Source organism: Dermochelys coriacea, chromosome 19 (assembly GCF_009764565.3).
Source record: "Dermochelys coriacea isolate rDerCor1 chromosome 19, rDerCor1.pri.v4, whole genome shotgun sequence".
Classification (NCBI taxonomy): domain Eukaryota; kingdom Metazoa; phylum Chordata; order Testudines; family Dermochelyidae; genus Dermochelys; species Dermochelys coriacea.
In genome coordinates this window covers 18,697,588-18,841,200 of record NC_050086.2, presented here as the reverse complement: position 1 = coordinate 18,841,200, position 143,613 = coordinate 18,697,588, and the positions used below count along the sequence as shown (strand labels likewise).

Below are 143,613 nucleotides of genomic sequence, written 5' to 3'. Positions count from 1 at the left end.
GTGTCTTTTTGTGACTTAAGGTTTTGCCTAGAGGGATTCTCTGTGTTTTGAATCTGATTACCCTGTAAGGTATTTAGCAGCGTGATTTTACAGAGGTGATTCTTTTACCTTTTCTTTCATTAAAATTCTTCTTTTAAGAACCTGATTGATTTTTCATTGTTCTTAAAATCCAAGGGTTTGGGTCTGTGTTCACCTGTACCAATTGGTGAGGATTATTATCAAGCCTTCCGCAGGAAAGGGAGTGTAGGGCTTTGGGGGATATTTTGTGGGAAGACGTCTCCAAGTGGGCTCTTCCCTGTTCTTTGTTAAACACACTTGGTGGAGGCAGCATACTGTTCAAGGCCAAGGCAAAGTTTGTACCTTGGGGAAGTTTTTAACCTAAGCTAGTAAGAATAAGCTTAGGTGGTCTTTCATGCAGGTCCCCACATCTGTACCCTAGAGTTAAGAGTGGGGAAGAAACCTTGACAGACCCTGTGACCCACCACACACACAACCCCCTTCGTCCACAGACCCTGTGACACCTCCCCTATAGTACTATTAATATTAACTTTTATGATTTTTGTATATTAAACCCTCATGATTCTTGTACCTGCTAACCAAAATCCTTTTTATGTTCACAAAAAAGAAAAGGAGTACTTGTGGCACCTTAGAGATTAACAAATTTATTTGAGCATAAGCTTTCGTGAGCTACAGCTCACTTCATCAGATGCATTTGGTGGAAAATACAGTGGGGAGATTGATATACACACACAGAGAACATGAATCAATGGGTTTATCATACACACTGTAAGGAGAGTGATTACTTAAGATGATCTATTACCAGCAGGAAGGACGGGGGGAAAGGAGGAAAACCTTTTGTGGTGATAATCAAGGTGGGCCATTTCCAGCAGTTAACAAGAATGTCTGAGGAACAGTGGGGGGTGAGGTGGGGGGAGAAATAACATGGGGAAATAATTTTACTTTATGTAGTGACCCATCCACCCCTAATTGCAGTTATATCATAGAGCTTGGCTGTAGACAATGGATCGAGTGGTATGATCTGGGTGAAAGCTGGAGGCATGTAGGTAGGAATAGCGGTCAGTAGGTTTCCGATATAGGGTGGTGTTTATGTGACCATCGCTTATTAGCACCGTAGTGTCCAGGAAGTGGATCTCTTGTGTGGACTGGTCCAGGCTGAGGTTGATGTGAAGAAACAGATTGACAGAGCCAAAAGAGTACCCAGAAGTCACCACACAACAGAACCACTAACCCAGGAACCTATCCTTGCAACAAAGCCCGTTGCCAACTCTGTCCACATATCTATTCAGGGGACACCATCATAGGGCCTAATCACATCAGCTACACTATCAGAGGCTCGTTCACCTGCGCATCTACCAATGTGATATATGCCATCATGTGCCAGCAATGCCCCTCTGCCATGTGCATTGGTCAAACTGGACAGTCTCTATGTAAAAGAATAAATGGACACAAATCAGACGTAAAGAATTATAACATTCAAAAACCAGTTGGAGAACACTTCAAGCTCTCTGGTCACACAATTACAGACCTAAGAGTGGCTATACTTCAACAAAAAAGCTTCAAAAACAGACTCCAACGATAGACTGCTGAATTGGAATTAATTTGCAAACTACAATTAACTTAGGCTTGAATAGAGACTGGGAGTGGATGGGTCATTACATAAAGTAAAACTATTTCCCCATGTTATTTCTCCCCCCACCCCACCCCCCACTGTTCCTCAGATGTTCTTGTTAACTGCTGGAAATGGCCCACCTTGATTATCACCATGAAAGGTTTTCCTCCTCCTCCCCCCCCCGCTGCTGGTGATGGCTTATCTTAAGTGATCACTCTCCTTACAGTGTGTATGATAAAACCCATTGTTTCATGTTCTCTGTGTGTGTATATCCATCTCCCCTCTGTATTTTCCACCAAATGCATCCGATGAAGTGAGCTGTAGCTCACGAAAGCTTATGTTCAAATAAATTTGTTAGTCTCTAAGGTGCCACAAGTACTCCTTTTCTTTTTGCGACTACAGACTAACATGGCTGCTACTCTGAAACCTTTTTATGTTGTGTATCTATTGTGACAAAGCTCTGTCCTTGCCTCCGTGGGTCCCGCGTTTCCTGGCGGATTTCACTAGCCTCAGAGGCTCACTGTGACCCTCCACATTACCCTTCTCTCTCTAGAGACAAGGGCCACAGTCTACTGAGCCATTTTCATCATAAGCTAGTGAGGGAGGTGAGGAGAAGTTATCCTTCCTTGCACAGTCTCTATTGTCTCCCAGTCTCAGTGATTAATCAGGGGGAAAGGGGGGGTGGAGCCCAGACCCACCCTCTACTCCGGGCACCAGCCCAGGGACCCTAATAGTTTCAGCTATGGTAGCTGATCTTTTAGAAAATGACATGTACAATTCCCTGGGCTACTTCCCCACAGCAGCCCCCACTTCTCCCTTACCTCAGGGCCTCCTTCCTTGTGCCTGATATGGTGTGTACTACTCAGCCTCTCCAACCACGCATCTTCCTCCCACAGCTCCTGACATGCACCCCCACCTGACTGACTGGGAGGCTTTTAACTGGTTTCAGCCAGCCCCTGATTGACTTCAGGTGTCCCAATCAACCTAGTATTCTCCCTGCCTTCTGGAAAGTTCTTAATTGGCCCCAGGTGTCTTAATTGACCTGGAGCAGCTGCCATTTCACTTATCCTGGTAGCAGGGATTTGTTTAGCCTGGAGCTAATCTCTCTCTCCCTCCCACGACTCTCCCATAGCCTTCTAGCTTGGAGGGAGGTGGGAAGCTGCTGCTCCTGCTGTTGCTAGGCCCTAAGCTCTCCCTGCTGCTCCAGCTGCTCCCCTGGCTGGGCCAGACACCCCCCATTCTCTGCTACTTGGCTGCTGGACCCCCCACTCTCGGGTGCTGCTACTGCTGCAACCGCAGCCCCGGGGGGGGGGCTGCTAGCCCACTCCCCAGAGAGGAGGAGTGAGGGACCCCAGCCACTGCTGTTGTGGACACCACCACCACCACCACCTGAGAGGGGTCCTCTCTGCCTGCCTGGACCACCACCTGGAGTTCCTGGAGCTGCTGCTGCTCCTGTGGAGTCTGCTACCTGGAGCTGCTGAAGCCCGAGGAGGAGAAGAAGAGGACCATCTGCCAGTGGGGGAGCACCTAGAGACTTGCAGACCACCGTGGAGGGGGCTAAGACTGAGTAATTTTCAAACTGTGCTCTTTTGGTGGGGGTCTTGACTGTGTTTCCAGGGACACAGGGGGTGTGGCGTGGAGCTGCCCCCCGATCCATCTGTGTGTCCCCCCAACCCCCACCACTATTACCACCACCGCTGCCCCCTCCACCACCCCCACTGGCTGTATACCATCTGCCTCAGCTCCTGCCTCTGGACTCAGCTGCTTGCTTGGCTTGCCACGCCCTATTTCCACCCTTTGGGCCAGAAGCAGCAGCCAGCTTAAAAAAAGACTTGTGCAAGTGCACGTGGGCACATGTGCCCCCCCCGGATTGCCTACACCCCAGCTTTGCCCTTTACTACCTGCCCCATTTGCCACTTGTAGCTTTGCCCTCCCTTTTGTCCCAGCCCCCCTTACTAGCTTCAGTTTGTTTGCCTGCCCCCCCATTTCCTTCTGCAGCCTTTGTTTGTTTGCCCCGCCCCAGCCTCTGAAGCTAGCACCTTGGTTTCCCTGTCCTAACTCCAGACCGCTTAGTCCCTCGCTCCGTGTGCCCATGCCCCCTCCCATGCGCTTGTGCAACTCCCCATTTCAGTTACAACCCCTTTCACTGCACCCCAAATGTTGTTGTATCCCCCCCTACCCTAGTGCACCAAGAGGAGCCGGAATTCCACCTTGTGTCGGTGACTGACCCCTAACCCCTGATTGCCCCCCGTCCAGCCCACCCCTTTTGGCGCCCTCCTTCCCTGCCTGCAGCCTAGCGGGGAGGAGTGGTCGACCTGTTTCCCCTCTCCCCTCCTCCTTTTGGTGTCCCCCCTTTCCTCCTTGCTCATGATGGCGGGGGATGAGACGGGTGAGACCCCTCCAGTAGCCCGAGCTCCCCCTCCCCTGCCTGCCCCTCTGTCACCCCCCCAAGCTTCTACCTCCGCTGCCAAACCATCTGCCATCGCCCCCGTTGGGGCACCAGCAGCGACGGGCACCGGGGTGACCTCCACTGCTGCCACGTCTATCACCCCCTCAGATTTGGGGGGAGTCCTCCCAGCCGGCAGGAAGGGCCAGGGGAAGAAGAAGGGGAAGGGCCCCGCTAAGAAGACCAGGCCCTCCATGGCATGGGCTGCCCCCAATGCCCCAGCCCCACCGCCGGCTGGGGTGCCCCTCCCCGCTGTTCCCTCCACCAGCTCTGCGGGTGTCCCTCCTCCAGCCCCCAGGGCAAACACCCAGGTAGTGGCAACCCCCCCGCCAGCCGCTACGTCATCTCTCCCGCCCACCGCCTCCGATACCATCTATAGTGGCCGCGGCCCCTTTCCCACCATGACCAGGAAGCACAGCGTCCGTTGCCTCCTGGTGCCCGCCTCGCCCCACGTGGAGACCTATGTGCGGGCGTTGGCGAGGGTGGTGGGACCCACGGCCATTATGGTGGCCTCCAAAATGTATGGCAAGGTCGTCTTCTTCCTAGCATCGGAGGCCGCCGCCCAGGAGGCGGTGGAGAAGGGCCTGGCGGTGGGGGGCGTGTTCGTCCCCTTAGAGCCGCTAGAGGACCTGGGCGTCCGCCTGGTCCTGACCCCCGTACCTCCCTTTCTCCCCAATGCCGCCCTGTTACCCGCCCTTTCTACCCTGGGGAAACCCATCTCTGTCATCAGCCCTCTCCCGTTGGGCTGCAAAGACCCCGCCCTCCGTCACGTCCTCTCCTTCCGCCGGCAAGTGCAGCTTCAACTGCCGCCGGCGGCGCGCGACGGAGAGGTGCTGGAGGGGTCCTTCCTAGTCCCCTACCAGGGGGCCCGTTACCGGGTGCATTATTCCATGGGGGAGGCCCGGTGCTACCTCTGCCAGGCGATGGGGCACGTCTGGAGGGACTGCCCCTTGGCCCGGCAAGGAGGGGCATCTGGGACTCCCGAGCCCTGGCAGGGCACTGGCCCCATCATCGCCGGTGCCCCTGGCTGCCCGGCACCCGAAACCACCCCTCCTCCTTCCCAGTCCACCATTGCTCCCGCTCGGGCCCAAGGGGCATCTCCCCAACTATGCCCAGACGAGCGGGAGAACCCCGCCCCCACTGCTTGCAATCTGGCGAGGCCTGTGGAGGAGGGTGCGGCAGGGACACCGCCGGGCATGGGAGAGGACCCGCCCCAAGGGGAATCTTCCCTCCCTTGTGCTGTCCCACCGTTACCCCCTCGAGTCCCTGAGCCATCGCCTCTGCCCCCTGACACAACCCCTGCTAGCCAGCCCCCGGATGATGCCATGGAGGGCTGGGCCCTAGTCCAGGGGAAGCGGGGCAAGCGGAAGGCTCGAGCTCCGCTCCTCCCATGTGACGCGGAGGCCCCCCGGAAGACCAGGAAGGGGGGCACCGATGCCGAGCCTTCCGCTCTACCCACGGGTGTGTTCCACCCACCAGAGCCGGCTGGGGAAGACGTGGCAGCACTGGAAGGCGGTATCTCCCCTCCACGGGAGTCCCTCCCCTCCAAGACCCCCGAGGCACCATCTGAAACCCCAGTGTGCCCCGAAGTAACCGTCGCGTCAGGTGCCGGCGGGGAGAATCCCAAGGTGGCGGAAACTGATCTTCCATCAATATACGAGGAGATCGAGGCCCTGGGTCTGACCCCGGTTACCCAGGGGGAGGACGATCCTATGCCAGCGGGCCTCAATATAGGCAACTTCACTCCAGCCTCCCTTTCCCCATCCTCCCTCCCCCTAACCGTTGCTTCCGCTCCCACCTCCGAGGGGCCCCTGGACTCCTCCATCAACCCGGCTGCAGAGGGCACCCCGCTGAGAGCCGCCGAGCCAGTTGAGGCGACGGCCAGTGCCATGCGGCCGGGACCTGAGCCACCAGGGGCAACCGTCGTGGGTGAGGAGCATTCGACCTCCTTCCCGGGAGAGGGCCCTACAGGAGAGAGTCCCCCACCGATGCCGTGGCTGCCAAATCCAACATAGAGCCTGCGCCCGGCATCACGGAGAGCCCTCTCCCCACCCAAAATCTCACCTCTAACCTTGCCCCTGCCCCTGTCCATATCCCATCCACATCCCAAGATGTTATTGCCGCCCCTGGGGCTGTCTCCTTCCCCTTGCCAACAGATGACTCCCAGGGAATGGCCTTTGTGTTTGCCCGTCCCGACCCACCAGGGGCTGCTATCCTCCCTCCGCCGCCCCCTATCGCCCCAGCATTCAGGTCAACCCATCAGGAGCCCCGTCGGGGGTCCGCACCCTGTCTGCCCGTCTTGCTGGGCCAGGGGACTGTACCAAGGGCCCCATCGGGAAGCAACCAGACCATAACCCCAGCCCCCCATGCGCTGCGAGAGGAGTTGCGGGAGTTCCTAGAAGACGTCCGTGGCTCCCGCAACAAAGTCCAGCTTGCCCTCCAGCGATGGGGGGACTTTAATCAAATCCTCCGGGCCGCAAGGGCCCTCATGGGGGAGGGTAACAGGACCGGGAGGCAGGGTGCCGCGGCCTACCAGCGGGTCTGCCACTTCCGTGACTCCTTACTCACCTACGGGGTGAGTCACGGACTGCTACGCGGCCCGCCGGGAGCCACGAGCATCCCTGCCGGCGAGGATCCCCCCCAGCCCTCCTCATGGCACCCTTTACCATCGCAACATTGAACACCCGTGGCTGTAGGACGGGTCTCCGCAGGTCCCAGCTGCTCTCCTTCCTTCGAGAGGGGAGGTACTCTGTGGTTTTTCTGCAGGAGACCCATATGGATCCTACTGCCGAAGACAGCTGGCGGCTGGATTGGGGGGGACAGGGTCTACTTTACCCACCTCACAGTTCGTACGGCTGGAGTGGCGACCCTGTTCTCCCCCGACCTACGGCCCGAGGTGCTGGGGGTCGCCGAGGCTGTGCCGGGTCGCCTGCTGCACCTCCGGGTCCACATGGAGGGGCTCGTAGTCAACCTCGTCAACATCTATGCCCCAGCAGCGATCCCGGCGCGGCTGCAATTCTATCAGCAGGCATCCGCCTTCCTCGGCACCTTGGATCCTCAGGAGTGCCTGGTCCTGGGAGGGGACTTTAACATCACCCTTGAGGAACGGGACCGCTCGGGAACCGAGCAGAGCCCGGCCGCCGTGGCCGTCCTCCAGGAGATAGTCGAACACCACTCCCTGGTGGACGTCTGGCGCGACCACCACCCGGATGACACTTCCACGTTCACCTTTGTCCGGGTGGAGGCCCATCGGTCGCGCCACTCCCGGTTGGACCGCATTTATTTATCACGCTTTCATCTTTCACGAGCCCACTCCTCCAGCATCCGGCCGGCCCCATTTTCTGACCATCATATAGCCACTGTGACAGCCTCCCTCTGCGCGGAGAGGCCGGGGCCGGCCTATTGGCATTTTAACAACAGCTTGCTGGAGGATGCGGGCTTCGTGGCGTCCTTCCGGGAGTTCTGGCTGGCCTGGCGAGGGCAGTGGCGTGCCTTTCCCTCGGCGCGGCGGTGGTGGGACCTAGGGAAGGTGCGCGCCCGGCTCTTCTGCCGTGACTACAGCCGGGGCGCCAGCCGACGGAGGGAAGCGGCGATAGAGCAGTTGGAACGGGAGGTCTTAGAGCTGGAGAGGCGTCTGGCCGCCAGCCCCGAGGATCCACCCTCTGCAGAGCGTGCCGGGAGAAGCGGGAGGAGCTCCGGACCCTCGAGAACCATCGGGCCCGGGGTGCCTTTGTTCGATCCCGCATCCGTCTCCTTCGGGAGATGGATCGCGGCTCCCGCTTCTTCTACGCCCTGGAGAAAAAGAGGGGGGCTAAGAAACATATCATCTGCCTACTGGCAGAAGATGGCACCCCCCTCACGGATCCGGTGGAGATGTGCGGGAGGGCGAGAGCCTTCTACGCAAGCCTTTTCTCCCCGGAGCCGACTGATCCTAACGATTGCAGAGTGCTGTGGGAGGAGCTCCCGACGGTCAGCGTGGGCGACCGAGACCGGCGAGAGCTGCCTCTCACTCTGGCCGAGTTCTCGGAAGCCCTCCGTCGCATGCCCACCAATAAATCTCCGGGCATGGACGGGCTGACCGTGGAGTTCTACCGCGTGTTCTGGGACGTCCTGGGCCCAGACCTAGTCACCGTCTGGGCCGAGTCTTTGCAGAGCGGGGTCTTCCCTCTTTCGTGCAGGCGAGCCGTGCTGGCCTTATTGCCGAAGAAGGGGGACCTCCGCGATTTACGAAATTGGCGTCCCGTCTCGCTCCTCAGCACGGACTACAAAGTCGTGGCAAAAGCCATCTCGCTGTGGCTAGGGTCCGTGCTGGTGGACGCGGTCCACCCAGACCAGACCTACACCGTCCCGGGCCGCAGCATCTTTGACAACCTATATCTGGTCCGGGACCTATTGGAACTTGGGTGTAGGGATGGTCTGTCGTTCGCCCCCCTGTCCTTAGATCAGGAGAAGGCATTCAACAGGGTGGATCACAGGTATCTCCTGAGCACTCTGCAGGCGTTTGGCTTCGGACCCAGGTTTGTGAATTTTCTCCGGGTGCTGTACGCTTCCGCAGAGTGTCTGGTCAGGCTCAACTGGACCCTGACCGAACCGGTCAACTTTGGGCGAGGAGTACGGCAGGGGTGCCCCCTCTCAGGCCAGCTGTACGCTCTGGCGATCGAGCCCTTCCTCTGTCTCCTCCGAAGAAGGTTGACAGGGTTGGTGCTGTGGGAGCCGGAGCTGCGGCTGGTCCTGTCGGCGTATGCTGATGATGTGCTCCTTGTGGTCCAGGACCCGGGCGACTTGGCACGGGTGGAGACCTGCCAGGCCATCTATTTGGCAGCCTCCTCCACGCGGGTCAACTGGGTCAAGAGCTCTGGCTTGGTGGTAGGGGACTGGCAGCAGGCGAACTCCCTCCCACCCGCGCTTCAAGCCATCCGGTGGAGCACGGGTCCACTGCTCTATCTGGGCGTTTACCTTTCTGCCACGCATCCCTCTCCGCCGGAGAACTGGCAGAATTTAGAGGGCGGGGTGATAGAGAGGCTTCGGAAATGGACAGGACTACTCCGGTGCCTCTCCCTTCGAGGGAGAGCACAGGTGCTTAATCAACTAGTCCTGTCCATGCTTTGGTACCGGCTCAACACCCTGGTCCCGGCCCCGGCTTTCCTGACCAACCTGCGGACATCGATTCTGGAGTTCTTTTGGTCAGGACTGCACTGGGTCCCTGCAGGGGTTCTTCATCTACCTCTGGAGGAGGGAGGGCAGGGCCTAAAATGTCTGCTTACTCAGGTCCATGTCTTCCGCCTCCAGACCCTGCAGAGGCTCCTTTATGGTGCAGGTAGTCCGGCGTGGAGCATACTGGCGCACGCCTTCCTGCGCCGCTTCCGAGGGCTCCGATACGACCGACAGCTCCTTTATCTCCATCCGAGAGGTCTTCCGCGAGACCTCTCCGGGCTGCCGGTCTTCTACCAGGACCTCCTCCGGACCTGGAAACTCTTTACAATGACCAGGTCCGTGGCGGCCACCGAGGGGGCAGATCTCCTCGCAGAGCCCCTGCTACACAACCCCCAGCTCCGTGTGCAGGTGGCGGAGTCCCGCTCGGTGCGCCAGAGGTTGGTCCTGGCAGAGGTCACAAGAGTCGGAGACCTCCTGGACTATGACCGGGGAGACTGGCTGGATCCCCTGACCTTCGCTCAGCGCATGGGGCTCTCCAGACCTTGTACTCCCTGGCGCATACTTCAGGAGGTGAAGGCCGCTTTGCTGCCCGCTGCTCGGGTTTATCTCGACCGGGTCCTGCATGAGGGCACGCGCCACCCACCCGCTACCCCAAGCCCGCCGGACCTTTTAATTGGACCCCTGCCCCGTGGACCTAACCGACCCCTTCACCCCTTCACTAGAAGCCGGCTGCACGAGATGCAGCCGGTCTGCTTTCAAACCGCACCAAGAAAACATCTCTACACGCTTGTGCTCCACACCCTTCACGCTCTCACCCTCGCGTCCCACCCCGATACAAAATGGCGGGACCTCCTGCCACCTTTGGAGGGTGAAGAGCCCCGGTGGGCCAGCCTATATTCCATCTTAGTCTCAAAGCCCGCCGGGGATGTCAGTTGGCGGCTCCTTCACGGAGCCGTGAGCACGGGCGTGTACTTGGCGCGGTTCACTTCAATCCCAGACACCTGCCCCTTTTGCGGCGAGGGATACCCTGGCACATGTATACTTGGAGTGTGCCAGGCTGCAGCTCCTTTTCCGGCTCCTCACCAATATTTTATTACGCTTTTGGTTGCACTTTTCCCCTCACCTTCTCATTTATGCACTCCCTATCCGTGGCCCCACAAAGTCACGGGATCTCCTGGTCAACCTCCTCCTGGCCCTAGCTAAAATGGCCATCTACAAAACCAGAGTGAGGAGGTTGGCTGATGGAGTCTCCTGTGACTGTGGGGCCTATTTCCGATCCTCGGTCCATTCACGTATCCGGGCAGAGTCCCTCTGGGCGGCGTCCTCTGACTCCCTTGACGCCTTTGAGGAGCAGTGGGCGCTGTCCGGGGTTCTCTGCTCGGTGTCCCCGTCCGGTTCCCTTCGTTTGACCCTTTGACCGCACTCCTGTCCCTGTTATTTTATTAGTTGTCCCCCGGAATCTTTTGGGTATCTAGGTCCTGTGGATCCCCCTTTTAGGCTGGGGGGGATCCTTTAGCGGTGGACGGGCTTCACCCGCCCACTTTCCGGATCCCAATAAGACTACTTTTCTATAGCCATCTGGCCTTGCCCCGTCACACTATATATATTTTAGCTTCCTGTGTCTATGAAGCTGAAAGTTCTATCCTGAATCTGAAGTTAGTACGTAAGCAACTCTCAGGAATTTATGTAATTGGGCTACACCTAATTATTCCCTGTACCTCTAAGATTATAAGACTCCAGATGTCCAGGAAAAGGATCTCTCAGAACTAATGGAGGTCCCTGCAAAAGTGTCTTATAATGAACAAGACTGGGTAATTGATAAGGGGGCAAATATAATCAAGTTACGCTCTGTGATTGATAAGAGGTATTTGTTGTTGCATATGTTTTCTGTGATACGCGAAATATTGACAAATCGAAAGATGTTTTTACTCGTTAGGAAGTGCTTGTTGCAACAATGTCAATAAGAACGGAGTTAGGAATCCCTTCAGCTATCTGGCATGTAACCTAAGATGCCATACAAGAAATTCCATATGTAATTAGGTAAAATGAGAATTTGAAAACAACACACAGTGAAATTAACTGTAGGGAAATAATTTTTCCCTCCAAAAAGGAATGGCTTTATCTCACATCCTGCAAAAGGACAGAGGTATGGGGAGACAGATGAGGATGAACATTGCCAGCACCCCACCAGTTACAGAGGGAGGAAAGGGGCAAGCTCTTCACCTTATACACAGAGAGGTAAGAGAGCTTTTCTTTCTCTATATGCTGTGTTAATCATTGATTAAATAATTCCATTTGAGCCTGTTGTTTTGACAATCTTGCATTGTTATTAAATTCAGACACACAACAGCACCTTCCCCAATGGACCCAGCAACCCACCCACCACTATGGACCCGTGACACTTCCCCCACCCCCTGTGACTCCCTCCCTCCACAATCCCCTTCCCCCACAGACCCTGTGATACTCCCCCACAACCCCTTTCTGGGGGACTCCTCCAACACCCTTCTCCCCCAGACTCTGCCTCCCCCATGGACCCTGGGCACCCCCCAATACTCCCTTCCCCCATGCATGCTGCAACCCGCCACCCCATTCCCTCTTGGACCCTGCAGCAGCCTCCCCCAACACCTATGCTATGCCTGGAAGGCCCACACTGTGTCTGGTCTCAGGTCTTTACCCCTCCTCCCTTTCTGAAATCTCTAGATGGTGACTCCTGGCTTCTGCCCACCCCATCACACTCTTTGTTCTCATCCAGGTTTCAGGAGCTGTGTAAAGTCTGCAGGCCCCTGACTGGATCTCGGTGAGGAGCAGCATTAACCACACTAGCCAGCAGGGCCGGCCTTAGGGAAAATGGCGCCCTGGACAAATTTGTATTTTGGCAGCCCCCATCACTCCGGCCCCCACAGGCTCCCTGGGCTTCCCCCCCCCCCCCCCCGCCCCATCACCTCCATGCCCCATAGCCTTTCCACAGTGCTTAATTTGTATTGAAAGAGGTGCCAGAGCTCAGCCCTGGCACAAATTAAGCACTGGCCTGATATCGGTGGGTGTTGGCCGGGCACCTAGTTCTGAAGGCAGCACCACCAGCAGCAGCACAGACGTAAGGGTGGCCTGGTATCTGGTGCATTGCCACCCTCACGTCTGCACTGCTGCTGTGGCTTGTGGTGCCTGATGCTCGGCATGTGGCTCAAGGTCTGTTTTGCGCTGTCAGACCGGGGCTGCATTGCCAGAGCCCACTGCCCTCCTGCAGCCTCTGGCCAGTCCTGGTTTACCGGGACGCCAGTTCAGATTTTGGGGGGTGGGAGGAAACACAGTGGTGCTGGAACACTTTTAATAGTGGGGGTGCTGAAAGACAGCTCCCTTTCCCCATTCGTCCTCCTTTCCCCCAGAGCAGGGGCTGGGAACAGGGCCATGTCTCCAGGAGTGGGGGACCCGAACATGAGGAAGGGGGCCGAAGTTGGGGCCACAGCTGGGGGCGGGCGCGGGGCTGGTATCAGGGACCAGGACGCGTGGCCAGCAGCGGAGCCTTGGGCACAGGGTGGCAGCCTGGACCCCAGGCACAGGGCAGGCAGGCTGGCAGTGAAGCCCACGTGTGGGGCCAGGAGCAGAGAGCAGCACCCCCCACTCCGTTAGTTCCCATGCCTTTGTTTAACTGTGATTCCAGGGACTAAGGCACCTGAAAACTCTCGGGGGGGGGGGGTTGCAGATAACTTAGGAATTAGCTGACAGGAGCATAAGCTTTCATGGGCTACAGCCCACTTCATCGGATGCATATAGTAAGAAGAGCTATATATATATACATACAGAGAAGGTGGAAGGTAAGAGGCTAATTAATTAAGATGAGCTATTATCAGCAGGAGAAAAAACTTTTGCAGTGAGAATCAAGATGGTCCATTTAGACAGTTGACAAGAAGGTGTGAGGATACTTAACATGGGGAAATAGATTCAATATGTGTAATGACCCAGCCACTCCCAGTCTCTATTCAAACCCAAGTTAATGGTATCTAGTTTGCATATTAATTCAAGCTCAGCAGTTTCTTGTTGGAGTCTGTTTTTGAAGCTTTTCTGTTGCAAAATTGCCACCCTTAAGTCTTTTACTGAGTGGCCAGAGAGGTTGTACCACTTTAAATAATGACTGACAAAACACAATACGATAATAACAATAATAATGATAATTACTGCAGCCAGGACAGATTAGGCATTTTAGAACTCTCTACTCAAAGAATTAAATTTAAGCATAAGAGAGAAATAAAATTATGAAATGCATATGTAACCCATTTCAGAGTAGCAGCCATGTTAGTCTGTATTCGCAAAAAAGAAAAGGAGTACTTGTGGCACCTTAGAGACTAACAAATTTATTTGAGCATAAGCTTTCGTGAGCATGAAGTGAGCTGTAGCTCACGACAGCTTATGCTCAGATAAATTTGTTAGTCTCTAAGGTGCCACAAGTACTCCTTTTCTTTTTTATATGTAACCCACACACCTTTTGGGTGTGGTGTTCTGTCCCATCTAGTGGCACCAAGACCACGTGGAGAGCAACTAATCAGCCTCCTCTACAACGTTAGCTAAGAGCCACTTGGCTTTTAGCTCATGCTGTAGAGGCTCACGCACTAAGCTGCAGAGGTCTCTGGTTCAATCCCGCCCACCAATGACCGGGGTCTGTCGGCATTACACATATACCGGTCAAAAAACTAAAGTAACAGCACTGTAATCCGTAACAAACTTTGAAAGAATAAAATGACAGAGAATATATGTGCCCTGCGCATTTCGACAGGAAGTACCAAGAAATAATAACAACAACAGGTTTCAGAGTGGTAGCTGTGTTAGTCTGTATCAGCAAAAGCAATAAGGTCTCCTCGTTGTTTTTGCCAATAACAACAACAATACAAGTGTGCGTGAGAGAGACAGACTGTGTGTTGGGGGAGTGTGAAAGGCAATGCCCTGTCACTTTAAACTCGGCACTCACTAGTCTGAAGTTGCTCAGTCCAGCAGAAATGGCCGGCAGCTCCCACGCCTGACCCAGAGCCATGCAGCAGCATACACACAGTCTCCTGTCTCCTACCCCAGCTCAGCGGAGACCGGGTACCTGGGTGGGGGGAATGGGGACACCACCCTCTGCAGAGCATGCAGGAGGCTCCTGGGAGCAGCTTGGCCAGGGGAGGCTCCAAGTGGGGGAAGGGAGTAGGGGCAGTGGCGGCAGCAGACAGCGGAAGAACAGTGCAGGGAGGAGGAGGGACAGGACAGGACACCCCTGCTACGGAGGCGCCTCCTCAAGAAGGCGTGCCCTGGGCTGTCACCCAGCCCACCCACCCCCAAAGCTGGCCCTGCTCACCAGAGGAAATGGCTTGGGCTAGAAGCCCCCTAGAAGCCCCTGTGGATCCCATGGGCTTTGGAGCCCCACAGGTGCCAGAGGGCGGGGCTCTTTGTGGGCCTGAGAGGTTCCTAATCACCACAGGAGCAGAGAGCTGCCAGGGCGGGGAGAGTGATGCTCTGGGAGTTCACTAAACACAAACCAGTGAATGGGAAAGGAATAAAAAAGTAGAGCACATCCATCTGTGTTGAGGTGCTGTACACAGCTACCCTGTGGTCTCCCCCCATGCAGCACCCCCTGCTTCCTGGCCAGCGCTCAGCATTCCTGCTCATATTGCTGCCCCGAGTGGGAGCCTCTCTAAACTATCATCTTTCACGAACGTATGTCTACATACATAACAACTATCTGCTAACATATACATTCAATTCTCAACCCAATGAGTACATTTCCATAGACTACAATCCCTATATAATGACAGGTTTCAGAGTAGCAGCCGTGTTAGTCTGTATTTGCAAAAAGAAAAGGAGTACTTGTGGCACCTTAGAGACTAACAAATTTATTAGAGCATAAGCTTTCGTGAGCTGCATCCGATGAAGTGAGCTGTAGCTCACGAAAGCTTATGCTCTAATAAATTTGTTAGTCTCTAAGGTGCCACAAGTACTCCTTTTCTTTTTGCAAATCCCTATATACAATGTGTCAGCTACCTAGAGAGGAGAGGTTACCAGCACATCACTCTGGAGTGAGTCTTTACCACTCACTTTCCTCAAACACTGCTTCTCCAGGCAGGTTAGCAAGTCTAACCATTTTCAGGAATTCCTGGACATTGTTCTTTGACTGGGAATGTGGCATCATTTCAATGGCTGTGTGACGGGGGTTCACACACCACTAATGGCATTTCCTCCTGGCTGTCCTGGAGATTAACTCTGCCAGGCGTTGCACCCTCCTCTGGGGGTGTCTTCACCCATCCTGTCTTGCCCTGTGACACCTCTCATTTCAGGAACTGTAGCCTCCTCTCCATGACTCGGTCTTCCAGCCAGGTCACTATGTGGTTTCCTCTTCCTGGGATATCTTCAAAGTCTGCTTCCAGCCATCCTCAATGGGCTATCCCTTGTGTGTCACTCCAGCCATGTCATGTAGGGGGACATGGGCCCATCCTCTACACCAGGGTCCAGTCCAGGGACTCTCAACACAGCAGCTCTGGGTTTTTATTCTCCCAGCCCTTACTGCTCCTTCCCTGGACTGCTTCCCATTCTATCATTACAGCTTCCTACTCTTCCCCCATGTATAGACAATATGACTGCAGGTTTCGTCCTGGAAACCTATCAACTTTCTCACTTTATAGATCCTGCCCAGCTCCTCCCCCAGCTGTACTTCCTCCGCAATTAGGGTCTGGCACTCCCTGGGTTTCCTCCAAGTGTAGCCTAAGGTTAATTGGCCTAATTTACCCCTTCAGACACTGTGTGGGGTGAACACCCCATCACAGGCTGAAATCTACCTCTTATCAGGCTTTACACCTTCATTGGAAATAATGCCTCCAAAAGTCAGTTCTGTACCTCTAAAACACATTTCTCCCAATTTAGTTTTAAGTTTGCAGCTTTAGTTGCATCCAAGACTTCCTGAAGTCTACAGTCATGTTCCTTTTCAGTTGAACCCCAGATGATGTTGTCTTTCTCTAAGGTGTAGACACCATTAATATGTTCATAGCTCATATGGGTGGTTTTGTGATACATTTCTGGTGTTGAAGCTATACCAAAGAGTAAGTGTAAGAATCTGTTTCTTCCAAAGGGGTATTTGAAATATACATAGTTTTGAGCTTTCTTCAATTAATTTTAGCTGCCAAAATCCTGAGGAGGCATCCAATTTAGTGAAATATCGAGCATTTGCAAACTGAGCCATAATCTCTTCTCTGGTTGGTAGTTTGAAATGTTCTCTTTGTATAGCCTGGTTGAGTCTCTCAGATCTAAGCATATGCGTACCTCACCCTTACTTTTCTCCACAATGAGTAGGAAACTCATCTATTCTGTTGGACCCTCAGTTTTTTGTATTACTTGCATTGCTTCCATCCTTTGAGAGCTCAGCCTTGAGTCTATCACGGTGTGCAAATGGCACCTTTCTACAGGGATTGATAACTGGAGGGACCTGCTTGTTTATCCAGATTTTATGTTCACCCTGCAAGCAGCCCAATCCTTGAAATAGGTCATGATATTCTTGAATGAGTGCCTCATAGCCCGGTTCAATATGAGCTTGTAGTGAGCGCACCCATTTTTACCAGACTGAGTTTCTCACATGCAGCCAGGCCTAAAATTGGTGTCACCTCCTTTGGCTCTACAATGAACGGGAGCCTGTACCTGGTGTTTTTATGGGTGATGCTAGCAATGCACCTCCCCCATCACTGGTACACTTCTTCCAGAATAACCAGTTACTTTTATATTTGTTGGTCCAAATTTTGGTCTTATTTCCAGTCTCTCATAATCTTGTTCAACAGAATATTGGCCTGAGCTCCTGTGTCCAGTTTGTGTGGAATAATTGTTCCATTCACTGGCATAGGCAGTATCCAGTCCCGCTCCCCAGTTTTGCTTGCTCCCAGCATGTCTATGCAAAACTCCTCAACCAAGTTGTCTTCAACTGCCTACATCTGACTTTTCTGCATTTCGGATCTGCAGCATTTTGCAAAATGACTATTTTTTCCAAATTTATGACAGAACTTCCCATAGACAAAACACTGGTTGAGCCATGCTGTTATCCACACCTTCCGCATGACTGTTTGTACCCAGTCTTCCCCCTAACATTTGTGTTCATGGCAGTTGGTTCCACTTTCTGATTTGACCCATTCTGGCTATATTCTTTTGTACTTAGTTTGTAAATAACCCCTTTCGGTGAATTCAACTCTTTGGCTTGTGATTTCACAGTTTCTGGGTGCCTTGCTATCAGGAGAGCTTTTTCTAAAGTTGTTTCCTTCACAGAACAGTCTCTCTTTTAACACATTGTCTTTAATGTCACAAATGATTCTTATCTCTGATGAGAAACTCTGTCAGCTCACCAAAGTCACAGGTTTTAACGAGTCTTCTTAATTCTGAGATATATTGTCATCATAAAGTGTCATCACTTTTTTCATGCATGTAAAAAATTTGTGTTTCTCATAGGTCTCATTCCTTTTTGGCATGCAATGTTCCTCACATTTGGTCTGTAGTTTACTAAACTTCATGATTTCATCTTCTTCAAACTTAAAGTTGCTATAAATATCCAATGCTTCCTCCCCAACAATATGCAAAAAGATTGACGGTTTCTCTTTTTCATTTTTCTCCTCTGCCCCTATAGCCGCTAAATACTAATCTCAAAACTCTGTCCACATTTTTTCTCTAAAAAGAAAAGGAGTACTTGTGGCACCTTAGAGACTAACAAATTTATTAGAGCATAAGCTTTCGTGAGCTACAGCTCACTTCATCGGATGCAGTTTTTTTCTGTAACATTTCCTGGCAGTTGCAGACTGGATGGAGGTTGTGACACATCCATGTTTGGCTTTCTTCTCTTCTTAAGCCTATCAGACCACTATTGGGCTAATAAACTATGTACACAAGCCTTGTTCTTTGTTTGCTCCTCCACATTCTCCCCTTTCCTCTGTCTTCAGTTTCAAGCACAGGAGTTAACATCAAAATGTACTGCAATCACCCTCTCATCCAGCTCTCCTGTCACTCTGTCCTAATATTGGGGTTCCTCAACTCAGTGAATGAGAAAAGAATAAACTTCAATGAAAAAACTAGAGTGCATCAGTGGTAAACTACTTTGCGTAGCTCCCCTTAGTTCTCCACCCTCTGCTTCCAGGGCTTGGCTCAGAATTCCTATATTCAGAATACTGTCCCTTGTGAGGAAGGTTCTGGAAATTATAAACTTTCACAAACATTGTGAACATACAGTAAGTGTAAAGAGCACAGCAAGCATGCGGAGTTTATAAACTACAAGGCCAATGGAGAGCTGAAGATGCCAGAACTCTATTATTTTACTATCGCGTAGCATTTTCTATTGTGGTCAGACTAAAGGGGAAGCTGGTTGGGCCCAGGGTGCTGGCCCCTGCACAGACTCAGACGAGCTCACTGTGTCTGCCCCCAGGAGTTTACAAATTATAAGAGTACAGAATGGATCTGCTGAGACTTTACAAGTGAACCTGTTCATTAGTTTAGGAGTCAAAATGAATTAGAAATGGGCCCTTTAAGAAATTAGCATCTGGTGTCAGATCTTTTCCTTTTCCCTAATGATCTTAAAAACAGAATAACATGGAATCTTCAAACTTCACTGACAGTTAAAAACTTCTCAAATCTCATGCATCAACTACATGAATCGATATTTCCATCTTGTGATTTTTCATAATTGAAACTTTGTCTTTAGCAGGGCTGATGAATAATGTTCTACACCAGGGGTTTTCAACCTTTTCCTTTCTGAGTCCCTCCCCCATGCTATAAAAATTCCACGGCCCACCTGTGCCACAACAATTGGTTTTCTGCATCTCCAGTAGATTGAAAGTCAGGGCTGGCGTTAGGGGTAAGCAGGGCAATTGCTCAGGGCCCCATTGCTAAATTGCTCAGGCTTTGGTTTCAGTCCTGGGTGGTATGGTTCAGGCTTCAGCTTCAGACCCAGGCACCAGCAAGTCTAACGCCAGCCCTGCTCTCCAGTTTATTTTGGTGGACCCCATGTAACCTGCTCAACGCCCCCCCTGGACCTCCTGACCCCTGGTGGAGAACCGCTGTTCTACAGCAGCTTCCACAAAGAACTGCCCTCTTTCAGAACAGCTTCCATCTCCTGTTGTCTCAGTGGGACTGAGGCCACAGGCTGCCTTTAGCAAAGATGGTCATTGACTTTCTCACTGGCTCCTCACAGTGTTCCTTCCTCGCCACTCCAGAGTACATGCCTCTGAGGGCAGCTTGGCTTCTCTGCCGTTGGGAGAAATGGGGTCTGGCAGACAATTGCAAAGATGGCAATTCCTTGGGAGTCACTGTGAAGGAGATTTTATTCATAAGCTTCTGCTGAAAGAGACAGCTTCAGTTATGAAAATTAACAGTGAAAATGGCCTTTCAGCCTAAAAACTGCTTTCCAGAAAGTACCCATTGTGCCAGATCTACTCAACACTGGCCAGGGGGAAGTGAGTAGGATGGAGCAGGGAAATGTGGGGGACAGGAAGGGGGTTCTGTGTGTGTGAGAGAGAGAGAGAGAGAGAGAGAGAGCAGGGGAATGGAGTGGGGAGGGGTGCAGGAAGGAGAGGGAAGCTGGTGTGTACATTCCGGTTTTTTGTTCTGGCAATGCCAGGGCTGGAAGCACTGGGCCTGGCCAGTCCATCCTGGAGACTTTGTGCTGCTCCAGAGTCAGGTAAAGCAGCCAAAATGCCCTGGGAATCTGGCCTGAAAAGCTAATCAGAAAAACAAGAGTGGAGATTCCTTTAATTGTAAGAGTTAATGCTAACAACCCTCTTCAGAAGGGAACATCACAAAGCTCACAACTGTCTGCCCCAAGTGCAAGGGGAATTTCTCTGACCTTGCCATCTCTAATATAAACATCTCGTAACAGGTATATATTTATTTAAACAAAAACACACCCTACCAAACCAAGATACTTTCCTGCACAGGTCACCCTGTGGGGAAAGGCTGAGAGAACAAGAACACATGACCCATGTTCAGTCATGTAGCTTAATCTACTCCTGGAAAGTGCTCAGATACTATGGTGGTATCAATACCTATATAGCATATAAGGGAAATCTCTATCCATCAATCTCTGACTAGCAGGGATTAGGATGAGGCCTTAATGGGGCAGATTATCCCACATCTGCCTGGTGTAGTGTTTCTCACACCTTCAAGTTTGCGGGTGACACTAAGCTGGAGGGAGAGGTAGATATGCTGGGGTGGGATAGGGTCTAGAGTGACCTACACAAATTGGAGGATTGGGCCAAAAGAAATCTGAAGAGGTTCAACAAGGATAAATGCAGAGTCCTGCACTTAAAACAGAAGAATCCCATGCACCGCTACAGGCTGGGGACTGATTGGTTAAGTAGCAGTTCTGCAGCAAAGGACCTGGGGATTGTAAAAAAATGAGGCCCTGAAACATAAACCCTTGTATCAGAGGCCCAGTATGAGACCTGAGGCCTCAGCTAAAGGAATGGTCAAGACTTTTCTAACATAAAGCAAAGTTAAGCTATGAGCCAGAGACAGGCCCTGCTCACAGAAGTTGGCAAGAAGAAGGCTGCTAATTGGACGTATACACATATCTAAAGGGTATCAAGCACTAACAGGATAAACAGGTGCCAGGATGGCACCAGAACAGTCCAGTATGAACACATTCCACAGAGATAATGAGGAACAGGCTGATCCATCCTAAAAGACAGGGTCAAAAGGATAATATGATGGATAGACTTGTTTGTTTGAACCAACATGTACCAGGAGAGAGGCAGCACCCCAACACGCAGAGGGGTTGTATCTCGATATGTCAAGAGTGATGTGTAACTTGTTTGTACCTGTGTATAAGAAAGCACCGCTGAATGGATGTCTTTGTCTGGCCTAGGAGGAAGCGGAGAGTGTCACCATTGACTGAGCTGATCCATTGTCGGGGGCACATATTTGTAGTATGTCCCGTAGAGTCCGCGGGAAACTATTACTGTGCTTCGTTTGACAATAAACCTGGCCGGGTGCCACTCGTCTGTGGTCACTGGCGGTTCTCTCGGGGTCTGCAGAGTCAGCTATCTGCGCAGAGCCGGGGCACGCATGCAGCTGACTGTTAGCAACATTGACCAGAGCAAAGCATCACAGCAGTGATATCTGACAACAGGGATTACAGTGGATGAGAAGCCAGATATGAGTCAGCAGTGCACCTGTGTTGCCAAGAAGGCTAACGGCATATCGGCCTGCATTAGTAGTAGCGTTGCCAGCAGATTGAGGGAAGTGATTATTCCCCTCTATTTGGCACTGGTGAGGCCACATCTGGAGTACTGCGTCCAGTTTTGGGCCCCCCACTACAGAAGGGATGTGGACAAATTGGAGAGAGTCCAGTGGAGGACAACGAAAATGATTAGATGGCTGGGGCACATGACTTATGAGGAGAGGCTGAGGGAACTGGTCTTGTTTAGTCTGCGGAAGAGAAGAATGAGGGGGGATTTGATAGCTGCTTTCAACTACCTGAAAGGGGGTTCCAAAGAGGATGGAGTTCAGCTGTTCTCAGTGGTGGCAGATGACAGAACAAGGAGCAATGGTCTCAAGTTGCAATGGGGGAGGTCTAGGTTGGATATTAGGAAACACTATTTCACTAGGAGGGTGGTGAAGCACTGGAATGGGTTCCCTAGGGAGGTGGTAGAATCTCCATCCTTAGAGGTTTTTAAGGCCCGGCTTGACAAAGCCCTGGCTGGGATGATTTAGTTGGGGTTGGTCCTGCTTTGAGCAGGGGGTTGGACTAGATGACCTCCTGAGGTCTCTTCCAACCCTAATCTTCTATGATTCTTCTGAAGGTGCTGGCCACTGCTGGGGACGGGAGACTGAACTAGACCAGCCATTTCTGTGTTGACTCTACAGCTCTTCAAATCATCACCCATGAACATCCTCGTTGGGTTTGTTGTTAGTGGTCATGGATAGACAAGGAGGGTGAGATAATATCTTCTATTGAACCAACCTCTAATTCCAAATGAAGCTGGTTCAGTAAAAGATATTACCTCCCCCACCTTGTCTCTCTGATAGCCTGGGACCAACACAGCTACAACAATGCTGCAGTGACCACGGATGACATTTTTAATTTAAAAAACAAGGAAATTCTTCCAATGAAGTTAAGGCTGAGAGGACATGTCAGTAATTTAGGGTAAAACACATTCCAGTGAGGGTGTAATTATTCCAACCAACCATTATAAACCCAGACAATTCAAAGTTAGTGTTAAACTGAAACAAAATCTAAACATGCTAAAATATGGAAATACATAGCTAGGGTATGCAAACAACCTTAATTCTGCCCTGTAGGGATATGTGTGGGCTGGCACGCACGTGCCCACATACACATGTGCACACACAAACACTCACGCATGCACACACAGAAAAAGAAAAAAATTAGATATGCCTTTAAAAATCAGTTTGATGTAATATAGGGCCACAACCCTACAATGACTTAAATATAATATATCGTAAGCTTAACCAACATCATAAAACCCATATGCTGTCACTACAGGGCAGAGATCACTGCATATTTTCATGCTGTTACGTATTCTTAACTCCTTCTTAACATTGCTTGCCTTAGCGCTAGCTGGTCTCTCTCTCCAACTTGACATCTGCCTCTGGGAAGTGTTCCACCTGGGAATCGACAGCTCCAGCTCAGCAGGCAGGTCTGTGCCCTTCTGGCACAGTGCAGCTGGTTTATAGGGACTTTGGAGACAGAGGCCAATGAATTGTCTCATGCTGCTGCCCATTGTGCAGTAGCTGAGAACCTTCCCCATAAAATCAATAGCAACAGCACTGTTCCTTCATGCAGTCTCTGTCCTTCTTCCATTATGGGGTAAAACCTGTGATTGGGGAGGGGTTGTGTTTGTCATTGTTCAGATTGTATTCATTTCCCTTTGGTTGACTGGGTGGGGGGTTACATGGGCAGAGGAGGGCCAGTGTAACTTCAACAGGGACAGGCTTTTGTGGGGGGGGGCGCATAGGGTTTCAGTGCATTGCAATGGTCAGATCACAGCTCATTCCACAAGCTGCTTGGATACAAGTGAGGGCTCCCTGCCCATGGATTGGCAGAAGGACCCTTCCCCATTGCTGGGTGTTGTCACCACAGTTCTTCCTGCTGGTGTGGGAGGTGGCGCAGAGCGGTTGCTATCAAAGCACTCCATGCTGAGAGCACAGAATGAGGTGAGGTTGGGATGGGATGGGACAGCCCTGTTCTGCAGTGACTGCAGACAGCACCCTGCTTCCAGGGCTCCTGAAGGAGTTCAAGGCTTTGCAGATCCAGGTCTCTAAGCCCCACTCCATTGGCACCAGCATCAGAAACATCCTGGCTGTGGTCAGGGAGAAGGCAGGTACTCACCTTGGAAGTACACCCCGGAACAAACCTTCAGCACCCTGGGCAGGGATGCAATGTCCAGGGACAAGATGTACTCCTGGAAAGAGAGGGGCTCCATGGCTCTGCACCCTCCCTGTGTCTCTGCTGGGATCCGAGTGTAAGGGGAGATGGGGCACTCTGGGCTGCGCTGTGTCTTTCACTTCTGCTTTTGACTGAAATAACTTCCTTCCCCAAGCAGAGGCGGATACTGCTGGCAGTGCTCCAAGCCTCTTACAAAGCCCTGGCTGCCTCAGTACCAGGACTTCTACCCCTTCCCTTTAGGCTCCCATGCATTATCCCCACCAAACAGTATTTTCGCCCCCCTGCCACAGCCTCACATGCCAAAATTCATAGCCCCCAGCAGGGCCGCTGGACCGAGCCCCCGAATGCACAGCGTCCATCCTAGCCAGCATTTACAGGTTTGTTCAATGGCTTTCGCCTCTCCTGCTATAAAAACTGTTCCAGCACTCTGGGTGCTTGGGCCTTTCTGTGCTGACGCTGCTGCTCTGCTTGGAGGGGTTTTGGTCTGTGAGCCCTGAGATGAGGAACTGGGTGCATTGGCTTAGCAGAGGTCCTGGCATCTCGGCCTGTCCAGACCAGACTGTCTCCGCAGTGTGTCTCCTTGGCTCGCGCTGCGCCTGGCTGTCTAGCCAAGGCCGAGCTCAGAGTGCCCTGGAATAGAAGCCAACCTGTCCCCTACCAGGGTCAGATGCGACCACTCTGGGGAAAAGCCTTGGGCCCTTGCAAAGGGAGGGATTGGAAGCAGGGGAGGGATGTGTGTTTGGTGTTGCCTAATACAACCTGCAACCCACTGCACACACACCAGCCCTCCATCTGCCTCTGGGCCCCCTAGCTCCACTTGCCAGCCCCCCCATCTTCCCCTGGAAGGATACCCAAGGCTCTCCTCCCAGCTGGGGGGCCCCACTGGGTCTGCGCTGTGCATGGCATGGTAGGGGGAGTGTGGGGTAGGGCTTAGAGCAGTGGGCTGCAAGTCAGCACGTCCAGCCTGTGCCCCTCACTCTGCCCCAGCCTTCCTATGGGAGCTTGGGTGAGTCACATCCCCGGGCTTCCCTGAGCCCAGTAAGCACTGCTCAGAGAGTCAGGCGCTGTGGTGTGGGGCCCACTTTTCCTGCCCAGAGGGATAGCTGGGCCTCTCTGTGACATTGCACTCTATATGATTTTATGACAATATGCTAATGAGTGTGAGTACAATGTAACTGGAATATGGTTCATGCAAAAGGTCTCTTGTAAGGTATCATTATAAAGCTTATAATCTACTAAGTGTGGTCATCCTATTTGTATGTATGTATCACTCTTGTATCTGAAACTAGAAATATGAAATATAACTCTGAGGGCCTATTGTAATTATGCAAAGTGTGGGACATTAACGGTGATTTGGAATCTTGATGGCACCCATCAACTAGGACAACTGACTGTAGATGGCTGTTTACTTGCAAGTCTTCCTGTATAGTGTGTCTGGCAAGTGGGTCTTACAGTGACATGTGATCATGTCAGCTGACCTGGAATCCATCTTCAAGCTGGTGCTTTTCCATTTAGAAGGAGGGGTGGGAACCCAGAGAGGGACAAAGGATTCCTGCCTTCTGCAAAAGCCATATAAGGGGGTGGAACAGAACAAAGGGGGCTGCAGTCATGAAAAATCCCCTAGCTACCACCTAAGCTGGAACAAGGGCTGCACCGGGGGGAAAGGATTGTGCCCAGATTAGGAAGGTGACCAGTCTGTGATAGAAGCTTATTGCAACATCTCTGAAGGTGAGATTTTTATCTGTATTCAGTTTTATTACTGTATTAGGCTTAGATTTGCATGTTTTATTTTATTTTGCTTGGTATTCACTTTGTTCTGTCTATTATTACTTGGAACCACTTAAATCCTACTTTTTGTATTTAAGAAAATCACGTTTTATTTATTAATTAACCCAGAGTATGTATTAATACCTGGGGGGGAGGAGAAGCAAACAGCTGTGCATATCTCTCTATCAGTGTTATAGAGGGCAAACAATTTATGAGTATATAAAGCTTTATACAGGGTAAAATGGATTTATTTGGGGTTTAGACCCCATTGGGAACTGGGCATCTGGGTTTTGGAGACAGGAACACTTCTTAAGCTATCTTCAGTTAAGCCTGCAGCTTGTGGGAGACGTGGTTCAGTCCTGGGTCTGTGTTTGCAGCAGGCTGGCGTGTCTGGCTCAAACCAGGCAAGGCCCTAAAGTCCCAGGCTGGCAGGGAAAATGGGCTCAGAGGTAGTCTCAGCAAATCAGTTGGCAGTTCCCAAAGGGGGTTTCTGTGATCCAACTCATCACACCCTCTGCTTGGGAGCAGCAGAGGCAGTTGTGTGGGGTCCCATCACCCCAGAAGGGCTGATGAGGTTGTAGAGGCCCAGAATCTACCCTGGGAACTGGGGTGCCTCTGCTGAGGGAGGGGGACAGGCCTCCCGTACCATTCCCCTCCAGCCGCAGTCAGAGCATAACATCCCACACCTCCTTGCTGGATGTGCTGGCAACAGGGCTGCGTGGGAGCCTGGCACAGCGGGTGGCAGCATTCCTCCCATGGGGAGGTCCTTAGAGCTGAGCCTGAGCGAGTGCTCAGACACATATTGTGCTGTAAATGCTGCTCGTCACCTCCAGCCAGGTTCGTGGTGTGATGCTGTGTCATGTCACAGTGCTTCCTCACTGAGTTCCCCATGCTCACCTGCCCCTGGGCCGCAGACAGGAGCAGCCCAGAGCAGGGAAGGGAAAGCTGTCTGGACTGCCTGGAATCCCCTCTGCAGCATTCATTGCTCTGGGGATCCCTATAAGCCCAGCTCAGACACTTTTGTCCTAATTTTGCAGAACATTCAAGCAGATCACACAGCAGCCTCGCCATGCTCGGTGCTCAGCATGACTAGGCACTGCATGACCAGAACTGTCTGTAGCGGGAGGTTTCCCCACAGCTCTCAGCCTGCTCACGTCAATTTCCTTCTCTGCTTTAGTTGTAGCCTCCAGGTGATAGTGGAAGGCTTCAAAGACAGCCATAGCCAGCCCAGAGCCTAGGAAATGCATCTCTGCCACTGCCTGCTCAGCCCCGCTCTGGGGAGCCTGCCCTGTCCTCTGGCCACGTCTGTGGGAGCTGAGGTGTGGCAGGGACAGCAGAATGGTTGGGGAAAAATCCCTGGCTGGGCGTCTCACCTGCAGTGAGGAGGAAGCCAGAGCAGAGGATGCAGGAAATTCGCCTCCATTCCTGTCACTATTTATATGCTGGGAGTGGCCAGGGCCCCTCTGCACTGAGCACTGCAGAAACATATCCAAAGACATGGTTCCTGCCCCAGCGAGCTTAGCCCCAGCTCCCCTCCTCTCCAAAGCTGGGGCGGGAGTGATCCCCCACAGCTCCCTCCATCCTGGATGGCATGGAGAGTGCAGTTGCTTTTAACCTCCACCCACAACTCCAGCGCTGGGCTCCTGTGGCCATGCTCCAACCGTCCCTCGCTGCACTCCGGCCAGCACCACTGCCCTCAGGGTCTTGCAGGCACAGCACATGCAGGGCAGCTCCTGTGCACTTCTCGGGGCAGAGCTGAGAGCTGTGGATGTAGCACCAGCACTGAGGCCTTGTCTACACTATCCAGTTTTATTGCCAAAACTGCTGTTTGTCAACCCAGACAGTGAGTGCGTACACACTGCGAGGCAACTTTTGTTGGGAAAAATGCCCAGTTTTGGTGGCAAAATACATCCACCCTCATAAGAGATTTGTCTTTTTCCTCTACATTTTTGTCAACAAAGTGCAAGTGTAGACACAACACTTGATTTCATCACTTTAATTAGCCTCCAGGAGGTGTCCCACAGTGCCCATCCTGACTGCTCTGGTCAGCAGTTTGAACTCCCCTGCCCTGCAGCCAGGGAAACAACTATCTACCTCTCCCTCTTAGAAGCCACGAGAATTTTTGAAATTCCATTTCCCCCTGGCTCGGCGTGGAGAGGTCTCATCGCATCTTCCCAGGTGACCATGGTGGGTTATTGCAGCAAACGTGCTCCCGCTTGGACCACTGCAGAGCTGTTGGATCTACTCAGTGTATGGGGAGAGGAGGCTGTGCAGTCCCAGCTGTAATTGAGCCATAGGAATCGGGACACCTACGGACACATTTCTCGAGGCTTGTGCGAAAAGGGCTGTGATCATGACACACTGCAGTGCAGAGCAAAGATAAAGGAGCTGAGGCAGATGTACCATAAGGCGAGGGAGGCAAACAGTCGCTCAAGTATTTCACCTAAGTCCTGCCAATGCTGTAAGGAGCTGGATGCTATCCTCAGTGGCGACCCCATCTCCATCGCCAAGAGCCCCGTGGATACTGCGGAGGGCACGGAGGCGGCAGAATGAGGACATAACCCGGAGGATGAAGTTATTGATGAAGAGGTGGAGTTAGATGACGATGTGCAGCTCCCGGTGGGGCAGGCAGCCAGGAACTGTTCTCCACTCTAGAGGTGTCTAGCCAGTCTCAGCAGTTGCTCTTCAGTGAACAAGAAGAAGGAGATGAGACACCCTGGTAAGTGGCTGTGGCTTGTGTAGTGCAGAGGTGGGTTCAGGGCATAGAAATGTGGGAGGCTGGTTGTGTTCCAATGAGGTGGACGTTTCCCTGTGTAGCTAAGCAGTACAGCAGAACAGGGTGTTAATCCACACCGAGACCTCATGGGAATCCTCCAGAGAGATCTTCAGGAAAAGTTCCCGGAGGTACTCGGCCATCATCTGCTAAAGGTTCCATGGCAAAGCAGCTTTGTTCCTTCCCCCATTGTAGGAAACTTTCCCACACCATTCAGCAGTCACTTGTGCAGTGACCAAAGCAGCACATAGGCAAGCAGCATAGGGAGCAGGGTGGAAGCCGCAAGCAAGGAGTAGATGTACCCTCGTTTCCCTGCTTACTCTTTGCAGTGAAATGTCTGTTAGAATTACCCCTGCCCGTGGAAAAATGTGGGATAATTTTAGAATATGTTCCCTAGAATGCTGCACCACAACCTTTGCAAAGAGTGTGTGCTCTTTTCCCCATGTGGAGCTCCCCCCCTCCCCACGCCAACACTCCCCATGCTTTGGCTGTTCGCAGAGATGTGTGCCTGGCTAGGGTCAGGGAGAAAGTGATGGCAATGTTGCAGAAGGTGTATTTAACTGAAATGTTTCAGTGCTGTGCGTGAACTTAATCCTGCTTCTGTGCATTGTCCCCTGTGCTTCACCCGATGTGGCTTGAGGAACACCCCAACACCCTAGCCAAGCGTCTCCGCCAGATAAGAAAGCGCCCAAGATGCAGCAAAGAAGACGTGTTCCGGGAGGCCCTGCAAAGCTCCAATGCAGAAAAAAGGGAACGCAAGGAGTGCTGGGAAGCCGAATGGCAGGACAGAAAAGAGAATCACGCGTTTGTTAAGGACGCAACTGAGCGGATGATTAAAGTCATGGAGGAGCAAACGCAGATGCCGAAGTCCTTAACAGTGCTGCAGACTGAGTAGATCTTTGCACGACCTCCCCTGCAGCACATGCAGCACTCTTTTCCATGCCCCGCCCAACTCCACTCACCCCGTCCTTTCCACCTTCCTGCATGTCTCGGTTTCCCCTTCACTCCACCCCCTCGGACAACTTTCACAATGAGAGCCGGACCTACACCCAGTTCTGAGAGTCTGCCCTTGCCTGGTTCCTCCTTTCCCAGAAAGCATCTGTGTGCGCTGTTTCTTCTGCAATAAAAACAAAGTTTTATAATGGTAAATAATCTTTATTTTTTTCCTACAAGGTGAGCTTGCAGGCACTGCCAATACATGCATGGGCATTTCAATCACTTTATCACTGGAATATAAGGCCCCAAATGTCACCATTGCCCCCTAGGAAAACTACATGTCATGTAACATTGAATCAACTCAGACAGAGAGATCTGTTACTGGTGGTCATTGTCAAAGTGCTGCCTCAAAGCATCCCTGATTCGAATAGTTCCCCCCGGGCTCCTCTGACAGCCCTGGTATCTGGCTGCTCAAAATCAGCGGGCAAGCGGTCTGCCTCAGCACTCCACCCAAGCAAACCGTTCACCCGTAGCTTCACAGAGATTATGCAACATACAGCATGTGGCTATGACCATAGGAATATTATCCTCAGTGGGGTCCAACCTGCATCGCCAGCTTGTCTTTAATCTGACAAAGTCACATTCAACCGTCATCCGGCACCTACTCAGCCTGTTGTTGAACCGCTCCTTACTGCTGTCCAGGGGTCCCAAGCAAGGTTTCATGAGCACGGCTGTAAGGGGTACGCAGGGTTCCTCAGGATCACTATGGGCATTTCAACATCCCCCACTGTAATCGTCTGGTTAGGAAATGAAGTCCCCACTTGCAGCTTTCTGTAGAGGCCTGAAGATGCGTGTGTCATGCACCTTCCCAGACCACCCTGCCCTGATGTCAGTGAAATGCCACAGTGAGCCACAAGCACCTGCAACACCATGGAGACGTACCCCTTTCTACTGATGCCCTCTCAGCAACAGTGCTGCCTGGAGGCTCCTGGGCACTGTCTCGACCCTGCAACTTCAGGGTGGGGAGTGGTTGTCTGTGGTCCTTGGGAGCAGGGGGGCGGTGACAGCGGGGTTTGTCAGTGTTGGCTGCTGTGCCCCCGCCAGTGAAACTGCCCCCCTGCAATCCGGGGAGGGGAGGGGGCATGGCGCAGTTTGGGGGGAAAGGGGCAGTTGTAGGGCAAGTCCAGGTGCACGGTGGGAGCCGGCCGTGATGCCGTGTGTGGGGTGTAGGAGAAGCAGGGTGTTAAAGTGGGGGTCGGTGTGGCAGGGGGGAGAGTCTGGATTGAAGGTGGAGATTGGCTCAGTGTGTGGGGGGGTAGTAGAAGAGAGGGAGGTGACAGCCCTGGGGTGAAAGTTGGGGGCTGGGGTGGGCAGTAGCAGGGAGATTGAGGAGAGCCTTTCTTTGGGGGATAATTGTGTGGGGTGGGGACAGTAGGAGGGATGGGGCGGGGGGGGGGGGAGAGGAGAGAGAGAGCCCAGGTGTAAAGATTGGGGGTAGGAGCTTGAGGCTGGAGTGTGGTAGCCTTTGTGGTAAAGTCTGTGTGTGTGTCTCAGCAGCCCTTTCTCTCTGCAAAAGACAGGCACCAGCCATTTTCCTCTCCAAAGTTTTGGAAACATTATTGTACCAAAGTAGAAAATGCAGCTTTCAAAAAATGTATTTACGAAACATAACTTTGGGTGGCGGTGAGATGCAGGTGTGACACCACTGATTGCCACATCCAGCCGTAATATGGCTCATCGGTGTGTGAATTAAGCACTTGTGTTCAGGGCCCCAAGCAGGCCCTGAGTGTTTAAACAAAAAAGATAAAACTAACAACCAACCCCCTTCCACACAAACCAAATTCAGTGTATTCTGGGTACACTGATGTTAGCCCAGTTTGTTTGCTGGGGGCTGAGTGGAGTCTCCATCAAGTGTGGCTTCAAATATCTTATTTTGTTTTTGAATAAATGTTTTCATCCCACTCTGGCAATATCACCTTTCCTATGGCCTCAGTGGTGCTGTTACTCGGAAGAGGCCCAGCACAACCACGAGGGGGCCCACAAATATGTTTGGGGCCGAGCCCACAAAAGGTTAATCCGGCCCTGCTGAAAGCTGCTTGCCCAAGGGGCTGGGTGGCGCTAACTTGCATTCGGCCCCTGGGGCTGGGAAGGTTTATGCAGCAATTTTGGTTGTTAAATTCTGGCCGAGTGAGCTGCCTGGGGCAGGCTGGTCTTGCGAGAGCCCTGGGGGCAGCTGCTTGCTGGGGCTGTTGGGAACACACAGGAGACATCAGCAGTTGACTCCAAACCCGGTGGGGCCCAGCAGCAAACCCTCCCACTCCCAGCCTCTCCGCCCATGGCAGGAGCCAGAACTTTTGTCCAATCATCTTGTCTCTCCTTGCCAATGAGTGTCACTGCAAGAGGGATATGCCGATAGGGTGCCGATAGGGTGCTGCATGACCTTGCCCCACCCATCGGCTTTGCCTTCCCACCTGCGGCAAAGACTGTCCCTTTGTTCTCTGTACAGCGCCTAGCACAGTGGGGCCCTGGCCAACGACTGGGGCTCTTAGGCGCCATTGTAACACTACCAATAAATAATACGTATCCAGCCCAAAGTGCAAGACACACTGCTCTGGGGAGCTGGCTGCAGGGCGCCAGGGGAAGCCATTCCCAAAGAATCTTGGCTCAGTTGCCAGTTGCATAACGTCCAATGCTGGTGCATGCCGTGTGTGTGCAGGAACCCTTCTGCCACAGCTGTACAGATCACCGTGTGCCGCCAGTGGGGCAGGGGCTGTTTTCAAGTGTTGCCAGGGGAGTGTGGCAGTGCACGAGTTAATGAAATACTGTAGAGTCCAAGGTCAAGTGTGAAACCCTCTGTCCTGGGGTTTCACAGCCAGGCCTTTCTCTGGGCTGCTCAGCTGGGCTGCAGTGACTCATAGCAAATGAGGAAGGAAGTGAGGATGTGTATGTTCTTTTGGGATGTTGCTTAGTGCCAGAGGGTGGGGAAGGTGCTGCAGGTACATGGGCGAGCAGGCCAAGCACACAGGACAGCTCCCAACATTGCCTGTGGGGGCCGGGGCCAGGGCCAGACCAGCACAAGCACAAGCGCCCAGGCTGAACTACTCTTTCCCAGCTGCCCCTGCTCACTCAGTTGCTGCTGATCCACCGGCAGGAGTAATCAAAACCCAGCACATGGGGCTGTTTCACTTCTCGTCAACAGATTGAGGCCTGGCAGGGGTTAAATGATTTTTTGGGCATGTTTTACCTTGGCAGTATCAGCACCATGGGCCCAGCTCCCAAGGAAACCAGTGAAAGTTTGACACCTAAATCCCCGCGGCTCAGCACCTGTCCTGCCACTGGTTGCTGGAGGACTCTGGGTTTGCGATGAGCCCTAAGCCACACTGCTGAGCCACAGCGGACAGGCGTTGTTCAGCCTCCAGCTACTGGGTCGTTAGCTCAGGTTGTAGCAGCATCTGCTTCCAGGCCTGGAGGTTCCCCATGGAGGTCCTGGGGGCTGGCCCTGATAGTGGCTGTCACAACACCCCTTATTGGAGAAGCAGGGTATGGGTCCTTGAGCCAGGATGTGAATTAGCTGCTGAAGTGACAGGTGTTAATAAAACCAACCCAATGGGTTCAACCAGTCTGAGGCAAAGCCCCTTCTTCCTTTGATCTGCCCTCTTGGCTTGGGATGGCCCCATAGAGCCTTTCAGCCTCGACAGCACTAAGACATCTAGGGTAAAGCACAGCAGAACCCAGCCCCTCTCCGGCCTTTTCCCTGTCCTGCAGGAAGAAGCAGAACTGGCGCAATCCCCCCTTGCCCATACAGCTCCTTGGCAAAGGCAGCAGGGACCCGTGTCTCCTGCCCCCTCACCTTTAGGAGCATACTGAGGCCTAGGGCAGCCTGTGGTCACACGGCCATGGCTGGCTCCCTCCCCTTCAACCAGGCCAGCTCCCTCACCTGCACCCAGAGAACTGAGCACGGCCAGCCCCCCTCCCCACTCCAGCCTTCTTCCCCTGCCTCTGGGAACTGAGCACTCCCAGGCCCCGACCCACCCACCCCGGGAACTGAGCACTCCCAGCCACCCCCCTCCACCACCCCCACCCATTCTGCAGGTAGGGTTGCCAGGTGTCCAGTTTCTGCGTGGCTCCCAGAAGCAGCAGCATGTCCCCCTGCTGGCGCCTACCTTTTTAGGCCGCCAGGGGGCTCCACATGCTGCCTCCGCCCCAAGCACTAGCTCCTGGCCAATGAGAGCTGTGGGGGCGGTGCCTGTGGATGGGGCAGTGCACAGAACCGTCTGGCAGTGCGCAGAACTGCCTGGCAGAGGCTCTGCATAGGAGCTGGTCCCAGCTCGGAGCACCCTCCAGCACCCCACACTCCTCATCCCCAGTCTCATCCAGAGTCCACACCCCCAGCCGGAGCCCTCAACCCCCCCCACTTCAACTCCCTCCCCCAGCCCAGAGTCCCTCCCACACTCTGAACCCCTCATTTATGGCCCCACTCTGGAACCCACACCCCCAGCCCAGAGCCCATACCCATGCCTACACCCTGTCTCAGACCAGAGCCCCTGCCCATAATCTGAACCCCTTCAACTCCCACCCCCCAGCCCAGAGCCTCCTCCTGCACTCCAAACCCCTCATCATAGAATCATAGAATCATAGAATATCAGGGTTGGAAGGGACCCCAGAAGGTCATCTAGTCCAACCCCCTGCTCAAAGCAGGACCAAGTCCCAGTTAAATCATCCCAGCCAGGGCTTTGTCAAGCCTGACCTTAAAAACCTCTAAGGAAGGAGATTCTACCACCTCCCTAGGTAATGCATTCCAGTGTTTCACCTCCCTCTTAGTGAAAAAGTTTTTCCTAATATCCAATCTAAACCTCCCCCATTGCAACTTGAGACCATTACTCCTCGTTCTGTCATCTGCTACCATTGAGAACAGTCTAGAGCCATCCTCTTTGAAACCCCCTTTCAGGTAGTTGAAAGCAGCTATCAAATCCCCTCTCATTCTTCTCTTCTGCAGACTAAACAATCCCAGCTCCCTCAGCCTCTCCTCATAAGTCATGTGCTCTAGACCTCTAATCATTTTCGTTGCCCTTCGCTGTACTCTTTCCAATTTATCCACATCCTTCCTGTAGTGTGGGGCCCAAAACTGGACACAGTACTCCAGATGAGGCCTCACCAGTGTCGAATAGAGGGGAACGATCACGTCCCTCGATCTGCTCGCTATGCCCCTACTTATACATCCCAAAATGCCATTGGCCTTCTTGGCAACAAGGGCACACTGCTGACTCATATCCAGCTTCTCGTCCACTGTCACCCCTAGGTCCTTTTCCGCAGAACTGCTGCCGAGCCATTCGGTCCCTAGTCTGTAGCGGTGCATTGGATTCTTCCATCCTAAGTGCAGGACCCTGCACTTATCCTTATTGAACCTCATTAGATTTCTTTTGGCCCAATCCTCCAATTTGTCTAGGTCCTTCTGTATCCTATCCCTCCCCTCCAGCGTATCTACCACTCCTCCCAGTTTAGTATCATCCGCAAATTTGCTGAGAGTGCAATCCACACCATCCTCCAGATCATTTATGAAGATATTGAACAAAACGGGCCCCAGGACCGACCCCTGGGGCACTCCACTTGACACCGGCTGCCAACTAGACATGGAGCCATTGATCACTACCCGTTGAGCCCGACAATCTAGCCAGCTTTCTACCCACCTTATAGTGCATTCATCCAGCCCATACTTCCTTAACTTGCTGACAAGAATGCTGTGGGAGACCGTGTCAAAAGCTTTGCTAAAGTCAAGAAACAATACATCCACTGCTTTCCCTTCATCCACAGAACCAGTAATCTCATCATAAAAGGCGATTAGATTAGTCAGGCATGACCTTCCCTTGGTGAATCCATGCTGACTGTTCCTGATCACTTTCCTCTCCTCTAAGTGCTTCAGGATTGATTCTTTGAGGACCTGCTCCATGATTTTTCCAGGGACTGAGGTGAGGCTGACCGGCCTGTAGTTCCCAGGATCCTCCTTCTTCCCTTTTTTAAAGATGGGCACTACATTAGCCTTTTTCCAGTCATCCGGGACTTTCCCCGTTCGCCATCTCTGGCCCCACCCCAGAGCCCGCACACCAAGCCAGAGCCCTCACCCCGTCCCACATCCCACATCCCAACCCCTGAGCCAGCTCGGTGAAAATGAGCAAATGAATGAGGGTGGGGAGAGCGAGTGACAGAGGGGAGGGATGGAGCGAGCAGGGGTGGGGCCTCAGAGAAGGGGCAGGGCAGGGGGTGGAACAGGGGTGTTCAGTTTTGTTGAGTAGAAAGTTGGCAACTCTACTGGCAGGGAACTGAGCACTCCCATCCCCTGCCCCCAAGAACTGGGCACTCCCAGCCTTGCCCCAGGGAAGATCTCAGGACAGTGACCCTTGGTGGCAGAGCTGCTGTGGGGGGAGCACTGCTGGAGGCCAGACAGGGAGGTTTGGGGAGGGGCATTGGATGGGGATAAACAGTTCAGCTTGAGGTGTTAGGCTGCTGAAGTTTCCAGATCGCAGGCCCTGCTTCTAATCGGGGACTTCAATCACCCTGACATCTGCTGAGAGAGCAATACAGCGGTGCACAGACAATCCAAGAAGTTTCTTGAAAGTGTAGGGGACAATTTCCTGGTGCAAGTGCTGGAGAAACCAACCAGGGGCCGTGCGCCTCTTGACCTGCTGTTTACAAACAGGGAAGAATTGATAGGGGAAGTAGAAGTGCGGGGGAAGGGATAGCTCAGTGGTTTGAGCATTGGCCTGCTGAACCCAGGGTTGTGAGCTCAATGCTTGAGGGGGCCATTTAGGGATCTGGGGCAAAATTTGGGGATTGGTCCTGCTTTGAGCAGGGGGTTGGACTAGATGATCTCCTGAGGTCCCTTCCAGCCCTGATATTCTATGAAGTGGGTGGCAAACTGGGCAGCAGTGACCATGATATGGTCGAGTTCAGGATCCTGACACAGGGAAGAAAGGAGAGCAGCAGAATACGGACCCTGGCCTTCAGAAAAGCAGACTTTGACTCCCTCAGGGAACTGATCGGCAGGATCCCCGGGAGGCTAAAATGAAGGGGAAAGGAGTCCAGGAGAGCTGTCTGTATTTTAAAGAAGCCTTATTGAGGATGCAGGAACAAACCATCCCGATGTGCACAAAGCATAGCAAATATGGCAGGTGACCAGCTTGGCTTAACAGTGAAATCTTTGGTGAGCTTCAACTCAAAAAGGAAGCTAACAAGAAGTGGAAATTTGGACAGATGACTAGGGAGGAGTATAAAAATATTGCTCGGGCATGCAGGAGTGAAATCAGGAAGGCCAAATCACACCTGGAGTTGCAGCTAGCAAGAGATGTTAAGAGTAACAAGAAGGGTTTCTTCAGGCATGTTAGCAACAAGAAGAAAGTCAAGGGAAGTGTGGGCCCCTTACTGAATGAGGGAGGCAACCTAGTGACAGAGGATGTGGAAAAACCTAATGTACTCAATGCTTTTTTTGCCTTGGTTTTCACGAACATGGTCAGCCCCCAGACTACTGCACTGGGCAGCACAGCATGGGGAAGAGGTGAGCTTCCCTTAGTGGTGAAAGAACAGGTTCAGGACTATTTAGAAAAGCTGGACATGCACAAGTCCATGAGTCTGTATCTAATGCATCCAAGGGTGCTGAGGGAGTTGGCTGCTGTGATTGCAGAGCCATTGGCCATTGTCTTTGAAAACTGGTGGCAATTGGGGGATGTCCTGGAAGATTGGAAAAAGGCAAATATAGTGCCCGTATTGAAAAAGGGAAGAAAGAGAACCTGGGGAACTACAGACCGGTCAGCCTCACTTCAGTCCCCTGCAAAATCATGGATCAGGTCCTCAAGGAATCCATTTTGAAGCACTTGGAGGAGAGGAAGGGGATCAGGAACAGTCAACATGGATTCACCAAGGGCAAGTCATACCTGAGCAACCTGATTGCCTTCTATGATGAGATAACTGGCTCTGTGGATATGGGGAAAGTGGTAGATGTGATATTTCTTGACTTTAGCAAAGCTTTTGATACAGTCTCTCACAGTAATCTTGCCAGCAAGTTAAAGAAGTATGGGCTGGATGAATGAACTATAAGGTGGAAAGAAAGCTGGCTAGATTGTCTGGCTCAACTGGTAGTGATCAACACCTCGATGTCTAGTTGGCAGCCAGTACCAAGTGAAGTGCCCCAGGGGTCAATCCTGGCATAGGCATTAACTTCAGCTCCTGCCAGTGGGTGCTCGACCCCCCCCCTCTGTCCCCCGCCCCACCCCCAACTCCACCCCTTCCATGAGGCCCTGCCCCTTCCCACCTCTGCCCCGCCCCAACTCTGCCTCCTCCCTGCCCCTATTCCAACTCCTTCCACAAATCCCTGACCTGGCCCTGCCTCTTCCTCTTCCCCTGAGCGCGCCACATTCCTGCTCCTCCCCATCCCTCCCAGCATGCTGTCAAACAGCTGTTTGGAGGGGCCAGGCAGGAAGCGCTGGGAGGTAGGCGGAGGAGCAGGGATGCAGCGCACTCAGATGGGGGGAGCTTGGCTGCCAGTGGGTGCAGAGCAACCACTAATTTTTCCCTGTGGGAGTCGGCACCTATGGGTTCTGGGGCTGGTTTTGTTCAACATCTTTATTAATGATCTGGATGATCAGCAAGTTCGCAGATGACACTAAACTGTGGGGAGAGGTAGATACAATGGAGGGTAGGGATAGGGTCCAGAGTGACCTAGACAAATTGGAGGATTGGGCCAAAATAAATCTGATGAGGTTCAACAACGACAAGTGCAGAGACCCGCACTTAGGAAGGAAGAATCCCATGCACCACTAAAGGCTGGGGACCAACTGGCTAAGCATCAGTTTTGCTGAAAAGGACCTGGGGATTACAGTGGACAAGAAGCTGGATATGAATCAGCAGTGTGCCCTTGTTGCCAAGAAGGCCAACTGCATATTGGGCTGGATTAGTAGGAGCACTGCCAGCGGATCGAGGGAAGTGATTATTCCCCTCTATTTGGCACTGGTGAGGCCACATCTGGAGTATTGTGTCCAGTTTTGGTCCCCGCACTATAGAAAGGATGTCGACAAATTGGAGAGAGTCCAGTGGAGGGCAATGAAAATGATGAGGGGGCTGGAGCACATGACTTATGAGTAGAGGCTGAAGGAACTGGGCTTATTTAGTCTGCAGAAGAGAAGAGTGAGGGGGGATTTGATAGCAGCCTTCAACTACCTGAAGGGGGGTTCCAAAGGGGATGGAGCTCGGCTGTTCTCAGTGGTGGCAGATGACAGAACAAGGAGCAATGGTCTCAAGTTGCAGTGGGGGAGGTTTAGGTTGGATATTGGAAACACTATTTCACTAGGAGGGTGGTGAAGCACTGGAATGGGTTAGCTAGGGAAGTGGTGGAATCTTCATCCTTAGAGATTTCTAAGGCCCGGCTTGACAAAGCCCTGGCTGGGGTGATTTAGTTGGGGTTGGTCCTGCTTTGAGCAGGGGGTTGGATTAGATGACCTCCTGAGGTCTCTTCCAACCCTAATCTTCTATGCTTCTATGAGGGCACAGGGTCCGGCAAGTGCCAGGAATCACTGTGCTCCCCAGAGTGTGTTTGGCACCAGGCTCCCGTCTGGTGAGAGGCAGAGCGGCGCCTTGGTCTGCGATGCACAAAGCCCATGTGACAGGTGGGGGCCGAAGCCGAGCAGAGCACTGGGACCTAACCCCACTCTGCCCAGGGAGCTCAGCCTCCAAGGTGCCTGGCCCCGCTGGCCATCCAGCAATGGGTCCCGCTCCTGGTCTTGGCTGCTTAGCCATTTCTTGTGAGGACGATGGAGGAGCCTGCCCCACACCACAGAAAATCACACAGGGTGGCCACAGCCTGATACCCGTAGGTCATGGTTAGCGCCCTGGACTATGGGTGACCCAGGGCAATTCCTCCCTCCACCTGTGAGGCAGAAAGGATTGAACAGGGGTCTCCCCCACCAACTGGAGTGCAGAGCTCGACTGGAACGAACCACCCTCAGCTCCTGCTGGTGACACGGTTCCACTGTGGATCCTGAATGGAAGAGTCACTGGGCCAGAGCAGGAGAGCGAGTGAGGGAACAGCTCTGGAGCTGGGTGGTAGGGCACCCACCTGGGAGAAGGGGGCACAGACCCATCCTCTTGCTCCCAGCTCTTGTTCAGCGTGTAGCCAGCGGGGAACAGGGCAGAGAGGTAGGACATCCCATAGCCAGGTTCCTGTGAGGTGCAAGACGCCTCTTCAAAGCGTTTCTCCTCCTCTGGCAGAGGGTGGATTGGATGCAGGTCCTTCCTGCCAGGTGAGTGCCCAGGTCACAGGACTAAACCTGAAAGGTGGGCAGCAGCAGCACCACCTCCTCCGGCCACACTTGGAACAGGACCCAGGCCTGTCAGTGGCCCCTGACCACACCTACCAGCTCAGGCCCATGAGCAAGAGGGGCAGCTGAAATCCTCTCATGTCCTGGGGCTCAGTGGCCCAGACCCTCCAGGGAGGCAGCCGTGTGCATGCCCACAAGGCTCCGAGGGAACTAGGCAGCAGCTGAAGTTAGGCCATAGGCACCTAAGTCTCTTCGTGGATCTGGGCCCCAGGCTCTTTGGGCTCTCTCCTGAGAGCTGGGTCTCTTGAGATGTTCGCCTGTCACTACTCACAGTTCACACCTCCCTGCCATCCACATTGTGCTGTCATGGCCTGGTGCCAGGCCCAGTCAGTGAGGCTGTCGCTCAGGGCAAGACAGCCACATGTGCTCTCTGAAGACACGTGGCCCAGGATTGGTGGCCTTGAGTAGCGATGGGGTGTGCACAAACCGGCCTCTCCACATGTTTACAAATCTCCCACCCTTGTGTTTTGACCATTAACCAGAGTGACCCTAGCCTGGGCAGATGGGCCTGGGGGGCAGAGTAGCCAGAAGAGGCAAATTAGCAGTGCTGGGCATTTAGGTTCCTCCCACAAGCATTTGTCCAGCTGGCGCTCAGTTAGGCTGAGTATGATACTGTGGACAGTGGTGTTGCTTAAGCCAAGAGAATGTTGCCAAGTGTTTTCTTATTGCCCTCAATCTCTTTCACTCACCAGTTTTATCATATCACTCTTAGCCCTGGTCTACACTATGAATTTAGGTCGAATTTAGCAGCGTTAGATCGATTTAACCCTGCATCCATCCACACAATGAAGCCATTTTTGTCAACTCAATGGGCTCTTAAAATTGATTTCTGTACTCCTCCCCAACGAGGGGATTAGCTCTGAAATCGACATAGCTGAGTTGAATTTGGGGTAGTGTGGACACAATTTGACGGTATTGGCCTCTGGGAGCTATCCCAGAGTGCTCCATTGTGACCGCTCTGGACAGCACTCTCAACTTGAATGCACTGACCAGGTAGACAGGAAAAGCCCCGCAAACTTTTGAATTTCATTTCCTGTTTGGCCACCGTGGCAAGCTGATCAGCAGAGGTGACCGTGCAGATCTCATCAGCAGAGGTGACCATGGAGTCTCAGAATCGCAAAAGAGCTCCAGCATGGACCGAATTGGAGGTACTGGATCTGATCGCTTTATGGGGAGACGAATCCGTGCTATCAGAACTCCGTTCCAAAAGACAAAATGCCAAAATATTTGAAAAAATCTCCAAGGGCATGAAGGACAGAGGCTATCACAGGGACCCGCAGCGGTGCCACGCAAAACTTAAGGAGCTCAGGCAAGCCTACCAACAAACCACAGAGGCAAACGCCCACTCAGGGTTAGAGCCCCAGATATGCTGCTTCTATGATGAGCTGCATGCAATTCTAGGGGGTGCCCCTACAACTACCCTACACCTGTACGTGGACTTCTGCAAGGGAGTCTCATGCAACAGCGATAAGGATTTTGGGGACAAGGAAGATGATGAGGAGGGGGAGGTTGAAGATAGCACACACTAGGCAAGCAGAGAAACCGTTCTCCCCAACAGCCAGGAACTATTTATCACCCTGGATCCAATACCTTCCCAACCCGGGCTCCTGGACCTTGAAGGCGGAGAAGGCACCTCTGGTGAGTCTACCTTTGCAAATATAATACACGGTTTAAAAGCAAGCGTGTTTAATGATTAATTTGCCCTGAAGACTTGGGATGCATTCGCGGTCAGTACAACTACTGGAAAAGTCTGTTAACGTGTCTGGGGATGGAGTGGAAATCCTCCAGGGACATCTCAATGAAGCTCTCCTGGAGGTACTCCCAAAGCCTTTGCAAAAGATTTCTGGGGAGGGCAGCCTTATTGCATCCTCCATGGTAGGACACTTTACCACACCATGCCAGTAGCATGTAGTCTGGAATCATTGAATAAGAAAGGATGGCAGTGTGTGGTCCTGTGTTTGCTGGCATTCAGGCAAATCTGTTCTTTATCTCTCTGTGTTATCTTCAGGAGAGTGATATCGTTCATGGTCACCTGGTTTAAATAGGGGAATTTTATTAAGGGTACATTCAGAAGTGGCCATTCCTGCTGGGATGTTTGCCTGTGGCTGAAAATAAATCATCCCTGCTGTTAGCCATGCGGTGGGGGGAGGGGTGAAGTGATCATCCCAGAGAATTGGGTGTGTATGTGTGTGTGTGTGGGGTTAGTTGGGTTTGTGCTGCACGTTAACCTGAAAACATCAGCCCCCTCCTTTTAAATGGCCAGTGTGTCTTTTTCAATTTTACTCTCCCTTTTTCCCTCCTGCAGCTGCAAATATTTCAACGTTGCCACTAGCATCTCCGTCCCAGAGGCTAGTGCAGATACAAAGGTGAAAAAAACGCACCCGCAATGAAATGTTCTCTGAGCTCATGCAGTCCACCCAAACTGAAAGAGCCCAGCAGAATGCATGGAGGCAGACAATGGCAGAGTCCAGGAAAGCACAAAATGAACATGAGGACAGGAGGGACGCGCGAGAGGATAGATGGCTGGAGCAACAGGAGAGGTGGCAGCAGCATGATGAAAGGAGTCAGGATGCAATGCTGAGGCTACTGGAGGATCAAACTGATATGCTCTGGCGTATGGTTGAGGTGCAGGAAAGGCACAGACCACCACTGCAGCCCATGTGTAACCAACCACCCTCCTCCCCAAGTTCCATAGCCTCCTCACCCAGATGCCCAAGAACACGGGGGCGGGCTCCGGGCACCCAACTACTCCACCCCAGAGGACTACCCAAGCAACAGAAGGCTGGCATTCAATAAGTTTTGAAGTGCAGTGTGGCCTTATCCTTTCCTCCCCCCCTCCACCCAGTGCTTCCCTCCTCCCCCACCCCTTCTGGGCTACCTTGGCAGTTATCCCCCTATTTGTGTGACGAATTAATAAAGAATGCATGAATTTGAAACAACAATGACTTTATTGCCTCTGCAAGTGGTGATTGAAGGGGGGAGGGGAGGGGAGGGTGATTGGCTTACAGGGAAGTAGAGTGAACCAAGGGGGCGGGTTTTCATCAAGGAGAAACAAACAGAACTGTTACACCATAGCCTGGTCAGCCATGAAACTGGTTTTCAAAGCTTCTCTGATGCGCAGCACACCCTGCTGTGCTCTTCTAACCACCCTGGTGTCTGGCTGCGCGTAATCAGCAGCCAGATGATTTGCCTCAACTTCCCACCCCGCCATAAACATCTCCCCCTTACTCTCACAGATATTGTGGAGCGCACAGCAAGCAGTAATAACAATGGGAATTTTGGTTTTGCTGCAGTCTAACCTAGTCAGTAAACTGTGAGCTTTTAAACGTCCAAATGCACATTCTACCACCATTCTGCACTTGCTCAGCCTATAGTTGAACAGCTCCTGACTACTGTCCAGGGTGCCTGTGTATGGCTTCATGAGCCATGGCATTAAGGGGTAGGCTGGGTCCCTGAGGATAACTATAGGCATTTCAACATCCCCAACAGTAATTTTCTGGTCCAGGAAGTTCCTTCCTGCAGCTGTTCAAACAGACCAGAATTCCTGAAGATGTGAGCGTCATGCACCTTTCCCAGCCATCCCACATTGATGTTGGTGAAACATCCCTTGTGATCCATCAGTGCTTGCAGCACCATTTGAAAGTACCACTTTTGGTTTATGTACTGGCTGCCTTGGTGCTCCGGTGCCAAGATAGGGATATGGGTTCCGTCTATCGCCCCACCACAGTTAGGGAATCCCATTGCAGCAAAGCCATCCACTATGACCTGCACATTTCCCAGAGTCACTACCCTTGATAGCAGCAGCTCAGTGATTACGTTGGCTACTTGGATCAAAGCAGCCCCCACAGTAGATTTGCTCACTCCAAATTGATTCCTGACTGACCGGTAGCTGTCTGGGGTTGCAAGCTTCCACAGGGCTATCACCACTCGCTTGTGAACTGTGAGGGCTGCTCTCATCTTGGTATTCTTGCGCTTCAGGGCAGGGGAAAGCAAGTCACAAAGTTCCATGAAAGAGGCCTTACGCATGTGAAAGTTTCGCAGCCACTGGGAATCATCCCAGACCTGCAACACTATGCAGTCCCACCACTCTGTGCTTGTTTCCCAGGACCAGAATCGGCGCTCCACCGCATGAACCTGCCTCATTCCACCAGGATGGCCAAATTGCCGGGGCCCGTGCTTTGAGAGAAGTCTGTGTCCATGTCCTCATCACTCTTGTCACTGCGCTGCCATCACCTCCTCGCCTGCTTTTGCAGATTCTGGTTCTACATATACTGCATGATAATGTGCGAGGTGTTTACAATGCTCATAGCTGCTGCGGTGATCTGAGCGGGCTCCATGCTTGCTGTGGTATGGCGTCTGCAGGAATCATAGAATCATAGAATATCAGGGTTGGAAGGGACCTCAGGAGGTATCTAGTCCAACCCCCGGCTCAAAGCAGGACCAATCCCCAACTAAATCATCCCAGCTAGGGCTTTGTCAAGCCTAACTTTAAAAACTTCAAAGGAAGGAGAGCAGAGTTGCAGGGGAAGTGGTGGTTGGATGACCAGTTTTGCAGACCTACTGCACCATCTGCTGCCAGGACACAACAGCTGAGCGAGCTGCACACTTGCCGTGGTATGGCGAGACAAGAGCAGCGAGCAGAGTGGCAGCAGAAGTGGCAGATGACGATGGTCATATAGAGGACCTGTGAGGTGGATTCATAGCACCAGGAGAGCAGGAGAGCAGAGTGGCAGTAGAAGCGGTCATTTGATGATGACGGTTTGCAGCCCAACTGCACCGTCTGCTGAAAGCAGTATGGCGCCTGCACAGAAAAAAGGTGCAAAACGATTGTCTTCCATTGCTTTCATGGGGGGAGGGGAGGCAACTGATGACATGGACCCAAAACCACCCGTGACAAAGTTTTTGCCCCATCAGGCTTTGGGAGCTCAACCCAGAATTCCAATGGACAGCGGAGACTGTGGGAACTGTGGGATAGCTACCCACAGTGCAAGGCTCCGAAAATTGACGCTAGCCTCGGTACTGTGGACACGCTCTGCCGACTTAATGTGCTTAGTGGGAACACACACAATCGACTATATAAAATTGCTTTCTAAAAAATCAACTTCTATAAATTCGACCTAATTTTGTAGTGTAGACATACTACGGAACTTGAAATACCCTGTTTTCCTGGCTGGGTTTGGAGCTGGCCAGTCAGGGCAGGAAGTGTGGTTTCCAGCCGCGTTGATGATTAAGGAACGAGGCACTGGGTTACTGTTCAGGGGAACAGCAGAGCGTTTGTTCACCTGAATATTGGCGGAAAGGAGATTTCAGGCCCATGGCTGAGGTTTGTTTGCTCAAGACACTAAATTCATTTTGTGACACAAAGAATTTTGTTTCTGGTGGTAGCGTGAGCTGTTTTATAAAGATGAGCTTATCCAACTGGGGAACCATGCGACATAGCTGACCGTAGTTTTGACTTGTACAAACAGCCAAGGAATAATCCAGAGGCGTAAAGCTGGTAACAAAACTCATTCAAAGATTTGGAATAATGAAGAATTTCATTCATGGACACATTACCATCTGGAACAGGGCTAAATTAGCTGTTTGCTGCAAAGGGTTTGGGCAGTTTGAGTCTCCAGCCTGGAGTTGTGGGAATTACTTTATGAATAACCAGTCTGACAAATGTAACCCTTTATTTGCAAATTATCCACATCCAGACTGTGATTTTTACAGCATGTTTGTTATTTGTTTGTAACTGGTGAGGATACCCTGTGGCCAGAGGGCTGCAAACCCATCACCCAAGTCACATGTTTTTATGCACCTTGGTTGGATGACAAACTTTGTAATCAAGAGAACAGCAAAAAATAAACAACTTTGCATATAGCTAGAGGGCCTTGGAGGAAGGATAGCCATTCCCACACATTCATGCAAACGTGTGTTTAACGCGAACAGTCATGACGATGGACTGGCACGAACCTGCCCAGCGTGAAATCGAATGAATGCTCACAAACCCAGTTTTGCAGCATTCACCAACACTCTGGCAGGCAGTGGTGCAATGCAGCAGCAAGGGAATTTTAGGGTTGATTAAAAACGGAATTTTATTTGTTAAACTTCTTGGTAGTGAAGAGGTAAATTTTAAAATGTCCCAGTGGTCACTCTGCGCCGGAGGTCTAGCTCTTTTGATTAGAGCAGGTAGGTCATGACTAAGCATCCCCTTAAAGATAAATATGCCCAGGTACCTATTAAATGAACTTTCTCCATTGCTGACCTTGGGCCAAGCCAGCGCTCATTTGGATTGATGGAGGACTCCCCTTGGCTTTATCGGGAGCGGGTTTGGATCCTGGGCTCTTCCTGTGGCCCGGAGATCTGGCTGCAAATTCGTCAGGCTGTGTGGCCCATGCAGTGCTGGTTGAGAGATGGTTTGTCCTGGACCCTGCTAAATGGATTCCTTTGCCCTTGCAGCTGAGTGTTTTCCATTACTCTGGGAGTGCTGCACATCCCCTGCTCCTCGTGAGGGAAGCCCCATGCCCTGCTGTTCCTCCTAACTGCCACATACCAGGGTGGGGTCATGTGTGGAACCTGCAGGAGTGTCCTACGGAGTCAGCGGGTGGAGGTGGCAGCCATGCACTCAGCTCTTTTGCCCAGTGGAGGGCAGGGTCAGGTTGGTAGTTTGGTGCTTTGCCCTCCTGTCCTTGGAAGGACAGCAGCTTTCCCTTTTCCTGGTTGCAAAATGCAGCTCCAGACCTCAGGACTTTAGAGCTTTGCCTATTGGTTACTGCTCATGTCTGGCCTTTCAGCTGGGCCCATGGATTTGCCAACTTCATGCCAGCATCCATGCAGATGGCCAAGATGGCCTGGTAACTGCCTGCCTGCTCTGCAGGGAAGAGCTTTCTCCAGCCATCGCACCTTGGCCTCCCTCCAGCACTGGCTGGGGGAGACATTCACCAGAAGCTGGGATTCTGGCACCATACAGGAAGTGCTGCTGTGGGGTGCACTAGCTCTTTTCTGCTCACAGGTGAACTTCAAATATCCTAGCTGCTGCTGAGAGACCGAACACCTAGCTGGGACTGCATGAAAGGACGATGCCAGGCTTAGCTGAGCTGGCAACCAAAACAAGGCCACAGGGTGGCCAAAGATGGTACCAAGGAGCCTGGGGAGCCCCCTTGCTCCAGTTGGGGTGACATGGGAAGGGACACCCCCCATAGGCAGAGTTACTATTTCCACCACTGTCTCCTTCCCCTCCACCCTCACTTAATGAGACAGGAGAAAGAGACTCTAGGGTGTACCCGGAGTCTGCTTGAGGGAGGAACAGGGGCAAGGGAATGATTCTCAGCAGGGCCAGTTCCTTTTCCAGAACAGAACAGAAAGCAGCAGAACAGAAAGTGAAGAGCCGTTTGTGGCCACCCACAACCAGAACTGCCGCATTTGCTGTGACAGCCAGCCTGCCTGCCTGTTCCTCAGAAGCCAGTGTCCCCTGCGGGGCTGCCAGGCTCCAGCCTAGACTGGGCAGGGCTACAGGAGGAGTCAGAGTAGACCCAGCACACACATTCCCATTGCACATCTTTCTGGGCCGGGGGAGGGAGAAAGGACAGGTCTCCTCCCCGACTGAGCTGCCAGACTAGATAGTCCAACTCTGCCATAGAGGGGGCTGGCATGGCAGGGACACCCCAGCATGTCACGGGTGTCACGTGGGTGACAGATGGGGACTGGGGAAGTCAGGAAGGGGCCCTGGGAAGGGTGGGGCAGGAGCCTGAAGGGAGAGGGCAGGTGCCCGCCTGCCCATCTTGTAGCTGCCCAGCATGGTAAGCAACTCGGAAGGAGGTTTGCAGAAAGCAGAGCGAGATGCTGGAGCCTGAAACCCTGGGAGGCTGCTGGTTTTCGGCCTGTTGAGGGGGACAGGGCAGCATCATGGACAGCGCTGGGCTTGAGGTGCACACATGCTCAGCCCAGCCAGCCAGCCAACCGTGTATACCCAAGGGCTTCTCCAGGGCTCACAGAAGCAAGGGAGAGGCTGGCTTCAGAGTGGCCCTAAGCACACGGCTGTCTCCACTGTGTGAGCTGGCTAGGATCCTGTCCCTCTCCCTCCCAATCAGCCCCACTCTTGCCAAGGGCAGACAGATAAAAGTGACAGCTGCTTTGCTCCCTACCCTGCAACCTGCCAGCTCAGTGAGCAGAGAGAGCGCAGCCAAAGGCCTTGGCTTAAAACTGCCCCCTGCTGAACATGTGGGTCCATGCAGGTTGCCTTGGGAACCCTCCTGGTGAGGAAGTCCCTGGCTCCCTCGACTGCTTTTGAAATATGAGCTTGTCTCTTACAGTGCCTGCCTGACACCCAGAGCTCCCCTTCCTTTGGTAGGCACCCCTCATACAACCATCTCCAACTTCCCCACTCCAGCCTGAACCCCCACTTCCCCGTTGCATCCCCTTTTGATCTGGCTGACCTGCAAAGCCTCACACAGGCTTCCTCCAGCCACCCCAGTGCCTTAGCCCTGGAGTGCTTTCTCCTTCCCTGCCCTGCGGGTGCAGGAGTGCGAGTTGCTCAGCCTTTGGACCAGCCTTGAAGGATTTCTAGCCAGAGACGCAATAGCAAAGGGCCACATTTCCAAAGGATTTCAGGACAGGTTTCTGGGTGCTCAGCCCTTGCAATCGTGGCCTGCACCTTGGTGCTTTAGCTGTAGAGCTATTTCTGCCACTAGAGAGAGCTTTCACATTCCTGCCCAAGGGGGAAGATTCTTTGAAGCAGTTCCTGGAAAGACGGTCTAAAAAGCAAGTATCGGATTAATACTTGGCAGAGCCACTTAGAGCCGCAGTCGCCAAAGGGCTCAGTGTATTGGGTGCATGTTGACATTCAGAGGCCAAGTTGCACAATGGGAGCAGAGCGGTCTGGCCTCAGTTGTGAGTGCTGTCCCCTGCTTTGGATACGTAGCTCAAACTATTGCTCCTATGGCAATGAACACTCACAGACTGGCCCAAAGACTGTCTCTCAAAGGCAGCATTGCCCAGGCTTTTGGGAGCTGAGCCCCTTTCAGGAAAACAAAGATTCATTTGGACAGAGGGTCAGAAAATGGAAAAGGGCAATTACTGTTTGAGAACACTCCGTGATTGACACCATTCTGTGCAACTAGGTGCAGGCCATGAGCACAATGCATAGGAGGCAGGATGGGAACAGCAATCAGACTTACTCTTCTCTTAGGGTGGATCACTAGCCAATCCTGCTAAGCTTAGGGCCTCCAATGACCAGGGCATTTTGCAGTGACAAAGACCTTCAAGATGCCACATGCAATGCAAATGCCCAACTGCAGCAGGGCTCTAGGTTGAGAACGAACACACTAAACTCCAAAATGGCAAAATTTGCATTTAATTTACAATGTAGTAAAGGTTACAGGTAAAAAGCTAAACAGAAAGTGTGAAAAGGCCTATTACACAAATGTACAAACTTCTGTACAAAGCCCATGGGTTTCATGCCATCCCCTCCTTCCTGGCCTATAATAGCCACCGAGCTCTGAAATAACGAGAGCTTGTACAAACCCAACGAGGAGAAGAGCTTCAAAACAACAAGCAGGAAAGTTCCCCTTCCCCAGGGAGATCTTGCAAAGAGTCACTTGTAAAATAAAGTCTGTTCAACTTTTACTTGCCCCAACTGGTCACATCCTAAAGAGTTGCCTTCATAACACAGACTGGCAGGAAAGAGAAAAATCCTACAGCCTGGGAAGAAGTAGAACTAAAAATCTAGGGAGAAGTCTGTAAGTGGATTTTGGAGGATTTGGAATAGGAACAACTAAGGAGGAACACAAGCCATTTAGCATGACAACCTAAAACATTGTAACACACCATCATACCATGGAGAAATGTCACCAGAAAAAGCTCCAGCATCTAGTAGTTCGAGCCAGATATGGTGGAGAGGGGGAGGGAACCAGCCAGGCCATAAGAGACTTCAACCAATCCTGGCTAGGATAGTTACTAGCTCATTTTTATACCACAAACATGATAGAATTTGTCATTCTACAGAAGCAAAAATTGATTTTGGAACATCTGTCCAAAGCAGTTCAAGGGTGTATGGCCAGATCTGATACATTAAAGGGCACCATAACTCCGATGACAACATTAGTTTTGGCCACACTAGTTTGCCAGGTAATTCCTCACAATGCACTACTAATGACCGGCCAGGGATGTTACGTCAAATGTTAGTGCACATATTCTGGAGGAATTCCCAAAAATAATATGGTGACTAATTAGATGAACTGTTTTATCCCACAATTTAAAGGCTCCTGAATAAGCCTAGGGCAAAGTAGAGCTGCTTTCTCTGAAGCAAAATATTGAATGAACTTAAAATTTCAGTTTTAGAAATTAAAGATGAGGTTTTGCAGGCGTCTTCCCAGTCAAATTTCTCATTTTGTTCAACTGAAAGAAAACAGAGGTCAAACCAGAATGTTGTGTACCCAAGCTTGGAAAACTGCTTCTGTTTAGATGAGGCAGAATTTTACATTCCACTGAGAAACCATCATCATTTCAGGAATCTGCTGCTTGTCTTTAACCCCTGCCCTCTGCTGTTAGCAGGAGAAAAAGGACAACGTACAGAAGACTGCATACAGTTTTATTCTTTAATCATTAAAACCCATGTAGTTTGCATGTGACCAACCCATGGCTGCTGAATGGCTAACTGCTCCTAATCACAGACCTGACACCTTGTATGCTCACAAATCTTAAGGTGGGGTGTGTGTGTGTTTGTTTTTTCTTCAGTAAAAGATATTTCATTTCAGCTGAAAGATTAAAAACCATATTTAAAAAAATCCAAGTATCCTTTATAACACCTCAAATATCAGAGCAGAGGGTTTTTTAAAAAAAGAATTCACACTAACCATTTCTTTGCTGTTTGGCTTTTGTGTTTAACAGAGGGTGATGAATAGAAATCGACTAGTCAGTTTCACTTTTATTTCTTGTCCATTTCACCTCCAGCTTCTCAAGAGCTACCCAGATGCTGCAGTGTTTTAGGTTGCAAGTACAAGGGAATGTTTACAGCCAAACTAAAAGCCTTTATGTGATTTTGTAACAGTAAAACAATAAAAGCCATTCCATTTATATTACATTTTGTAAGGTTTTAAAGTTACACACAAAAGCCTGATTTAGTACTGAATTTAGGCCTGCGCCAGCACACTTACTCCTAAGGCAGGGCATACTGCCCTGAGCAGTCTAGCTGGAGCAAGGTTACTCATAGTAGTAAGCACTACACCTAGTTGATGTGTTTGCAGGATCAGGCCATAAATTTGGGGGTTGAATCACTTGACAGTGTCCCTTTAACTTATGGAGAATAATGGCTAAGGGAAAAGGCTGCTGGCCTTTGGATTCAAAAGGAGGTGGGAGATGTGTTTTTTACAGACATACAAAAATGTTTTGAAGACAGATCTTTGAGGGACATTTCACTCTTCCAATCTTGATATTACATGTGGTTAGGACACAAACTTTAAAAGACGATACTGCACAGGAACAGTTTCTCAAGTTCATCGCTCCCACCCCCAAACAAAGCCCATCTCAGATCAGTAGAGAAGGGGTGGGCTTCTTGCCTGGCCAGGCCTCCTTTGCATATTTCTTCTTCTTCGGTTCATTCACAGCTTCAGGATTAAAGACGGCTGGGTTAGGAGCAGGGTTCATGCTAACTGTCGATGGCACAACGGGAGTCAAGTCCACCTCTGGGGCAAGATTGGGGTAGGGCATTGGCAGGCCTCCAATGAGTGCTGTCCCATGAATACCATGCGATTGGGAACCTGCCTCATTGTGAGTGGGAGGCAGGCCACCATACAATCCTCCACCGTAGGGGAAGTTCTGCATGCGCCGTGTTACAGACTCGTCCATGCTCAGCGAGCCTGGGTTTTCCATCCGTTTCTTCTGCAATTGGAGGGAAGAGAGAACTATTTAGTGAATGGTTCACAGCATGGAGGACCAGAACAAGAAGCCACTTTAACTGGATCCCATCTAATTTTTTCACCTTCTCCTTACACACCACAAATAGTCACCATGCATACCACGCATAGCTTTGTCCTATATGAAGGAGTTACACAGACATGGAGAGGTTATCCTCTTCCCCGTCACCCCAGCTGGCTTTCCTTTGGGGCTGCCATTGAAGTCACTCCCAAAGCTCTCATTGATGCAGAGTGCATGACAGATTGAGGGCATGACAAACTTAAGTCGACTTAAGTTAAGGAGACACAGCCACTGCAGTAATTAATTACTGTGGTTTTTCATGTCCACCACTACCCTCCTTCTGTTGGTGGAGCACGCCCTCACAAGGAGTGCTGGCACCAACTAAACAGGGGCAGCATGGGGGGGCTGAGAGCACAGGCTCTCAGTTCCAGGTGGAGCTCCCCACTGGGAGCCTAGAGGGCAGCCTGGCCTCAGAGCAGAGAGGCCTCCACCTGCCCTGGTGTGAGGTTCACAGCAGGGAACCTTCCAGCCTTTTTGTCAATTTCATAGCTCCAGCAAGGACAAGAAATTGACAAGAATGACAGTCAACAGCAGATGTAAGTAATGCTGTGTCTACATCAGAGATGGGCAAACTATGGGCCGTGGGCCACATCCGGCCCGTGGGACCCTCCTGCCCAGCCCCTGAGGTCCCAGCCAGGGAGGCTAGACCCCGGCCCCTCCCCCGCTCTTCCCCTTTCCCCGCACAGGCAGCAGGGGCTTATGCCCGCCCACCTCCCAGGCTTTCCAATAAGCCTGTCCTGCCGCTCTGAGTAAGGGGGCAGGGGGAAGGTTAGATAAGGGGCAGGAGGTCCCGTGGGCAGTGGCTCAGGGAGGCGGCGGTCAGGAGACAGGAAGCAGTGGGGGGGGGAAGGCGCATTGGATAGGGGGAGCAGTTAGGGACGGGGGTCTCAGGACGGGGCAAGCAGGGGACAAGGAGCAGGGGGGGTTGGATAGGTCGAGGGTTCTGAGAGGGGCAATCGGGGCAGGAGGGGTGGATGGGGGCAAGGGCCAGGCTGTTTATGGAGGTACAGCCTTCCCTACCTGGGCCTCTATACCGTTTCATAACCCTGATGTGGCCCTTGGGCCTAAAAGTTTGCCCACCCCGGTCTACATGGACACTATTGCCCTCACTACACTGATGCCTCTTGTGGAGGTGGAGTTAACATGTTGGTGTAGTAAGGCACTTACATCAGCGGGAGCAAGGCTGTAGTGTCCACGCTGACATAATTAGGTTGATATAAACTGCCTTACGTCAACCTAACTCTGTAGCATAGACCAGTCCTGAGTGTTAAAAGCATCAGGTAGGGTTTAGTTTATGGAATAGACTAAGCTTCCCATCTTTGCCTTCTGAGCTTGCTTGCCCAACCTGCATGCGTCCAGAAGACATGGCTATGTGGGTGTGGTTTCTGAAAGGTATTTCTTTACCTGGATACAAAACGACAAACAGGGCCATCTCTGGATTATGAGTGGCAGATTTTGTGTCTTGCTTTTGATCACCCAGGTCTTTTTCCAGAACGGTTATAATTAATTTAGAACGTAAGTGATCTTAGAGTAACTCAAAGTATTCCTTCCTATGAGCATTACTTTGTACTTGTCAATATGAGATTTCATCTGCAATCACATTGTTAGGCTATTCTGAAGTTCCTCAGTTTTCTTTAGTCCTGAGTATCCTACACAATGGTGCCATCTGCAGACTTGCCCACTTTATTGTTCCCTGCCTTCCCACAGAAAAAGTGAATGTATCAAACCTCACCGGTCCTAATATGGAACCTTCTCTGACACCCACCGTTAACCTTTTCTCATGTAGAAAACAGACCATTGATTCCTACGTGGTGTTTTCTGCCCCTTAGCCAACTTCTAATCTGCTGGTGGGCTGCGAGATAGTGTTTACATTGACCATCCGCAGGCATGGCTGCCCGCAGCTTGCTGTTTCCGGCCAATGGGAGCTGTGGGAAGCAGCGGCCAACAGGTCCCTGTGGCCCGTGCCACTTCCCGCAGCTCCCATTGCCTGCGAATGGCGAACCATGGCCACTGGGAGCTATGGGCAGCCGTGCCTGAGGATGGTCAATGTAAACACTAGCTGGCAGGCTGTGAGACAATTACCCTGATGAGCCACAGGTTGCCCACCACTGCTCTAATCCATACAGTACTTTGTCTCTCACCCCCCATAACTTCTTAACACCAAAAAATCAGAGCCAACTGATTTTTAGAAAAACATTTGGGGACATTTCTATTGATCTTTAATTTTGAAAATGCTGCCTAAATTATGAACCTAACAGACCTGCCAGTTTCCCTTTAATCCATCTGAACACAAAAAGAAAAAACACTGACAATTCCCGCATCCTAATGCATAGTATTTAAGACAATAATTCACGCTATAGATTACAAATTACAGATGAAGTTTTTTGGTTAGATTTGGAAGTTAGTTTGTACCTTAACTGGAACCACTGCTGTCTGTACCATGTTTCTGAAACGCCCAACTGAAGGGTCCACGTCCTCTGTAAGCATGAGAAGGATTATGCTTTTAGTACAATGGCTACAAGAGAGGATGTACGCTGCAGTGTGCACATGGCATGCAAGCGCATCTCTATATGGAAGTGCCGTATGCACCTTCCCTTCGGAAAGCTGCAGTTCAGGAGCTGTGCGTGCACGGGAGAGAAATTAAGATCCTTCAAACTGCTGGGGCCATCTAGTGGCAGTGGGCTCCCAATTTATTTAGGCTGGGAAGAGCTGGAAGAATTGACGATGCTTGGGGATGGGTGTGTTGATATTCTGTAGGTTACAGTTGTTCCAATGGTTAAATTTACCTTGCCCGCCTTCCTTCCAGACTGACTTTGTCAAGCTTCAACTTCCAGACAAACAAATTCAAATTGGAAATAAGGAACCTGAACAACTCATGTTGGCTGATGCTTGAAGTGGGATGTAAAAAGTTAAATGGTTTAACTATTAGGCTTACCATTAGCTCCCCCCTCTCCTCCTCCCCAGCCGCCCATGCAGATTAGCAGGGGAAATTTGAGCTGTGGATCCAAACTCAGGCCTGCATCCCAGCAACTACAAATGCTCAAAGCATCTAGGGCTAGATTTTCAGAAACACTCAGCTCCCATTTAGACACCAAAGTAGGAGAGCTCAGCACGTATGGTGTTGAGCTGTTGAAAAACTGGTGCAACTGTGAGTTCGGAGCCCTTGGAAGTCTGGCCTCTACTGCTTCAGGGGCTTCGCCTGGGTGCTCAGCAAGTGGCACAGGAGCTGTAGGGGTTGAGGGACCTCATGTGCCTCTCAGAAGAGAACAACAGTTCTGTTTAGCTGGAAAGTGCCTCGGAGGGCACATTACACTGATGTGGAGAAATGTGGGCGCTTCTCTGAAGGGCCAGTCCCCTTGGAGTCTCCAACTCAGATTTCTGTGTTTTCCAGCTGACTGGCCGGCCAGCCAGCCACAGGGGGGAACTCCAAATATGGGATATTAGCACGCAGGCTCTCAGAGGGGTGGGGGCGAGGAGATGGAGGGGCAAGATACATATGCTCACCTGGATTAATGATCTCGTCATCGTCACTGAACGTCACTCTGGAGTTCTTCCGTTTTCTCTTTGGTCTCTGAATATCCAAGTTCCCTTCCTCTATGGTGAGCGTGGAGATTCTCTTGTTGTGGGCTGTGTTAAACTCTGTCAGGTTCTAAGGACACAGTCAGGGAGGATATGGTCAGTGCAGCTATAATGCACGAAGCTGCCATCTGAGGGCTGAGAGTTAACAGCAGAGCACAGCACATGGCTTAGCCCCAGCCTTAAACCTCAAGGAAAGAATGGAGCAGAAGTGCCAGCTGCACTGGTCTGTGTCCCTCCTGACCTGCCCTCCATTAGCTGACTGCAGGTGATGGGGCTACAGCAGGCATGGCTTGTGAATGAGCAGCAGGGCTGGGGAACTGCCAGCGACCTGGTGTGGGTTTGGCTGGGGTGGTAAAACATGGGCTGTTATACAAGAGGTGCTGGAAAGCAGCATGAAAGCAAGCCTATCCTAATGGCATGAGATGGCTTGTGAATGCCTGCCAGCGACACCCCTAAAACCATCTACAGCGCCAGGGAAATGAGCACCCCAAGCCGATGGTGGGGAGTGCTATCCAGTAAGAGGCACAATGCTTCATGGTGCTCACATCAAGCTCGGTCTCCTCCTCTGGCAGGCCCAGCAAGCCCTTGAGCTCCTCATCATCACCACCCATTTTCTCATCTCCTTTAACTGCGGACGGCAGTGTCTGTGGCTTCTCTCGCAGAGTGTATGCCCGTGTAGAGGCACCAAATGAAACCGTGGAGTCGATGGGAATCTGTTGGGGTTTGTGAGGTTCCAAACGAATATGACCCAAGAACGTTCCATGTGCTGAGGAGAATATCAGAATGAAAAAAAAAACAAACAAACCAGACGGTCATTGGGGAATTGGAACACTGCCATAAGGTCAAAACCCAGGTGTGGATGGCTGGATATATACACGTCACTGCAGTAATGCTATCACCCTGACATCCCATGCAGGGGTCAGCACTCCCCATATAACTCTAACAAATGACAAGTACACTTTGGTTTCAGGCTTCCTCTAATATTTCTAGCCACCCCCTGCTTGTATCCACCTGCATGGAACAGTCTGGAGCTCCCTTGAGTTCCAGATCCTGAGAAAGTGCCCTACATAATGGAGATGTAGCTTTATAACTAGAAGTATTCAAAAAAAAGATTATAGTTTTGAAGGGAAGGCCAAGTCCCTCTGGAACCTCACTGCCATGCCACCAATCGGATCCACTCCAGAGCCTGGAAATACTGTTACCAATCGCTGAATGAGGGAGGGGCACTGAGTGACGCAAGGAGTCTCTCTACCCCCACCTTGTATCAACTTCAGAATGAGCGTGTTAGTTCATATCCCAGATGGCCATCGTTTCCCCACATGGCAAAACGTGACTGGAAAGGAATATAGCTCTGGGGATGTTCAAGAAGGTTTGAGCATTGAGATGTAGTGCATTGGAAGTGTTACAAGTTCTCAGTCAATAAGAAGTTAACACAAACTCAATCCTCGTGCATCAAAATGTTCTTTTAAACATCTTTAAAAGCCAACCAGTTGAACTATCAAATCACCCTACACCCGCTCCCTGGTTAAATGGCAAGTTACTTACTGCTGTTAAGGTCTATGAGGAAAACCCTCTTAAGATGTTTGTGATACACCAAGGCAGCATGGACCCGAGAGCAGGACTGGTGATCAATGGTAAAATCGCACAGATCAGGGTTTCTCCCAAATAGATAATATTTCTTCTCATCAATGATCAGTTTCTGAGGTAGAATATTAAATAAATAGCAGCGTTACCTTATCAGATTTATACAAACTCCCAGATCTTCCTAAAAACATGGACTCTAGAACAGCGGTGTGCAAACTACAGCCTGCAGGACCGTCCTGTCCATCCCTTGAGCTCCCAGTCAGAGAGGCTAGCCCCTGGCCTCTCCCCTGCTGTCCCCCCTCCTCTGCAGCGTGCCGCGCTGCCAGCGCTCTGGCCCGACGCTCCTGCCAGGCAGCGTGGGCGGTGTGGCTGGCTCCACCTGGGTGGCAAGCTCCTGCTGCTCTGAGCAGCATGGTAAGGGGGTGGGGAGGGTTGGATAAGGGGCAGGGGGTCCCAGGGCAGTCGGGGACGGTTGGATAGGGGTGGGAGTCGCAGTGGGGCTGTCAGGGAGTGGGAGCAGTCAGGGAACAGAGAGCGGGGGGGGGGGAAGAATTCAGGGGACGGGGGGGTTGGATAGGGGATGGAGTCCCAGGAGGCAGTTAGGGGCAGGGAATCCCAGGAGGTGTCAGTCAGGGGACAAGGAGTGGGGGGGGGGGGGGTTGGATGGATCAGGGGCTCTGAGAGGGGCAGAAAGGGGGCGGGGGCCAGACTGTTTAGGGAGGCACAGCCTTCCCTACCCAGCCCTCCATACAGTTTTGCAGTGCCGATGTGGCAAAGTTTGCCCACCTCTGCTCTAGAACACGAAGCAAACAGATCAACACAATCACACAAATTTTTAGCAAACTAGTAGAGAAAGGAAAGACTATGCACGACATAGGAAGTGACGCATAGTCTTAGCATATTAAAATTTGTTGGATAACATTTCAGTGTTGTCTTGACCCGATCAAAGGATATTCAAAGGAAGCTCTGCCTTATAGAATCAGAGCAACTGGAGATGGAAGAGACCAACTGAGTCCTATCCAGTCCATCTTCCTGAGGCCAGTGCAACACACAGTTTGGGAAGGGATAAAACACTCTTTATACTTCAGGGCTTAAACCAATCTAACTATTAGGTATAGGATGAGGCCAGGGGGGAAGAGATTATGCCACATGTGCCTACTGTGGGGTTTCTCACACCTTCCTGTGATGTATATGCTACTGGGCACGGTCAGAGACAGCATACTGGGTTAGATGGACCTTGGGTCCAATTCAGAATGGCAAGTCCTATGTTCCTATGCAGGATTGTGCCTACATTGTATTCTCCAGAGCTTTGTTTGGCCTAGCTGGTTTCTCCAGTGTGTTTTCACCCACAACCAAATCCACCTATCAGCCCATTTCTTCTGTTACACATCTTAGCTTTTCCTTCTTACTCCGACTCTCCATACTTATTGTATAAACAAAGTCTTTTGTTTAAACTGGATTAAGGTTGGGCATGCATGACATTCCCTCTGTGTAAACCCTAAAAAAGCAAGGTACCAAGTTATGACACACTATGGTCTAATGCCAATAGAGCAGAGGTGGGCAAACTACAGCCCGCGGGACCTTCCTGCCTGGCCCCTGAGCTCCTGGCCTGGGAGGCTCGCCCCCAGCCCCTGTCCCGCTGCTCCCCCTCCCCCACAGCCTCAGTACGCCATGCTGCTGGCCTAGTGTATTAAACTGCTCTGTGTAGGAATGAGCTACGGTAGCAGTTACGGAGAGCAATTTACTACACTACATCGGCGCAATGCTCAGCCACTGGTGCTCTGTGCTGCATGATAAGGGGACAGGGAGCAGGGGGGGTTGGATAGAGGGCAGGGGAGTTTGGGGTGGTGGTCGGGGGCTGAATGGGGTGGGGGGGCAGTCAGGGGCAGAGGTTCTGGGGGCAGGCAGGGGACAGGGAGCGGGGGAGGATAGGGCAGGGGTCCCGCCCCCCTCCCCCAAATCAGGGAACATGGGGAGTTGGATGGGGCAGGAGTCCCAGGAGGGTGGGGGGCATCAGAGGGCGAGAAGCGGGCGGGAGGTGGATAGGGGGCAGGGGCAGCCTGGCACAGCCTCCCCTAACCAGCCCTCTATACAATTTCCAAAACCTGATGTAGCCCACCCCTGCAATAGTTTGCCTGCCCCTGCAATAGAGAGTGTATTTCCATTGACAAGTGACATACCCTCAAAAGGAACTTTCTTCTGCCTGCAGATAGTAAGGAAACACTAGCCGCCACCACATTAATCTTCCTCATGGCATAACAAATTAGAACTTAATTAGAACTGCAGCAACATCAGCTGATGTTCAGGGTTGACACATGCATCGGTTAGGTGTGTCATGTGCCTTATGGGGGAAGTAATTTAGATGATTAAGGGTCTGGATGGATTAAGATTTATACTACAGTGATTCAAAAAGTCCCCATGCCCTTCTAAGTCATGGAACTTAGAAACCTCCAACTCAAACACTGGAAGACCAGGAAATGCTCACTTAAGGTGCTGCTGCACACCACACAACTCTGCCTCTGAGTGGACGCATATAGAAATATCACAGCACCCTGGCCAACAAAAGCTGACATTTTCCGTGTGCCCACAGCACCAAGCTAGGGCTCCTATTCATACAGTCTGACGGAATGGGCAGTGGCAACATCACAGTGAATACAAATTCATAATTATTTTAAAAAAATGTTTTTGATTTAAATTAAATAGAATTAAGCAGTACTTTTGTTGTGAAGTCTAAAATAACCTGGTCAAACTAAACTGGTGGAAGTCACTGTAAACACCTGGAACCAGAATTTGCTGAAGTGTTGAACAAGTTTTTGATGGCAGTAGCCTCTTCTGTAGGTTCAAAGATATTTTCTTCAGTTCAGTTTATTCAACTAGTTCAGTTCAATGATTAGTTCATTCAAAGTTAAGAAACAAATTGGGAGTTGAAAAAGCAGGAAAGCTTGGTTTCCCCTTCCAATCTATGAATAAAAGCTAGGTTTAAGAGGATGAGATCTACTAATTCTAAAGTAATGAAGGACATGGAGTATTGTAAGCAAGACACAAGAAATAATTCTTCTGCTCTGCTCTGATTTGGCCTCAACTGGAGTATTGTGTCCAGTTCTGAGTGCCATATTTCAGGAAAGATGTGGACAAATTGGAGAAAGTCCAGAGAAGAGAAACAAAAATGATTAAAGGTCTAGAAAACATGACCTATGAGGGAAGCCTGAAAAAACTGGGTTTGTTTAGTCTGGAGAAGAGAAGACTGAGAGGGGACGCAACAGTTTTCAAGTACATAAAAGTTTGTTACAAGGAGGGAGAAAAATTGTTCTTAACCTCTGAGGATAGGACATGAAGCAATGGGCTTAAATTGAAGCAAGGGCAGTTTAGGTTGGACATTAGGAAAAACGTCCTAACTGTCAGGGTGCTTAAGCACTGGAATAAATTGCCTACGGACTTTGTGGAACCTCCATCATTGGGGATTTTTAAGAACAGCTTGGACAAAAACTTGTCAGGGATGGTCTAAATAACATTTAGTCCTGCCTTGAGTGCAGGGGACAGGACTAGATGACCTCTCGCGGTCCCTTCCACTTCTAGAATTCTATAGTGACCAGAAACAATTAGTTCCATTCAATAACTACAGATAATACTTCCTTTGTTTAATGAATCAGTTTTATTTGCAAAGCATGTTTGATAAATGTTCTGATAAGAAAAAAAATTATGTAACCAGCACATTTAAGATAGTTTTATTAGCTCAATAAAACTACTTTAAAATGCTGTGTGTGTATTTTAATTGAATTTTCATCCAAATACAGCTTAATGCAAATTGCAAGTTAATAATTAATCTAGTAAAAAAAAAGTATCATTCACCATATTCTAATATAAAATGTGAAAATTAAGAATCTGAATAAATTTAAATTAAGTTACATAATTTCTTAAATGAGCATGGACAGATATAATTTATCCTCCTGGTCAGCAAAAAGAACCACCAAATTTAGTGTAAAGGCTATATTTAGTAGCAAATCAACACATTTTAGTGGTTACCAACCAATGAGAACCAACCCTTCATTAGCAAAATTAAAAAGTACAAAGGTAAAACATGATTTAAGTCAAGGTTTCCTGCTTGTTGATTTAAAGTTTAATCTACCCTGAGCAGCATTGATGTGGGGAGATGTGCCGCTGATTGGTGGTGCTCACACTGACTCACCTTTTCTCCTTACTGCCACCTGCACAACCACAATTAGAGATGCTAACAATACATTAAGGATCTCTTTTGATTGTTCTTCTGCAATTTAGCCAAATATTCCCCGCCTCCCAAAGAATGGTACAAGGAGTAATGTCCCAAAGAGGGCTGCACTAAGGTTGTATTGTGTGTGAAGCAGCAGCTTAACTTGGGAGACCTTAACTGAGCAGTTCCTCGTTTCCAAGTGCTTGAGGCTGGGGTTCTGAAGTCCCACGTGGCCGAAGAGCAAAGGGACCTAAAGGCCCTGTGCAGCAGCAGAACCCTCAAAGTTTCTTGTAAATGAATGTAGCTCTTCAAATCACTCAACTTAATTCCTCCAGCTCCTCATCATTTAAGTTGCTCTTCCTGCTCTTTTGTTTGTTAATCTTTTTCGTAATGTGGATGCCTAGAACTGATCTCAGTACTCCATATGCGATCTTCTCAGGCCTGGGAAAGACAGACAATGTCTGTGACTAAGCACCGAGTCACATGGTGAGGGACAGAGCCAGGAACAGGCATCTTGACTTCTATTCCTGTGCCTCACCAACAGATACAAAATTGCACTGGGCTCATTCTCTTTGCAAACCTGTCTAATCAGCTGTCCATTATCACCTTTAGTCTCTTTCACCATTACTGATATTCCGGTTTTTATTCCCCATTGAATCTCTGTTTCAGATTAATTTCCTCTTTATGGATTAACTCACCTTTTCCAAACTGAACCTCATTTTGTTTTCTGCTTTTGTTTTTAAGCGCTCTACCCCATTTGTATTACGTATTTCTCTGCTTGCATGGCATTTGAGGCTTCTCACAATTTAGCATTCACTAATGAATGTTTAGCAAATTTCATGCGTTTATTCTCTTTTCTAGATCATTACCCCAAAGATTTAAAGACAAGGCAAAATAGCAGCGTTCAACTACCTGAAAGGGGGTTCCAAAGAGGATGGAGCTCGGCTGTTCTCAGAGGCAGATGACAGAACAAGAAGCAATGGTCTCAAGTTACAGTGGGGGGAGGTCTAGGTTGGATATCAGGAAACACTATTTCACTAGGAGGGTGGTGAAGCACTGGAATGGGATGCCTAAAGAGTTAGTGGAATCTCCATCTTTAGATGTTTTTAAGGTCCGGCTTGACAAAGCCTTGGTTGGGATGATTTAGTCGGTGTTGGTCCTGCTTTGAGCAGGGGATTGGACTAGATGATCTTCTGAGGTCTCTTCCAACCCTAATATTCTATGATAAGTCCTCTGCCAACTCTACGTTACCATTTATCATCATCATCCCTTACCATCAGGCCTGCAGCCAGTTTTCAATCTACATGATAGTGTTCATATCAGAGTCAATTTGAACAAATTTTCTGAGCATAATTTCGCGAGACATCATCAAATGCTTTGCCAAAACCCAGAACATATCACAACTTCTGCATTCTATTCACCCACCAATTGTGCCATCTGGACCTGTTGATTGGTATATGTTCACATTGTTATATATTCCCTTACCTGCTCTTTGTGAACAGCAATTTTTACAAGGTCTTCCCTTACTTCCAAGTTAACCAAAAAATAAAAGTTTGGACAAGACAGTTTTAGAAGCAAATGGCTCTCTTAGCCACCTCTGAAGCATTATTTGGTACTTTTTTCTCCACCACATGCACTTCTAAGAAGAGCTCTTCCCATTCATATTAGCCGCTCTGGATAGTATCTTTTTGCTGCCCTTCTCTTTTTCCTGCAAGTCTTAATGGATTCTGGTTTGTTTGGTTACAACAGTGTTTCATAGAGATTTTTCTCAAGATCTCATTTTATCTGAGCATTTCTTTGCAAAGCCATATTGTTTGCTTCTTGTTCTTTTAATTCTGAGGTCAGCTGCACTTTAATCATGGCAGGTTTTAGGATTCCCCAAATTTTTCCACCCCAATGGATTTATTGCTTCTTCCAAAAGTGTCTTACTCACTAGATTCAGTTCCCCAGGTGGTACTGAATTCAGGAAAACCTTTGTGGAACTGCATTCTGTGATCCCATTTCTTATTACGGGAGAGTCAAGAAGCTGGTGCTTCCTTGTACTAAGTTTCCCTTTTATTCTCACATTCTCAACCAACTCCCTCTTACTGGGTGAGCAGAACCAGACATGGGTATTTAAATCCCTATGAGCAACGTATCCTGTGGCTTCAAGTACTGTGGAAAAATTCCTAGGTCAGTTCTTATTCTTACTTCTGGTCCTAAGGGGCTGGAGAAGAGTCAGTGCAATTTCTCATTTACACCATAACTAAGTGTAAAACGTTGCCATTCGGACTTGGCAGTGTTTGACACTTACTTTGCATAGGTGTAATGACTTCATAAGGCAGTGGCAAATCAATAACAATAAACACTGATTTTACAGCTTTTATCTGACCATGATGAAGACTTGGTCTACACTAGGAAGTTAGGTCGGTATAACTACGTTGCTCATGGGTAAGAAAATCCACCCCCCTGAGCAATGCAGTTAAACTAACCTAAGTCCCCTACCCTCCTGGTGTAGACAGCACTAGGTCAAGGGGACAATTAACCTGTCAACCTAGCTACTGCCTCTTGGGGAAGTGGTTTACCTACACCGACAGGAAAACCCCTGGTGACAGTCCCCAGGATATACTCTGGACTGTTGAACCGTGGTGTCCCCTTAACTCTGTAGCCTAGGGTGTCTTTTATAGTGCTCTGCTCTCATCTCCAGGTTTTAGCTCCGCTCCTTCTCCTCAGCCTCTTTGGCTTTCAGCTCCATGGTTCTCATGTAGCTCGCCTGTGAGCCTCAGCTTCCAGTTGCCTCAGGGCTCCTTTATGGGCTTCTCCTAAAGCAGCAGCAGCTCATGCTGCTTCTCTCTCAGCTCTAATACCTTCATTTTCAGTTTAATCTCTGCTTCTTTTAACCAATGCTTGCGTTCATTTGCTCTCCTTCAACTTGGCCATATCCATCTTTGTAGCTGCTGCACCTTTGCTCATTTTTTATGCTTTTCTGTTCCTATTTCCCTTTCCCGAAATAAGCAAACAGAAAAAACTGTAACCCTTGACTGTTTTCAGCCACCACACTTGAATTTCACTTAAAATTGCTACACCAGTGCTTAAAGTGCAAACTTCACTCAGAATGACAAGCTGTGCATACACCCTGTCCTCGCTGCACCATTGTCACATTCCCCAGGGTACAATCTGGACTGTTGAACAGTGGTGTCCCCTGAACTCTCTAGCTTGGGGTGCCTTTTACACTGCTTTACTGCCAGAGCAGCCACTTTTGGTCTGCTTTTGAAGCTTTCAGTACGTAAATTCACTCCCAGCTAAATACATGAGCACTCTGACCAGTCACTCATAAATTACATATAGGGCAACACCCACAACTTTTTAGTCCCAGTCTTATTCCTCGAGAAACGTGTGTCTTGCATTGTTCAGCACACTGTTGAACAATGCAAGCTCATAGAAAGTTTGTCATTTCAGCAAAGGAAAATGATAATGCACCAACCTTGTTATCCCAAATGGAGTTTCTCCACACACTTTAACAAACACACACTGGTTAAAATAAAACAAAACTAACTATAGAAAGATTTTAAGTGATAATGCATAAAAAAAGTCAGTATTGGTTACAAAAGAAAAAAACATAAGCTACTTCCTAAACTTTAACAAGCTAATAGAGTTTAAAGTAAGACTCTTTCACCACAAGTTGTAATAGTTCACAGTCTGGATTTTCTTTCAGCCAGGGACTACTCTGTCAGTTCAGAGTCAGGTGTTCGTTGATGTCATGAGCAGAGATAAGAGGAGATGTGAGCTGGAGGTTTGTCTCTCTCTCTCTCTCATACCAGCCTCCCCTCTCTGAGGATCCCCCTCCCCCCATTGGGGTGTAGGTGACATGTCCACAAGGGACTATGTGAGGGCTGAAATGTTCCCGAGATGCAATGTAAGTTTCCATATTCACACCTTCCCCCTGCAGGAGAATGGCTGCTTAAGCAAGTGATAGGTATCAGTAAAGTCAAGTGGGCTGTCTGGGGGTGCCAGTGTGTCTTTGTCTCTGAAAAATGGTTTGTGAGTGTTACCCTGACTTAAAATATTTCACTAACAACCATACAGTAGAATACCAACTTCAGAGTTTTCTACACAAATTTCAATGGGATAATAATGTTCAGCAGATTAAGAGTTTTCAAATGATACCTCAAGGCAAATTTTGTACAAAGTATATCATAATCTTGTAAAAGTGGTGACCATAATAGCATAGACGGTCACACCCCTCCTGTTGGCGTAGGTAGAATCTTCACTGACGCGCTACAGTGGTGCCACTGCAGTATTTTAAGTGTAGGCAAGCTTGAAACTCATCTGTGCCTCTGAGTTATAACCCAGCGTGATCCTCTACATGCTGAGCTAAATACTTCATGGCTTGTTTTAATATTGCACTTCTCAGACCCAGCAATCACAAGTTGTATCTCAGATCTCTACATGAGAGCTGGGATACAGATAGCTCGGTTAGTATCAAGTGCTTAGTAAATCTGTAAAGATTGAAGTGTTCTGTTACCTAGCCATTAACTACAGAAAAACATGTAGAGCTTTTTGACTAGTCTAAACAGCTGAACCTTAAAAAGGACAGTTAAGTTAAGGTCATGTGTTGGGAACAAACATTTCTTCACCTTTACCAACAATACTAGATTAGAAAAAGTGAACATTTTTGAAATCCACTTTGCCTGTCACTATCTTTGCTCTTTTTACAGCCCTATACAGCCCTACAACCCCCAAGTTAACCAATGAAAATCAGTGAAGTCAATTGCATTTTCAGGTTCTTGATGTCACAACACGTCCAGCCTTTAATCTATACCATGAGTAAAAAGGCTTTACTCATGGTATAGCCAGATGTTTTACATACCCGTGAGTGTTGGAATATAGGCCCTGCAGGATGATTGAAAGATGAAGATTTTTCACCTTGAAGTTGCTGGCTGTGATATATGGCTTATGGCAGAAGGGCAGGATAAGTGATTACAAGACAAGAAAGAAACGGAGCAGGGATGCCAGGGCATCTGAATAGCATTTCAGAAGAATCCCAGTGAAGGAATCACTTAAAGTGTTAAATAGCTGCTATTTGACTATGGTTGCGTTCTGCACTATACAACACATACAAGACATAATTCCTGTCCCAAGGATCTTACATTCGATACAGACAAACAATATACTGCAGACAATACTAGGTGATGAGATACATCAACAAAGTTCTCAAAATAAGACTGAAGACTTACTAGGTTCTTTCACCACCCCACCCCAAAATTGGGTTGGTTATGTTGTATAGTAGAAAAAAAATTGTGAATTATAACTTGACTGTGGCTTGGGAAGAACACAATTAAATAAGTTCCAGAACATTCATTGTTAAAAGGGAAGAGAGGGTATTTTTGGTACCATAACCAAAATATAGACCAGCAGATCAAATACAATCTCCTGTGAGTCAGGGGCAATTTTCCATTGCTGGCCAAAGATCCTGCAACATCATATACTGCAAACCAGTGAACAATGACTCCCAGCTCCTCTGGTTCTCTTCACCAGACCTCAGATTCTTAATGCGCCAATTTCTTGCTTAGTAGCATTATTTTGGCTCCCCCTACTTTGTAACCTTTGGCTCCCTGAATGGTTTTGTTCCCACTGCTGAACTTTAGGCAAGAGAGAAGCATTACTTTTATTGTAAAAATATTACAACGTAAACTATAGTAACAAACCCCTGCAATAAGCAGCTCAGAAACAGTCTAATACTACTTACTTTGCATTAAACATTTGGGTCCCCAGGTATTAGTTAAATGAGCTTCTGCTTACAAAACCAGGCTCCTGGAGTACTTCTGACAAGGAGGACTGCTGGTTAGAATCCGAGACCAGCTACACTAAAACCTTCAATAGCATATGTACTTTTAGGGGCTAAACAGACAACTCTGACTCAATATTTAAGTTTAGTAAAGTAAGGCTTTGCACAAAGTAACAGTTTTGGAAATACTTGCATTTATTTTTTTAAATTGTAGATGAACATAGTGTTTTGTTTGGGATTTACCCACATTCTAGAAAGATGAATTCAGACTCACCAGATGCAGAGAAGTGCTGTTAGGATGATGAGAGGAAGGGAGAACCTCTCTTATGAGGGGAGATAAACAAGACAAGTTCCTTTAAGTCTAGCAAAATGAAGGCTTAGAGGGAATAAAGTTGCTCTCTAAATACATTGGAGGGAAGGGGTAAACACAAGGGATAGAGAAGAGTTCTCGAAGCTAAAGGACAATTCTGGCACAAATGGGGATAAACTGGCCATGAATAAATTTAGGCTGGAAATTAGAAGAAGGTTTCTAACCATCAAAGGAGTCAGGTTCTGGAACAGCCTTTCAATAGGAGTAGTGGGGGTAAACCACCTAACCAATTTTAAGATGGAGCGTGCAACGTTTATTTATATGACTATATGAATGGCTACCTCAGAGCCAAAGACTAGATTTGCTGACCTGGAAGGTCCCTTCCAGTCCTATGTTCCTAAATCCAATCACCATGCCGCTGACAGATGCACAGCACAGCTTCCTGACTGGGACCCAGTGCATGTATACAAAGGGGACTTTGCACTTCATCAAAATCAGTTACAAACATTAAGGGTTGTGGTGAAAGGCTGGGGGCTGGATCACTGTTAATAAAAAAAAGAAAAGTGCGTGTCAGGGGAAGAAAGGGTCACTTTGGAGCGCATACAGAGAGGGAAGGGTCACTTTGAGGTATAAATGGAGGGGGAAGACTGGGAAATGAAGCAATGGAATTCAATTCCCCCATCAACGAATGGGTTAAATCCCATCTCCTTCTGCATGCATCTAAAACGCTTACTACATCTATTTTCATACCTCAATTAGTTTGTCTCCTTTGACTACATCCAGATGCAAGCCAGGGGGAGGTTTTCCTGCCCTGGAAAATAAGGAGAGAAATAAATATTGATGTGTAGTATCATTAACATTGTACCATCATTCTATCAATCTCAAACAAATCCAAACTGAAGCAGGTTTACTGTGAAAAATAATAGTCCCACAAGTGTCCTGTATGTGAGGTCCCAGATTCGTTTTGCTTACAGATAAAAATAGGTTTCAGAGTAGCAGCCGTGTTAGTCTGTATTCGCAAAAAGAAAAGGAGGACTTGTGGCACCTTCGAGACTAACAAATTTATTAGAGCATAAGCTTTCGTGAGCTACAGCTCAGAGCTGTAGCTCACGAAAGCTTATGCCCTAAAATTTGTTAGTCTCTAAGGTGTCACAAGTACTCCTTTTCTTTTTAGATAAAAATAGATCTCTGTACTTACCAAGTTATTCAGTTGCCACAGCACACTAAGGTTAGATGGGCTTGAAACATTCACCAGAAACCTGCTAGCCATCAAAGGAAACCAACCAAAAAGAGAAATACAAAGATGAGCAGGGTAGTGCTGCCATTAACAACTTCCTTGGATAATGCCAGGTGAGAAACGGAGCCAACTCCCAGCTTCTGGAACTGGAGAGGGGCTGGGGTTCCTAACAAGGGCTGTCCCTGCACCCTGCTTCAGGACTCCCATCTTTTGTATTAACTTCTAGTTAGTAGATATCTGAAATCTGACGCCCCAGCCTATTCCTTCAGCTACTAGAAGCAAGACAATGGTTTCCCCACCCCTGCATTTTAAAACCTCCTGATTGTTGGGGAAACAATGAGGGCACATTTCTAGTACTTGTCCATCTCTGGTACTCTACTCCTCCTCCACTAGGAATATCTCCACTGCTTGCCTCTGGTGCTGCTCAGACGTTCCACACACCTCCATGATTCTCAGCTACATGCTGCCCACCAATTTCTGAATAGCTGGAGTGTAAGAGACCAGAGTCTCTGCTACTGTTGGGAAGCTCTGTACAAGAGCAGTGACACTGAAGCATTGCCTGTAGAATTGAGAAAGAAACTTGTAATTGGAGTTCTCCTCATGGATTACCTGCAGAGGTCAATGTTTTGGGGATGTGCTTCAGAACCCTCAGGAAAACAGTGTGTTGGGGGCTGTGCATGTGCCTTTCCAGATCTAAAATGTTTGAAAGAAGGACACAAGAAATCACAGCCCTTATCCCTCATTTCCTTTCCTCTAAAATTTAGCAGAAAATCTTTGTATCAAAGACCTCTCTTTGTATACAGTCTGATCAGCCACTACCGTAGTCTCCTAAAGACTCACTTCTGCTGTTATGCCTACAAAACACCGGCTGCTACTCATAGCTAGGCAAATGAGAAACTTTGATTGTCTTTTTCTACTCCTTCCTTCTCCTACTCTTTGCTCTTACTAATGTTACACTTCCTGCCATTCCCCATCCTCTTTCTACCTGTAAGGGGGAAAAAACAAAAAAACAAAATCCCCATTTACACACGTAAACACACAGCTAACAAAATGGTGCCAATTCATTGGGAATGAATTTATTGCACGTTATATTTCCCTCCTCTACCTTTTGTACCTGAAGCTTTGTCCACACTACACTTTCTTCGTTAAAAATGTTGTCAGTCAGGAATGCGAAAAAAAATAAGTTTTAATGACAAAAAGCACTGGTGTGGACAGTGCTTCGTTGGCAGGAACTGCTCTCCTGTCGATGAAGTTACTGCCTCTTGTAGGGGGTGGTTTTATTTTGTCACCAGGAGAGCTCTCTCCTGGCAACAAAGAGCGCTACACTACTTACCTTACAACAGCGCAGCTGCAATGGCACAACCACGCCGTTGTAAGGTGTGCAGTGTAGACTTAGCCTTAGATTCTAAGCCCTTCAGTACAGGAACCTTTTCTTACCTATGTTTGTATAACGCCCAGCACAATGAGACCCTATTCCTGGCTGGGGCCTTCTGGCACCACCAGAATAAAGGCGTTTATCATTAACAGCAACATGTGGAAACCTTACAATTCTAGTAGAATCTGACACTCATTGGAAAAAAGACTAGATCAGAACTCAGTCTCTCAATCGAGGTTGCCATGTTCAGGTTCCTAAGGAGACAAGGTGGGTGATGTAATATCTTTTATTGGACCAACTTCTGCTGGTGAGAGAGACAAGCTTTTGAGCCCCAAAAGCTCTTCTTGAGGTCTGGGAAAGCCCCAGTGCCACAGCTAAATGCAAGGTGGAACAGGTGGAAAGAGGGGGTTAGTGGGTTATGAAATTAAACTAAAATAATAACTGGTAGACACTAAAAATCATGGTCTGAACAGAAACACTGGATTTATGGCTTTTTATAACAATCTAACCCACTACCCCCTTTTTGTTTTAAAGACTGCAGAGATGTTAATGGAACACTATCTTGAATGGTCCCTCACAATATGTTTAGTATAAATAGCACAATCCGTTCCACCTTGCATTTAGCTGTGACTCTGAGTACCTTTCCCAGACTTAAAGAAGAGCTCAGCGTGCTCAAAAGCTTGTCTGTCTCACAAATAGAAGCTGGTCCAATAAAAGATATTGCCTCACCCACCTTGTCTCTCTAATATCCCATGATTAACATGGCTACAACTACACTGCATGTTCAGGTTCTGTCAATCTCAATAGGGAATTCAGCCTGTTTCTGATAAGACACGAGATCTGGAAGAAGTGGAATAGAAGCAGAGACTTCAGTTAAGCCCAGAATCTGAGTACCTGCAACGGATGTGCCCTAGTTCAAACTACCAAGACCACACGTGATCTTTGCTGTCGACACTTGAGATCAGAGGTACGAAAAAGAAAAAAAAAAAAACAAGGAAATTCCCAGCTATAGTCTACTAAGGTGCATCTGTGGGCAAGTCTACGTTACAAAATTAAGTCGACTTAAGTTAGTTAATGTACAGCCACTGCAGTGATTAAACCGGTTTGCACGTCCGCACAATGCTCCTTCTGTTGGCGGGGTGTGTCATCATCACGAGTGCTTGCACCGATTTAAACGGTGAGTGTGGGAAACTGCCAGCCCAAGCCCCAGAGTGGTGGGGCTCTGGCTGCCAGCCACTTGGGGCTCACAGCCAGAACAGTCTGATATAAGCAACATCGGGTCTACACTGACATTGTGTTGACCTAACTACATCAACCTAAGCACTATGTCTCTCGTGCAGTGGCGTTATTAAGTCGGTGTAGTAGGTGACTTACATCAGCAGGAGCAACGTTGTAGGGTAAACACTTACAGTTAGATTGACATAAGGCAGCTTACATCGACGCAACTCTGTAGTGTAGGCCAAGCCTGTCAGGCCATTTCTCATTTCTGCCTGTAACAAAGAAGTCTAGCTGGAGCATGCCACCTCTTTGAATGATCAAGATCTTTCAGAGACCATTTGTACGGAGTGATGTTTCTACTACTGAGACTGTTTGCTAGAATAGTGTGTTTTCCAGGAAGATGGCCAGCAAGGCTTCCTGATACAAATACACCATTCTCAAAGCAGAACTCTCTTTGCAAAAGAGGCATGGGAAAGCTTCCCTCGATAACTGATGTACTACATCAGTGTGGTGTTCTCCACCAGAATTATTACTGTTCTGAACGTGGGGACAAAGTGACTTGAGGGTCAAGTGAATTTCTCTTCAAACTAGCAAGAAAACCGAGGAGTACTTGTAGAACCTTAGAGACTAACAAATTTATTTGGGCATAAGCTTGTGTGGGCTAAAACCCACTTCATCGGATGCATGCAGTGGAAAATACAGTAGGAAGACAGATACACACACACACACACACACACACACACACACACACACAGAGAGAACAATAAAAAAAGGGTGTTGCCATACCAACTGTAATGAGACCAATTAATTATTTGGTCTCATTACAGTTGGTATGGGCCCACCTTAATTAATTGGTCTCATTACAGTTGGTATGACAACACCCTTTTTTTATTGTTCTCTATGTATATGTATATCTCTTCCTACTGTATTTTCCACTGCATGCATCCGATGAAGTGGGTTTTAGCCCACACAAGCTTATGCCCAAATAAATTTGTTAGTCTCTAAGGTGCCACAAGTACTCCACAGTTTTTTTGCTGATACAGACTAACACGACTACCATTCTGAAACCTGTCTCCAAACTAGAATGTTTATGGGAGGTCTGGTTTCCTTGGTTTTCCACTGCTCCGAGACTTTCCAAACCTGTGCATAATAGTTTTTGGTTGAACAAACAAAAGATACTTTCTTACAGGCATTCTTTGGAACTGTCCTCCCTTTTAAGGAGTCTTGTGCATCTTGGGCCATAATCATCGAGTGAATGCTGTCTAGCTGGGAAGAGTAGACCTGTCTTAGACATTGTTCTAGTAGTCTCAATAAGAGTCTGGCAAACGGACTGACATAGGTGTAGGAGGTCATTAGCCCCAGAAACCTCAGATGGAACCATACGTTGTCTAGGTTGGGATATGGGTACTTTGATTGTCTACTGCATCTCCTAAAACTTGCCTGGAGGAAAATAAGCAGTTGCCAACTTGAAATCAAGAACGCCCCTTGTGGAAAGTAAAGCTGGGTAGAAGAACAGCTTTTTATTGTTGATCTTGAGCTCCAATAAATACTTCCTCAAAGCATGATGCACCTCCCTGTGGAGACTGAGCCTTAAGCAGCCACACAGCCACCAAGACAGATAAGTGATCATTTTTGGTATCTCAGGGCTTGGCTACACTTGCGATTTACAGCACAATAAAGGAGCCCAGGGCCCTAGCTCATTCCCCATCCACATTGGCAAGGCACATAGAGCGCTCTGACTCCGCAGCTACAGCGTTGCTGGTACTCCAGCTTGGCGAGTGGAATAACATTTGCTGTGCCCCTGCTGGAGCGCTGTAGCATCAGTGTGAATGAGGTGTTGCTTTACTGTGCTCTGATCAGCCTCCGGAAACATCCCATAATTGCCCTTAAGTCAAGTGGCCACTCTTGTCATTGTTTGGAATTGATTGTAGGAACGAGGAAATACCCTTCCAAAGCTCCGTTTCTGACAGCCAGCTCCGAGACAAAGCAAGCCGTTACTGTAGAATGCTGTGGGGGGGGGGGAGGGGAAGGGGGGATGGGGGCAAAAGGGGTCTGCTGCTGTCTGAACTTACAAAACAGTATGCTGAAATGCTCTCAGCCCCCCAAAAACCCACTCTCTCCCCCCACATACACACAACACACTCCACCCCCCCATTTGAAAAAACACGTTGCAGCCATTTGCATGCTGGGATAGCTGCCCATAAGGCACCACTCCCAATGCCGCTGCAAGTGCTGCAAATCTGGCCACGCCAGTGTGCTTGAAGCTGTCAGTGTGGACAGACTGCAGCGCTTTGCCTACTGTGCTCTACGAAGGCTGGTTTATCTCAAAGTGCTCTACATCTGCAAGTGTAGCCATGCCCTCGGATAAACAAATGCTGCAGCAAGACTTTTTGGAAACTCTCTTGGAGCTGCAGAATGACTGTAGAGAATGATCCTATTATAGTAATGACTGTAGCTTACACAATCTTAGATTCTTCCTGAGGGGAGGCTGAATAGGCATCTGGAAGCAAGAGTCTTGCTGAGAACCCTGAATCAATCCTACAAAGTTTGGAGGAATTCTGGCAGCTCAGGGTCACCACATGAAATCGAATTTTCAGATGCATTTGTTCAGAACTCTGAGATCTGGAATGGGACAGATTTCTTTCATTTTTGAGAATGAAAGTCATGGGAATAAAATTCTTTCCACAGAACTTGTTGTAGGAAACACTGGATGAAATTTCATGGCCTGTGTTATGCATGCCAGACTAGATCTACCAATGTACAGCTCCCAGTTGAAGACGGGAATGATGTTGTCCTTTAGAACTGTTCTAGAAGAGGATTCCTGAAGAAGGATGAGGTAGCAATTTCAATTGGATAGGGTTAGTCTCCCATTATGACTCATTCTCTCTGTTAAGTAGTTGCCCCATTTTACACTGATACTCCTGGTGGGCGAAGAGATACCTGTGTGCAGCCTGGGTTGGTTGGTTCAACCTGTAAAGCATTTTGGCATTCTCCATGAAGAAAACTCTTATTGCCAAACCCAGTGTGCTCCACGGTAAACTTAATTTAAATCATGAGGCTTCTGTGATATTCCAGGGCAACAGAGTGAAGATTTTACAACAGCATAAAAAATTAAATTGAAGTTTGTATTGTATTATTTTCCTATAATTCAGTCAGTACAATATTCCTTGTTAGCTTGATTGGTTGCATTTATTTTATGCTACCATTGCATTTTCAATAGGCTTCAGGTTTCTGTTCTGAAAATACATTACTGCACTGTAGCAGCCAGGGGAAGGTGTCAGGCTTGGCAATAGGGCAAGGCACAGTGCAAGTTTTCAGCATCTAGGGAGGCGGTTTGGGATTGTTGGCTAAATACACTGAGTGGAAAGCGATCAGCAGTGGGATGGTTAAAAGGACACCATCAATTTTAAAATCAGTTTTCTATCTGAAAATTTTGTATCTAGAATTGTTAGAAGCAATCCCCAATGTCACTAACAAAGATTACGGATTTGTCTGTTTCACAGTTTATTGCATTACTCAGAAAACGTGGAGAGCTCATGTGGATTCTCTCTCAGGTTCAGCAACAAGGTGTTTATCAGTAATAGCAGCAGCAAAGCTGAAACTGAAACAACAGTAGACAGGAGTGTGCGCACAGAGAAAGGTGAGGGAAAAAGGTCTGAGCCCTTACATGTTTAAGGTTGGTGCTTTCAGGCCCAATCAAGAGACGTTTATAAACAGAACACAGAAATTCTCAAAAATTGAAGGGATGCCAATTAGAGCTGTATTATATAGCTGATTTTTTCAAGTCAGTTAAAAAATTCAAGTTGACAGTATCCCTTTCATAATATTCAGACTGTCATCTTTAGGTTGAGTGTTAACACAACATTAAGATAAATGGGACAGTTTACACTTCTCAGTGCTATTATTTGAGGTTAACAACAGTACATCGGTAACCTGCAGTTCATCTTTGAAGAACTCTTTGCAACTATAAGGTCTTGTCTAGATTAGATATTTTAAAAAGTATTTTTAAAATGTGTTAGCTGTTAAAGATGTGGGCTGGACAAGTTTTATTTTAATGTGTTAACTTCAAATCAGGCCACTTATTTGGGTCTCTAAATGTGGATTTAGGAGCCTAAATTTAGCCACCCCTTTCATAAAATTTTGGCCTACATTACTATATACATCCCAGTGCCTGGCTTGTAGGGCATGGTGGAATTTCCCGAACTCTGAAGGCATTCATCCTCTCCAGATAACACTGACATCTCCACAAGTGAAAGCCTGACCTTGGCTCAAAGATACTTGTGAAGTGCAATTTGTATCTTTAAATGTTCCAGTTTACACCAAATTTTAATGTAGATCCTAGCAGTGCCTTGAGGCCCCAACTACTCACTTCTCCAGACTTGCTTACTGAAACCAACTATTCCCTTGTCAACTGCCTTCTGATGAACCAAAGTTTCAAGTTTTGTATCACACACACACACGTTATATGTCATACACAAATAACTGAGGTTCACCCTGAATGATAAACACAACTCAGGGGTCACCTGAAATTTTTGGATAATGAAGGATTCAAATAACCAGGAGTGCAGGAACACTGTATAGCTGAAGCCTGCTCTTGCAAATCCTCTGAAGCCAAGGGAGGCATAACTGGAGGACAGTTTGCCATGTTTCCTCTGTATACATATGATTTACATATCCAGCTTTTATAAACCCACCACTGTGCTTATGTCAAGACCTTGTGGTTCATGTTTCAGACCAGAAGAAATTAAAACTAAGTTTATGACCAAGAATTTATAAACAAACAGGTGCCAGCATAGTTTATAACACAGCTTTTAAACAAAGCATGAAATTCTAAATCTTTACTGCAGACTAGTACTTCAAGATCAGAAGAAATAATAATAATAAAAAAAGTCTACCTGGCAAACAGGGCTCCTCCCTACAACTGGTTAAAATACACACACCAATGGCGGAGCATGCCTGACGCTTTCTCTTACAAAGACCCCATTCTGAGTTACTTATAACATGGCCAAACTTTAAACATTGGGGCTGAAATTTTACATTCTGGGTGCCTGCCACATGCTAAATTTTTTTTGAAAAAGTGTTAGTAAAAAGCTGTTTTCAAGAGAAAAGTTAGGCAAACCAACATTTTCCTGGTGCTAGAATATTCTTTCAGTGATTTAACTTAAGTTTTACTACCTGCATGCTTTGGAGGAGGAACTTGAAATTTGGCAGGGACGTTGCTCTGGTGTCAGAGATGCAGCTTTTGCTGTTCTAGTGTAAATCCAGCAAGTTTGGATGAGTTAAAAGCCTCTGAAAAATTGCAGTTTGCACATGCTTCTGGAGAGGTTTGTTAACAGAAAGCAGCATTCTTCTCTTAAGATTCTGTCTGCACCAAGTATGCTCCATCCCCACACAATTTCTTTGTGATGTGGTAACTGGACTGAGCAAGCTCAATACCAGAACTAAGGAAGGTATTTCCCACAATTGCTTCTCCCACCCACTGCAGGCTTCTAAGACCACATTTCACAGTCCGTAATGCGTTTTTCATGACCATGAGTTTGGTAGGGCCCTACACATGACAGATGGTGCTCAGGAAATGAGTCAGGGTTCTGCAGCGAATGAGTGGGGCCTGTAGGACCCCTACCTTGTTTACTGCAAATGGGAAGGTGTGTCGCAAAAGAGGCACGGGATTGAAGGAAGAGAAAGGATGGACTCCTGGTTAAGACAACTGAATGACACCCTGGAGAACAGGATTCTACACTTGCCTATGCCACAGAGTCCCTATGTGATGCTTGGCAAGTCACTTAAACAAAACTTTTCACAAGTGATCACTAATTGGGTTTTTCATTTTCTGGGTGCCCGACTGGAGACATTTGGGGCCAGATATGCAGAAGTGCCGAGCGCTCATGACTGCAAGTAAAGTCAATGATAGCGCTCTGCTTTGAGCATATGATGTGCTATAAATATGCTAAGTACACTAAAACATCAGACCCAAACCATCTGAATTTAGGCATCCATGATTAGCTGATACTTAACAATTTTGGCCTTAATCTCCCTGTACTACATCCCTATTTTATGGGTGGAAAACTAACACCATCTTGCCTCACAGGAGCATTCCTTAATGGTTGCGAATCTCTCAGATACTATGACAATGAGAACGCTAGAAGAGCCCATAAGTAAATTAGCAGTTTTGTATTAAGTGCAAGGTTTACATGGTGTGCAGTAAACAAAGCATGGGACGATACAAAGGGATGAGAAGGATAAAAAGCAATATTGAGCAGAGACATGTTCGGTGAGCACTATCCATTGAATACAGCTGGCGTCTTGTGGAAGAAATAGGTGATCGTGCCAGCAAAGACTTGATCACGTGCATACAAACAAGGGTCGAAATTAGGCTACAACTGGCATTTCCTGATTTTTGAGTGCTTGACTTTGCCACTTCAATGTTTTTACCATAGTTTTTCTCCTAGACAATTTAAAGTTTTACTGAGCACAGAACTCGAATGTATTGAAGAGAACAATCCTGCACTGTGCAAGGATGATGGTGTGGATGACCAAATAGGCCTTTGCTATCTTTAGCTTCAAAAAGAACAAGACCAACCAAGTCCATAATACTTTCACATTCCACCTGTGCATTCCCTCCGACAGTGTCCCCCTCAGCGCAATGAAAAAAATCATGGCCAATTTCAAGTTAACAGGTTTCTCACACTTTGCATGCCAAGGCCTTTGCTTACTCTGTCCCAACTCCCTATTTTGCCAAGATCTTGGGGAAACACGTATTGAAAAAACACGTAACACCACTTCTGAAACATGCCTGTTATTTCAGCAGCTACATTAAATATGAAACAGAACTCATATCTCAAGTTGCTATGAGAGACATTCATCCAGCTGCACTTTGCACAAGTCCAAGCAGGTGAGCAGTAGCCCCCGCTCCACCGTGCAGAGTCACAGGCCTTGCTCAACAGCTCACCCGCTCTAAACGCCCGGGGGGGGGAGGGGGGAGCGTTTATTAATGTTACCGATAAGGAAACTGAGGCACAGGGAAGTACTCTGTCCCAAGCCACAGCAGGGGTCGGGGCAGAGCCTGGAGAGAGCCCAGGAGTCCTGCTCTCATCCCAGCACACGAGCCACACCTCGGACTGATCAGACGCGGGCACGCACTGAGGACAGACCCCGCACACCAAGTTTTGCGCCTTGGCCAGTAATTTGCTGAGCGAGAGGTTCTGCCACACCGCGGCCAAGCCACCGACCCCGGAGCTCGGCGGCCCGCCCGGGACGGGCCCGCCCCGCCGCCCGCGGGCCCCCAGCGCGCTCACCAGCTCGGGCAGTCGAATAGCGAAAGACCGCCACAAGAATTCGCGTTCGCCGCCATCTTGGATATACCCCATTCAAGCGGGCCCGGGGCAGGCTGGGAAGCAGGAGGACCAGCCTGGAGGCTATCCCGGCATACAGCGCGCGCCGCTTTCGTCACCGCGAGAGCGAGTGTCCGGGGCGGGGGCGGACTCGGGGCGGGGCCGGGGGCGGGGCCGGGGGCGGGGCGTCCGGGCAGTAACCGAAACACCCCCCCCCCCCCATTGAAACCAAAATGGCAATAGCTTAGAGACAAACACAAATCATGACTGGAGGGAGCCCTGGGTTCCTTTGCCTGCCATGTTGTTAATGAATGAGAGCATGAGCTTTCGTGAGCTACGGCTCACCTCACTGAATGCATCCCATGCAGTGAGCAGTGGCTCCCGAAAGCCGATGCTCTCATAAATTGGTTAGTCTCTAAGGTGCCACAAGTCCTCCCGTTCTTTTTGCCAATACAGACTAACACGGCTGCTACTCTGAAACCTTTTTAATTAATGTTAGTTAAATACAACTTTCTTTTACAGGCACTCCGCAGCAAGCCAGAGGACTTGGTTATTACTCAGGAACCACAGAATAGCAGCGTTGGCAGGGACCTCAGGACGCCACCTAGTCCAACCCCCTGCTCAAAGCAGGACCCATCCCCAATTTTTGCCCCAGGTCCCTAAATGGCCCCCTCAAGGATTGAACTCTCAACCCTGGGTTTAGCAGGCCAATGCTCAAACCCCTGTGCAAGTGTTAAGAATGGTAACAGTGCTGTTACGGCACAGTAACTGCTCCTGAGAAAGGAGTACGCACGTTGTAGATCCTCCAACGTGGATTAAAAAGTGGAGAGGAGCAGATAAGGGATTTTCAGATTTTTATCATCCCCTTTGAATGTACCTGGGCTGTAGCATGGTACAGGGAAGCTAATAGCTCTCCCAGGAGCAGGAGGGTTTTTTCCATTCCCTTGAAGGATAGCAAGAGGGTGGCAGAGGTTGGGCTACAACACAACACTTCCATGGTAGAATCTGTTTTCTCTGCACGGTTAGAAAGCAGTTTTTAAAAAGGAACCTAGAGCCATCCTTTGTCCCAGCTCAGAATAGAAACCACGCAAGGGTCACAGTGGGGTTGGGTAGTACAGGAAGAGGCACATCACTGCAACTGGAACTGCTACACTTACCTGTAGCATGAGAATGAGTTGCCTTTGCCTATTTGCTCTGGTGGGAGCTGAACTTCAGAACCTTCCAGAGCAGGGGTCCTCCCCCCTACTACTGGAAGGAAGAGGTCATACCGGAAAGTGAATAGGGTGGAATGGTACAGGGAAGGGTGAGATCACCTGTTCTAGGAAACAGTTATCGGGGGGCAACTGAGCTCCTGGTTTGAATGCTATCCCTTCACTTCAGAAAGAGAGGCCTGTGTTCCAACTGCCCCCTTTGTTAAAAGCTCAGAATGGAGTCAAAGGTGCGTGGGAAGTAAAGTCTGCCACAGTCCCACCAGGGAGAGCTTAGCAAGCAGCAGTCTCCAGGAAGATGGGCTGATAAGAATTGCTCTCCCAAAGAACAAATACAGTGAGTTAAAACCAACAGGCAGAAGGCTGCCAAGCACCAGACTCTGGTTACATCATCCGCAACCACCCACAGAAAAAGGAAGCTTGGATACAGAACACTTAAGTAGTAGCAAAGGCTACAGCTTTCTAGACTATTCTGAAACTGCAGCAACCATGGCATATCTCCCAATGTGGAAACATACAGAGGCCGCTTTGAAAAGCGGCGGTTTGTTTTCATACATGGGCCCACCACACTGAAGAGTCACTTCCCAATCATCAATGCTGCACAGACTGTCCATGGAGGAGGCAAAGTCTTGGATTGTTTACTAGCAATACCTGATGATGTAAGGAGCAGCATGCACTGATGTCTCTTGCCCCTTAAGTCAGACAGGTGGGATGAGCTCTCCCAAGAGCATTTAGAAGACAGTGATACTAGGTGGATCTTTCAATGTACACGATACAATCACAGAATCATAGAACTGGAAGGGACCTTGAGAGGTCATCTAGTCCAGACCCATGCACTCATGGCAGGACTATTATCTAATTGTTCAGTGAGAGGCCAAAGTTCAGTTTACTTTTAACTGAAGTGTGACCAACAGAGTTTCAGCATGGAAATCTTGTACACCTCCACGTAAATGTGAGTTATTGCTCACTTTAGATTACCTTTAACTACATTAAAGGTCTAGCACTACAGAAATGAACAGTGGAAATGCCACGAGCTAGAGTGGTTGGAATGAAGACAGCCTTCTACCCTACCTAGAGAGGTCAGCTTCAAGAAATATGTTTTGAAGCTTTGTGAATAAGTATCATTTTCTCCAGCACAAGGAGTTTGTCTACTTCAAATTGTATGAGAAAGACGATTGATCAAAGACTTTTTAAAATGTTTATTGACAGTTATTGAATGGAATGATGGTGCAATAGTGCAAAAAATTGTGCAATTATGACAACACATTCCCTCTGCAGTTTTCACATTTAGTTTAGTATTTTAACAGACAGACATGGAATAAAGATTAAATACAAAATGGGCCAGTATGTTGCAGTTAACCACACAATGATGAACTTTTGCTAAAATCTTATTTTTCCATCAGTGCATTTCAGTTCAGAACCACATTGAGGAATGGGGGTAGCAGGTAAGTGCTATCCAGCCCTATTACAGAACACTAAGTAGAACCAGAGATCTCTTCCATAGAAAGACTTAGTCAAGCAATACCCTCTGCCATTCTAAAACTACTATTGAGTTACTAAACCACATTTTTTATCCCTTACGAACAGAAGATTAAGAGTATTAGATGTTCATGACTGGTATTTGTTCACAAAATGCATACCACCTGTTCTAGTACCAGTTCCACACTGCTAACTAGTAATAGAGCTTTTCAAGGGTCATTTCTAAACAATTCAGTTTGGCCTAATGCAAACTAGAAAGAAAGAAAGAAAGAAAGAAAGAAAGTTCAATAAACCCTTGGGCTCAGTTTCCAACCTTGAATGGCTCTCTCACCACCATTAAAAATGTGAAGTTGTCACATTAACTAGCTAAAAACTAAATGGGTAGTTACAGATTTTACGGTTGCCTATGCCACAGGGCATTTCAATAGCAATTTTTTAATTCTACACAAGTGGTGGGGGTGCCGAGTGGGAAGATTTAAGTGTTTGATAACAGTAAGCCACCAGCTATAGTCTCACGGGGGAAGAATATATTGTTAGAGAATGTTATGTTAAATGCTGCATTGTCACCACAAACAGTGAAGTGAAAAAACCCACCACCAAACATTAATAAAAACAGTTACAATTATCTATAGACTAAACTGATCAGTCACTGAGCCCACTAGTGGTTCCAACTTCCGCACTCATACATTTTAATCCTTACCATTCAAAGATGTAATGGTAAAGTTTCTTTAGAAGAGTTAAGAGCTATGGCCACCTGGAGACTAATCAAACCATGGGGCAGATATTAGAAATTTTGGGAACTGGTGAGTCAAGATAAAGTGAGAATCAGCATTGTGCACTCTTTGGAAGTAATTCCTATTTGCATCACTCCTACAAAGTATAACTATACATATAAACATGTTAGAAGAATTGTAGTGCCACTTGTCCAAAACAAGACATCTCCAATTACTAATCACATTCTTCAAGATACAGTTGGGACAGGGAGTAATCATTATACAATACAGAAAGCAAAAAAATACAAAATAGTTTAGTTACATAAAGCAATAGAATTTGTACATAAACTGATAAATACTGTCTCCATTGTTCAGTAATTCCAAGTACTAGTTATCTGCATGTTAGTTTCTAAATCTATTACTAGAGGATATTCTGGTTTGTGCTCTCTCAAGGTGGTCAATTCATTTCCAAGACTAGTCAGCCTGTTTTCCCAGGGGAAAACTCTGCAATGAAATTAGACTCCTTATGAGGACTTCATTTTGTTGCCTGCCAGATAACGAGTCCTAAGATTACAGAAGCCACAGCAAGGCCAAGAATCAGGATGCAGATCTTCTTACGAGATTTCTTCTAATGAAAGAAATAGAACAAAAAATATTGACACTAAAACAGCAGATGACAGAAGACTCAATGAGTTTGGCTAATTACAGAGTTCTGGACAGGAGACAGCATGGAAAGTTGAAGCACAGCACATGTATCCCGACTCAGGAGGAGAATGGAAAAAGTTCCCAGAGAACAGATTACACTTTGTTTAAATCAGAGTAGGATAATGTGCTCAAACCAAAAATTCTCACTGCTAACAGCATAAAGAACTAGGAGGTAATGCAGTCAGAACACGGTGGACTCAACTCCTGCTGCCGGCAAAAAAGAGTGAGCCGTACTTGAAGCTGGCTGAAACAATAGCGGAGAGCGAGTGAGCTTGTGTTTTAAAATGCCTAGCTGACCATGCTATGATAGAATACACCAGCATGATTTCTACAGAAGTCATACCTCTCCCAGCTGTTAGGATTCTTTGAGGGCATCAATAAGGCATGATCAAAGACTAACCAATTTACCTGTGTATTGCGCCTCCCCTTGTGTGCCTGAAATGGCTGTTATAAGAAGGTTCTTGGAACTATGCAAATGATATGTGGGTGAATTCATCATCCACAATTTCTGCTCTTTGAAGTAATGGCCTCTGCTCTCTGCGTTGTACTCTATCCTCATCCTGATCTGGAGGCTTGTAATATACCCAGTCATGACCACGGACATGCAGCTGTTTTACAGTTTACCCACAGCAGCCTTGTAGAGTCTCATTTGCCTTGGGAAACTCCCCACTGTGTCTAGGTAAGCATGACCAACGCCTACAATGCATGCAGACTCTAAACTCTTATGTTGGAGAGTCTAGCCCTGGTGTTGGTGAAATTGTGAAGAAGTCCCAGGGCACAATGATATCGCAAGCTGCTGGATGGCGAGAGCAGCTGCTGTTCTGTTGGAGTGGGAGCTCCAATACCTTAGTTCAGGCCGAGAACAAATAGAGGAACAGCTACCACCAGTAGCACTGGCCCTTTTCCTTCCTCACAGCTGAAGCCAGGACCAGACCACTGCTGCTCTACTGCACTGTAGCCTCCTCTTACCCGTCTCCATAGCTCTCCTCCCCTGGCCCAAGCATGCCCAGTTCCTTAGCCGTAGTCCTCTCTACACAAGGGAGCAGCTGAAGCAAAACCGTAGTCCTGCCACAGGCTCTTGAACTGCAAGTGCGGCAGGCTGGAGGAGAGGTGCATGGCATCAAGCCAACACTAGAGATCTAATCGAAAAGATGGGCTTTGAAAAGCTGCTGAGAGAGATTTGGTAGGTCAGGAAAAGAACTTGAAAGATGGGCTTTGAAAAGCTGCTGAGAGAGATTTGGTAGGTCAGGAAAAAGAACTGATGACTATTGGGTGCAAGAGGAAGAATGGATGAGTGGGTGGCGACCAAGTAGGCTGGGGGGATCTGAGCGCAAAATGGCAAGATGATGCAAGTCAAGGCATGTGGCGGGACACTAAGTCAAGGGGTAGGTGGGAGAGAGATCATCTGTTAAGTTTTTTGTGAACAGGGTTGTGTGTGTTCGTATCTATGTTAAGTATTGGGTAGTAAATTTTTGCCTGGGCTGGTAAACTCTCAGATTTACTGTATCAGTCTGAAGATCAAACTTGTAATGTTTCCACTAACACAATAACCTGCCTTTGCTAAGGAATATTCTCCATTAAATAAAAACACACATTAAAAGATAAAAATGCAGTATTGAAAACAAAACCCAGCAACTACCTTCAGCTATTCTCCAGGTCTATGCACCCCACCTTACATCCCCTGCATGACTGAGCAGGCTGAGTAGAGGGGTCCCAAAGAGAACCCAAAAGTTAATTTCTAGTATCTTATTAATAAGCCAAGTAGTACATGTGGCTGCATCTTTTCCTGGAGATGGAGTTCATTGGAAGAGATAGTTCCACCTCAGCCCCTGCTAGTTGTGTGAGAACTTCCTTTACTGGTTGCAGGAGTGGGTATGTTTGCCTAGTTCCGTGCAATATGGTGATAGCACAGGTCAATATGTATGCTAGTGCAAAGCACACAAAAGAGTTTACCTGATAATAAGCAGCTCTCTGTAACTGTTCACTGGCTCTTTCCACATGCACTTCTGAACTTTCCACATTTGCTTCTATGCTATCTACATAAATGTAAGGGGAGAGAACTCAAGTTATATTAGAAGACAATTCAGAACTGCAGAATTAAAGATTAACAGAATATGCTACCATATGGCATTTATATAGAATAGCAGCAATGGTTTAAATCAGCCACTCTCAGTTTTTCCACATACATTGAATTTAAAGTGTGGAATAAGTGTAGAATAAAGCTAGATAAAAAAGGAATTATATTTCAGGGCATCTGTTGGCCAAGTGTACTTACCAATCATGTCTCCTTGATCGTGAATCATCATAGCTAAATCCTTAAATATCTGATTGACATCCAAAATGTCTGCCTGAAGACAACAGTTCAGTCAATAAGTTTGACAAGTTACAACAGGTATAGATTATATTTTTCCAAAGCTAGTTTCTTCTTTGCTTAAAGGTCCATCTCAGGAATACCGCCCAAGGCTTAACAGACTAAACACCCTCTATAAAAAAAATTCTCAGCTTTGGAGCATGACGGGTGCTGGAGGGACCTGCATACAGCCCTCTTCAGCTAGAAGGAGGGTCATAGAATATCAGGGTTGGAAGGGACCTCAGGGGATCATCTAGTCCAACCCCCTGCTCAAAGCAGGACCAATCCCCAATTTTTGGTCCAGATCCCTAAATGGCCCCCTCAAGGATTGAACTCACAACCCTGGGTTTAGCAGGCCAATGCTCAAACCACTGAGCTATCCCTCTCCCCTAGGTCACTCACCTAAGCAGCAGCATCTCTAGAAGGAGCTCTGAGCCTGCCGAACTCCCAGCTCTCTTGATCCCTCCCCACAAACAGATGAGCCTAGAGCACATTACCTGGCCCTTTTACTTAGGTTCCTTTGCTAACGGGGCTGCGAATGATAGGCTCTAGAGCTCACCTCCAACTGCCTGATTGCCGTTTCCCTCTCTTTAATGAGTTCAAGGTCCTGTTCAGTTATTGCTACATCATCTTCTTGAGACTGCATTTGATTCCAGTCTTCATTACTGCAGAAAGAACACAGACTAAGAGCCTGTTCCTCCAGAACAGCAGATACTTCCACTCCCCATTCATGTCACAATGCCAATGGAGTTATAGAAAGCTTCCTCCAGGGACAAAAACCAAATCAGGAGTGGATTTACACCTTTAGTACAGGTAGATAGATTCTGGTATTATACTTGTACTTAGAGACAAACTGGACTAGTGATGACAGGTTACGGAAAGGATGAAGATTGGGTTTTGCATGAGAATACTTCAAAATCTCAGTAAAGAAACAAAGTTGGTCTGTGTAGGAAGCTTTGTTCTAAGATGCAAGTATTCCTTACGGCTATATACTGGGAAACTGTGAATTTCCGAATGTGCTTGGGGCTGTGTATTGTTTAGCAGGCACCCAAAGAACAAAAGGCACAGATGGAAGTCTTTATGGAAGGCAACCTGCAAGCATGTTATTTTGAGTACTAGGCAGAGAATGTCACGCATGGGTCTGCGCTGAAGGATACCTACTGGATGCATGGCATTGGAGGTTAAAATAAAGCCCTTGGTATTTTAGTCCACTACCCTATCAAGAACAACTGCAAATGAAAACAAACACCAACAGAGATGTTAAAGCAAGCCAATTGTCCCCACCCCCAAAATTACCTGCATCCTGGAGAGACAGCATTAGTAATAGCATTGTGCAGGCTAGGCACTATTATGGACAAACCAGCAAGTGCAACAGTACAACACTCTGTTTTCACACATTTAGGATGAGGAGAGGTGTCCTCCTGCTTCTCCACTCAAGGGTGAATACTTTGGAAAGCTGTACCAAGATTCCATGTCCGAGTTAGTGCACAACCCTCCAGCAGTTTTCACTAGCTAATAAGTTTCAAGACTTCAGAGTGCCAAAATACATTAAGAGATGCTAATTATCTCTGGAAGAGCCAACAGCCAACATGTGAAGTAGCCTAGTTTTGAAATAGTTAAATGTTTGGAAGCTGTGTACCACCACAATAAAACTACATACGGAAATGTTTTATGTGATGTAGGAATTGGGTTTCCTTGACTCTATGCACCGAGTTCAGTGATAATGCTGCATTAATGCAGTTTCTTATATTGTTAATTACACACAGAGGGAAGTGATAAAATGCACCCCAGGAGTGCAAAGGGTAGTTGTTACCTATCAAACGAGACCAGCTGCTCCTCTTTGAATCTCTCATCAGTCTGGAAGAGAGGAATGGCTCATTACTGTCACAAACTGCAGGCATCATGGACACAGCCAACCACAGCAAGGTAGGACTCTTACTATGTGGAGCTGAAGAGTTGTAACATACTAGTGTGAGTACCTTTAAGATACTTGCATTACTTTGGTTTTTAGACATAAGCTACAGGGGCACTGCAAGTCAGATGCAACTGAAAGAGCCCCCCTAAAAAGTCTGCTTAAGTCCTTTGTAATCGTTTGTCAATTCCTTTATCCACATACAAGAAGTGTATTGGTGCATTTACTTCTAGAGCCATCAGCCCATAAATAACGGATTACGACAAACTTCAGCAAGGGGCCAGAATTACAAATCAATATTCCAAGGGGATTAGACAAAGCAGGGGAGGAAGTCGGCAAGAGGGATTGAAAAAAAATGATTTGGTTGTCCATTTTATTAGGAATGCTTTTAGTAATCACAGGGACTTACAAGAGACAGAGACAATATCACCAGAACAGGATTTAACCAACCATGGAGAGGAAGAAAATTGGAAACTGCACTGAGGAAGCAGTTGGACAAAGGGGGCTCAAGGGAAGGGGAAAAGAGATATGGAGAGCGTGTCTGCCAAGAGGCAGCTCAAGGATGGACAAAATTTAAGAGATCTTTTTGGAGAGCTATAGGCCAGTGCTGACAGTCTTATTGCAGGCCTACCAGCTGTGCTTTGGTTCCCCTCTCCACATATATCTGCACATACCTGACTTTCCTCCTCCTCCACTATTGCAAGCAGGCAAGGCACTAGAGACTTTTGGCCTTCTATGCTTCAGAATACAAAGAGCTAGTACACAGACACTGCTCAGTGACAGTGCAGACTGACAGTTATGATGTCTGCAGCCACGCATACATACGAGCTGACAGATCTCAGTAGTTTGGTGCCCACCTCCCACAAAATACAAACATACACATTTTCGTTTATCAATGGTTTGTCAGAAGTCCAAAAATTTGAGTGAAAGGTGCCTTTGTAATAAAGACATCAGAGCTCGCTGAGCTCACTATACAACTCCTCTTAAAATACTTACCGAGAGACGAGAGCCAGCCCGTGCCCTGGCTACAGTCTCCTTCTCCTTCTCAGACACTCTTCTCTGCACTGCTTGGAAGTTATTTAATGCTGCAGAGAAGTCATTCATTAAACGCTCCTTCTGCAATTTCTGTTGGCGCTAAAGAATTGAAATAAGATAACTAGTTATTCAAATATGTACTGATGAGACAATCCACAAAGCACGGAACCTCAGGAGGCCCCTATCTCCAGTGTTCAGACAGATTACCCAGTCTAGCCCCTGCCAATGACAGATCATTCCCTACCATGGAGTTCTCTAATTTGCTCTAGTCTAGCTTTAAATTTAGAGAGCGAGGAGACTTTTCTGGAGACACTTCCAGAATCTAGTACATTGCAACCCATTATTCCTAGTCATACCACATATACTTCACTAAATAATCAGCCCGTCTCCTTAGGTTAACAAGCTTCAGATACCTGAAGGCCTAAGTCCCCTGCAGATCCCTCAGTAACTCATTTAGTCAAATTAGAAGAATTTAACCCCATCTTTTCCTGGTAAGTGAATCCTACAAAAACTGGAATGGTCAGCAACTTTCTTCACGTTCCCTCTACTTTGTCAATATTTCTTTTAATATGGAATAGTGTGTTCCCTATGTGGTTACAACAGAGCTGTACATGGGGACTGACCTTCCTGTTCCATAAACTGCCTCTGTATGCAGCCCTGGGCCTGGTCTACCTAAAATTTAGGTCAAAATAGCTACTTCATACATCACTCAGGAGTGTGAAAATTTCACATCATTAAGCGCCATAGCTACACTGACTTAACCCCTGCTGTAGATGTGGCTAGGTTGATGGAAGAATGCTTCCATTGATTTAGCTATCACTGTTTGGGGAGGTGGATTTAATACAGTGATGGAAAACCCCTTCCATCGCTGTAGGAAGTGTCCACACTTCAGCACCATAGCTGTGCTGCTGTTGCATCCATAATGTCGACAAGTCCCTAGCGTGCTGCATCACCCACAATACAAGATTGCATCTAGTTTGCTGTCTATTATCCCTTAATCTCGTGGGATTACTGCTTTCCTTGTCTGTGTTTCAGCTTGTTTTTCTCCAGATTTATTAGCTACATTTCCCTCCAAGGCCAGTCTCATTTTACTTTTTCCATATTTCTCATATTTGTTTAGTTTGGTTGATTTCTGTTCTCATTAGGGTTGAACTCTTCCCTTTTTTTGTATCATGTACTATTTTCATTAAATGTGCCATGCATGCCCCTCTTCCAGCTCATTAAGGATGTTAACTAAGATCAGGGCAGATTTGTGTGGTACCCATTGTACAGATTTCCTACAACTTGAGACAGTACTATTTATGACCCAGTTTATGATCCTTCAGTCAGCTCTTATCCACATTTCAACATTCCCATTAAGCAAATATGAATAATTTTTCAAACAGTTTTATGATAAGGCATTTGATTCAGTAGCATAATCCAATGAAGCCTGTTCAGACAGTTAAAAGTTGCAGCCCTTTCTTCTGGGAAGAATCTTGCCATACTGATTCAGGCTTTCATGAACTCTTGGCTGGGTTGCTGCAAAGTAATTATTGGCACTTCCAGCAAGAGATATTCATACATTGCAACTATTACTCCATATGTAGGGCCCTACCAAATTCAGAGTCCATTTCGGTCAATTTCACGGCCACAGGATTTTAAAAATTGTAAATTTCATGATTACAGCTATTTAAATCTGAAATTTCACAGTGTCGTTATTTTAAGGATCCTGACCCATAAAAAAGTTGTGGGGAGGAAGTCACAAGGTTATGGGGGGGCAGGGGTTGTAGTACTGCTCCCTGACTTCTGTGCCGCTGCTGGCACGGTGCTGCCTTCAGAGTTGAATGCCCGGCCAGCATCTGCCACTCTCCAGCCACCCAGCTCCGAAGGCGCAGAAATAAGGGAGGCAATACTGCATCCCTCTAAAATAACTTGCAATCCCCTCGCAACTCCCTTTTGGATCAGGATCCCCAATTTGAGAAACGCTGGTATCCACCATGAAATCTGTATGGTATGGGTAAAAGCACACAAGAGACCAGATTTAATGGTGGGAGACCAGATTTCACAGGCTGTTACGCGTTTTTCATGGCTGTGAATTTGGTAGGGCCCTATTCATATGGCAGCATAACTTGCCAAGGACTTCTTGTCCACTAGAGGGAAGCTGAATTGCATATGTTGAATGGCTATACAAAGCATGGATTTTCAGGCTTACTTACAACTGGTATTTAAGTCTTTAAACATAGGATCAGGTTGAGGCAGCATCTGCTGCCCCATATCCACTGCAGATCATCCCGCGACGGCATTTTGAAGACAAGATTTTCCTTCACTGAGCACTCTTCCCATGGATATGCCTCAGCACATGAGCATCACCCCTGCAGTCAAGGCTCAAAATGGCATCCTTTATCACTGAATTTAGCAGGAGAGAGCTTGGGGCTTACCTATTTAAGGTTTATATTTTGTTTATTCCAGGCCTGTCTTCTTAGTTTCTATGAAGATGTGTTACCTTTTGTTGTGTGTTAGAGACTCATAACCTTTGGGCAGGGAACCTCATAAGATGACTACAGCTTCCCACTACCTTCCCCCGGAAAGACAAGGGGATTCAAATGCATATTAGAATTATAAAGAGACTTTATGTTGGCCAACAAATGGTCCAATATGCAGCATTTTGGTACAATTTTGCATTGCCTATAATTTAGCTTCTTCACCACAGTCAGCTATCCCTTACAGCAAACAGTATCTGAAAAGCCATTTAGAAGCTAAGTAACAGTTCTGAATACACAGCCCAATTGTATTTTGATGCTATAGCACTGCCATAAGGCCAGGGGAGAGTGGGCAAAGGGCACAGCCACTATATAGCAATACTGAGCCCCTTCTCCAAGCAGCTCTGCAACATAAGAATGGCTTTACTTAGTCAGACCAAAGGTCCATCCAGCCCAGTATCCTGTCTACCGACAGTGGCCAATGCCAGGTGCCCCAGAGGGAGTGAACCTAACAGGTAATGATCAAGTGATCTCTCTCCTGCCATCCATCTCCACCCTCTGACAAACAGAAGCTAGGGACACCATTCATTACCCATCCTGGCTAATAGCCATTAATGGACTTAACCTCCATGAATTTATCCAGCTCTTTTTTAAACCCTGTTATAGTCCTAGCCTTCACAACCTCCTCAGGCAAGGAGTTCCACAGGTTGACTGTGCACTGAGTGAAGAAGAACTTCCTTTTCTTTGTTTTAAACCTGCTGCCCATTAATTTCATTTGGTGGCTCCTAGTTCTTATATTATGGGAACAAGTGAATAACTCTTCCTTATTCACCTTCTCCACACCACTCATTTTGTATACCTCTATCATATCCCCCCTTAGTCTCCTCTTTTCCAAGCTGAAAAGTCTTAGCCTCTTTAATCTCTCCTCATATGGGACCCGTTCCAAACCCCTAATCATTTTAGTTGACCTTTTCTGAACCTTTTCTAATGCCCGTATATCTTTTTTGAGATGAGGGGACCACATCTGTATGCAGTATCATGGCTGTACCATGGATTTACATAAGGGCAATAAGATATTCTCCATCTTATTCTCTATACCTTTTTTAAAGATTCCTAACATCCCATTTGCTTTTTTGACTGCCGCCGCACACTGCATGGATGTCTTCAGAGAACTATCCACGATGACTTCAAGATGTTTCTCCTGATCAATTGTAGCTAAATGAGCCCCCATAATATTGTATGTATAGTTGGGGTTATTTTTTTTTTTCCAATGTGCATTACTTTACATTTATCCACATTAAATTTCATTTGCCATTTTGTTGCCCAATCACTTAATTTTGTTTCAGAGTAGCAGCCGCGTTAGTCTGTATTCGCAAAAAGAAAAGGAGTACTTGTAGCATCTTAGAAACTAACGAATTTATTTGAGCATAAGCTTTCATGAGCTACAGCTCACTTCATCGGATGCATTCAGTGGAAAATACAGTGGGGAGATTTATATACACAGAGAACATGAAACAATGGGTGTCACCATACACACTGTAAGGAGAGTGATCACTTAAGATGAGCTATTACCAGCAGTAGCGCTACATTCATCACCTGGACCCATGGAAAAGCAGCCCTTGAGGAATTCCACCATGATTTCAACAATTTCCATCCCACCATCAACCTCAGCCTGGACCAGTCCACACAAGAGATCCACTTCCTGGACACTACGGTGCTAATAAGCGATGGTCACATAAACACCATCCTATATCGGAGACCTATTGACCGCTATTCCTACCTACGTGCCTCCAGCTTTCACCCAGATCACACCACATGATCCATTGTCTACAGCCAAGCTCTACGATATAACCGCATTTGCTGCAACCCCTCAGACAGAGACAAACACCTACAAGATCTCTATCATGCATTCCTACAACTACAATACCCACCTGCTGAAGTGAAGAAACAGATTGACAGAGCCAGAAGAGTACCCAGAAGTCACCTACTACAGGACAGGCCCAACAAAGAAAATAACAGAACGCCACTAGCCATCACCTTCAGCCCCCAACTAAAACCTCTCCAACACATCATCAAGCATCTACAACCTATCCTGAAGGATGACCCATCACTCTCAGATCTTGGGAGACAGGCCAGTCCTTGCTTACAGACAGCCCCCCAACCTGAAGCAAATACTCACCAGCAACCACACGCCACACAACAGAACCACTAAACCCAGAGCTATCCTTGCAAAAAAGCCCCATTGCCAACTCTGTCACAATATCTATTCAGGGGCACAAACATAGAGCATAATCACAAACAGACACACTATCAGGAGGCATCGTTCACACTGCGCATCTACCTGTGAGATATGCCATCATGTGCCAGCATGCCCCTCTGCCAGTACATTGGTCAAAACTGGACAGTCTCTACGTAAAAGAGAATGAATGGCACAAATCGAAGTCAAGAATTATAACATTTCAAAAAACCAGTTGGAGAACATTCAATCTCTTGGTCACTCTATCACAGACCTAAGAGTGGCTATCCTTCAACAAAAAAGCTTCAAAAACAGACTCCAACGAGAGACTGCTGAATTGGAATTAATTTGCAAACTGGATACAATTAACTTAGGCTGAATAGAGACTGGGAATGGATGGGTCATTACACAAAGTAAAACTATTTCCCCATGTTATTTCTCCCCCCTCCCCACTGTTCCTCAGACATTCTTGTCAACTGCTGGAAATGTCCCACCTTGATTATCACAACAAAAGGTTTTCTTCCCTCCCCCCTCTCCTGCTGGTAATAGCTCATCTTAAGTGATCACTCTCCTTACAGTGTGTATGGTAACACCCATTGTTTCACGTTCTCCGTGTATATAAATCTCCCCACTGTATTTTCCACTGAATGCATCTGATGAAGTGAGCTGTAGCTCATGAAAGCTTATGCTCAAATTTGGTAGTCTCTAAGGTGCCATAAGTCCCCCTTTTCTTTTTACTTAGTTTTATGTGATCTTTTTGAAGTTCTTCACAGTCTGCTTTGGTCTTAACTATCTTGAGCAGTTTAGTATCATCTGCAAAGTTTGCCACTTCACTGTTTACCCCTTTCTCCAGATCATTTATGGATAAGTTGAATAGGATTGGTCCTAGGACTGACCCTTGGGGAACACCTCTAGTTACCCCTCTCCATTCTGAAAATTTACCATTTATTCCTACCTTTTGTTCCCAGTCTTTTAACTAGTTCTCAATCCATGAAAAGATCTTCCCTCTTATCCCATGACAACTTCATTTACATAAGAGCCTTTGGTGAGGGACCTTGTCAAAGGCTTTCTGGAAATCTAAGTACACTATGTCCACTGGATCCCCTTTGTGCACATGTTTGTTGACCCCCCTCAAAGAACTCTAATAGATTAATAAGACATGATCTCCCTTTACAGAAACGATGCTGACTTTTACACAACAATTATGTTCTATGTGTCTGACAATTTTATTCTTTACCATTGTTCCAAGTAATTTGCCCGGTACTGACATTAGACTTACCGATCTGTAATTGCTACGATCACCTCTAAAGCTCTTCTTAAATATTGGCATTACATTAGCTACCTTCCAGTCACTGGGTACAGTAGCTGATTTAAAGGACAGGTTACAAACCATAGTTAATAGTTCCACAATTTCACATTTGAGTTCTTTCAGAACTCTTGGGTGAATGCCATCTGGTCCCGGTGACTTGCTACTGTTAAATTCTCAATTAATTCCAAAACCTCCTCTAGTGACATTTCAATCTGTGACAATTCCTCAGATTTGTTACCTACAAAAGCTGGCTCAGGTTTGGGAATCTCCCTAACATCCTCAGCCGTGAAGACTGAAGCAAAGAATTCATTTAGTTTCTCTGTGATTACTTTATTGTCTTTAAGTGCTCCTTTTGCATCTTGATCGTACAGGGGCCCCACTGGTTGTTTAGCAGGCTTTCTGCTTCTGATGTACTTAAACATTTTGTTATTACCTTTTGAGTTTTTGGCTAGCTGTTCTTCAAATTCCTTTTTGGCTTTCTTATTACATTTTTACATTTAATTTGGCGGTTTTTACATTTAATTTTTAATGTAATTTAATTTACATTTAATTTGGCATTTAATTTGCAAGTTTCTTGTAAGAAGCTAGAGAAATCTGGAGCGGGAACGGGTCTTCTGTTTCCTCTGGGTATGTCAGCCTGCTACAATACCAGCACCCATGGCTTTCTACAGCTTGCAGGATCCAGATAGCTAGGGGAAGTTTCCATGCAGGGTTTACCAAACTAGCAGTGTGCAGAGCACTTTCTGATGGCCTGCAGAGAGTTGGCTGGTCACACAGTACTGGTTCCTCTTTCATTTTTCCATCTACTAAACTACAACAGGACAGCAAAAGATGCATTACATGGGAAGTGTGAGGAAAACCATGTACACAATTGCTGTATTTACCACTGGGATGTTAGCTTGCTCAATGGGAGGAAGAAGTGGTCTGTACTGTGGTATGCAAGGGAAGGGAGTCTCTTAAGATATGTTCCACATGACAGACTTTGAAAAAATCCCAGTTCTAATAATACCTCCTGTATGGGAGAGGGAGAAATGTGGGGTCAGCAGACATTCTCTAGGGAGAGGCACAATCTGGAAATTCATTTTTGTATTTTAAACACATAGCCAAAGGCTGCCTGCTCATTTCTCTAACTGGGTCATTTACACTTCGGAATCATTAAACTCAGAGCTATTATTTTACAAGTGAGTTATCAAGCCCTGGTTGTTCTGCAGAGGACTAGTGCCTCTGTTTTTGAGAAACATCTCTGTTCTACTGCACTCAGGAAGCGAGGAGGGTTCTCAGTCTACTCTCCTTATACAGCCTGTAGGATACAACATCGATTTGTGCAGTTAGCTGCATTAGGAAGCAGAATTCCTCAGTGCCCACATTCATAATTAAATACACATTTTCCTAAGCCGCCTCATATGCTTAATATATTCTTAGAAACATAACACTCTTGTGAAAGTAGAATTAACACTACATTTCTTGCAATACAAAATTAACCCTCAGGAACACAGTACAGACCTAAATGTCCATTCATATAGTCAGACATTGCACATGGCTTTTTTTTTTTTTTTTTTTTTTTTGAAAACACACTTCAGTGATGCAAAAGTTTAAGTTGTTGTCTTCTCAGATTACAAGCCTTTCTGATGAACAGCTGAGCCCTCCATGTACGGAGGAGCACAGTAGGTACTTACAAGTTCTGAAAAAACAGAATAAATTCTCATTTGGAACCATACAGCTTTTCCAAGGGCATTCCACATAAACCTCCCAACCTTCCTGTTGGCAAGAAAGATCTAGTCTGGGGCACTCCACTACTGTGCAAAAAGAAAAGGAGTACTTGTGGCACCTTAGAGACTAACAAATTTATTTGAGCATAAGCTTTCGTGAGCTACATTTGATGCATCCGATGAAGTGAGCTGTAGCTCACGAAAGCTTATGCTCAAATAAATTTGTTAGTCTCTAAGGTGCCCCAAGTACTCCTTTTCTTTTTGCAAATACAGACTAACACGGCTGCTACTCTGACTACTGTGACAGAAGGTTGAGGATGCATAGAAGATATCTTTGAAACTATGTCCATGAACCCTGAAGCTACTTTCCTGCAGCAAGGTTTTAGGGCTTTTTTTCTTCTGAGCGTAGGTAGGCTGAGAGAGCAGCCTAGACAGAATCTTTATCACCAGTTCTTCAGTCTGAAGTAATTACCTTTTTTGTTCCAATCCCACATTAACCCCCAAGTCTCTTCCTTTTGGTGGGTTAGCCATCCTTGCCAAACTCTTCCCAGCCTTCATCTCAGAACTCAAATCTCCTTTGCAAACTCATCACGAAGAGTCACTGGTAACAAATGACAATCTTGCCCCACCCACAGAAGCATGTAAGCTAAAGCCTCATCTAGCAAGACAAGCACCTGCAATCATTGCCTGGTTGGATCTGTTCCAGTGTGACCAGGGAGTCAGTTTTGCTATAGTGGTGTCTCTTGTTGACAGTCACGGACATTCACAGGAGTTGTCGGAGAGATGGACAAGTTTATGAGTGCAACTGTATGATGGGGTTGCTTGTTATGCTGGGGGGGGGAGGGAAGGGGGGGAGGGCTCAACAGCCCAAGAGCTCACTTCTAGTTTATGTCTTATGTTCCTAAAAGCTCATGCTTCAGGGTTCAACTGGCCACCTGCAGGGGTGAAGAAGAGATTCCCCAAAACGTACTTGAGACCCTGGGCACTGGTACACCTCAGTCCCTCTTATGTTCTGCCTCTGGCACAGAAATCTAGTCGCCTGTGGATCAGTGTATCCTCTAATTTTTCCCACCCATGTGCAAAATGAATTTTGTTATGTGCACCAATATGGAGGTGATGTGTCACACACCACCTCCATATTGGTGCACATAACAAAATTCATGTGGCGGAGTGCGGCCGAGGGGTTTGGAGTGTGGAAGGAGGCTCAGGGCTGGGGCAGAGGGTTGGGGTATGGGTTCTGGCTGAGGGTGCAGGATCTGGGGTGGGGCTGGGGATGAGGGGCTCAGGACTGGGGGTGTGGCTCTGCGGTGTGGCCGGGGGATGAGGAGTTTGGGGTGTGGGAGGGGGCTCAGGGCTAGGGTAGAGGGTTGGGTGTGGGGGGGGTATGAGGGCTCTGTCAGGGAGAGAGGACTCCCCCAACTCTCTCTCCATCTGGGTTCAGGGGGAGGGGCGCCTTTCCCTGGTTACGACAGCTCCGGCAGGGCTGAGCGGGTCCAAGTCAGGGGAGGGGCTCCTTTCCCTGACCACAACAGAGCAGGCCTGGGACCGGGGAGGGGCTCCTCTCCCCTGCAGTTCCAGAGGGGCTGGGCCAGGGGACCCGTGTGGCCCTAAACAGCCTGTTGCGTGGCCACGCAGCTTACAGGGAACCTAGCTGTGGGCTGTAATACTTTGGTCTAATTTCCATTGTCGGATTTAATCTATGGATGCCCTCTGACATACTGCTCTTTGAAGTGGTGGTACACTATGAGTGCATTGTGGAACTCCTACTGCCCTGCAGCAGTGTCCACACAGGATACAAGTGTGCAGCAAGCTGGTGCACTGTAGAGTCACACCCTGGCTTCCTATGCATTAACGTCCATTGTGGGCAAGGTCTAATTCAATGGCAGAAGCAGAATTAGAAATCAGAGGTTCCAGGATCATTCACCCATGGTAAACACGAGACAGCTGCTGATCAGGATGCCAATGGATTAAAAACCCTCTTCTTTACAAGAAGACTTCTTAGTTTACACTATACCAAGAAGCCTGTCACCATCACTGTGACAGAATGATCATAGATCCAGGCTGTGTTCCAATCTCTTTTGGGATAAAGTCTCAGCATAGAAATCCAGGCATGCTGAAAGTCAAACTTTGTATTCTACAGACACAAGCAAGATGGGGCACTGAGTACACCCTGTCTACACTCGCCATTTTAAAGCATCCCTACAGTTCTGCTCTTTAGACAGAAGCCACCCTATCAGGTAACCTAGATTTGCTAGTTCATACTTATCCTGTAATGACCCAAGTTAGAGTGTTTCTTTCTTAACAAAATATTAGGATAATTTTTCTTCCTTTCCACTAAAGCTTCACCCCCACATACCTGTTCAGAAGCAGATAAGGGAAGTGGCAGAGATCCCAGCTCCTTTAGGTACTCGTTTGTCTCCTTGGCGAGCCGGTTTGCAGAATGCTGTAACTGTTGTCTAAAATAAAAATACAAGCTTATGTAGTTTCCTCTGAATTAAGTTGCTAGTATAGCCACCAAACAATTAACAGTTGTCACCATACCATAAGGGTTCTAAAATCCTGCCCATTTAAGTGGCACACTATGACAATTCAAATGATTGCAGCTCTGTGTTTACAACTGTCAGTTTATCCCATGAAGTTCCACCTGCACTTATGACACTAAATAATATTAGGAGTTCCCATGCCAAGAGGGAAGAGAATTCTTAAGAGTCTGCAGAAGCTTATTAGTATCAGAATCAAATAACTAGAATAGTCTTTACCTGACAAGTCCCAAGGACCACTTCCTGAGTAAGGAGTTGCAGGCATTATAAACACTGCATAGCAGACAGCACCTTCCTGTGTTCAAGGTGACAGGAGGAACGGACTTTTAGCTTTTGTATTAGGGTGCATTTGTAGCTTCAGTTTGCACATATTTTGTTGACATGTTACTTAAAGGGGACACAGTCTAGCTACATTAAAAATAGTATTTAAGGTCGTTTCAGGTCTACATCTGCTCTAGACTCCTACCAAACCTTGTGGTTCAGCAGTCACTTTAAGATGTTTCTTTCCTCCTTATTGCTGCAAGGCAGTGGTTCTCAACCAGGGGTCTGAGACCCCCTGGGGGTTGCAAGCAGATTTCAGGGGAGCCGCCTAGCAGGGCCAGCATTAGCTTCACTGGGGCCAAGGGCAGAAAGCCAAAGAGCCCTGCTGCATGGGGTTGAAGCCCGGGCCCTGTGCCCTTCCACCCAAGGCTGAAGCCGAAGCCTGAGCAATGTAGCTTTGTGAAGGCTCCTGTGGCATAAGGACCCCCAGGCAAGTTGCCTGCTTGCTACCCCCTAATGCTGGCCCTGGCTTTTATATGCAGAAACCCCATTATTGTGGCAAAAGTAGGCCATGGAGTTTTTATAGCATGTTGGGGGGGGGCCTCAGAAAGAAAAAGGTTTTCAGGGAGAGGGATAGCTCAGTGGTTTGAGATTGGCCTGCTAAACCCAGGGTTGTGAGTTCAATCCTTGAGGGGGCCATTTAGGGATCTGGGGCAAAAATTGGGGATGGGTCCTGCTTTGAGAAGGGGGTTGGACTGGATGACCTCCTGAGGTCCCTTCCAATCCTGATATTCTATGATTCTATGAACCCCTGCTGTAAGGGGCACAAAAAATCTGGGAAAATGGCATACATCATGAAACAGCAAGAATGAGATTATCAAGTGCACAGAACAGCTGATTATTCAAATCTTTCCACAAATCATCCAGAGAAAACATTTTTAGACAGACGTGTAATTCTTTAAATGCTGACTGGGTCCCATTTGCTTTGGTTTCCAATTTTTGCTTTGTGGTTTTGCTTTCATTTTGGTGACCATGAACAATGATTACTCTGCCCATGGTAATGTGACATACAAGCCCTGGCAGTTGGGGGGTGTGGGAGAAAAGCAAATTGGCTCTTCAATTAGTGGTTACATTGGGTGTACTATAGATTTACAAGATAGGTTTCTGGAACCTATGAATACTATTGTCCCAGTAAGTTAGGATGGTCCCAGAATGCTTTGCTATAAGTCATGATCCTCTATAATAGACAGCCAACCGTAACCTATGGAAAGTCCTCAGTTGCACAAACCCTGTTCTGCTTTAGCTTCACAGACAGTTCACCATTGGAAACGCTACACATCATTAGTACAACTACCATAAGATATACATTAAACTCATGTTACAAAATTTCCAGACACTTTGCTGTAATTTGTTGCATCTTCTGCCCTAGGAAGGAGGATTTGGAAGGAATTCATTCATTAACCACCTACCACATGTACACAGAACACAGTGGTGGGTCAGAGCATAAGATGGGAAAAGGAAGGAAAGGGGTACAAAAAAAAGCACAAGGCAATAAGTTCATTGCATGCCCATAAGACACCAAGAGGAAAGCTATCAACCATATAGTCCAATTGATGTACATGACAAAGCAGTCAGGTTTAGTAAAGTTTGTGTTGCCTCATTGTATATTCTAGCCCACAGTAGGTAAACTATAGTGGTGCTTGAGAAGTTAACTTGATGGTTGCATTGACTATGATTTCCCTGCATTTTTGTACCAATACATTTGAAGTGTCACCCTAGAAAGCACTATTTGTTAAGCACCAATAATCCCTTCAAGTGAAAGCTGAGGGTTTTTCTATAATAGAACAACATTAACTGGAAACTAGATTAATTAGACAGCCACCAATGATTAGTTCTTTAATCCAGCCATTAAATCCAGATCAAATCAACTATGATCTAGTTGAAGCACTCAAGCATTAGCAGCTGTGTCCTGTTTATATTCTGAAAAGGTTTAGAATGTTCTGCACTTCATATGGAATGTTACAAACATGTTCCATATCCACCCAGGTGTCTGTTATACATGGCAGCCTTCAGATTTGTACTGAGCAGCTCGGAATGACAAAACAGAAAGGGCAGGAAGAGAGGGGCTCCCTTTTATAAATAATAACCTTGTTACTAGCAGAGTTGGCTGGAAAATGGAAATCCTAATCCTGTGACAGATTTCATCTGACAAATTTTTCATCCCAAAAAGAGACAAAAGTCAAAACTATCAGATTTTTCATGAGAAGGGATTTCCAGAAAATTCTGTTTGGGGAGAGCCAAACCAGAAGCTATTGGCTTTCTGTCTTGCCACCTGGAAGGCTCTTTGCCTACAGGCAGAAACTGAAACTGATTAAAGCCTTCCAGGCAGGCAGCCAGGGAGCCTTCATTTAGATTTTCCTGATGGAGAGCTGAAATTACCCAAGAAAACTGAAGTTTCCCCCTGGGTAATTTGGGAGAAAAAGAGGGAACATATTCCATTGGAAAATCATTCTAATGTAAGATTCCTGATCAACTCTAGTTACTAGGCGGTTTTGACATTATTAGCCCAAGATAAACATGCCCCTGAGGGGATAACTTCTGACATTCCTTACCCAGGTCAGAATTGAAAACCTGCTACTTCTATGACCATAAGCAGTACAACCTGTACTGGTGAACGCTGAATGCTGGGTACCAGTTAATTACCCCAGAAACCTCAGGAAGCGCCAACGGCTTTGGGCAGATGAGTACCTGGGGAGGGTAATGGAACCCTTGATGGAGAAAATGCCATCAAAAGGCGGATGAGCAAATTCACTCAGTGTTTTTGCCAATGACATCCTCACAGGACAGATCGGGCCCTTCAGCTGTGGCGGGTAACCTATCTAGGAGTGGAGCCCCGAAAGGCAGGCAGATAGAAGATCTCCTCTGCACTGGCAACTCCTGCAGCACAGGTGGTTCCAAATGTATCAATTCCCATCCTTCCTTTGGTCCAAACCAGTGAAGTCAAGAGCAGGGATGCTGACACATGGGCAAAGCAGGGCCTCCACATCAACTGCCTAGGCTATTGCAGCCACATCACATGGAGAGGACACTCCATCCTTGCTGGCAACATGGTCACAACATGGAAGGTGGCAGTTACGGGTTATATGCTCTCACTTGATTGGCGTGGAGGAGGGTGCCACAGGTCACCTTCGATGGTGGGAGGAATCATTGTGTTCCATTGGTCAGCCACCACCCGCCACAAAGCCAGGCAGCCCCCGGACAGTCAGGTGCTGACCCGCCATGGTCTGTCCGCCTCATGGGGTGTGTGGGGCTAGACCAAAAGTTAAAAGGCAGACTGAAACCTTTGTTTCTTATTTTTGCTAAATGCAAGAACTTTCCAGCTTGGAAACTGGTATATTGGGACCATATGTCTGGGATTTACAAATGATGACCTACAATACACAAGCAACATACAGAAGTCAGCTTTGATAGACCATGAGCTGTACAAACTCAATGCTGACATTGCAGTACTTCAGGAAACAAGACTTGCAGGTGCTGGTTCTTTCCAAGAGACCAATTACACCTTCTTTTGGCAAGGTAAAAGCAGTGAAGAAAATTGTTTCTCACAGTGAAACCGACATCGTACAGACAAGTGGGTAAAGCTCCTAGAAACACCCATTGGGAAGTCGGAGCGTATCATCTCACTTAAACTTCAGACAACCATCAGCTCTATGAACATCGTTAGTGTCTATGCACCAACACTCAAATCTAACCCTGAGAAGGATATATTATATGACTCTTCATCAAGTCATCAAAAGAATACCATCAGCTGAGCAATTTTTCCTCCTTGGTGACTTTACTGCAAGAGTCGGTGCAGACAACAACTCATGGCCAGATTGCCTAGGACATTTTGGCATTGGCAAGATGAATGAGAACGGACTAAGACATCTTGAATGCTGCCCCCAAACCAAATGTGCATTACCAATTCGTATTTTACAGGAAAAGAGTGCCACAAAGTGTCATGGCGACATCCATGATCAAGCCACTGGCACCAATTAGACCTTGTTATCATCAGGAGGAAAGATCTACCCTTAGTGCAGAACACACACACATTCCACAGTATTGACTGACATTGACCACTCCTTGAGTATTAGCAAAGTGAAGATTACAGCCAAGAAACTAGATAGAGCAAAACCTAGGCCCAAGCCCCAAATCAATGCTATTAACACTGCAAACCAGAGGAAATGCCAGGAGTTTGTGAAGACTTTTGAACTTAGCATGCATGAAAAGTCATTACCCAAGGAGGCAGAGGAATTTGGGGAAGATTTAAGAACAATCCATGAAGTACATAAAAGGTGGTTACAAGGAGGAGGGAGAAAAATTGTTCTTCTTAACCCCTGAGGATAGGACAAGAAGCAAGGGGCTTAAAGGGTGATTTAGGTTGGACATTAGGAAAGACTTCCTAACTGTCAGAATGGTTAAACACTGGAATAACTTGCCTAGGAATGTTGTGGAATCTCCATCATTGGGGATTTTTTAAGAACAGGTTGGACAAACACCTGTCAGGGATGGTCTAGATAATACTTAGTCCTGCCTTGAGTGCAGGGGATTGGACTAGATGACCTCTTGAGGTCCCTTCCAGTTCTATGATTCTATGGAACAGCTTTAGCTACATTAAGAACAGCGCCTATCTGGAACACAAGAAACCAAGAAAGTACCAAAGTGAGACTTCGGCACGCAAAAACTGAGGTACAGCGAGCAAGCAGACGTTTTGCAAATCATTACCGATCAAGGTCTGTGAAGAGATACAGACAGCCTCAAAGTCATGTATGACAGCCTGAAGAAAGCTCTAGGTCCCACACCGTCAACAAGGTTGCCGCTCTCAAATTCACAGCAGTGAAATAATTATAGATTAAAGCAAGCAGTTGTCTTGTTGGGTTGAACACTATTTAGAGCTATACGCACAAGAACGAACCACCACCAGCGAATCACTAGACCAAATGCCAACTCTACAGGTCATGCCAGAGCTAGATGTGGAGCCCACTGTAGAAGTGGGAAAGTGCAAGGCTCCTGGAAAAGATGGCATCCCAGCAGAAATCCTCAAGTGCGGGAAAGACAGCCTATTACCATATCTTCTTCAGCTGCTACTTAAATGCTGGAAAAAGGGTGAGGTACCACAAGAGTTGCGCAACACACTCATCAGGTTGTATAAAAATAAAGGCGAAAAGGTGATTGCAACAACTACATGGGTATCTTGCTACTAAGCGCAGCAGGAAAAGCTTTTGCAAAAGTCATCTTAGTGCGCTTACAACAACTGGCGAATCGTGTCTACCATTAATCACAGTGCAGATTCAGGGTTGGAAGATCATTATAGACATGATATTTTCTCTGCATCAACTCCAAGAAAAGTGCAGAGAGCAAAACCGACCATTGTACATCGCCTTTGTGGACCTAACCAACCGTCAGCAGAGCAGGTCTATTTGCAATACTAGAAAAGATTGGATGCCCACCAACCTTGTTATGTCTTATACATTCATTCCACAACATGAGAGCACCCATCCAGTTTGACGGGTCCACTTCGGAGAGCTTTGAGATGAAAAGTGGAGTAAAGCAAGAAACGTGTTCTTGCCCCTACTCTCTTTTGAATCTTCTTCTTGATACTCTTGAACTGTGCGTGGACATGTTTAAGGACATGAAAGATGGAGCATATACAAGATCAGATAGGAAACTCTTCAAACTATTCCAACCAAAGTCAAAAAGGTGCTAAACAGAGAACTTCTATTTGCGGATGATGCTGCCCTCATAGCCCACAATGAAGATCTACTACAAGAACTCATGGACCACCTTTCAAGTGCCTGTCAGGCATTTGCTCTCACCATCAGTATCAAGAAAATGGTTGCATTAGGAAAGGAGGTTCCACAAGATCCTTCAATTATCTTAAACGCAAACCAGCTAGTAGTCGTCCAAAAGTTCAGCTGTTTAGGTTCTACAGCGACCACCAACCTCTCACTTGATGAAGAACTAAATGTTCGCATTGCAAAGGCTGCCACCACCTTTAGCAGACTAACTAAAATAGCATGGAACAACTCAGAGCTTGCCATCAAGACCAAAATTCTATTGTACCGAACTTGCGTCCTCAGCGCTCTCGTGTAAGGTGGGAAAACATGGACAACTTATGCTCATCAGGAGAAAAGGTTAAACAGTTTCCATCTACGTTGTTTACACTGTATACTCAACACCAAACGGCAGGATAGAGTCACCAATGCAGAGGTTCTTCAAAGGGCAAATTCACCAAGTGTGACAGCCCTGCTCAAGCAAAGATGACTGCACTGGCTGGACCCTCTGAGTAGGTTGGAAGACAGATGCATACCGAAGGACATGCTATACAGGGAGCTATCAGAGGGAACAAGAACAGGACATCTCAAGCTCTGCTATAAAGACACATGCAAGTGAGATATGAAGGAATTTGGAATTGATCCTGACCAATGGAAAATCTTGGCAAATGATTGTAACAAGTGGCGCCATTATGTTCATCAGGGTATCAAAGTCCGTGATAGAAGCTGGCTCCTACAGCTTGAAGAATAAAGAGCCCAGAGGAAGCAAGCAGCTCCCAACCAAGATACATACATTTGCAATAACTGTCAAAGATCATGCAAATATCGGATTAGCCTATTCAGTCACATGAGACAATGCAAACCATCTACATCATAGGCTGCAATTCCCACAGTCTCTCATAGATGAAAGGATGCCAACAAGCCTTACCCAAGAGATTTCTTTGCACTGGAGTAAACCCAATGCAAATAAAACTGGTTATTTCTTTTCATAGAATCTGCAACATGAGATTCTATGGCCATTTACAAAAAGAAAAGGAGTACTTGTGGCACCTTAGAGACTACCAAATTTATTTGAGCATAAGCTTTCGTGAGCTACAGCTCACTTCATCGGATGCATTTGGTGGAAAATACAGTGGGGAGATTGAGATACACACACAGAGAACATGAAACAATGGGTTTTATCATACACACTGTAAGGAGAGTGATCACTTAAGATGAGCCATCACCAGCAGCGGGGGTGGGGGGAGAGGAGGAAAACCTTTCATGGTGACAAGCAAAGTAGGCTATTTCCAGCAGTTAACAAGAACATCTGAGGAATAGTGGGGGGTGGGGTGGGGGGAGAAATAACATGGGGAAATAGTTTTACTTTGTGTAATGACTCATCCATTCCCAGTCTCTATTCAAGCCTAAATTAATTGTATCCAGTTTGCAAATTAATTCCAATTCAGCAGTCTCTCCTTGGAGTCTGTTTTTGAAGTTTTTTTTGTTGAAAGATAGCCACCCTCAGGTCTGTAATCGAGTGACCAGAGAGATTGAAGTGTTCTCTGACTGGTTTTTGAATGTTATAATTCTTGACGTCTGATTTGTGTCCATTCATTCTTTTACGTAGAGACTGTCCAGTTTGACCAATGTACATGGCAGAGGGGCATTGCTGGCACATGATGGCATATATCACATTGGTAGATGCGCAGGTGAACGAGCCTCTGATAGTGTGGCTGATGTGATTAGGCCCTATGATGGTGTCCCCTGAATAGATATGTGGACAGAGTTGGCAACGGGCTTTGTTGCAAGGATAGGTTCCTGGGTTCGTGGTTCTGTTGTATGGTGTGTGGTTGCTGGTGAGTATTTGCTTCAGGTTGGGGGGCTGTCTGTAAGCAAGGACTGGCCTGTCTCCCAAGATCTGTGAGAGTGATGGTCGTCCTTCAGGATAGGTTGTAGATCCTTGATGTGTTGGGGGCTGAAGGTGATGGCTAGTGGCGTTCTGTTATTTTCTTTGTTGGGCCTGTCCTGTAGGTGACTTCTGGGTACTCTTCTGGCTCTGTCAATCTGTTTCTTCACTTCAGCAGGTGGGTATTGTAGTTGTACCCCCACAAGTTGTGGGATACTGGGGGAAGCCAATTACGGCGACAGAACGAACAGCTGCGTCTACACGGATGCTTTGTCATTTTAAAATTGCTGAAAAAAGCTTTATGCCTCTCGTTGAGGTGGTTTTATTTTGTTGCAAAACAGGAGAGTTTTGCAGACAAAACTAGCTTTGCAATGCCTACACCTCCACTGTTTTGTGTGGTGTAGACAAGGCCTCAGACAATCTGTGTGTAATTGCCTTAGGTCAGACCCTCCAGCCCCTTTGAGAATGCTGGTTGTTCTATCTGAACTCACTGTGGTTTGTCATCCAGTGGTGTTTTCTTTTCTACAATTTCTGAAGGTATATTAGGCATTTTGATTGCCCTATCTTATTGCTGCTGACCATTCTCTTGCCTAGTCTTTTGGTATTACAATTGTCTCTCCCCCTTCAGAATATTATCTTCTCATTACTTCTCCTAATTTAGGATCCAAGAATTTTGTTAGCGTGATATTTACTCCCTCTTCTAAATCATAAGTGAAGCTTAAAATAGTTTCAGCTCCATCACAGATCCTGCTCTAACTTGCAGAAGCCTGAACACAGCTTGATACATGGCTGTTAATTCCCCTTGTTTATGACCCTTCAACCAGTTTTTGGTCCATAGCAAGCAGATATGAATGGCTTTTGACCCCAGTACAACTACCAAATTCCCTTCATCCACCAAGTTAGCCTTCCTGGGAGAACTAGAGTCATGTTTACGCTCTGCCACACCACACACACTCCGCCTCTAGTGCCACCCTCCCACCATTCAGAGAGTTTTGCTCAGGATACTTCTCACTAACCAGAACAGACCCATTTCTGTCATCCACATGCACACTTACGTGTTTGTTCAGCTAATACTTACAGGTTTTCCTGCAATTTGCTGGAGTCCTGTTTGGTTCCAAGCTGGCTCATCAAATTCTTTATCTGAGAAGCTGAGGAAAAGAGTTTACAATGGCTTGGTGATTTGTAAGGCAAGGCAAGAACATTTTAAAACAACACATTGGACTCCTTCTGGTTATTTTTCTTGAAGTTCCCCTTCTAGCTGCATTACCATCTCTCCCATAGAAATGTTGCTATCAAAGTTTTGTTGACGTAAGGCTTGCCCATCTCTTTAAAATGGACCTGTACCTGTTGTCTCAATCTAGATGAATAAATGGGCCAAATATGTTAACATAATCCAGTCATTGTCCAACATTAAATAGTATTAAACAAGGTCTGCTTAGTACCATGGCAAATAGCATAAAAACATTAAGGAGTCCAGTGGTTAAAAACATTGTAACCTTTTATTAAAGATAAAGCAAAGAAGGAAAATCAGTGAAAAGATTAGAAAAGTAAAATATTAAACAAGTCTTCCATTTTAACATCATCCCATGTTCCTTTTCCCTTTAACTGGAGAGGGTTGTAGAAGGAAACCCCGCCCCGCCCCCAGTTTGACAGTCTCTGTTAGGTGTCAGATGGCAATAACTGTCCTTTTGGGAAAGGGAGAAGGAAGTTGAGAGGGGCTGGAGTTGTTATTGCTGCTGTTAAAGTTCAATCCCATTTAATCTCAGGTGGTGCTGGGATTCAGCAGGAGCTGGTAGGGGTGGTGATGTCATCAGGGTCGCTCTCTCGGGCCTGGTCTGGGTATCTCTCTGGATCAGAATGACAAGGGCCACCCACCAAATGCAAAGTGTCCCACCAAATGCAGCCAGGAGGGGAAGCTTGCTTCGGTAACCCCCCGTCTGTTGTTTTCCTCAAAATCTCTTTATTTAAGGACTCAAAAAGGGAAGTGATGGGTTAAATAGCCAATCCTCTTATTTTGTACACCAATTAGGCCTACTAGTGACACACCAATTTTGGCTAATTAATTTCCGGTTCTACATCTCCTGTTTTTACCAAGCATGGTATCAACACATGTGGTATATCAATGTGGGCTTTTTTGTTTGGGTTGATTTAGTCTGTCTGGTTCTCTTGCACATTTATTACATTCTTTATTGAAAACAACTTGACCTACTTTCCATGCTAAATTTCTAAGCAGGCAAAAATTATAGACCAATTGTCACAACATACCTTACCCTAAATGCTTCTTATGTTAGACCAAGTGGGAGTGTTTGAAGTAGTCTAGTCATTGCTTTGTAGAATGCTTTCAAGTGACTAGAGTTTTACCAAAGGGTTTAATAAAACACCAATTTAGAAAGTCACATTTCTGAGTTTACCTGTTGATACAAATATCTAGTATTGCTATAAGAGAGAGGAAAGTTATATCTCCATTTTGTTTACTTTAGACCAGTGGTTTTCAAACTTATTTGATCGGGCCCTCCTCCTTTGTGTTGTAGTTTATGTGCCCCTCCCCCCCCCCACGTACATACACTGCCACCCAGCTCTGAAGGCAGAGCGGAGAGCAGCAGCTGCTGGCAAGGCACCCAGCTCTGAACACAGTACTGCACCAGCAACAGCACAGAAGTTAGCTTGGCAAAGTGATATTTGTCAATATCACTTTTTACACAAGACTTGGAGCCCCATTGCTACCCTTACTTCTGCGCTGCTGCTGCCGCCACCTCAGGGCTGACAGCCCACCACATCCAGGTGAGGTATTGTGCGGAGGGAAGGAGAGCCTGAGCCCAGGTGGCAGGGCTCCAGCTGTCCCCTTTATTCCTGCCTCCCGGGTGTGCACGACCCTTCTGCACAAGGCCCAGCCACCCAGGGCTGACAGCCAGAACTATAAAAAAAAACAAAAAAACCCAAAACAAACAAACAAAAAGCATACAGCCTGCGCCTCCCTTGACACATTCCCATGCATCCTTGGGAAGTTTGCCCCATAGTTTGAGAACCACCGCTTTAGACAAAAAGTGCTTTCAATAGTCAGTTTCATTACAATCAATTTTTCCTATGTGTGTTCGTGAAAGACAGCAAGAGGGGAGAGAAACAGTTACAAATACAAAAACATGGTTGTGAAGTTGCTGAAGCTATAAGGGACTCAGAGACAGGTGCACAAGACTACTTTAGACTTTTTTTTTTTTTAAACGGAGTAGTTTAAGTTCATGGTATACCTCTAAGCACTGTGGAAAACCTCAAGTAGCTACCCTTGCCTATTACACCCAGCTCCAGCCCCCAGTATGAGTTTTGGAGCTGAACAACAGGAGTCGTTCACGACTTCTTAGCAAGCAGTGTAAAAATCTAAATAAACTTATAGGACAGATACTGCCTTTATAGCATTGACCTAATGAAGAGTCTGAATTGGAGATTCAGCCAATAAAGTGATATGTTCCATGCAGAGTTCCCCAGCACGGTTTTTTGCCTGTGATGTTACCAACAAAACATGCTTGTCATTAGTGGAAGCAGAAGACAGCAGCCACCGACTTTGGAGGAGTATGAGCATTTCTGGTACTCTAGTTACTGGGGTGTTCTACTTGAGAATATACTGTGTATTTGCAGGTCATCTTTGAAAATGAGTGTCGCATTGGGAAGGAGGAAGAATCTTAGAAGATATATGAAAACAACTTGCATTTAAGTGGGCTAAACACGATTCTTCAAGTCTATTTCTTCTTGTTGACTACTTCAGTTACAATCTTGTTACAGTGGGATTAGAATGCATATGAACCCTGCCACTGTTTTATCTTTTGAGAACAACTGAGAGTCAGAATGGAGAGTGACAAGTGAATCAATTGCATCATATCAGAAGAATGTTAGGCCTAGTCTACACAAAGAAGTTGCATTATTTAACTAAAACTGTTTGTAAATCAATTTAGTTTAATTGGTGTGACTTCTTCATTTAGATTGTGTCTTGGATCAAGTCACTTATGTTGGGTTTGGTCATGAGCCATAGTGGAGTGTATTTAAACTATACTGATTTGCATTTAACAATGTCTTTTAATGTAATGCCTAGTGGCACGTACAGTACAGTGTGGCTTTATTGAATAATAAAATATTAGAACTCAGAGCCTTGCCTGGGGAGCATGTTGATTTCCTGGAGTTCGATTAGTTCTCACAGTACACAGTTGTGTAGTGAACTCCCCATGCACTAGGCTGAATACCTACCCGAAGGAGCCAAGCATCACAGATTTCATACCAGAACAACTCTTGTGATGGGTCATAAGTCCAACATCTTCTAGAGAATCACAGAACTGAAAGGGACATCAAGAGATCATCTAGTAGAGTCCCCTGCACTCAAGGCAGGAATAAGTATCATCTAGACCATCCCTGACAGGTGTTTGTCCAACCTGCTCTTAAAAATCCTCAATGATGGAGATTCCACAATCTCCCTAGGCAATTTATTCCAGTGCTTAACCACTCAGAGTTAGAAAGTTTTTCCTAATGGCCAACCTAAACCGCCCTTGCCGCAATTTCGTAGAATCATGGAATAATAGGGTTGGAAGAGACCTCAGGAGGTCATCTAGTCCAATGCCCTGCTCAAAGCAGGACCAACACCAACTAAATCATCCCAGCCAGGTCTTTGTCAAGCCGGGCCTTCCACCACCTCCCCAGAGCTTCACCACCCTTCTCGTGAAACAGTGTTTCCTAATATCGAACCTAGACCTCCCCTACTGCAACTTGAGACCATTGCTTCTTACTCTGACATCTGCCACCACTGAGAACAGCCGAACTCCATCCCCTTTGGAACCCCCTTTCAGGTAACTGAAGGCTGCTATCAAATCCCCCCCTCACTCTTCTCTTCTGTGGACTAAATAACCCCAGTTCCCTCAGCCTCTCCTCATAAGTCATGTGCCCCAGCCCCCTCATCATTTTTGTTGCCCTCTGCTGGGCTCTCTCCAATTTGTCGACATCCCTTCTGTAGTGGGGGGACCAAAACTAGATGCAATACTCCAGGTGTGGCCTCACCAGTGCCGAATAGAGAGGAATAATCACTTCCCTCGATCTGCTGGCAGTGCACCTACGAATACAGCCCAATACGCCATTGACCTTCTTGGCAACAAGGGCACGCTGCTGACTCAGATCCAGCTTCTCGTCCACTGTAATCCCCAGGTCGTTTTTTGCAGAACTGCTGCTTAGCAAGTTGGTCCCCAGCCTGTAGCGGTGCATAGGATTCTTCCTTCCTAAGTGCAGGACTCTGCACTTGTCCTTGTTGAACCTCATCAGATTTCTTTTGGCCCAATCCTCTAATTTGTCTAGGTCTCTCTGTATCCTATCCCTACCCTCCAGTGTATCTACCTCTCCCCCAGCTTAGTGTCATCTGCGAACGTGCTAAGGGTGCAATTAATACCATCATCTAGATCATTAATAAAGATGTTGAACAAAAGCAGCCCCAGGACCGACCCCGTGGCACTCTGCTTGATACTGGCTGCCAACTAGACATCGAGCTGTTGATCACTACCCGTTGAGCCCAACAATCAAGCCAGCTTTCAACCCACCTTACAGTCAGTTCATCCAATCCATACCTTTTTAACTTGCTGGCAAGAACACCTTGGGAGACCGTATCAAAAGCTTTGCTAAAGTCAAGATATATCACATCCACAGTCAGGCATTACTTGCCCTTGGTGAATCCACATTGACTGTTCCTGATCCCCTTCCTCTCCTCAAGCGCTTCAAAATGGATTCCTTGAGGACCTGATCCATGATTTTGCCGGGGACTGAAGTGAGGCTGATTGGTCTGTAGTCCCCCAGGTTCTCTTTCTTCCCTTTTTTAAATATGGGCACTACATTTGCCTTTTTCCATCGTCCGGGACCTCTCCTGATCGCCACGAATTTTCAAAGATAATGGCCAATGGCTCTGCAATCACATCAGCCAACTCCCTCAGCACCCTTGGATGCATTAGATCCGGACCCATGGACTTGTGGATGTCCAGCGTTTCTAAACAGTCCGTAACCTGTTCTTTCACCACTGCGGGCTGCTCACCTACTCCCCATGCTGTGTTGCCCAGTGCAGCAGTCTGGGAGCGGATCTTGTCTGTGAAGGCTGAGGCAAAAAAAGCGTTGAGTACTTCAGCTTTTCCCATACCATCTGTCACTAGGTTGCCTCCCCATTCAGTAAGGGTCCCACACTTTCCCTGACCACCTTCTTGTTGCTAAACATACCTGTAGAAACCCTTCTTGTTACCCTTCATGTCCCTTGCTAGCCCATTTAAGTCCATTGCTTCTTGTCCTATCCTCCGAGGTTAAGAAGAACAATTTTTCTCCCTCCTCCTTGTAACAACCTTTTATGTACTTGAAAACTGTTATCAAGTCCCCTCTCAATCTTCTCTTTTCCAGACAAACAAACCCAAATTTTTCAATCTTCCCTCACAGGTCATGTTTTCTAGGCCTTTCATCATTTTTGTTGCTCTTCTCTATACTTTCTCCAAATCTTTCCTGAAATGTGGTGCCCAGAACTGGACACAATACTCCAGTTGAGGCCTAATCAGTGCGGAGTAGAGCGGAAGAATTACTTCTCGTGTCTTGCTTACAACACTCCTGCTAATACATCCCAGAATGATGTTTGTTTTTGTTTTTTTTTGCGCAAGTGTTACACTGTTGACTCATATTTAGCTTGTGATCCACTATGACCCCCAGATCCTTTTTCACAGTATTCCTTCCTAAGCATGTCATTTCCCATGACATGCATTTGACGAAGTGGGTATTCACCCATGAACTAACCCACGTCTGTTAGTCTATAAGGTGCCACGGGACTCTTTTCTGATTTCCCATTTTGTATGTGTGCAACTGATTGTTCCTTCCTAAGTGGAACATTGCATTTGTCCTTATTGAATTTCATCCTATTTACTTCAGACCATTTTCTCCAGTTTGTCCATATCATTTTGAATTTTAATCCTATCCTCCAAAGCACTTGCAACCCCTCCCAGCTTGGTATCGTCCACAAACTTTATAAGTATACTCTCTATGCCATTATCTAAATCATTGATGAAGATACTGAACAGAACCAGACCCAGAACCGATCCCTGCAGGATCCCACTCATTATGCCCTTCCAGCATGACTGTGAACCACTAATAACTACGCTCTGGGAAAGATTTTCCAACCAATTATGCACCCACCTTACAGTAGCTCCATCTTGGTTGTATTTCCCTAGTTTGTTTATGAGGTCATGCGAGACAATATCAAAAGCGTTACTAAAGTCAAGATATACCACATATACTGCTTCCTCCCCATCCACAAGGCTTGTTACCCTGTCAAAGAAATCAGGTTGGTTTGACACGATTTGTTCTTGACAAATCCATACTGACTGTTATTCATCACCTTATTTTCTTCTACGTGTTTGCAAATTGATTTCTTAATTATTTGTTCCATTATCTTTCCGGGTACAGAAGTTAAGCTGACCAGTTTGTAATTCCCCAGGGTTGTCCTTATAAGTAAAGCTCAAAATAGTCTTCAACAGATGATAGAAGCCAAGAAAGGTGATGAATGTAATATCTTCTGTTTAAAACCCACACAAATGGGGGAAATTGACTACAATGAAATTTATTACTGAAAGCACTTTTGGTCTAAAGTAAACAAAATGGAAAAGTAACTTCTCTGTCTGTTACACTAATATTAGGCTTTTGTATAAATAGATAAACTCAAGTGTGACTTCTAAGTTGATGGTGCCCCTTTATTTTATTTAAGGCCTTTGATAAAACATGTATGCCTTGACTATTTTGAGAAACGCTTGTGCTAGTCCCACACCCCATGTGCTGCTCTGTGTTGGCACTAGTCAGGAGTAATGATCTAATAAGGGGCATAGCAGGAGGAGGATTCTATTCTGTTTCATCCAACTTGACATGGAAAGAATTAAAGCAAGGCAACACAAGAGAAGAGACAGACAGGTGAAGGGGTGGGCAAGAAAACACACTATTTTTGTCTTATAGATATGAAGCGAAATCAGGCAGCATGCCACCTGAATTGTGCCATCAGTACATATTGTTTATTGTACTGATTGTACAACAAAAATGTTTAAAGGTCTAGAAAACGTGATCTATGAGGAAAGATTGAAAAAACTGGGTTTGTTTAGTTTGGGGAAGAGGAGACAGAGGGGACATGATAACAGTTTTCAAGTACATAAAAGGTTGTTACAAGGAGGAGGGAGAAAAATTATTCTTCTTAACCTTGGAGGATAGGACAAGAAGCAATGGGCTTAAATTGCAGCAAGGGCGGTTTAGGTTGGATATTAGGAAAAACTTCCTAACTCTCAGAGCGGTTAAGCACTGGAATAAATTGCCTAGGGAGGTGGTGGAATCTCCGTCATTGGGGATTTTTAAGAGCAGGCTGGACAAACACCTGTCAGGGATGGTCTAGATTCAGCACTTCAGGGCTGAATCCTGATCTGGGTATCTGGGCACGATGATGATAATCCTGCAACCCCCCAAGTTGGCACTAGTTTGTCTGATGGTCGGCTCTCATGGAGTTAGCTAGTGGGATAAACAGCAAGTTGACAAGGGACCCTTGATTTTCATAAGAGGAATGAAAGGGCTTTACAGAAGGAGGGTAAGGTTTGAGGCATCAGGTTCTCGCCTTGCTGGTCTGCAGTGGAAGCTGTTTTGTTTCATGTTTATAATCTAAACTGCTTACTAAAATATTGAGCTGAGGGTTCTGCAGTTTCTACTGGTGCTTGATGAAAAGAGTTGTAAGTATGTTTGTTTCACTTTAGATAAGTACCACCTAAATTCTGTGCTAGCTAGCAAGTGCTGCTGATCAGGGGAAGCCTTCACTGTCTCATGGGAGGAAGAGAAGCAGACATCATAATGGAGGGAAGCCAGGGGCTGATGAAGAGAACTTCCAGGAAAACAAGTCCCTTGGAAAGTCAGGAATGGACTAGCAGATGTTAAGCCAGAGGGCCACTATAGTGTCAAGGGATGACCAGTTGTTGCAGCAACATGGATGGGTTAGTCTGACAAAGCACGTTGATGAACATGGCCAAATTACAAGGGAGCTGCTGTGGCTGATTGACCTCCTTCCTGGGCTGTGTTCAATTACTTCAGGTCACTTAGATACCTGCTGACATTTTTAGATTTTAGAAATTCCATATAACTGCTTCCAAGAGAGCAGTAGAAACTCTCTTGCAGACAACCAACTGCCTAGTAAGAAATACACCATTCCAATTAGTTCTCTGCTTTGGAATTGTAATGCCATCATTCAATATACTCCTATACTGGGAAAGAGGTGAAGAGAAACTGCAATGCAAACAGAGACTAAAAACAAGTATGGAGAAGAAAATCAAGGAAAACAGAGAGAGCAACATGTGGGTGCAGTATGGAGCAGCAGCAAGGGTGGAAGCTGTAAGAAGAGGTACTGAGAAGGGGAGCAGATCTGAAAGGTGATGCCAGGGCCATGGGGGAGGCAGGGAAGGGGCGTGTCAGGGACCAGCTGGGAAGGAATGCGAGGGGCTGGGATGGAGAGAACCAGGGCTGGTCAAAGCCCGGGGCGGCAGGAGAGGGGCCGGGGGGGCCGGCGGGGCTCAGGCGGGGGGGGCCGGCGGGGGGAACCGGCGGGGCTCAGGCGGGGGGGGCCGGCGGGCTCAGGCGGGGGGGGGCCGGCGGGGGGAACCGCGGGGCTCAGGGGGGGCCGGCGGGGGGGCCGGCGGGGGAACCGGCGGGGGGGGCGGCGGGGGGAACCGGCGGGGCTCAGGCGGAGAGGGGCCGGCGGGGCTCAGGCGGGGGGGGGGCCGGCGGGGGGAACCGGCGGGGCTCAGGCGGAGAGGGGCCGGCGGGGGGGGGCCGGCGGGGCTCAGGCGGGGGGGGGGCCGGGGCCGGGGCCGGGGCCGGGCCGCACTCACTGCACTGAGCGATGCGCTGCACGTTGGCGCTGCAGGTCTGGATGATGCCGCTGAAGTCCCGGGGCGGAGGCTGCCCCTGGGGGCCCCCGGGCCAGCGCGCGTCCAGCGGGCCGTAGGACATGGCGAAGCCGGGCTGGGGCAAAGCGGGGCGCTGCGGGGCAGCCGGGAGCTGAGCTGGGCTGGGCTGGGCCGGGCCGGGCCGAGCACCGCCGCACCCACTGCGCGTGCGCACTAGCGCCCGGCGCACGGGACCGCCCGCCCCCAGATGGCGCATGCGCACTGGCTGCCTCGTCTCCGCGGCAGGGTGCTGGCGCCCCACGGTTACCGGGACGCAGCGTGATGGCGGAGGGGGAGGGGGAGGGGCCCCGCCCCCTGCCTGGAGCCCGAGGGCCACTCCGCGGTCAGGCCCGCCCGGCCCGGGGAGCCCCGCCCGGAGCAGCACGGGCCGGCGGCGGCGTTTGGGGTCCGGCGGCACCAGCCCTTCGCTGAGCACAGCCCCGCCCCCGCCCCCGCCCCCGCGCCGGCCGCTGGCACGGAGCGACCGGGGCGGCGTTTGAAAGGACTTGTGGCACCTTGGAGACTAACCAGTTTATCTGAGCATGAGCTTCCGTGAGCTACAGCCCACTTCATCGGATGCATGCGGTGGGAAAAAAAACCAAATAATGCATCCGATGCAGTGAGCTGTAGCTCACGAAAGCTTATGCTCTAATACATTTGTTAGTCTCTAAGGTGCCACCGGTCCTCCTGTTCTTTTCATGGTTTCTGTGTACAAGAAGTCTGACTAGGTTATCACAACAGACACTTTTGGCCTTGGAATCTATGAATCCATGAATAGGACCATACCAAATTCATGGTCCATTTTGGTCAATTTCAGGGTCATAGGATTTTAAAAATTGCAAATTTCATTATTTCAGATATTTAAAACCGAAATTTCACAGTGTTGTAACTGTAAGAGTCCTGACTCAAAAAGGGGCTCTGAAGAGGGTCACAAGTTTATTGTAGGGAGTCGTGTTATTGCCACCCTTACTTCTGTGCTGCTGCCTTCAGAGCTGGGCCCTCGGCCAGCAGCTGTCACTCTCCAGCCACCCAGCTTGAAGGCAGCACTGCAGAAATAAGGGTGGCTATAGTGTGACCCCCCCCTTACAACCCTTTTTTGGGTCGGGACCCACAGTTTGAGAAACGTTGGTCTCCCCCGTGAAATCTGGTCTGTTGTGTACTTTACCTGTACTATACGGATTTCACGGGGGGAGACAAGATTTCATGGTCTGTGACACGTTTTTCACAGCTATGAATTGGTAGGGCCCTATCCATGAATTAATACATGTTATTGTGAGTGCCCTCTGCTGTTTAATGCTGTTAAAGAGCACCTGGAAACACACACATTTATATTGGCCATGAGGAAATTCAGTTTTGGACGGAGTTGAGCAATTTAATCAAGGTGATTTAAATAAAATATTTTTTTAAAAATAGATTCATAGAAGTGTAGAGCTGGAAGGGACCTCGAGAAGTCATCAAGTCCAGCCCCCTTCGCTGAGGCAGGACCCAGTAAACCTAGACCACCCTGACAGGTGTTTGTCCCAATCTGTTGTTAATTACCTCCAGCAATGGGGATTCCACAGCCTCCCCTTGGAAGCCTATTCCAATTGCTAACTACCCTTGCAGTTGGAAAGTTTTTCCTGATGTCTAACCTAATGTCCCTTGCTGCAGATTAAGCCCATTACTTTTTTTTCCTACCTCCACTGGACATAGAGAATAATTGGTTTCAGAGTAGCAGCCGTGTTAGTCTGTATTTGCAAAAAGAAAAGGAGGACTTGTGGCACCTTAGAGACTAACAAATTTATTGAGCATAAGCACACGAAAGCTTATGCTCAAATAAATTTGTTAGTCTCTAAGGTGCCACAAGTACTCCTTTTCTTTTTAGAGAATAATTGATCACTGTCCTTTTTATAACAGCCCTTAACATATTTGAAGATTATTATCAGGTCCATCCTCAGTTTTCTTTTCTCAAGACTAAAAACAATAAATATATATAAATCAATAAAGATAGTCCAGAGGAGAGCAACAAAAATGATAAAGGGTTTAGGAAGCCTGATCTCTGAGGAAAGTTTTAAAAAACTAAAATAAGCCATCACCAGCAGCGGGGTGGGGGGGGAAGGTGGAAGGAGGGGAGAGGAAAACCTTCATGTGAAAGCAAGGTAGGCTATTCGACTGCTGGAAATAGCCTACCTTACTTGTCACCGTGAAAGGTTTTCCTCTCCCCCCCCCCCCACTGCTGGTGATGGCTTATCTTAAGTGATCACTCTCCTTACAGTGTGTATGAAAAAAAAACCCATTGTTTCATGTTCTCTGTGTGTGTATATCAATCTCCCCACTGTATTTTCCACCAAATGCATCCGATGAAGTGAGCTGTAGCTCACGAAAGCTTATGCTCAAATAAATTTGTTAGTCCTCTAAGGTGCCATAAGTACTCCTTTTCTTTTTTGTGAATAAAGATACACTGGATGTTATCCGCAAAAAGAAAAGGAGTACTTGTGGCACCTTAGAGACTAACAAATTTATTAGAGCATAAGCTTTATTAGTCTCTAAGGTGCCACAAGTACTCCTTTTCTTTTTGCGAATACAGACTACACGGCTGCTACTCTGAAAACTGGATGTTATGACAAAGTGGGTGTTGATGGGTGCATTGTAGCTGGACAATACAGAGAGATTTCCCAGACAGACCAGCATTGTATACGGAGCTAACTTATTCTTAGTAGTTAACAGTATTAATGAACTATATTATTATCTGTTTTATAGTTCCCAGAAGTGTGGTGGATACTTTACAGAACATCTAGAAGGCATGATACTGGTCCCAAAAAGCTTACAGTAAAGAATGACATAACATGATAAATGGATGCAATACAAACAAATGATGTAAAGCTGTAGTGTCACTGTGGCTGGTAAATCATACTAAAAGGGAGAGAGGTCTTTTTTTTACTATAAATTGGTAAACTATTTAAATGAGATTAAAAAAGTATAAGATACACTTTCCTTTGCCACTTGACAGTAAGGTGACATGACAGTCAAGTCAGCTGTCTTGACATAAACATTCAAAATTTCAAAAGATCTAAAATGAGAGTGAATTGTTTGCCTGGGAATTGAGATGTATGGGATGTTCTGTGTTAGCTGCTTTTCTGAAAGGACTTCAGTTTCAGTATGGTACCTGCATTGTTGATAAATCCACACATTCCCTCCTTTCCCATGAAGGATAATGCCTTTCTTGTCTGGCAGAAAAAAGATCTTTTTGTTCTCTTTTGTCAAGTCTCAGCTCTGAAGAGATGACAGACAGACAGTCACTTGGAGACAGACTTGGCTTTATTGTGTAAATTTCCAGCATCAATAATTCACACTTCACTTGGCTGAGAAGAAGCAGCTCTTCTCTGGATGTTTTTGTGCCCCCAAGATCTGTACTTTTGAGGAAGATTGATAAAAGATGTTAGTTGCAAAGGCAGGGAAGTGTATGGATTATGAGCATCCCATGGCACACATTGTCTGTGTTCACCATAGGGGACAAGAGAGGCACATAGCTCAGGTTTGGTGACACCTACATTTGTCCAGCCCAAATAAAATGATCTTCCAGCATGAGCTGGAATAGCCAGTGGTTCCAAAAGATTTTCATATTGTGGGCCATTTCTTGTGACAAGATGTTATATATCACCTCCCCTTCCAACCTCCCAGTCCTGATCCTATACCTCCCTGTAGCAAAAATAGGGCTTGGTAATATTATAAAAAGTAATATTAAGACACTACTGAGTAGGGTCAGATTGGGCTGCTGTGCAACTGGGTCAGATATCTGTAAGGGGCCTCTGAATAGAGCTTATATGAGCTCTCTACCATTGGTTCCCTCCTGTGGGGAGCTGGAGGAACAATCCTCCCACAGGAAACTACTGGGAGGGATGTCCAAGAATAGAGGTGGGGAGGAGATAGATTGTGTGCAAAAGGAAGAATACCCTGGAGCAGCTAGAGTTCATAACCTGTTCAGCTACCATCCATTAATAGCTCAAGGTTACCTGCTGGCATGCTGCAGTCATAAAAGAATCTAGAAGATCTTCCTTCATAAGCCAAATCATATCAGCAGAATTGTTCCATGGAGTAAACCGTAAATCACCCAGAATGCCTGTGCCTGCCCACCCACATCCAAGTCTCTCCTACTACAAAGAGCTCTGAGCCAACTTCAGAGACAAAAAAATCCAAACAAGAATGATCCTTGCTGAGACAAAACTAACCCTAGCAGAATACGGTTCCTGTCTGTCTGCTCAGATGGAATATGGACCAATCATCCAAAGAGGAGTCCTGGAAGCTCCGAGGAATGTCCTGCCCGTGCCCTGTGAAATTAGCCCTGTCCCTCCTGGCTGGTGAAGTCTAGTGAAGAGTTTCTGGCCCCCAGGACAAATGAGATAAAACCTCTTTCAAAGAAAGCATACTTCTAGATATGCTAAGGAATGTACTGGTGCATTGGTGCCTCTGAACTTGAAGAAGTCTATACTTAATGCCAACAACCTTACCAACACTGTCCCATTTCCAGCTTCCCTTTTCTTGACAAAGTCACTGAGGAGGTTGTGGCATCCAGGCTTGAACAGCGCCTGTATCCCCTGTTTCAGAGCAGGGCTGAGAAATGATCTGATTTTTTCACATCTGTCTTTACCACTGAGGATGGTGGGGAGATTCCTACATTGTTCCTGCTCTTTACAAAATGAGGTACTCTCAAGATTTGTTAGTTGTTAAATACATTTGTTAGTCTCTAAGGTGCCACAAGGACTCCTCATTGGGTTTTTTTTTTGTTTTTTTTAATAAGTACAAAGTAATTCACACTGGAGGAAAAAATTTAAACTACTCCTACACCTTCCTGGGTTCTAAATTATCTCCCCATGCCTGGGTGTCAACCTATATCAACTTAGGAAAGGGATCTGGGCGTCACTGTGGACAGCTCAATGAAAACCTCTGCTCAATGCACAGCGTTGATCAAACAAGCAAGCCAAACGTTAGGATGCATAAGGAGTCATATAATCATAGAATATCAGGGTTGGAAGCGACCTCAGGAGGTCATCTAGTCCAACCCCCTGCTCAAAGCAGGACCAATCCCCAACTAAATCATCCCAGCCAGGGCTTTGTCGAGCCTGACCTTAAAAACCTCTAAGGAAGGAGATTCCACCACCTCCCTAGGTAACACATTCCAGTGTTTCACCACCCTCCTAGTGAAAAAGTTTTTCCTAATATCCAACCTAAACCTCCCCCACTGCAACTTGAGACCATTACTCCTTGTTCTGTCATCTGCTACCACTGAGAACAGTCTAGATCCATCCTCTTTGGAACCCCCTTTCAGGTAGTTGAAAGCAGCTATCAAATCCCCCCTCATTCTTCTCTTCCGCAGACTAAACAATCCCAGTTCCTCAGCCTCTCCTCATAAGTCATGTGTTCCAGTCCCCTAATCATTTTTGTTGCCCTCCATTGGACGCTTTCCAATTTTTCCACATTCTTCTTGTAGTGTGGGGCCCAAAACTGGACACAGTACTCCAGATGAGGCCTCACCAATGTTGAATAGAGGGGAACGATCACGTCCCTTGATCTGCTGGCAGTGCCCCTACTTATACATCCCAAAATGCCATTGGCCTTCTTGGCAACAAGGGCACACTGTTGACTCATATCCAGCTTCTCGTCCACTGTAACCCCAGGTCTTTTTCTGCAGAACTGCTGCCGAGCCATTCGGTCCCTAGTCTGTAGCGGTGCATGGGATTCTTCTGTTGTAAGTGCAGGACTCTGCACTTGTCCTTGTTGAACCTCATCAGATTTCTTTTGGCCCAATCCTCTAATTTGTCTAGGTCCCTCTGGATCCTATCCCTACCCTCCAGCGTATCTACCTCTCCTCCCAGTTTAGTGTCATCTGCAAACTTGCTGAGGGTGCAATTCACACCATTCTCCAGATCATTAGTGAAGATATTGAACAAAACCGTCCCCAGGACCAACCCTTGGGGCACTCCACTTGATACCAGCTGCTAACTAGACATGGAGCCATTGATCACTACCCACTGAGCCCGACAATCTAGCCAACTTTCTATCCACCTTATAGTCCATTCATCCAGCCCATACTTCTTTAACTTGCTGGCAAGAATACTGTGGGAGACCGTGTCAAAAGCTTTGCTAAAGTCAAGGAACAACACGTCCACTGCTTTCCCCTCATCCACAGAGCCGGTTATCTCTTCATAATTAGATTAGTCAGGCATGACTTGCCCTTGGTGAATCCATGTTAACTGTTTCTGATCACTTTCCTCTCCTCTAAGTCCTTCAGAATTGATTCCTTAAGGACCTGCTCCATGATTTTTCCAGGGACTGAGGTGAGGCTGACTGGCCTGTAGTTCCCAGGATCCTCCTCCTTCCCTTTTTTAAAGATGGGCACTACATTAGCCTTTTCCAGTCGTCTGGACTTCCCCCGATCGCCATGAGTTTTCAAAGATATGGCCAATGGCTTCTTCAATCACATCTGCCAACTCCTTTAGCACTCTCGATGCAGCGCATCCGGCCCCATGGACTTGTGCCTGTCCAGTTTTCTAAATAGTCCTGAACCACTACTTCTCCACAGAGGGCTGGTCACCTCCTCCCCATGCTGTGCTGCCCAGTGCAGTAGTCTGGGAGCTGACCTTGTTTGTGAAGACAGAGGCAAAAAAAGCATTGAGTACATTAGCTTTTTCCCACATCCTCTGTCACTAGGTTGCCTCCCTCATTCAGTAAGGGGCCCACACTTTCCTTGACTTTCTTCTTGTTGCTAACATACCTGAAGAAACCCTTCCTGTTACTCTTAACATCTCCTGCTAGTTGCAACTCCAGGTGTGATTTGGCCTTCCTGATTTCTCTCCTGCATGCCTGAGCAATATTTTTATACTCTTTCCTGGTCATTTGTCCAATCTTCCACTTCTTGTAAGCTTCTTTTTTGTGTTTAAAATCAGCAAGGATTTCACTGTTAAGCCAAGCTGGTCACCTGCCATATTTACTATTCTTTCTACACATCGGGATGGTTTGTCCCTATAACCTCAATAAGGATTCTTTAAAATACTAAAATAACTATTTTCCCATGTTATTTCTTCCCCCCCCCCCCCCCCCCCACTGTTCCTCAGATGTTCTTGTCAACTGCTGGAAATGGCCCACCTTGATTATCACCACAAAAGGTTTTCCTCTTTCCCCCCCCCCTTCCTGCTGGTGATGGCTCATCTTAAGTGATCACTCTCCTTACAGTGTGTATGATAAACCCATTGTTTCATGTTCTCTGTGTGTGTATATCAATCTCCCCACTGTATTTTCCACCAAATGCATCCGTGAGGTGGAATGACTTCACTTCACTCAATGAAGTGAGCTGTAGGAGTGGTCAACCCATCTCAAAAGGATATTTCCGAACTGGAGCGGGTTCAGAGAAGAGTTACAGGAATAATTAGGGTTCTGGAAAAACTCTTATATGAATAGAGATTTAAAAGACTGAGATTGTTTACTTTAGAAAGAGACAAATAAGAGAGGACTTGATAAAAGTAGATAACATACTGAGGGGTCTAGAGAATGCAGATCAGGATCTTCTGTTTTTCCTGTCTTATAACATGAGAACAAATGTTCAATGAAATTAAAAAGTGGGAAATTCAAAAGGAAATACTCATTCAACACACATCGTGTAATTAGACTGCGGAACTCATTGCGACGGGAAGTAATTGAGGCCAAGAATTTAGTAACATTCACAAAAGGACTGGATAGTTATATGCCTAACAAGAATATTCAGAGTTGCTAGAATTAATTATAACAATTTTGGTAAGGATGTTAAACCTTGTGCTTCCGGGCTTTAGTTGATCTCATCCCACATCTGCTCCTGCCAGGTTCTTGCCTCTTCCTCTGAATCACCTGGTACTGGCCATGGTCACAGACAGGATACTGAGCTAGATGGCTCTTGGTCTGCTCCAGTCTGGCAATTCCTATGCTTCTGCCTTAGGACTTGTCTACATTTATTGGAGGATCAACGCTGCGGCGATCGATGCATGGGCAGTCGATTTATGGGGTCTAGTGAAGACTCGCTAAATCGACTGCCGATCACACTCCTGTCGACTCCTGCACTCCACGGGATCGAGAAGAGCGAGGGGAGTTGGCAGAAATGCATCTCCGGTCGACATTGCGTATTGTGGACCACGTGGTAAGTAGATCTAAGCCATGTTGACTTGAGTTACGCTTTTAATATAAGTCAAATTGTGTAGCTTAGATCGACTTTCGTGCATATTGTAGACATGGCCTTAGAAATGTAACAACACAGCCTCTTCCCTCTCTGGAGGTGATTGAGAACTTCAGGGCCTGCACAGAACGTCTCCTCCCCTGCAGGTCCTGTGTGCAAGGGGCAGAGAGGTCTGTACAGCCCACTCCTACCCTTTGGAGGCAGAAAAGACTTTCAAGGAGGAGCTTGCACAAGTGTGACACATATGCTATCTTATTTGGCCCTCAACCCTGCAGTGTCTGAGCACCTCACAATAAATTTATAGATTTCATCCTCGCAACTCCCCAGCGAGGTAGGCAATTATCCTTATTCACAGGCAAGGGAACTGGGTAATAGGGGAGATTAAGGGCTAGATCCACAAAGGCTCAGCACTGCAATGCGTAACTCGGGTGCTCTGCTATGTAGTGAAAACCACAGTCCTGAGTTAGGGACCCAGGCTTTCTGTACCATGCATGGGGAGAGTTAGGTACCTAAGGATGGGATTCATGGAAGCCAGCATGCTGAGTGGGGAGCCGCCTAACCTAGCCAATAGGAAATGCTGAGGAGGGGTTGGGACTTAGGTGCGTAACTCTGAGCCAGAGGGAGGTGCTAGTCTCCGCTCAGGATCCACGGCCATGAACCCTCTCCTGAAGTTAGGCATCAAAGCCAGATCAGCCCTTTCTCACAAAGAACAAAGTGCTGGTATCTTTATGTTCTCTAGCCTAGTGGTTAGAGCAGTCACAGAGGATGTGGGAGACCCAGGTTGAGCTCCCCAGTCCACCTGATGTCTTCCCCTCCTATGTGAGTGCAATAGCCACTGGGCTATGGGCTATTTTAGGGTGGGCCTTTCTCAGTTTCTCCTTTTGAAGTTATTCCACTTTGGAACTGACTGTGACTGTCGGACATCACAGCTGGGTGCAGGTCTGGTGAGGGAGCAGTGGTGGCTGGGGAGGGAGCCCATGCAGAGTGACTCATGAGAGATGCGAACTGTGTCTGGCTTGGAATCCCTACAAATGCTTATTTCCTTGAATAGGGATTGGGCCACAGAGGGCAGTGCAGGTCTGAAGAGCCCTGACTCTTAATTAGATTGCCTAGGAGCCCCAAACAGGGTACCGCTGTCACTCACCTTGAACTGGTTTCAGAGTAGCAGCCGTGTTAGTCTGTATTCGCAAAAAGAAAAGGAGTACTTGTGGCACCTTAGAGACTAACAAATTTATTAGAGCATAAGCTTTCGTGAGCTACAGCTCACTTCATCGATGCATTTGGTGGAAAAAACAGAGGAGAGATTTATATACACACACACAGAGAACATGAAACATGGGTTTATCATACACACTGTAAGGAAATGCATCCGATTAGTGAGCTGTAGCTCACGAAAGCTTATGCTCTAATAAATTTGTTAGTCTCTAAGGTGCCACAAGTAATCCTTTTCTTTTTGCGAATACAGACTAACACGGCTGCTACTCTGAAAACTGTAAGGAGAGTGATCACTTAAGATAAGCCATCACCAGCAGCAGGGGGGGGAAAGGAGGAAAACCTTTCATGGTGACAAGCAAGGTAGGCTAATTCCAGCAGTTAACAAGAATATCAGAGGAACAGTGGGGGGTGGGTGGGAGGGAGAAATACCATGGGGAAATAGTTTTACTTTGTGTAATGACTCATCCATTCCCAGTCTCTATTCAAGCCTAAGTTAATTGTATCCAGTTTGCAAATTAATTCCAATTCAGCAGTCTCTCATTGGAGTCTGTTTTTGAAGCTTTTTGTTGAAGGATAGCCACTCTTAGGTCTGTGATCGAGTGACCAGAGAGATTGAAGTGTTCTCCAACTGGGTTTTTGAATGTTATAATTCTTGACGTCTGATTTGTGTCCATTCATTCTTTTACGTAGAGACTGTCCAGTTTGGCCAATGTACATGGCAGAGGGGCATTGCTGGCACATGATGGCATATATCACATTGGTAGAATGCGCAGGTGAACGAGCCTCTGATAGTGTGGCTGATGTGATTAGGCCCTATGATGGTATCCCCTGAATAGATATGTGGACAGAGTTGGCAACGGGCTTTGTTGCAAGGATAGGTTCCTGGGTTAGTGGTTCTGTTGTGTGGTGTATGGTTGCTGGTGAGTATTTGCTTCAGATTGGGGGGCTGTCTGTAAGCAAGGACTGGTCTGTCTCCCAAGATCTGTGAGAGTGATGGGTCGTCCTTCAGGATAGGTTGTAGATCCTTGATGATGCGTTGGAGAGGTTTTAGTTGGGGGCTGAAGGTGATGGCTAGTGGCGTTCTGTTTTCTTCTTTGTTGGGCCTGTCCTGTAGTAGGTGACTTCTGGGTACTCTTCTGGCTCTGTCAATCTGTTTCTTCACTTCAGCAGGTGGGTATTGTAGTTGTAGGAATGCATGATAGAGATCTTGTAGGTGTTTGTCTCTGTCTGAGGGGTTGGAGCAAATGTGGTTATATCGTAGCGCTTAGCTGTAGACAATGGATCGAGTGGTATGATCTGGATGAAAGCTAGAGGAAATTGGTCAACTTCATGAAAAAACTCGCACAGATACAGACAGACATCATCTTCCTCTCCAAATGCAAACAGATGGACATCATACCGAAAGGACTGAAGGTAAAAAATCCATTACAATCTACATACCACACAGACTATGCTGACAGCTTGTGCCACACACTCTCAAACAAACTGCGGAACCACCTGATCAACATCCTCTACAGCAAACAGGGAAAGATTAAGAATGAGCTCTCAAAACTGGATACTCTCATAAAGAACCAACCTTCCACACAAACTTCCTCGTGGCTGAACTTTACAAAAACTAGACAAGCCATTTACAAAACACACTTTGCTTCTCTACAAAAGAAAAAGGACACTAAGCTATCTAAACTACTACATGCCACAAGGGGCCACAACAGTGGTTCCCGTAACCCACCCAGCAATATTGTTAATCTATCCAACTATACTCTTAGCCCAGCAGAAGAATCTGTCCTATCTCGGGGCCTCTCCTTTTGCCCCTCCACCCCCACGAACATGATACAGTTCTGTGGTGGACCTAGAATCCTAGGCTTGAATAGAGACTGGGAATGGATGAGTCATTACACAAAGTAAAAACTATTTCCCCATGGTATTCTCCCTCCCACCCCACCCCCCACTGTTCCTCTGATATTCTTGTTAACTGCTGGAATTAGCCTACCTTGCGTGTCACCATGAAAGGTTTTCCTCCTCCCCCCCCCCCCCCCCCCCCCCCCCCCGCTGCTGGTGATGGCTTATCTTAAGTGATCACTCTCCTTACAGTGTGTATGATAAACCCATTGTTTCATGTTCTCTGTGTGTGTGTATATAAATCTCTCCTCTGCTTTTTCCACCAAATGCATCCGATGAAGTGAGCTGTCGCTCACGAAAGCTTATGCTCTAATAAATTTGTTAGTCTCTAAGGTGCCACAAGTACTCCTTTTCTTTTCACCTTGAACTGTAATTGTTTAAGCCTCTTTACCTAGAGTATTTGCAACCTTTTCCCTTTCCCACCAGCCCTAGTAAAAACCTTTCCCTTAACCATGTGTCTGAAAGGAATCCACCAAGGCTTGCACCCACAAGGCCAAGCTGCTGAAGCACCTACAGAGCTTGCCACTGAGATGTGATGCACTGGGCCTGCTACTGCCACCCTAAGGGTGTACAGGGTAATGTCCCTGATAATTAGAGCATTGATCAGAACCTGAAATAGCTTGGGCTGCCCCTTCCACATTCTCAGCATCCATATAAGCAGCCCAGATGTAGGTAGAAGAATGATTTTCAGGTCAGTTGTCCCCAACTCCATTTCCAGCTGTTTTGTGTCTACCAGTGAAATGAAAAGACAGTAACTGGATTCAGAGTAGCAGCCGTGTTAGTCTGTATTCGCAAAAAGAAAAGGAGGACTTGTGGCACCTTAGAGACTAACAAATTTATTAGAGCATAAGCTTTCGTGAGCTACAGCTCACTTCATCGGATGCAACTGGATGTAACTGGATGGTTCTCCACCTTTGAACCAGGCAAAGGGATTCCCCATTTTTTGAGTGCTGACCTTGGGAACAAGGATAGGGGAGCACTAGCACCAGCTTCTTTGAAGCTATTTTCAGCAACATCTCTTCAGCCTCAAACAAAACATCTTCAGTCACAACACTAATGCATCCGATGAAGTGAGCTGTAGCTCACGAAAGCTTATGCTCTAATAAATTTGTTAGTCTCTAAGGTGCCACAAGTACTCCTTTTCTTTTTGCAAATACAGACTAACACGGCTGCTACTCTGAAACCTGTGAGTCACAACACTGTTACTCTGGATCTGGATGGATCAAGGTTGTGGTGTTTAACCAACAGCCACCAAGTGGCAGCAGCATCCTGTAAAAAGTGAAATTGAGTGAATGAGCCTCCCAGAGAGCTTGCACCGAATGTTTTGTGAGTGCACTTCCTTCCTTTGTTTATTTGCTTTTGCTAGCTAGTTACAGAACATCACAGGCTGGTTATGAATACATGTATCAGATAAGCATTCGCTGTCAAAATCCCCTGCCTCCTCCACAAATACACTGAACCCGTCTTCAAAGCAGGGCTTGATCACCAAATAAAACACAGTGTACAAAACAATTGGAGATCTGTGCAGGTCAGTGCCCTTAATTTGGGGACTACCCACTGCAAAACAGGCAAAAGACTCCTTTCAGATGTTATGGTTGCAAAAATGGCCATTTCCCGTCTATGCCTGGCCATGGTGATCCAGGGCATGGTGATCTAGGCATTTGTGACCTCCAAGCTTGGTTACTGCATTGCAACCTACCTAGGGGTGAAATCACCAACTTGTGTAAGATTCCGGTTGTTCAAACGCTGCTCTGCAGCCACTTAGCAATGCAAGTCACTGAAAGCATGTAACCATACTGCTCCGCTCCTTACATTGTCTCCCCATTGAGCTCTTGCATCAGATTCAAGGCCTAATGATTGGAGCTAGGGGGCCTTCGATCTTTCTGTGACCATAATTAGCCTCAACAAGCATTCTTCTCTGGAACAACTGATTTATCACCCACAAGGATGAGACCACCATGCCCCAGAGATGGTTCTGGACTAGGTTGCACCCCTCCCTGCCACTGGAACAAAATGTGAAGCACATTCCCCTCTGGCTTCCCTGCAATAAACACTCCGTTAAAAGAGTAAATGCATCCGATGAAGTGAGCTGTAGCTCACGAAAGCTTATGCTCTAATAAATTTGTTAGTCTCTAAGGTGCCGGAAGTACTCCTTTTCTTCTTACTCCGTTAAAGGATTTCCCCATGGCTGGGGCCTGGGGGACTGAGAGAAACAGCAAGCCAGTGTGTTTCCTTTAAAATGTTCCAGGTGCTCAGAAACTATGGTGTTAGAGAGCTAGATTAATAAATGAGCTTGATTAATGAGGGTTAAAGTGGGTGGCAGAGCAGGTGCCCGTATGATGTTCCTGGTCTAGCTGCTGGACTTTGTGTCAGGATTGCTGACTTCTACTCCCAACTCTCTGCTGCTCTGCGTGACCTTGAGTAGTCACTTCCCCTCTCTGTGCCTCAGGTTCTCCATCTTTAACTTGGGGCTAATCATACTGCCCTGCCTCTTGAGAGTGTTGCTTACAATTTGTGCAGCACTTTGAGAGGCTTTAAGGACGGGCCGGGCAGGAGTACTGAGGATCATTGTTCTGACATGGCCTCAGCTCAGCTCAGCATAGGCCCTAGCAAGATGACAAACTTGTTCAAACAACCTCTGTAACGCTTTTGAGATCTTGCATAACTTGAGAGGCCAGCAGAGCAGAAAGGAATGAGCTGATGGAATGTTGTGTTTTAATGAGTCCCCTTCCCTTGCGGACTCCCACTTAGTTCTCATGAGAAAACGGGCTAGTACTTTCCTGCAGGCCCAAGGGTAGCAGCCTGAACTTGAGAACGAGTAACTGACATTTCCGGATCCTGGCCTATTCCTCCCTGCTCAGAGTGTGACCTATGCCTGCCCCTGTGCATACTCAGTGAAATGGGGGGAACAAAAGTAGTGTTTGCTTGAATATATTGAAGCAGATGCAGAACTGGCTGAATACATTGAAGCAGATGCAGAGCTCTGCATACTGAAAAGATAAGCAGTGCTTTTTTTCAGCTCTGAAAACTCTTCATTCTTCACAAAGTACTGACACGAGAACGGAAAGTGCCTTTTCCTGAGTCTGGTTATTTATAAACAAGAGCTGCCTTCTGCTGCTGCACCTTCTCGTGCAAGGGGCCAGAGGCACTTGCAAAGTTTTTCTTTCATTGCTTTGAATTCAGCCAAAGATGTTTCGTATTGAGGGGAAGAAAATGGAGCCTGATTATGATCTGTTCCTGGCATTCAATGAACAAACACATCTGAGTAATTCTTTGGTGTCAGTAAACTCCACTGAATATCTAATTAAGTCTTAAATATTTCAGCCTTGCATTCAGCACTATTCACAACACCAGGATGTGTGCAGAGGGCTTGCTAGGCAGATTACTCATTTACTGCAATCATTTGCCTTTAATGCATGAAACAGCTGTTAAACTGGTCAGCAAGGCCCATTTCCAGGAGTAAGAAGATTCTGTGGACCAGGGTTAGTGGCTACTACTGTTTCTATGGATACTACTGATATTCACTGTGGGCTTCTAAAGTGGAGTCTATTAAACAGCCTGCAGTGTTACCACCTATATACACTCAGGTTGTAATGAAATGTATATGAGTGGATCTGTGTATGAGTGTATGTGTTGGTATGTTTGCGCAGGCATGCATGTGCATACATATGTCTGTAAGTGAATGTGTTTCTGCACTTGTGTGTGTGTGTTTGCGTGCATGTACATGTGCCAGGGCCAGTCAGAATCAGATACCTGGATGCTGCAGGTGCAGCTCACTGCAACGGGCTGAAAGTAGAAGCAACGTAGAATGAGGCACCCTGCCTGTCCTGGACCCTGTATCACTGTGAGCACGTTGTCCCAGTGCTCTGATCCCTCCACTGACCCTCAAGCGCCTTCCATTGCCAATCCAAAGGCCTGACTCTGATCTTCAACAGGGCAGGAGCCAGCCACTTCAGGGGTCCCATCTCCATCCATGACTCAAAAGCACGGCTGTGCTGTCTGCCACAATGCAGACAACCCTGCCCAGGAGAAAGCACAGGGCTGTAGTGACCTAAGCTGAGCCAATGTGGACTTGGACTAAAGTCAGTGTAGACTAAAGCCAGTAACAAACTGAAGGCTACGGTCAGATGGGTGTCTGCATGAATTTTGGGGCCCCTGTCCTGCCATGCCAGGCAGTTTCCAAGGGTTGTTTGTCCTTGCTGGGGCCGCTGTTCACATACACTTCACAGGAATCAGTCCCAAACACCTTCCCACAAAGTGAATTAGGAAGAGTTGCAGGAGCCTCTGTCTGGAAAATGCTTTGCCATCCTGTCAGCTTCGTGCAGCTTGTGAGCGAGAGGCAGCAGGCGCAGAGAGAGCTGCCCTGGAGGGGAGGCATTTGTTGCGCTGTCTTTGAGATCCAAGTGGAACATACTGTATCAGGCCAAGTGTGATTGCCATTTGCCCTCTGACCACTGCTCTTCAGTAAAACACAGTAATACTGGTCCATTATAGGCCGAGCTGGTAGCACCACCTGCCGTTAGGGTTGCCTGACACTTTCCATTTTAAGACCCCCCCCCAGCAGTTAGGGGGTAGCAAACAGGGCAATTACTGGGGCACCACACCACAGGGGGCCCTGTGAAGATAAATTACATCATATCTACAGAATGCCTGGGATAAATGTAATGTAATGTAATCTCTAAAAGTGGAAATAAATCACACTAAAGTCTAAAAGATAATACAAACTGTTGCAGAACAAATTCACATTGCATCGTTTTTGTAAACTAAGGTGCTTGCTGAATCTCAGCTCCATCATGTTTTTTCGATTTGTTATGTCTGCACTTTGAAAGAGCAAATCACTTGCAGTAGATTGGTGTTGGATTGGAGAGAGATAGTGGAGGAAAATTAGGGGATCACTGAGGTAAGTCTGTTTTTAAAAAAAAGTACTTTACTTTCTGTTTAAATTATAGGTGGGTTTAAGTTAAACAAAACTGTTGAGAAGTTATATAAAATTAAAGAGGGAAAAACTGGAGCCAGAGATGAAATGCTCATAACCCAGCTGTGCTCAAAAAAGATGCGCTTCTGAGAAAAAGGCTAAATGCTTTGGAATATATCCTAAATTAACTACATTCTTCACTCCACAAAATGCAGAAAGTGAGGAATGTTTGACTTATGTCGCTCCATCACTGAGATGTCAGCTCTGAATTTTGAGGAAAAAGCTGAAACTGGAGAAAATGTTCTGGCCAAATCTGAGGATGCTGTTCTGTGAACTGCCTGCACAGCTGTGTATCCTGAAGTGCTTCAGCCTCCCACACTGAACGGTGGGCACCTGCAATCTTACAGTCACCCCTGCTCTTGTGTGGGCGATGGATGCTCCACAGAACCTAGCGCAGAATCCGAGATGTTGGAGCTAGAAAAGCCCTCTTGGGTCCACTCTGCCTCACTGCCTGCCAAGGGCCAGGCAGCACTGTTTCCTGCGATGCCAAGGGGCTGTGTGGCACTGGTTCCTGCGATGCCAAGGGCCGTGTGGCACTGGTTCCTGCGATGCCAAGGGCCGTGCGGCACTGGTTCCTGTGATGCCAAGGGGCTGTGTGGCACTGGTTTCTATGTTGTAGTCTCCTAAACTCTGTGTTCTCTTAAACTTTTCCAGAGCTGGCACTTCTTCAACATCTAATGAGACACAGAGAAGCTGGGGACTACAGTGGGTGTCCTTCTTTTTTTTCTCCTGCCTTTACCTCACCTGGGCAGCACATGATGCTGGGAGCTGTAATTAGAACAAAAAATAGGCCTTCTACTCTAGCCTTCACAGGGCGGGCTCTCTTGGGCATCACGAATGGGATAGCAGGTCTTTACCTCTCTCCCCAGGGGAGAGTAGCTGAAAGTTGTTTCCATTGATCGTGGCTTATGTGTAATGGGCCGATCATCTCAGGCCAGTGTTTGCTGGATAAGAACATAAGAATGGCCATACTGGGTCAGACCAAAGGTCCATCCAGCCCAGTGTCCTGTCTTCCAACAGTGGCCAATGCCATGTGCCCCAGAGGGAATGAACAGAACAGGGAATCACCAAGTGATCCATCCCCTGTCGCCCATTCCCAGCTTCTGGCAAACAGAGACTAGGGACACCATCCCTGCTCATCCTGGCTAATAGCCATTGATAGCTGTCCAGATTCCTGCTGGCATCCTCCCTGACAATCCCAGCAGAAAGGCCAAGGGCTGGATGGGCCCTGGAGACTGAGTTCTTTCACTCCTAGTCATGGTCCTGCTAGACCAAGTTGGAGGCAGTCTGGAGGGAGGCTGTGGTTCTGCTGCCTATGCAGTGCCTATGTGGAGTCTGTGTACTTGAGGATGCCAGTCCATCACTCCTCACCAGCGCTGAACGTCAGGGAGTTAGGAACAATGGGTGTTAGCCTCACTGCAATGGCAAGCCCTTAGCACTGGGTTTCCCCCACTCCCAAACCCTTAGATTTTGTCCAGGGAATCTGCCACATGGGCACTGGGGCGGGCTTTTACTGTTCTACTGTAGAACACAGCCCTAGGACAAAAGGCATTTGGCCAGTATAGAACATGGGCATTTTGGGTGGCCAGCTTCATTCAGCCAAGACTGCTGCACCTCCCCAGTGGATGGATTTAACTCCATGCTTCTCATTTCCACTTTTTTTCTACTTTAGGCACCTACATTAACAGGGAATTGCAGAGCAGAAGTGGCCTGGTTTTGTTGTGACATTGTATAAGGAAGAGCAGAAGGTTCTTGTCAAACAAGAAAAAATGCTTTTTCTCTGCTGCTTTTTCACCTTAGAAATCCTGAGGTTGTTGCATCTGCTCTGCCCTGTCGGTGCTGGAGGTCTCATGGGAGGACGCAGAGCAGTGGATAAGAAATGTTCTCAGCTCTTCAGTGCTGAATCTTTAAAAAGGAATTTAGTTCCTTCAACTGCTTGTGGGAACTGTTGGAGTTAAATGGGGGTGAAAAAGCAAATAAATCCAAGAACACTGAACAGGGTTCTTGTCCCCATCAGGGGAAGGGTGTTTTTAAAAGTGTTTAGTGAACTCATTTAACTAGCAAGTTTTAGAACCTAAAACTGGACAGAGCCAGTTGTACTTTAATGTGTTAGTTGGTCAAGGGGAACTCTAGGGCATTCAAATGTGGTACAGTATCTACAATGTGGTAGCTAATGTGTTTTCAAAAACCCACTGGTTTTCCTGGTCTAAATACCCCATGAATAAAAATCATGGACCCTCTCAACTACCAGGTTTTACTCTGTATCCTATCCCCCAACTCCCCCATCTCTCAGAAAGTCTTCCTGATGAACCAGTGCAAACAGGACCTGCATTTCTACTGTGGCAAACAAGCAGACTAACTCACTCTGCAAGCAATAAATAAATAAATACACTCCCTTCAAGCCTTCTCTATGCATCATGCTAAAGGAAACCAGGGCACATGCCCAGCTTCTCCCTCTGCCACCCCTTGCAGAGGTCTCCCTTAAGGGACCTGAACCCCAGCTAGAGACTGTGGAAGACAGCTAGGTCTCAGCCATGGCTCAGTTATCACCTCATCGCAGAGTGAACAGGGAGGGTGGGAAGGATGAAGACCATTTGCTGTTTCCTGCGGCAAAAGGGAATTGATCATGTGGGGCTTGTCCCTCACATCCAAACCAGTCCAGAGGCTCACAGGGTTGTTCTCCAGCAATGCCAGCCTGGGCACTGCAGACTTTTCCTATTTGCCACTCCAGCAGTTTGTCCAAACCTGGGGTCTCATCCTGTTCCCACTGAAGTGAATGGGAGTCTTGCCTTTGACTTCATCTGGCCTCTAGGAAATAATGGGAATGTCATACAAGTGCCTGATCCATGAGATTTCCAGCCCAAGTTCTGCAGGTGGTCAGAGATGTGATTGGACTCAGGCTATGCAGATCATTCACTGCTGAATTGTTGGAGGTTCCGTGTCTCTTGGTTTTACCCTCCTGCGACTGTTTCCTATTTACCTATGTAGAAATTTTCTGCCACATTTATAAACATGATCTCTGGGAATTCATTATACCACACAGCTGGGCCAAATGCTTTTTGAGGCTATTATCCAAGCAAAAAGAGTTTCTGGAAACTCAAAAAATGACTCATCTTTGCACCTGGCCCCCTGAAGCTGCTGGTGATGAGCCGAGAACAGGGCCTTCAGAGCAGCAGCCAGCTCTGTTCTCCAGTGCACTGGGGAAATCCCAGCTGAATTCTCTGGGCTGTGGTAACCTAGCACAGGATTTGGCCCAAGATGTTGAAATATTTCTCAACTTGATTTTACAACCTGCAACTAACTGTCCTTTGAATTTACCGTTGAAACAGGAAGAGCTGAACTTGGTCCATCCCTTGATATAGCAACTGTGAGGCAACCCAGCAGTGGGCTACAACCAACCTATGAATTTCACAAACCACATCTTCCTCTCTATTGTAACGCATAAACAAACACCAGCACTGAACTTGTGGGACCCTGAAGAAGGATCTGTCAGTGCAAGACGCATCCCAGAAACACTGCCGGAAGGGAAGCCCAGCAATAATCAATATGGGGTTCTAATTACCAGTCCCACTCAACTGGAGTTGGGATAGGGCCCATGGAAGCTGGTGGGAACAGTGATCAGTGAGACTGGGTATCATCAGAGTGGGCTTCTTCTGGGAATTACCCGCCCAGTGGCAGCTCCCACTGAGAGAGACCCCACCCCACTTCCCAGCTGTGGAGGGTATGAAGTGGGGGTGGGGATTGTGAACATTCATTGTAAGTTTCTCTTCCTGATTCCCGCTGCCCTTTCCTGCACTCCCACCTACTGCTGAGTCTTTGGCGCCATTATCCAAAGAAAGGATGGAGAGAAATAAAACATTGAAACAGAATGCAAGTGACCAGAGCTTTCAGAGTCTGGCCTGTGTGTGATCAGCACTGAGCCCAAAGGGACGAACCCACAACACATGTATGCAGGGCTGGAGTGTGACTTTCACCTCATCAGCCACAGTCACCCTCTGCATTAGCACTAACTAGAGGCCATTTTAGGAATAGAGCTCCCTGCTCCACCCATGTCATCCTGGGCAGGTAGGGGGCTGCATTCCCCTGGGAGTTACATGACTATGTTAGAGTCACATTTCCTGGGATTAGAGAAATGCTGTTCTCGAGGGGCAGCACAAACGTTCATCAGCTCAGACTGTCCTGATGTCCAGGTGTGTCCTTTTGCTCAGACCCAGCTCCTGCATCTGAGGGTGCTGCATTCTGCTCCCACAGCATAACCGCATTGATTCCTGGTTTACACCAGCATTTCGGCCTTTGTGTCATAAATCAAGAGGAAATATGAACCAAGTAAACTCCTTCTCTTTGTGTGTTTCCAGTGGGGAGTTGCTGACTCGTTCTGAGCACTGCTGGTGGGAGATGGAGCTTTAGCTTCCAGTCTTCACTTCAAATCATTTAAGCAGGCAGCACATCATTACTAGGGAAGGAAACTGAACTGGTTACTTCTCTACACCCTGTGTATAAAATGATACACTTTGTCATTGTATGGGCTGGTCAACAAAATTGAAAACTATTTCTGGTAGTTGTAGATAGGCTTTATGGAGATCTTATTGAGCTCAACAATGAGAAGCTCAATATTATTCTCTTCCATTTTATAGGTGGATGCAGTCCTGATGCCTGGCTTAACAAATACAGCGCTGCCATATTGGCTGTGTGGTCTCTCAACTGCCACCAGAATTCCTCGGATCCTAGGTTGTTTGTCCTGTAATTCTCAGTCACTCAACTGTAGGCTGAGAACATGGCACTGGTGTTTTGCACAAATATCAGCAAACATTTCCTGTTTGGAACTGATAGTCCTTCAGCATTTATGGAGAGAATACTCAGTGCTGGTCCCAAGCAGGACCCTTAGTGTCCAGACTTGGACACAAGTTCTTGTCTTTAATGTTTTCCTTTGTTTTGTAGGTTCACAGTAATAAGAAGTAGGAAAGCAGCAGTACAAAGTGTTTAGCAGGATTCACAATCTTTAAGGCTGACAGGGACAGCCAAGTGAAAGCTCCTGCTATGGCCCCTTGCCAAGGTACTAATGGTAACAAAAAACCACCACTTCATGAAGCTAATACGGACCGTATTGGAAAACAAAAGATTCTTTGTGAACTTTTGTGGCAAATGGAGCTGATAGCGATGACAGAAAAATGACCTCCCACAAGGTACTGTCTTAGCACCTACTTTATTTAACAGCTACACAAACAAACAGCCAAGCTACTCTGGCACAAGATATTTTACTATGCAGATGATCTGTGTGTCACCACACAGCACAAGAAGTTTGGCATATTAGAAAGTACTCTGGTGAATGAATTTAATGCCCCAGAGAAGTACTATGCTGCCAATGAACTGCATGAACACCCAGCGAAGATGCAAGTCAGTGCATTCTACTTCAAAAACTGAGACGCCAAACACGAACTCAACATCAGCTGGCTTGGGATGAAATTTACTCATTCTATAAATCCTGTATACCTTGGTGTTACTCTTGACTCCTTTAGATCCTGCCATAAACATACAGCTAAGGGTAGCATAAACCCCCTCCTTTACCTGTAAGGGGTTAAGAAGCTCAAATAACCTGGTTGGCACCTGACCAAAAGGACCAATAAGGGAAGAAGATCCTTTCAAATCTGTGGGGGGACTTTTTTGTTTGTGCTCTCTTTGTTGTTCTCCCCGGGACAGAGAGAGACTAGGGCAGGAAAAAAACATCTCCTAAAACTATACCTGAAATAAGCATCTAAGATTACAAATTGTAAGTAATAGCAAGGAAATGCATTAGATTATCTTTTGTTTTAGCTTGTGAATTTTCCCTATGCTAAGAGGGAGGTTTATTCCTGTTTTTTGTAACTTTAAAGTTTTGCCTAGAGGGGAATCCTCTGTGTTTTAAATCTTATTACTCTGTAAAATTACCTTCCATCTTAATTTTACAGAGGTGCTTCTTTTACTTTTTTCTTTATAATAAAGTTCTGTTTTTTAAGAACCTGGTTGGTTTTTAGTGTCCTAAAAACCCAAGGGTCTGGTCTGTACTCACCTTGTTTACCTATTTGGTTGGTATTTTATTCTCAAGCCTCCCCAGGAAAGGGTGTGAAGGAGCTTGGGGGGATATTTTGGGGAAACAGGAACTCCAAGTGGTCCTTTTCCTGAATCTTTGTCTAACCCACTTGGTGATGGCAGCAATACCGTCCAAGGACAAGGAATAATTTGTGCCTTGAGGAAGTTTTTAACCTAAGCTGGTAGAAATAAGCTTAGGGGGTCTTTCATGCGGGTCCCCACATGTGTACCCTAGAGTTCAGAGTGGGGAGGGAACCCTGACAGATCCACATTGAGAAAACTAAAGCCAAGGTTAGCATATGAAACAACATTCTCAGCAAGCTGGTTACATCAAAATGCTGTGCAGACCCATCCACTCTGATCAACAGCATTGGCACTTTGCTACTCCTCTGCTGAATACTCCTATAAAGTGCAGGCATGATCCCCTCATTCAAAGAAGTTAGACCCTGTTCTTAACACCGCCTGCTACTATATTAAAGGATGCTTTAAGCCTACCCTTGTCAACTGCCTCCACATCCTTGCAAGCATTGCTCATTTTGATATACGCTGGGAAGTTGCAATAGAGTCGAGCACACAAGGCAATGCACAGATCCAAGGCATCAACTATGTGTTATAACACTGAAGCTGAGTTGACTGAAGTCACAGCAAAGTTTTCTTGCCACCATTAAGCCCCTAACATTGACACCCGAACAGAACAGGGTTCAGTTATGGCATATAAGAGTGCAGAACAACCCTGTAGCCTCTGTGCTCTGGCTCTGACTAGATGAGCACCTACCACTTGGTACACATCAGCCCTGGACTATATGGCATAGCCTTAATTGACTCCACACTGGAGTTGAACAGTCTAGGGCCAAGATGACCAAATGGGGTTACATCACTGGCCCCAATACCTGTGACTGCACCAAAGAGCCTCACAATATGAAGCAGCTCCTGTGATGCCAGCTGCTTGAGCGTGAATGTTCTTCCAGTGATCTGGCAGAGTGCAATGATCAGGCAGTTGCATGTGCACTAATGTGTTGGGTAGCTGTATGAGGACACACAACAAGAAGAAGCAATGAGAGAGTAGAGATAGGAATAGAGCTCAGGAGTCCCTGCTCCTCGTGCCTTGCTCTAACATTAGACAATGGCTGCTTTCTGTGTAAACACAATGGTGGCATTGCCAAAGCTTGGAGTCTGTGAGGTAGAGAACATCGATCCTTTTGGATCTGGAACCAGGAGAAGGCGCTTACAGAATTTCATGGCATCTTCATAAAGTATCTCAAAGAATCTTATATGGAAACAAACTTTCATTACCATCCAACCTAGCTCTTTGCATCAAGCAGTCTCTTACATCGCTGCTTGCATCCATGTGATGGCTAGAGCGAGAGATTTGAAATCAGGACTCCTGGACTCTGTAACTGACTTAGTGACTACCTCAGGCTATGACCTTGGGGAAGTCACTGAACATAAGGTGCTTTGAGATCCTGAGATAAAAGGTGCAAGAGAAGAGGAAGGGATATAAACTTCTCCAATCTTTGCACATGGCTTTTCACTGCTTTGGAGCTAAGGAGTTGGCAGTTCTGGGGACATAAATACAGTGATGCTTCCGTGCTAGTATGGAGAGAGCTGGGAATTTTACACTACATGAAATACAGACCAACTTGGCAGGTTGCTGGTCTGCAACTTAGCTGAGGTACAGTTTGCCTTTATCTGCTTTCTGACTACTTAGTCTTTTCCCTTGATAAAGTGAGGAGAAAATGCTGCCAACAGGGACTCCTGTTCTATTTGCTTTCATGTGTAACAGGAAATATTAAAGCTCCTTTCACTGGCACGGGGAGCTCGGCAACTGATGCAGGCCTGTCTCTTCTGACTTTGTTTGAATAATCTTCAAACATATTAAGTAAATAAATAGGAGGCTGTTGGGCCTGCCCCGTTGGTGAAAGGTGGTAGGAGGACACTGGGCCCACCTCCTCAGTCCAAGGTGGTAGGAGGTCTGACGTTCTGGACCTCGGGGAAACACCCTGCACCCCCATGTTCATCCTTATAATATGATTATGTGGTATCTAATGCAAAGTTTGTCATGTGGGGTGTCTTTGGAAGGCTCATGATGCACTGAGCATTGTTGTTATAGTAATGTTATAGGTTGTAATTTCATGTATTTAGTTATGAGGCTGAGAATGTGTCCTCATGGCTTAAAGCAAACCCAGGCAAAAACTCTCCAAGAGCAGAGGGCAGTTCATACCTCATCAGGGCATGTACGGGACAAACCCTGCCCAGCCTCACAGGAACAAAGGACACTGATCTAGGCAACAACAAAGGATCTGTTGGACTCAAGTGTGAGTCACCTCCCTTCCCTTGGTCAGTTTGGGACTACGATGAGGTAACGCTCACCTGACTCTGAAGGGTGGAGTGTGCAAAGCCAACAGAGAAGAAAGAACATGGTAAAAGGGAGAGATATTTGCCATGCTCTTCCTCTCTCTTCTATCTCCACCAACGGACATCACCACCAAGTGGCTGAAGCACTGATCAAAGGGGAGAGCCTGGCTGAAGACCAACCAATCAGACTGTGGTGAGAAGCATCTAAGTTTGTAAGGGCACTGAAAGTGTTAAGATCAGCTTAGAATGCATTTTGCTTTTATTTCATCTGACTTACTGTGCTTTGACTTATAATCACTTAAAATCTATCTTTGTAGTTAATAAATCTGTTTGTTTTTTCTACCTGAAGCAGTGTGTTTGGTTTGAAGCATGTCAGAGGCTCCGCTTGGGATAACAAGCCCGGTACATATCAATTTCTTTGTTAAATTGGCGAACTCATATAAGCTTGCAGCGTCCAGCGGGCATAACTGGACACTGCAAGACGGCGGTTCCTAGGGTTGTGTCTGGGACTGGAGATATTGGCTAGTGTCATTTGGTTGCACAATCCAAGGAGCAGCTTACATACCAGAGGTTGTGTGTGAGCAGCCCAGGAGTGGGAGTTCTCACAGCAGAGCAGGGTAAGGCTGCCTCCCAGAGTCAAGGATTAGAGTGACCTTTCCTGATGGCCATGGCAAGAGAAAGTAGCAGCCACCATGCATTTTCCCTTTAAAACCTAGTTTTTAGGACTTTGTTTTCACAGGCACTGGGTGGTAAGGCTGCAGGTGGGTTCAGAGCATAGGTGAGTGTGGTAGAGGAGAGCACCATGGTGGGTAGTAGCCTACAGCTGTGATTTCTATCTTCCTCCCTACATAAGGCTGTGCTTTGAAAAGCGAGTGGCGAGGTAGGGAAAGCCTTATCTGCAAAGCAAGTCCACAGCAACTACAGCTCAAGAGACATCTGTGCTAGATGCCTGGCATGGCTCTGTGCTAGACATGCCTCCCAAGCAGCTGGACCAGAAGTTAGAGTCTGAAGTTCTCCCCTGCAAGAGGATAGCTTTGTGACAGTGTAAAGGGCTGTAAAGAGGCCTCCTGTAAGAAGCTGTGGTCACATCCTGGCCCTCTGGGTCTAAACCCTGTGGTGGTGGCCCAGTAAAAGAGAGATGGGTCTGTGTATGTTGTTTTTGGGACAAGGGGTAACATTCTCAAAACTGATTTAGGAGTCTGAATCAAATTTTCAAAAGTGACTGACATCTAGAAGCCTAAATCCCACTGACTTTCCATGAGACATGGGCTCCTACAGCACGTAGGCACTTTTGGGAATATTATGCTGTGCCTATCTCCAGCTTCCAGGTGTGTGCTAGCAAGTGCAGGTGAGCACATAGGGAAGCGGAGCTATTGTGCACCTCCAAACTATAGGCAATGAAACCTAGGGAGCCATTGTGTCTCCAGCCTTCCTGGCACATTCACACTGTCTGTTTGCCAAGGCAGATCGCGAGGACTAGTTTTTAGGAGGAAAACATCTAAAGATACTTAGCGAGTGGCCAAGTAGGGTCTAGTGCGGCTGGGGAGACCCGTGTTATTACCGCTACTCTATCATGGCCCAGCAGACATACACCCAGACACCGCTTCTCCTAGCAACCATGGTGACTAGAGAGTACATTCCCCTGGCGGCAGTGCTTTAAAGTTGTTCCAGCACTCCCTAGATATGAAAATCAAGGACCAGATACACCTCACAGGGGAGATGCTTTGCATTAGAACCTGTCCAGAGGAGATTTTTTTAAGCAAACAAAACCAACATATTCTTAGAATTTGCTCTTGTCCCAGATCAGGTCTGAGTCTCCATTGCTGAAGCCAAAGCAAGAACTCCACTTCACTGAGAAATGCCTGTGTCATCAAAGCCAACAAGCCAATTTGAGATGATGTGGGCACCGTTTGGACAGAGGAAATTCTGCAAGTGAGCAAATTCTTGAGCAGAGACTGCTTCCTAGAGTGAATTGGCCCCAGCAGACTGCAATGCCCACACAGGGCCTCTTTTCCCCATCTTAATTTATGCTATCATTCCTCTTTGCAGAAAGAAAAACTGTCTGTTTCCAGGCCTGTATTATTCCCCTTCATCTGATGCTTTGCAGAGCCCCAGGAGTTAGGAACTCTGTGGATCCAGGCCTTGAGATGTTTTCAAGATCAGGATCATCCCATGGAGAGTTTTCAAGCCCCAAACAGACTACAGCATGTGGGAAGGAGCATGCATGTTGGTCTTAATTTTCTATTAGCTGGGAAGGTCTGTGCCATCTGGCATCGAAGGGGCACCAAGCACAGTTAGTTGATGAGGCTTTTGGCACATAAGCTATTAGGCAGAAAGCACTTAAAGAAAATATTTTGTGAGTTGCATAGTGTTGGGTCTTTCCTCCCCTGCTACTACCAGAGGTGCTGATGCTGCATGTTCGGGGCACCAGCTACTGAAAGTCAATATAGAGAAGAGGCCTCTGAATTATTTTCCTGTGGTAAGAAGAATGGGAGTCTGGGGCTAAGGGAAACTGGGAACATCTAATATTGCACATGCTGCAGCCGTGCATTGCAGGAGTTTCTATCGAGTTGGTGAGATCTGCAGGAATCTGGGTTAAAGAAACACAAATGCACTAAGAGGACCATCCCAAAGAACTTCACAAACTCCAAGATGAACATTTAAAAAAAAACAAAAAAGTGTTACCTTTACACTAATTCAGCCAGCCATTATGGGCTCCATATATATATATATATATATGCTGGGTGAGGTTCTCTGGGTTGAACTATACTATGTAGGAGGTCAGACTGGTCCCTTCTGGCCCTTAAATTTAAGGCAATAAAGGTTATAAATATACCCTTCAGATGTACATGTTCACTGTGAGATTTAGACTTGTGTGCAAATTGTTTCTGAAACAATCTTAACTTCAACTACTAGGACTTGCTCCCAAGAGCTAGAACTCATTTTAATGGCTGATTTATGCAATATCAGCAGTAACATCAGCTGTCTTGAATCAAACTAAAACCAGTACCCGTCACAGTGCATTGCATATCCCTCTAATGCATATTCATGTTTTATCAAATGAAGCCATTCTATTACAGCTGTATCCAGTACTGATACATAACCAGGCCCTCACTTCCCCCAGACACATACTATGAGATGGCATGCTGTATTTGCATTATTAATCAACCTCAGACATCAAGGTCACTCTGATGGACCTACAAAAGAGCACTAGCATTACCCCTACAGGTACCAGAGGGGGAGGGAGGTTGGTTGTTTTTGGAATATTTAGTGATAGTTTCCATGGTGAGTAGAGAATGTATGAATAGTAAATAAAGACAACCCTTTGG

The 143,613-nt window shown here is 47.3% G+C and overlaps 3 protein-coding genes, 2 long non-coding RNA genes and 1 other non-coding gene across 6 annotated transcripts in view; 2 read left to right on the top strand and 4 right to left on the bottom strand.

Annotated features, from left to right (window-relative positions):
- THEMIS2 (thymocyte selection associated family member 2) overlaps positions 1 to 23,757 on the bottom strand; it is a 46,023-nt gene extending 22,266 nt beyond the window's left edge. The window contains exon 1 of the mRNA XM_038377886.2: positions 23,566 to 23,757. Within this exon, the coding sequence (XP_038233814.1) occupies positions 23,566 to 23,659 (94 nt within the window). The 5' untranslated portion in view covers positions 23,660 to 23,757. The remainder of the gene's footprint in view (positions 1 to 23,565) is intronic.
- A 2,766-nt stretch (positions 23,758 to 26,523) lies between these two features.
- On the top strand, positions 26,524 to 29,282 carry LOC122458300. The gene is made up of 2 exons (XR_006278279.1): positions 26,524 to 28,108; positions 28,737 to 29,282. It is a non-coding gene; the product is annotated as an uncharacterized LOC122458300 (long non-coding RNA).
- Positions 29,283 to 48,780: 19,498 nt separating this feature from the next.
- Positions 48,781 to 78,164, bottom strand: PPP1R8 (protein phosphatase 1 regulatory subunit 8). The gene is made up of 7 exons (XM_038377360.2): positions 77,990 to 78,164; positions 67,615 to 67,675; positions 56,542 to 56,695; positions 55,542 to 55,762; positions 54,922 to 55,066; positions 53,830 to 53,894; positions 48,781 to 51,321 (listed from the first exon to the last, which is right to left on the bottom strand). The coding sequence occupies exons 1-7, from the start codon at positions 78,043 to 78,045 to the stop codon at positions 50,968 to 50,970; spliced, it is 1,056 nt and encodes a 351-aa protein (XP_038233288.1). The 5' UTR covers positions 78,046 to 78,164; the 3' UTR covers positions 48,781 to 50,967.
- On the bottom strand, positions 65,094 to 65,258 carry LOC119845599. Its single transcript, XR_005289651.1, has one exon.
- LOC122458299 lies at positions 67,177 to 69,116 on the top strand. Its single transcript, XR_006278278.1, has 2 exons — positions 67,177 to 67,848; positions 68,049 to 69,116. It is a non-coding gene; the product is annotated as an uncharacterized LOC122458299 (long non-coding RNA).
- Positions 78,165 to 80,417: 2,253 nt separating the features above from the next.
- STX12 (syntaxin 12) lies at positions 80,418 to 115,836 on the bottom strand. The gene is made up of 9 exons (XM_038377363.2): positions 115,539 to 115,836; positions 106,721 to 106,790; positions 97,497 to 97,596; positions 87,389 to 87,526; positions 86,294 to 86,337; positions 85,040 to 85,145; positions 84,406 to 84,478; positions 84,084 to 84,166; positions 80,418 to 82,053 (listed from the first exon to the last, which is right to left on the bottom strand). The coding sequence occupies exons 1-9, from the start codon at positions 115,810 to 115,812 to the stop codon at positions 81,961 to 81,963; spliced, it is 981 nt and encodes a 326-aa protein (XP_038233291.1). The 5' UTR covers positions 115,813 to 115,836; the 3' UTR covers positions 80,418 to 81,960.
- Between the last annotated feature and the right edge of the window lie 27,777 nt (positions 115,837 to 143,613).

Coding starts and splice junctions, on each gene's coding strand:
- STX12 (XM_038377363.2), bottom strand. CDS start 115,812: ATGCGCCATCTGGGGGCGGGCGGTCCCGTGCGCCGGGCGCTAGTGCGC. Junction 84,167..84,405: donor CGATCAAGGAGACATGATTG/GTAAGTACACTT, acceptor ACATTTATGTAG/ATAGCATAGAAGCAAATGTG. Junction 82,054..84,083: donor AGAGAGCTGCTTATTATCAG/GTAAACTCTTTT, acceptor TTCTTTCATTAG/AAGAAATCTCGTAAGAAGAT.
- PPP1R8 (XM_038377360.2), bottom strand. CDS start 78,045: ATGGCGGCGAACGCGAATTCTTGTGGCGGTCTTTCGCTATTCGACTGC. Junction 55,763..56,541: donor CCTCATAGACCTTAACAGCA/GTAAGTAACTTG, acceptor TATTCTCCTCAG/CACATGGAACGTTCTTGGGT. Junction 51,322..53,829: donor CAGCAGTGGTTCCAGTTAAG/GTACAAACTAAC, acceptor CTCCAATTGCAG/AAGAAACGGATGGAAAACCC.